The following is a 127,124-nucleotide window of genomic DNA, read 5'->3' as shown; positions in this document are numbered from 1 at the left end:
CACACGAGGACTCACACCCCGTGTGGCCTCTCGCGTCTGGTTCCCTCCCTGAGCGTCGTGTGTTCAGAGTCTGTCCTGCGGCGTACCTGTGTTCAGGGTCCCGTCCACGGGGCGCCGGGTGTGGGCGCCTCCCTCCTGCTCCCGGCCGTGGGATGTGCGCGTACGCGGTGGACACGGTCATGTCCGCTCACCTGTCAAGGGCACCTGGCTGCCGCGTCTCTGGGCGTTGTGCTCTGTGCTGCTGTGCAGCGTGTGTTTGTTTTCAATGTGCATGTTTGGGGACTAGGTTTTTTGAGTGCTGTACTAGTTTTTCAAATGATATAAATCTGTTGCCGCCCATGTTTAAAACTTGGGGAGACGTTACCTAAAAGCTGCCGTCCCAGCCTCTGTATGAACAGTTGGCCACCCTTGGGTCCAGCGGCTGGTGATGGCCACCGACCCCTGTGAGCACACGAGGAGCCCCCTCCCAGCCTACTGCCCTCCTCACCTCAGCCACCTGAGGCCCCGAGGCCCCTCATGCAGGGGTCCCTCAACACCTGTCATCGCCAGTAACAGAAGGGTGAGCCCCTGAGAGTGGTCTGACGTCGCGTGTGAGGTGAAGCGAGGGGCCCCCTCTGCGAGAGCCCGCCTGGTCTCCATCCACGCCCGAGGATGGCCTTGGTCATCCATTCAGCAACTATTCACCGAGGACCTACTATATGCCAGACACAGCGCTAGAAACATCGGTGAACAAGGCAGAGATCCCGACCCTGGTGGGAGTAGTGTTCTCAATGGGGGAGACAGACAATTGGAAATAAGTAAATGATATAGCATGATTTAAGTGCTATGGGGGGGTGCGGGGGGAGTAAAACAGGGTAGGGGACTAAGAGGTGGTCCGTGTAGTCCTCTGAGGACGGTGGGATATGAACAGTTCTAAAGAGGGGGAAGGGTATTCCAGGCAGCAGGCACAGTCTGTGCAAAGGCCCTGGAGGCAGCACCAGGCCTGCGTGTTGGAGGAACCGAGAGGAGGTCCGCGTGGCTGGAGCAGAGTGGGCAAGAGGGAAACACGGGGGGATGGAAGGGATGCAGGGGATGGGGGCAGGTCGCACAGGGCCTTGGGGACTTCCGTGAGGACTTAGGCTTTCACACGGAGGGAGGTGGGAGCCTCCCAGGGCTGTAGGCATTAGGGGGCGGGGCCTGACTCGGGTGCTCACGACCGTCCTCTGGTGGCCGCTGAGGGGAGGGCGGACGGGGGCGGGGCGACGGTGGGACCGCGCGACCCCGGGGACCAGGGTGGGGGAGACTGCCTGAGATGAGGAGACGAGGTGGTGGACTGGGAGGACGCCAGGACCGGGTACAAGTGGGCAGATTTCGGATGTGCTCTGAAAACTCCGGGGAGATTTCCTGATGGAAATGGGTGTGGTAGTCAGACTGAGTCAAGGTCAAGGATTCGGGCCTCTGCACCAGGAAACATGGGGGTACCAGTGCCCGAGGTGGGGATGGGACTGGGCGGCCTGGGGGTGAGAGTTGGCACCTTCAGGGTCTGGAGTTGAGGGTGAGGTCCTGGTGTCGGACCAGGGAGTATCGTCTGCACACAGGGGAGGTGAGCGTACAAGAAGCACAGCCAGAGGGGAACATTAGCCTGGGGTGGGGGGGGGGGCATCGGGGAGGGTCAGGGGTCCCCGAGGCCGCATGACCAGGGAGTGTCGAGAAGGCAGGAGGGGGACATCTTCGAGCTGTTCGGAGCACGTGGGATGGTGTCCGAGAGAGACTGGAGGCAGGGGCTGCGTTCCCCGAATTCCAGGAACTCTGCCCAAAGGGGCAGAAAGGCCAGAAAAGCCGGAGAGGGACAGTGGGACAGGGGTCCAAGGAGCAACGTCGGCGGGCCTGCGGGGCAGAAGCCAGTAGAAAGGGGGACAAAGTGAAGCAGGAGCTAGGGGGATGCAACAGGGAGGCCGACCTCGAGAAAGGGCGAGGGCCCCGCGCCCAGGTTGAGGGCCACCTGCACGGCCGCCAGGGCCGGACCCCGGACCCCGAGGAGGGCGCGGCGGGAGCCGGCGGTGCAATGACAGGGGCGGCCGCCAGAGGGCGCAGCCTCCACCTTCCCCGGGGACGGACTCCGGGGAGGCCCTGGGGAGGGTCTGGCTCCCCGCCCAAGCCACACCCGCCCTCGGGGCTCGGGAGACCGCTGGAATCTGGGTGTCTATCTCCTAGGAAGGGGTCCGAGACCCTCATCGGCTTCTCGGTGCTCCCGGAGACGCCAAGCCCTCACCAAGCCCCCCCCCCCCCCCCACTCCCGGCCGCCTCCAGGCGGGAGCTGGCACAAGGCCGGCGTGCAGAACGTGGGCAGCCCCCTGGGCACAGGGGCCAGGCGAGGCACAGACAGCGGGGGCGGGGGGCCCTCTGGGGAGGAGCCCTGTCACGCCCCCGAGCAGCCCCAGCGGCGCAGGCTCCCCTGCCGCCCGGCTCCCGGTGCCGGAAGGGGGCGGGCGCGGGACGCCCCCGGGCGCCATGTCACCGCGCCTCGGTTGCCGGGTAACCGAGCGGGAAGGAGGGGGTGCAGCTGCGAGAGGCGTGGGTGATACGGGACGGCAGCGCGCTCTGCTTCCAGCAGCCCCCTCCCCAGGCCTTAGGGCTGAGGGGGCGTCATCCCATGCCCCCACCAGGTCCCGAGATTCAGGGCCCCACTGCCTCGCTTTCTGCAGCAGGACGCTGGTGACCTGGGGGCTACCCTGTTGCGTGGGACACAGAGACTCAGAGAGTTCTCCGGTTGAAGGCCAGAGGGGAGAAAGACCACACAGTCACCAGAGTCGGGTTTAAAAAAGGGCTTGTTTAATTAAATACAAGGAAAAGGCCAGGCAGGGCAGGGTAAGGTGGGGGTGGGGGGCGCCACCTGACAGCATGAGTCCCTTGGGGCCCTCCCCTTGAGATGCCACAGCGAAGTGGCTGGAACCAGGTCCCAGTGACCTCCAGCTCCTTGGGGGAGGAGGGGCACAGGTCTGGCCAGACCCCTGGACACTGGAGAGGGGCCAGGGACGAGTCCTCAGCCTCCTGGGCCCTCAGACCCACACTTCACATCCTGTGGACAGGCACCAGCCAGGGATGGGACAATCAGGAGGACGTCCATAAAGACATAAAGGAAAATGGGACCCCAGCCTGCCCCCACAGACTAAGGCATCTCACCAACACTGCTGGCAGGGAGGGTTTAAGGGCACGAATGGGCCAGCCCTGCCAAGATCTGCCCAGAGACTGGGCCAGAAGACCCTTCCCAGCCCAGCTCCAAAGGGCTTCCCTGGCCTCCTCCCCAGGACCCCAGGCACCCACCCCCTGATCCTGCCAAGGCAGGTCCAGTCCACACCGCCATCCAGATCCCCAGCCCCCAGTGGGGAGACAGAAGGGTTCTGGAACACACGTGGGTGCCAAAAACCTCCTGCAGCCAACAGTGGGCGATAGGTCCTTTCAGGATCTTGGGACAGGGACCCTGGGTCTGTCCCATTCTAGGGCACGGCCCTCAGTCCCTACCCAAAATGAAATCCAACCGAAGCCACAGTGGGAAGACACCAGGAGGGGTCATGGCGCTTACCCCTCCCTACCATAAGCAGGGATCATACAGACCTTCCCCCCAACACCCACACCCCCTGAGGACAATGGACCACCCATGGGGCCCAGATCAAGAAAGGGATTGGCGCCTGAAAAAATATTCTATCCGGTCCAAAAAAGCGAGCTATCCCATGGGGTTCAGGGGTCAGCCCTCATGCTTCCTGCCCTTGCAAAGCAGGACCTCAACCTCTGGTCCAGGGGCACCTGCAGGGAAGGGCTGCCCGATGCTCAATGACTGGTCATGGTCCCAAACAGGAGGGATTGATTGTCATGTGATGCTATGGAAGGCCAATGCTGGGGACTCTACCCCGAAGGGAGCAGTCCTCACTCACACACTCACACACCCACCCAGAGGGGGGCCGCTCACTGCCCCCCTCCTTCCTACCAGCAGAAACAGAGGAAAATAAATAAGCAGGCATCTGCCCCAGCCCGTGTTATCCACCTTCCCCAAACGAGAGTCAAAATGCTCTTTGGAAGAACCCCTTTCTCTCCCTCCCTACCCCAGTTTTAGGAGCACAACCTGGACCCTACTGCCTCCCCCCTCCCGGCCTCCCCCCTCCCCACCCTGCCCCCACTGCTGGGGAGCCGGGTGGCAGGGCAGAATCTGTGGACACCTGAGATTGAATACCCGGATGGGGGCGGCTGGAGCCGCACCCCAATTCCCTGAACGTCTCCAATGGCTTTCAGTGGGGTGGGGGGCCCCGGGCGGGGTGGGGGTGGGGCCGCGGGAACCCCCGGTTCATCTATGGCTCTTTGCACACATCATCCCAACCTGGAGAGAAGGGCTGGGGGGCCAAGTCTGAGCACTGGTTACGTGCCCCTTTCCTGGGCCACTCCCCCCAGACCCACCCTCTCCGAAGCAGGGAGGTGGCGATGGGGGGAGGGGAGCGCCGCCGGCTGCCCACCTGGGGTTCCTGTTTAACACATAGGAAGAGAGTTATCCGACATGGCTATTTACACACACGGGGCCCCAGCCGCCCCTCCCAAGGGCCACCCCCCCCAGTGTCGGGGACACCGGCTGTCGGTCCGTGGCCCGCCCCGGGCTGTGGACAGCAGGCGTTTTGCTGGTGCTCCAGGCCCAGGCCCAGCAGGGGTGCGGCAGGGTGGGCTGGACTGGGGCCCTTACAGGCCAGAGGGGGCCGGGCTGGGCGCGGGGCTGGGCGCGGGGCTGCCCGCCAGACTGCAGGGCAGCGAGTCGCTGGGCGAGGTGCTGCGGGCGCCCGGGCGCCGGAGCAGTTCCGGGCGGAAGCCGGGGTGGCGGCGCGCGTGCTTGGTCAGGTGGTCGCTCCGGGTGAAGCGCTTCGAGCAGAGGGGGCAGGGAAAGCGCTTCTCGCCGGTGTGCGTCCGGTGGTGGCGCGCCAGCTCGTCGGAGCGCGCGAACTTCTTGTCGCAGCCAGGCCAGTCACAGGCAAAGGGGCGTTCACCTGGGCAGAGGAGGCAGAGGGCAGACAGCGCGGTCAGTGGGGGGGGGGGGGGGGGGGGGGGGGAGGGGCAACTCGTCCCCCCCCCCGCCCCCCGTTCTAGAGGCTGAACTCCGGGCGTGAATTGAACACGTGGCAATGTGCAGAGGAAAGCCCCACTCACTTCAAGAACCCCTAATTAGTATTCCTGCCCTTTCTTTCCTATGAACTCGTAGTAATTCCACGAGCAGTTTCCGTGCGTTAAAAGAAGACCGTGCGGAGCCCGAGCCCTTCCAGGCCCGCCCCCGCGGCACCACCGCACCGCCTCCGTGACATCCGTGACAGGGTCTCGCGGTGCACGAGCCACACACACGTGCGCGCCTGCTCGGAACGCATGCGGGGTTTTGCAGGGGCTTCTCCCGATGCAAATGGATCCCGCCGTCCCCACCTCCACCTCCGCTCTCCTTTGGAGCTTACCGGAGGCGCTCAGGTGTTCACAACCCGTTGGCCCCCTCCTTTTGAAAATGACCACCCCGGGCGCAAAGTCGGTGTGGGGGTGCCTGCGCGGACTCCCGTGGCCCAACGACCCACTGACCCTTGTGGCCCCTCTATGGATGGAGAACACGTGAAGGGCCTCTAGGGCCACCTGCAGCCCCACACAGGGGCAGAGGGAGGAAAAGGGCACGAGGCCCAGGCACAGACGCCGCCGGGAAGGGGAGGGCCTGGAGGCCACGGCCGCTGGCCTCACCCCGCCCCCGCCCCCGCGGAACAGACCCGTGAGGGGAGGGGCGGGCCGCCACCCTGCAACTTCCTCTGCAGACCCCTCCCACCTCCCCGGCTGGCCTCGCCCATCCTGCCGAGAACCGAGAACCGAACGGCGCTGCCAGCCGCGAGCGCCTGTCCCCACCCACCCCTCGCGTCTGGGGTCTCAGCCCCAGAACGCTTCAGCCCGACCCCCAGCGAGTATTGTCCGCATCTCCCCGGCCGACCCGGGAGCGCCGAGGGCCCCACCTCTACGCAGGGTCCACCAGGGACCCCGCCACGCCCCAGGCCAAGGGGTGGTAAGCATCCTGGAGCTTGCACCCTTGCGCCCCGCGCCCGGCACCTGGAACCCTGGACTCCCCAGGCGTTGCTTTGTCCACGAGTTCTGGAGTGTGTGTGTGGTGGGGGTGTGGACAGAATGTGGACACCGATCCGTGATGCCCGCACCCCTGTGCTATACCCTTTGTGGCACTGGATGGAGCCCCACATAGGAAGGCAGAGCGCTGGAATTGGGGGAGGCCACAGAGCGGTCAGGGTGGTCACATCCTGGGTTACATGCTGGCCCTGCAGTGACCCAGGCTGACCTTGTCTCAGGGAACACACCCAGAAGAAGGTACACGGTCTAGGATCAGAGAAAGGCTCCCCAAACAGGACCGATGGTGGAGGTAACCAGGAGCCAGCAGGAGGGCCCACGGGACAGACCTGTGGCCGTGGGGGGAACAGGGTAGGCCAGGAACATCTCTGCTCTGAAAGCTAAGGGACTGTCCCGGGGACAACCGCTGGGGAGGGGTGGGGGAGGGGAGTAGGGGTCAGAAGAGGCAGAGGGGCTCCTGCCATCTCCCAGGGCCCAGGAAAGAGCGGGACCAAAACCTCCCCTCCCCCACCCCTTCTTCCTGGCTACCACCAGCACCAAAGGAGGAGGTGGAGTCCAGCGGTCCCCCCAAGAAGATTTCTTGTGGGTTGCCTGTGGCTCAGGCTCACGCCTGGGGCAGCGCATGCCCCAGGAGACTGTGAATCCAGGTGACTTGTCACCTACCCCTGGGGGGGAGGGGAGGTTACACAGCTATGCCCAAGACCTCGCAGACCCTAAGTCTCTGGGGCTGCACCCTTCCCTGGAACAATCCAGAAGGCAGGGGGAGGGGTCTCAGCAAGGGCATCGTCTACGGGAACCACGGAGCTCAAAACAGCCCGGAAAGGACCCCTACCCCACCTGGATGGCGGAAGGCTTGGATCTGACAGTTCCCCGGGGCTGCAGTCTGGGGGAGGGGAGTCCGGTTTTGGAGGCGGGGCTGCTGGCTTTAGACCAGACCTGGTGCCAGGGGGAGCGGCGCCCCTTCCGAGGGGCGTGCAGTCCTGTCGCCATCTTGCAGGGCGCAGGCGGGGCGGAGGGGGGGGGGCGGGCATCCCGCTGCTGGCGCGCCCCGCAGTTGGCTCACTTCCCCATTTCGGGCGGCGGGACTAGTACCCGCCTCCCAGCCTCCCCTCCTCCGGCAGTTCTACTTTGCGATGAGCAGGTTGCAAGAGCAGTGCCAGCGCCCACTGGGGCAGGACACATGCAGCCGCCGGGAACACAGCTGCCGCACGTAGCTCGGTGGCGGCGGGGACATCCGCAGCCCAGCCGGCCTCGCTCACGTGGTCCCGCTCCCTCTAGGGCGGGGGGGGGGGGGGGGGGTGTCGGGGTCGACTTGCCGCCGGCTGGACGCCCGCCAGCCCCGCCCCACACCCAGTTGCTGGGGCGCTCACGTGCACACGCGGGTGGCGGAGACCTGGGCGCGGAGGCTTCCCGCCGCCCCCACAACGTCGAGCGAATGCCTGCAAGATACCAGGCCCTGTCACCCTCCCACAGCCCACTAGCCAGGAGGTTGGTGGGGAGCAACCGGGAAGCTCAGAGCCGGAGGGGACCCTAGGTTCGGCCACCGGCTGCCCCAAAGCAGACTGGAACAGGGACTAGAGGAAGATGTGGTGGGCGGGGCCCTGGTGGACATAACCTTTTGACTTGGGCTGGGGTGACCTCGGGACAGTTGGGGCCACCACAGTGCCGTGCAGGCTCAGAAAAACGGAGGCCAAGAGGTCCTGAGACCTGATACAGGACAGAGCAAAGGTGGTCCCTGACCCAGGACGGCTTGGCCTGCGTGGGGTGGGTGCCCCACCTCCCCCCCCTCCCCCCGCAGGGCCAGGGGCCAAGGACCAGGGCTCTGACAACTGACAACTAACCTTCACCGTGACCTCCTGAGGTCATCCCTAGGGGTAGGGAGGGGTGTCTGCCAACTGATCGGAACAAACGCCCACCTACCAGGAAGACTGCATGGGGGAGGACAAGTGAGGGAGCACTCTCGCAGAGCTACAGAAGGTGGGGAGCAGCTGAGACTACCTGAAAACGGCCCCTGAGTAGTCCAGAAAGAGCCCAGAGAGCAGTTCTGGAAATACAGCAGAAACGTGGAAAATAGATGCTGAGGTCTGGAGAGCAGGGCAGGGGGTCCCCTTCAAGTAGCCATTATGGCTTTACAAAGACCGGCCCACGGGAGGCTTGTCTATTCTGCGATTTTATTTCATAGTTTTTAAGTGATCTCTACACCCAATGTGGGGCTCAATCTCACCCCGAGACGAAGAGTTCCATGCTCCACCTGCTGAGCCGGCCAGGTGCCCCGTTCTGGGATTTTATGATTATTATTTCCTTAATTTATTTGAGAAAGGGAGTGTGCAGAAGCGAGGGGGGACAGGGAGGCAGAGGGAAAGCGAGAGAGAATCCCAGGCAGGTTCCGTGCGGTCAGCTCCGGACCTGACACAGGGCTCCATCCCCGGAACTGTGAGACCACAACCTGAGCTGAGATCAAGAGTCAGACACTCAACTGACTGAGCCACCAAAACGCCCCATGTTCTGGGATTTTAACCACCCCCCGGGCCCTGCCCCCGAAAAGCCAAGGCCTCCCACCTACCCCACCCCACATCCCAGCTCCTCCCATAGGGTTCCCCTTTCAAGCACTGTGCTGTTGCCACGAAAACTAAGGCAGGCATCCCCCAGCCATCTCTCTACCCCTCACCTTGGCCTGCGTGGTACCGGGCAGCAAATCCCATCAGTAGCGCCTTCACAGTATCTCCAGACCCCACCCTGGCTCTAGACTCCAGCTCCTGCCTGGACTGGTCCAGTAGCCCATAGGCTTGGGGCTGAGCCGCCCAGTCTGGGCTCTGCCCTCCGAACTCCCAGAGCGACTCCCTGATCCAGGATCAAAGCCGAAAGTGTTTACCTTTTACCCCGCTGGTGCACTTCACAGTCCCCTTTCTTAGCTTCAATAACCTTGTGCTTAGCATCTCCTAGGTGTGATATCTGCCCCCTCACCTGACTGCAAAGCTGAGGGCACAGGCCTGGCATGCCATGGGCACCTAACGCATCTGTGGAGAGAGTCTACGGCTGGGAGAGCTCCCAGCCAAGCTTGGGCTGCTGGCTTAACTGTTGGTTCATCATGCGGCTCACCCCTCCTCCCCGCCCTGCCCCCACCCCCCCAGGTGGGGGCTCCCGCTACCATTTGTTTAAAGGGCCAACCACGTGCAGCCCCTCATCCCCCCTTCCTCCTTGAAGACCCACACTGCCATCACCCGCTTGGCACCCAGACGGGCATCCTTGGCATGGGGGCTCTTGGTGCCTGGGGATGAGAGGGTAACACCGCCCCCAGCCACCCCCCCACCCCCCCCACCCCCAGCATGTGTGATGGGGAGAACAGTGCTGGGCAAGGGTGACAGTGAGGGCCGGCCCTCCAGCCCTCACTCCCCTGGCGGCCAGCTCCTGGGACTGGTATCACTTGCCCGCTCCCAGGCCATCTGGGCCACGTTTATCAGGGAGCCTGGGCGGAGGTGGTTATCGCCCCCCACAATGTTGGGGGCCCTCCCGCACTCCCCAGTTATAGCACAGGCACCTAAAGTCAGTTCCAGCTGCTCTCTGCACCCTGCCTGCTACAGGAGGGAGTTCACAGGCCACCCCCACCCCCTCCGGCCTGGCAGTGTCCTACCCTGCCCCCTATAAGCCACCAGTCTCCTGAACCCCACCTGTCCTTAAAGGAGCTCACAGCTCTGCCAGGGGGAGAGGGTGGGGTCTACGTCGGCTCAGCCCTGGGAGGACGATGCCTGCTTCCCCTCCTGGCCTCAGTTTCCCCATCTGCTTCTCCCCTGGGGGGGGCTCTTCAGCAAAGAATACCACCTCTGCTGCCCTGCCCCCCTTTGGGCTGCTCAGTCAGAAAAACTAGGGTTCACCCTAGCCACCTCCTACTCTCTGGGTCCTGGGGCTTCTTACTTGGCCCCGGTTTGTGGGTTGGCCCACCCCTCTCCCTCCCCTACCACAGTCCTCCTCAACCCCTCTCCCGGGACCCTAATCCCTGCTCCATAAACGGATTTTCCTCTGCAAAGCCGGGCCTGCTTTCCTGCCCACCCTCCACCCTGCCCTTGGGATTAAATGGAACCCTTCACCTGCTCTGACCCTCCCCACCTCACTTCCCCACCTCATCCTCAAAACTCATGCCCCAGGGCCCTTGCCCCCATCCCCTGAGGCCAGGGTGTGGTCCCCTCTCTGGGGACACACCCCTTCCTGCCCCACAGGACCCCATCCTATCAGCTGAGAAGCCTCTTCCTCCATCACTGCCACTGTCACCCCCTCCCAAGGTTCCAGAATATAAGGGCACAGGGACTGGGCTCTTCCCGCAGTACCTTGCACCACACTGGACCCTTACCTGATTTTCCTCAAACTTAAGGAGAGAGGATTTTAGAGTAAAACAGGGGGGGTCTCTCCTGGGGGATGACCTTGCAACTCCCCCAGGGGACATCTGTCATTGGTCGCAACCGGGTACGTTCCTGGGATTCCTGGGATGGAGTGAGCAAGGCCAGGGATGTTGCGGAACTCCCCAAGGTGCCCAGGACGCCCCACAGAGAATGGCATCAGCTGTGCCCCGGGGATCAGACCTTGGCCTAGAAGCTCCACTTCCAGATCTGATTCCCTCTTGTCAGGAAGGAGCCTGAGACCCCAGAAGGCGCAGGGCTCACCGTGTGCTCAGAGCTGGGGGCTCTGGGGCAGGGGAGCAGTCCGGATCTGGAGGTTGGGAGAGCAGGGAGCAGCCAGCCAGCCTCTCCTCCCACCCCCGCCCCATCTCCTCTCATCTCCGTATCCATAGCAACAGCGTCAACTTCTCCTGAAGCTTCCGAAGTGCCTGCCCACCCCACACAGGAGAGCTCTGTGCTGGGGCTGCAGGCCAGGCCCCGGGGGGAGCACAGGACAGCCCTGCCCCTGCAGCTGGGTGGCCCTCTGAAAGACTCCACTGCCCTCCCAGCCTCACCACCCCCAAGCCAAGCGGAGCAGGGACGGTGGGGGTACCACACTTGACCCTGGCCAGGCACCTGATCCCAGTCTGTTCATCTGTAAAATGGAGCTAGGCTGGGATTGGAGTTCATTCCCTTTACTGAGAGGAGGAGTGAACCTCAGGCAGAGCAGGGGGAGACAGGCCTCTGGGGACAATCGGCAGACAGCTGACCTCTAATTATTGTTCCTCGTCACATCTGTCCCCAGGCCAGCCCCTGTGAATGGGCAACACCAAGCTAGCCTTGGGGCACCAGGGACAGGCATGACTTCCCCACCCCCAAGCCAGGTATATCGGCAGCGACTCCCCCCACCCCCAACTAGGTGCCAGAAAAGCTACGCGGGGCTCTGTGGTCCGGGGGGGGGGGGGGGGGGTCACAGATACACTGAACCTACAGTCTTAAGCAGACAAGTGTGTGGAACCCTCGAGAAACAGAACACCAGGGGTGCCTAAGTCCAGGATTTCCAATCTCAGGAATAGCAGAGTTGGCCCAGGAGCTGTGTTCTCTGGGTCCCCACACCCTAATCATGAAAGAGGGCTTTGGGAGAGGATACCCGGAGTTACAGTTCCCATGGCACTAGGGATCCATCCAGGGAGGCCACCCTCCCCTGGGACACTCCCCGGATGAGCCCAATTTTCTCGTTTAAAACACGGATGACAACATTGGCGTCCTGGGCCCAGTAAGGAGTCCCTCCTCTCGCAGGGCTTAGGGAGACGGCCGCCACTGCCTGGGGGCCCATGGAGGCTCTGAAGCACTCCAGGACACCCTAGAGGAGGGTCTCTTGGGAGCTGCTGTAGGAGGTGGCCCGGCCACCCCCTTCAACCGACCCAGAAGGGAAAAGCAAATCAGTGCACCAGAGCCTCGCCAGGCAACAATTACCTAGGACAAGCGGAGGAATACAGCGGGAGAAACAAGGTCCCTCTCTGGCTGGTCTCCCGCTCCAGCACCCCCATTGTTCAGACAGGCAAACTCACCTAGCATGAGCCAGAGCTCTGCTCTGACCCCAGCCCCCCACCCAGAGAGGAATCTGCCCTCAGATCCACATAAAGATGCCTCTCTGTGTTCACGGCCCCCCAGGTGTCCCTCACACACGCCTCGGTGCCTCAAAGTGTAGGTAACACCCAGGGACTGCTCAGAAAAGGACGGAGGATCCTGCAGGAAATACAGACCCTCCCCCCTCAAGTCTGCCCTGGCTGCCCTGTCCTGCCTTATGCCCACTAGCAAGCAGAGCCTGTATGTCCCTGTGGACAGGATGGGGACTGAACAAGACATGAGGCGGAGAGGGGGGTAGAGCAGGGAGGAGGGCGCCTGGCATCCGAGGCCTTGCAAATGGCCTGAGGCTGCCCCGCCATGTCCCCACCACACCACTATGGCCAGCCCTGCTTTCTTGCCCTCTCTCCGGAATGAGAGTGTGTCCACAGAGCCGGTGTTGCGACACGAGAAACAGTGACGTTCAGAAGGCAGACTTTCGTGAGCCCTTTACACAGATGAAAAAACTGAGCTCCGGAATAGGCCTCGTGCTGGAGAGGGGCAGGGCTGGAATCGAAGTACATCCTCACAGCCGGTGGCCAGATGCCCACCGCCAGGGCAGGACCGCCTTCCACACTCAAGCCCAGGCCAGCCACCAAGACCCACCTTCGCCCTGACACCCCAAACTCCCAGCTGGAGAGCATTCTCAGCGTCGAGGGTGGTGGACCCAGAGGGGGACAAGGGAGGGGGTGACAGGGTGATGACGGCGGCCCTGCCTCAGACTCCTCCAGGCGTCCCCTCGCCGCACCCCCCCCCCCCCGCTCGGCTGTGAGAGGTGACAAATGTCGCTGAACCCTCCCCCAAAGCCTGCCTCCAAACGCGATGAGGACCTGACTCCCTCAAGGGTCCCCTTTCAAATCCCTCTCCCCACCCCACCCCGACTCTGGCCCCAACCCTCACTCTCAGCCCCGCCCTCCGCCGTATTAAAACTCATAAGGAAAAAAAAAAAAAAAAAAACGCGCGGGTACCCCCCCCACCCCGGCTCCCGCGCCAGGCGCTCTGCTGCCCTCGGGGGTGAATCCTCGATGCCACCCCGGAGGCGGCGGCGCGGCTCCTCCTCCCTCTCCAGATAGGGAAACTGAGACAGGGAAAGGAAAACACAACCATCTCAGAGCTACGTGCTCCAACCACAATATCCACTCCCCAGACCCAAACGCCACAGGAAATTAAGGAGAAACGGAGCCGAGGGGGGAGGGGACGGTCCGGGAGCCCCGATCCCGCCCACGGACCCCATCGCGCCGCGCGCCCCGAGAGCGCCTGCAGCCACCACCGTCGCGCCCGCCAACCGCGCGCCGCCCGACCGCGTGGCCGCCACGCCCCCTGCGCGCGCCCCACCCACCGAGGCCCCGCCCGCCCGGCCGGCGCGGCGGCGGCCCGGGCGCGCCCCCCTCCCCGCCCCCCACGCGCCACGCAGTTTTGGGGTCCCGGAGGGGGAAGGGGCGCAGGAGACCGCGCGCGCGCGCGGGACAGGGGAGCGGGGCTCACCTGTGTGCGTCCGCAGGTGCGACTTGAGGTGTGAGGACTTGTAGTACGCCTTGGCGCAGCCCGGGAAGGGACAGCGGTGGCTCTTGGCGGCGGCGGGCGCGGCGCCGGGGGCGCGGCCGGAGGACGGGGACGAGGCGGCCGAGGAGGAGGAGGCGGGCGAGGCGCCCCCCGGGGCGGCGCCGGGCCCGCTGCGCAGGTCGGCCAGGATGCTGGCGGCCAGCAGGTGGGGCGCGGCGGCGGCGGCGGCGGCGGTGGCGGCGGGGCCCGGGCCGGAGGCGGCGGGGGGCGGCGGTGGCGGGCCCGGGGGCCCGGGTGGGGCGGCCTCGCGGCGCGGCGCGCGCACCTCCAAGCCGGCGGCGGGGCCCGCGCCCTCGGGGCCCGGTCGCCCGCGGTGCACCACCGCGCCGGAGGAGATGGCCATGAGCACGTCGGCAGCGAAGTAATCCACGCACGCCACGGCCGCCGACATGCCGGGCAAAGGCGCGCGGCGCGGGCCGAGCGGGCTAAAAGGAGGCGGCGGGAGCGGTGCCCGTCCGGCCGGCGGCGGCTGCTCGAGTGCGGGAGGCGGAGGAGGAGGAGGAGGAGGAGGAGGAGGAGGCCGGCGCGCGCCGCCGCCGCCGCCGCCCGCGCTCGGCCCGCCCCGCCCCGCCTGACGCGCCCTGACGCACCGGAGCCCGCGGGGGCGGCCGCGGCCCGCCCCGCCCGGAGGACGCCCCCTCGGGGCGCGCGGCCACGCCCCCCGCCCGGCGCGCCCTCCACCGCCCTGCCAGCGGCGCGCGGCCGCCGGGGGCGGGCTCCGGGCCGAAGGAGCCGCCCCCGGCGCGCCCACTCCGGCCCTGGAGCGCGCCCCCGCCTGCTTCTCCAAGCGCGCCCTCCCCACGCGGGCCCCCAGCCAGAGACCCCGCCTCCGTAACCCGCGGCGCGCGCCCCCGGGCCCTTCTCGGAGTACCCCCTCCCCACGCCGGCAAGCTCCGCCCTCCTCCGGTATGATCCTCCCTCCCGGGAGCGCTCCGCCCCGTCCCGGCACGTCCCTCCTTCCCTCCCCGGACGGCCCCACCCCCTCCCGGCGCAGCCCTCCCTCCCTCCCCGGCGCGCGCCCCGCCCCCTCGCGGGCGCGCCCACCCCACGCCAGGGCGCGCGGCCGGCGGGAGCCCGCCCCTTCCCCGGACGCTTCCACCCCGGCCCCGGGCGCGCCCCCGTTCTCGATGGGGGAGGGCTTCGCTCCCCACGTGGCCGGGTGGGGGTGCGGAAGCGGCCAGCCCCGCCCCCCGGCCACGTGCGCGACCCTTCCCCCCCCCCTTCTCTCCCCCGACCTGGGCCCTGCCGGACCGCGCTCCCCTTCGTTCCTTCGCCCCCTTCTGCGGGAATCCCTCTCGCCTTTCCCGGAGCCCCGCGGCTGGACAAGGGAGGAGTGGGGCGCCCCGCCCAGTGAACCTGCATTCGTCTCTCTTCCTGCGCCCCGCTCACGGGTGGGGAAGGCCGGTGTCCGCTGGAGGAGGAGCGGGGTCGGGGCATCGGGAAGAGGAGACGGGTGGGGTTGCAAAGGGCCGGGCTCGGGACCCCTCGGCGAGGCAGAGCATTCCGGCCCGGCGGTACACAAGGGTTGGGAACATCGTTCCCCGACGCTGGGCAGGGATCCTTGGGACTCGGAGGGGAAAAGTGGGGCCTGTGGAAGCCCTGAGGACGTCCAGGCCAGGGAGTTCGACAGCGGCTAGGACGCAGATGGCCGGGGTCAGCCTAGCCAGCAGTCCGAGGCGGGGGGCGGGGGGGGGGGTCACGCGGAAATGGGACGACAAGGTGGCCCCCTCCCTGGTGACGATAGCACCGCCCCTTCCTAAGCTGGCTGTGAGGGCCTTGCAATGGCCAGGGTGGGCTCCTGGGAACAGAGCTGCTTGCCCGCGTGCGGACAGAGGCTGGAACCCGGGCCCCATCCTCCACTGTCTTCCCTCGGCCCCTCCCTGCGCCCCCCAACCCCACCCCCACGTGGCCGAACTGAGGAGGGCGGGAGAGGGACACACGGCAGACTGAAGGCCGCAGACATGAACAGCCCCTTTGACAGGCCGCGGACCGTCCAGGTGGGCACTGGGAGCCCTCCTTCCTGCCGGCCTGGGGCCCCTGGGCCGCTAAAGGTCTAGGAGGTGAACCACCTGGGCGGGTTCCCCAGTCTCCCACCAACTCAGCAGCCCTCAGGGGCCTTAGACATCCCCTCCACACACACCCCTAGGTGCTGCCCAGTCTTTACAGAAAGGGCCCTCCAAGTTCAGACAAGGCAAGAAGCACCTTGAGGGTCCCCCACCCACAGCTTGCACCGGGCACTTAGGCAACGACCAGGACAAGAAAGAGGCCAGGAATCATTTGTTGCTTCCAGGGATGTTTATTGAGCTCAGAGCCAGTCCCCCCAGCATCTTGCACTCAAGGGGCTCAAGGTCTAGGGCAAGGCAGCTGGGAGTCAGATCAGGGCATAGGTGGTAGGTGGGCACCGACCTACAGAGTGGAGGAAGAGGGGGGTGGTTGGGGAAACGTGGCATCAGCAGCCCCACCTGGGGCCTGGAGCACGCGGTCCCCCCAGCAGGTGTGGGTCGAGGCCACACTCAGGGCAGAGGCAGGCACCTTCTTGCAGAGGATGTGCGAAAAGCGGTCAGGGCTGCGTCCTGGTTGTTCCCCACAGGGTGGCCCCACAAGTCGTTACTCCTGGCAATAATCGGGATCTCAGACCTCATCTGTGGGCTGTGCCGGCCGCTCTGTGGGCAGGAGTCCCTGCGTGGGAGCCCGTGCAGCACCCGCGGGACCTGTGCTCAGTTATCACCCGCACAGCTCGACCATCCCCGCCCCACTCTGACCCCATGCGCACCTCTGCCTCATTTTGTCACTGTTCTCACTACGACCCTACAAGTGGCATCCCCATTTCACAGATGAGGACACCAAGGCTGGGGGAGAACAGCGAAGTGGCCTGCCTGTGGGCAAAGCTGAGGCAGCACAGGGTTTGGGGAAAATACAGGGGCAGCCTGAGTGCACACCTGCTGGGACACCCACAGCAGCCAGTGCATTCTTTCTTCTACCTCAGTTTCCTCACCTGTGACTGGGGGCCGGTCTCTATCCTGCCCTGATGGTTCCCAAGGGGTCAGGAGGGCTCTCACCGGGCTGCAAGACCCAAGCAGGGCAAGGGGCAGTCACTAGCTGTGGAAGGGGGGGACTCCTGGGGGCACAGGTGAGTGGGGAGTTCCAAAAAGTGGGGGCGTCCCTGCTGCGGATGCCCCAGACCGTGTGCCCACGAGGAAGGTGCCCCAGATAGGTCAGGGTCAGAATCAAAGCTCCAGTGTGCGAATGTGTGTATACACGTGCTGGAATGACCTTAGCTTTTTTTTTTTAAGTGAAGACTTTCTTTTTAATAGTTTTGTTTTTGTTTTTTTATGTTTAAATATTTTGAGAGAGGGAGAGGGTGACAATCCCAAGCAGGTTCTGTGCTGTCAGCGCAGAGCCTGACTTGGGGCTCAAACCCACAAACCGTGAGATCATGACCTGAGCCGAAATCAAGAGTCAGGTGCTTGGCTGACTGAGCCACCCAGGCACCCGCTGCAATAGTTTTAATAATACTTTATGCAATTCAACTTTTTTGGGAACCCGTGTGTATGTATTATTTGTTCTCTTTAAATGTCAGCAGGTACCTAAACAGTGCAATTACAGGCCATGTGTCCTTTCTTTTTTATGGTTTTCTATATGAAAATTTCTTTTCTAAACACATCCCTCCCACTGAAGTGTAGGCTGTACTCCGGGACTCGATTCCAGAGAACAGAGCAGGGAAGGGGAGGGCAGTAACCTGACTGTGGGGAGGCCTGGTAGACCCCACCTTAGCCAGGTGGTCAAGATCAAGGTCAAACTCAGGATGATGTCGGGGAGCATCAAGGACTCTTGATGGGAGGTGACAAAAAGGACACCTCGACGCTTCGTTCTTCCCCCACACCCATAACCCTCACGTAGCCTCAGACAGGCCCAGGTCAGGGGACATCTTAGAAAACCCCTGACTAGTCCCCAACACTGTCAAGGTCATGAAACACAAGAAACATGAAGGAGTGTCCTATTTTAAGAGACGAAGGAGACAAGATGGGTAAACAGCATGAGGGATGCTGGAACAGAATAGGACATTAGTGAAACAACTGGAATACAGTTTGGAGTGTGGTTAACGCTAACGCACGTGAACTTCTTGGTTCCGACAAGATGTTAACATGAGGGGCACCAGGTGAGACGTAGATGGGACTCACTGCTGTCTTTTCTGTAGAGCCCAAAGTATTCCGAGATGAAGGGTTTTTAAATGTTTATTTCAGAGAGAGAGAGAGAGCAAGATGGGGAGGGGCAGAGAGAGAAAATGCCAAGAAGGCTCCATGCCGTCAGGGCAGAGCCATACGCGGGGCTCAACCTCGCGTGAGATCCTGACCTGAGCCCAAATCAAGAGTTGAACGCTCAACTGACGGAGCCACCCAGGCACCCCTGAAATTTTTTTTTAAATTTCTTTAACATTTATTCATCTTTGAGAAACAGAGCATGAGCGGGGAAGGGGCAAAGAGAGGGAGACACAGAATCCGAAGCAGGCTCCAGGCTCCGAGCTGTCCGCCCAGAGCCAGACGCGGGGCTTGAACTCACGAACTGCGAGATCATGACCCGAGCCGAAGTCGGACGCTCAACCGACTGAGCCACCCAGGTGCCCCTGAAATTTTTTTTTTAAGTGATGTCTACACCCAACATGGGGCTCGAACTCACAACCCTGAGATCAAGAAGCTGCAGGCTGCACTGGCTGAGTCAGCCAGGTGCCCCCAAGATGAAAATTTTATTTTTAAAAAAATTATTAATTTTTATTTATTTTTAAGAGAGAAACAGAGACAGAGCACAAGCAGGGGAGGGGCAGAGAGAGAGGGAGACACAGAATCCAAAGCAGGCTGCAGGCTCCAAGCTGTCAGCACAGAGCCAGACACAGGGCTTGAACCTACGAACTGTGAGATCACAACCTGAGCGGAAGTCGGACACTCAACCGACTGAGCCCCCCAGGCTGAAAGATGAAAACTTACAAGCGAACACGGTACAGGGTCCTAAGGTATCGGGAGTCTGCCATGGAGGCACCACGGAGTTTTTACACCCCCCCTGCTTCGTCTGGTCAAAACTAAATGTACTTCTTGACCCGCCAGTTCCACTCCTAAAAAGGTACCCCCCAAATACTCACACGGAACCAGGCAGGTCTGCATATTGTTGCATCGTTTGCAATGGGAAAAAAGAAGGCACGAGCCCAAACGTGGGTTCCTAAGTTCTGGAGACCGTGGCTGTGGGAGGACAGGCTGCAGAGCGACAGGACAGCCCTTCCCTAAGGCCCTCTCCTCCTCTAACCCCGGGGCTGGGCGGTGGCCACGGAGGGTACCCCGGCTCAGCATCCCTGAGCGACAGCGGCCAGGCCCCGACCACCCAGGCCCGACGGGCACGCGCTATGGGCACACCCGTGGCTCTGGTGTGTGTTCTGCCCAGTGCCACGCACTGGGGTGTGACAGCACGGAGCCCGCTGTCCGGCAGGGGCACGTGTGTGTCCAGAGACTGAGCACCACGGGAGCCCAGGGCCTAAGCCCAGCTGGGATCCCGGAGACTTCTCCTCCTGGGCCATGTCCCTTGTAAGTGGGGACGGTGGGGACAGCCACCCCGGTGGGCCAGAGTTGGTTTGAGACAGGAGTGCTGAGTGTAAGGGAAGGGGATCCTGACGCTGGGTTGGCACCCCCAGCTCCCAGGTGGGTCCCGCACCCCGACGGGTAACCCGCCCCGCAGGAGCGCCCAGGCCTCGGATCAGGGTGCTCAGTAGGGGCACCACCAGAGGCCCCGTCTCCGGTCCGGGCCCTGCTGGGCAAGTGCTCCTCCAGCAGCCGGCCACTGTCTGGAGGGAACGGGGTGCTCTGCCGGAATCCTGCCCCCCCCCCCCCCCCGCAGTTCACACGGAGATGGGCGGAGACAGAAAGCAGCCAGGGTTCCACCATCTCCCTCGCGATGACGCGGGGAAGCAGGGTCGCCAGGGGCAAGGAGAGGTTGGACGGACCGGCCCTCGGGTGCTGGGGACCCCACACGAAGTCCGGTCTGGGCTCCATGGCCGGGGCGGGCGGCACCCACACTGCCCCAGACCCGCCCCTCGAAAGGGGCCCGCGCCCGGCGAGGCAGCTGTGTCTGTCACCCCCCACGCAGGCTGTGGGCCCCGGGGTCTCCGGGCCCCGGGGCGAGCCCAGGCCATGCGACCCAGGGGCCCGCGTCTGAGGTGTGCCGGGTCAGGCGTCTGGGGGGGGGGGGGGGGGGGGACGACCAAAGGTGCCGGTGAGCCGCGGGGCGCCCTGCCGGGGTGCGCGCTAAGGGACCTGCCGGGCAGCAGGGGAAGGCTGCCGCCGGGTGTGCACACATGTGTTCTGGAAAATCCACAAAATGGAGGACCGAAAGTTGGCCCTTCTCCCAGGCAGCCTGGCCCATGGGCCATACCAAGCAGAAAGGAAGGGGGGGCGCATCCTGGAATGTACCACAGGCTTCCCCCCATCACCGCTCCGGCATGGCCCAACCCCTCCCCAACTCCCCCCCCCCAGTCTAGAGGCTGAGGGTGAGCCTTCCCAGGGCTCCACATGGAAAGAGGAGACAGCGGAGCCCGGGGGCCACAGAGGCCTGCCTTAGTTTATCCCTTCCGAGCAATGGGCAGGACCAGGGGAGAAAAGTAGGGTGAGCACTCCCCAAGGGCCGGTGCTATTCAAGTCAGACTGAGAACAGCCACCTGCCTCAACCCAGGTCACCACTGTGCCCTGTGCATGGCCGGGGGGTGGGGCAAACACTGAAGCTTTCAGAGTCCTTTCTATGAGACTGTCACGTGGAACTAGCATTGCGCGCGATATATCCAAGTCCTCAACTGCGGACTCTTAAGTTGAGAGTCCTCCCTGGACTTGAACGAGGGGAGGCGGGGTCTTGGGACCTCGGTAAAGAAGGCAGTGGAGTTCCAAGAACTGCGACAGTACAGAGTGTGGGGACAGACCACTCACACTCGTACGATAAAGGCAACACTTCCCCCACTCACGCCCTGTCTCTCTCTCTCTGTGTCAAAAATAAATAAACATGAAAAAAAAATTTTTTTTAAAAAGGCAACACTTCAGTAGGGACAGGAGTGGCCTCTGCCAGAAATGGACTTGGGGTGAACGATTTGAGGGGGGGGGGGGAACACGTTGCTGGTTCCCACCGCACTCCTTCCCAGAAGCACTTTCCAAAATTACACCAAAAATTTAAATCTATAGTTAAAAAAGAAACCATTACATTTCGAGAAAAATACATCCAATGTTCATCATCTTGGAGTAGAGAAAATATTTCTGAGCATGACACAAAATGAAGGAGCCATAAATGAAAAAAAACTAGTAATAATGATTTCAAATGCTTGGCCAAATGACTATGAATTTTTTAGAAATCAAAGGAAAAAAAGAAAAGAAATCAAAGGAAAAAACACAGTCCGAGTCAAAAACAAATTACAGATTGAGGGGGAAAAAAAACTTTAAACAGGAAATAGGCTAATTTCCTTCATATGTAAAGTGCTCTTAGAAAACAATAACACCACCGACCCAATGGAAAAATGGTTGAAGAATATAAAATACACATGGCTTGTAAACATATACATGTTGGGACGCCTCGGTGGCTCAGTCGGTTTAAGCATCTGGCTTCGGCTCAGGTCATGATCTCATGGTTTGGGGGTTTGAGCCCCACGTCAGGCTTTGTGCTCACAGCTCAGACCCTGGACCCTGCTTCAGATTCTGTGTCTCCCTCTCTCTCTGCCTCTCCCCTGCTCGTTCTCTCTCTCAAAAATAAACATTAAAAACATTAAAAATAAATAAATATATACATGTTTATATGTACAGACTTTCCAGTTTTGAAATGACTATATTAGAGGTAGAAATACCATAAAAATAAATCTGACAAAACCACTGAGATGTTTGGTTGTACTTCTAGGAAACCCAAACAAAGCTACGATGAAATACTACTTTGGGGCGCCTGGGTGGGTGTCAGTTAAGTGTCCGACTTCAGCTCAGGTCATATCTCACAGTCCGTGGGTTCCAGCCCCAGGTCGGGCTCTGTGCTGACAGCTCAGGGCTGAAACCTGCTTCGGATCCTGTGTCTCCCTCTCTCCTCTGCCCCTCCCCCGCTCACATTCTGTCTTGCTCTATCAAAAAAAAATAAATAAATGTAAAAAAATAAAAATAAAAAAATACTATTTTACGCCTACCAGATCTGCAAAATCAAGCATCAGGTGCAGGACCCTAGGCCCCTCCTTTGGTGGTGGGAGGCAATTTGGTATGACCTGTTGAGAGATCACACAGGCATTTAGAGACCCACGAAAAGCCCTTTGACCTAGCACTCCTGCACTAAAGAATTTAGCCTACAAAAACATTCCTACTTGGGTACAAAGACTTTTGTACAAGGATAATCGGTCTAGCATTGCTTATTACAAAAAGCCTAGAAAGAACCTAAATTTCTACTCAATTATAGGACTAACACAATATGGTGCTTCAATGCAAATAAACGACCTAGATCTCTACGTCAGAACACAAACAATGCTCTCCAAGCTATGCTGAGTAACAGGATCCCATGTACAGTGGGCAGAGTTTTGTATAAATACACTGGATGTACAAACATAGATTTTCTGTGTTAACATATAAGAAACTGCCCCAGGAAAGGGGAGCCAGGTCTTGGAGGTCAGGGGTCGGAAGGATGCCAAGTTTTCACCCAACACCGTTACAAACTCCAAATTTTTTACTCTGTGTATCTGCAAACGTGTTTGTTCCAATTCTAAGCAAATTGCTTTCAACTTGATGCATTTGTGGATCCCGGACTCTCAGGGAGTTTGCATTCTGATGGGATCAAAAGACAACATGCTCTGTGACAAGTGCAGCACCTCGGGGTGGGGGTGGGGGAGCACGAGGGGACGGATGCACTTTGGGGAAGAAATACTGTAGCAAGAAACATTAGCCATGCTGGGGTCATCCGCACGAAGCCGGGACGTAGTGAGGGCATATCAGTCACAAAGACCAACCCGAGCAAAGGCCCTGTGGTGGCAAGGGCGGAGGAGAGCTGGGCCCCTAGACTACTCCAGCGAGTACACATCTCACGTCCAGTTTTGCTTGTAGGCGTCCCTTCTTATCACAAATGACACTAGACTCCCAGCAAGAGGGCCGGGCCTGGGCTCCACCGGCAGGGTGGGCCCCCAGAGTAGCCTGAAGGGGGTGGGGGGGACCCCTCGCGCCATCGGCGGCCGGTCACCCCGCCACGGTGGCAGCAGCCTGCGCGCTCTCAGCACCCCGAGCCCCGAGTCCCACAGGCGCGCGGCCCCGCTCGGCGTCCATTCCGCTGGCCCCGGACACGCCCGCTCCGCGCGTCGGGAAGACGAGGCCCGCAGGAGGACGCGGGAGCCGGGCGGGCTGCCGGGGTCCGAGCCGCCGCCACTTACCACCGACGCCGCCACCTCCTCCGGGATCCGGCCGCCGCCGCCGCCGCCGCCGCCGCCGCCGCAGCCGCCGAGCGCGCGAAAGCCGCCTCTTCCGTTTCCGCCCTGGCCACACCCCTCTCGACCACACATACAGGTCGCCCCGCCCCTGGACCGAAGTACCTCCCCCCCCCCCCCTTAAAGGGGCCGCGAAACCCACGAAGCCCCGGACTAGGGCAATGTGGAAGCAGCTCTGGGTCCTGGCCTCGCCACCGCCTGGTGCCGCAACACACGCTGAGCTGCCAGGAATGACAGGCCGTCCCGCTCTAGGGTGGCGCAGAGGGCACTCCAGGAGCTGGTGGTGAGTGGGCCTCTAGCTGAGGTCCAGGGAGACCCTGGCTCAGCCCTGCATTCAATGACACCCCAGGAGGACATAGCTCGGATGGCCCCAGCCCTAGCCCCGTTTCCTGGAGAGCCCCTACTGGGGCTCTCTGTGGGGGTCCGGGAACGGGGAATGAGGGGGGGGGGGTTATAGGGGACACCTAGGATGGGCGGGACAATTAGGGCAGCCCTGAGGTTGCACTGTATCTCCCAGACCTCAACATCCTCTTCTACTACATGGGAACGGGTGACCTTACCGGGGCCCCAGAACAGGCTGACCTCAGACCCACTGTTGCCACCCCTGGTATGCTGGGAGCCCACCACCCTCCCAGGAGGCGCACCGGAGAAGGCAGGCATGGGTCCCGGGTTCAAATGCTGCCTTACGCCTCCATCACCACCCAAGCAACCAGGAGCCTCAAGGGGTACCTCGGCTGGGCCTCAAAGCCCAACCCCTCTTCCACAGTGGCAGTGGCTTGACCTCTGCATTTGTGCCAAAATGTCCTGGAAGTTTAGGGGCGAAGCCCAGCTCCCTCTTCCAACTCGCTGGGCCCTGGGAGAGCGCGCACGAACCACGAAAGGGAGAGGAATCCTAAAATTTTAAATCTTTAATTTGTGTTCACGTTTTTCCTTCTTTTTGCTTCCAAAAGGAAGGGAGGGCGTAGCTCCGCGCCTGTACATCGTCCACGGCCCCTGGGCTGGGGCAGGTCCCGGCCCCCTAACCCTCCAGCTGCCTCGGAGGACCGGGGTGCCCGAGGGTTCACATGCAGCCCCCGGGCCGGGGCGGGGGCAAGGTCCAGGCGCCGCCTTATTGCTGAAGTCCCGGTGCGGCTCCCGGCTAGGCTAGGCGGCTCCCGGCTAGGCTAGGCGCGCTGGCTGGGCAGCTCCTGGGAGATGAAGCGGCGCAGGCGCTCCAAGTACTGGCTGTAGAGCTCGATGTCGTTGTGCCCGGCGCCCTCCACCCACAGCGGCTCCACGGCCTTGGGGCAGCGCTCATAGAGCGCCAGCCCGTGGGAGAAGTCGATTACTTCGTCCTCCGTGCCGTGGATGATGAGCACCGGTGACGTGATCTTGGACACCTTCTCGATGCTGTAGGGCAGGACGCGTCAAGTCTGGGAGGAGCGCCCGCCCCGCCGAAGCCCCGCCCCCGGCCTCCCGCCCCGCCCCCCCCACCCTCCCCTCTCTCACTTGGGGAACGCATCGAAGCAGTAGGTCTTCTTGGTGTCAGGGAAGGCAACGCGCATGCCTGAGGTGAGCGGCGAGTGCAGCACCACTGCAGCGCACTCGTAGCGAGAGGCCAGGTCCACGGTGGGCACCGTGCCGATGCTCTGCCCATACAGGACGATGCTGTCCGGGCTGATGCCGTACCTGGCAGTGGGGCAGGATCAGCCGCGGCCAGCAGCAGCCTGGGCGAGTGAGCTGCATGTGCGCACGCGCACCCCCCCCTTCCCCCCCCACCGCCTGCCCTCCTGGGGCAGTCCCCCCTCCAACCTTCCTGCACAGCCTCCAAGCAGTAGGGTTGGGCCCAGTGACAAGCCCCCTACCCCCACCCCTGTCCCCATTAATGAACAAGTCTGCTCAGTAGGAAAGTAGGGCCTGGGTAGGTGTGCAGACAGGTGGCCCTAACCCTGCCTCACCAACAGTACCAATTTGGACCACACATGCCGAGTGCCCTTGGTGAGGGCCCCAAGGCCACGCCTGGGCTCCTGGGGGCAGGGCAGGCCCTGAGGCCTCTCCTGCTCTCCACCCCCCAACACCTACCCCCCCACAAACACACTTGCCCAGGGACACACCCAGTTCCCAGTAGCACATAGGGAACAGGTCCCTCCTGGCATTCCTCGCCCATCCCTTAGCCACGGGAAATCATGGCAGTCATGCCCCCTGACTTATCGGCCCGTTTGCAGCCCCTTGGTTGCAGCCCCTTGGTGTCGGCACGTCCACCTTATGACAACACAGGCAGAGCAAGAAGAGTGTCTCCTGCAGGCTGGTGGGCACCACCTCCTTCTCCGGGCACCTTCCCTACAGCGTGGCCAGGTCCCGAGCCTCCTCAGCACCAGCTCCCACGTCCAGGCCCCAGCCTCTTCCCCCACCCTGCCACCACCCCCAAGAGTCTCACCCTCCACCCCCAGCACAGCTGATCCAGCCCCAAGACAACTCCACAGCCTGCAAATGCCCGTTCCCATCTGCCTGGGGACCCACTAGCCACCCTCCCCAGGTACGAGGCCTCCAGAGACCTGGACCCCGACATACCAAGGGAACACCCCTCTGCTGCATCTCACCTGTGCAGCCCACCCAGGCAGCAAGAGTCCACCTCCCTGTCCACCCAGGGGCCATCCACACCTGTCTCTGTCCCGGCGGCCTTCCAGGTTAACAATCGCCTGGCCCTGAGCTTCAGGAATGCCACGTGGCCTTCTGCCTGCCACCCCGCCGCTCCTCCTCAGCCTGCTCCCCGGACACGGAAGCTACCACTGCACTGAGCACCAGCCGGTCCAGCCCTAACACTCGGACACACGAGAGGCAGACGGAGAAGCAAATCTTCCCCAGGCCTCCCCAGCCCCTGGTCACCAGTGGGGCCCAAGCCTCCTGCCCTCCTACTGATTCTCTCTCTGCGGGATCAGGTCTCTGGAGGACAGTGCTGGCCGCAGGACAGATGGGCTGGATGGACAGAGCTCAGATCCCTCACACCACAGTGCAGTGTGGTTCTGCCAGCCACCAGCAGCCAGCAGGAGCAGCACAAGGGACTGAGGACCAACACCGCCAGCAGGAGCAGCACAAGGGACTGAGGACCAACACCGCCAGCAGGAGCAGCACAAGGGACTGAGGACCAGCACCACCGGCAGGATCAGCACAAGGGACTGAGGACCAACACCGCCAGCAGGAGCAGCACAAGGGACTGAGGACCAGCACCAGCAGCAGGAGCAGCACAAGGGACTGAGGACCAGCACCACCGGCAGGACCAGCACAAGGGACTGAGGACCAACACCGCCAGCAGGAGCAGCACAAGGGACTGAGGACCAGCAGCAGGAGCAGCACAAGGGACTGAGGACCAGCACCACCGGCAGGAGCAGCATAAGGGACTGAGGACCAACACCGCCAGCAGGAGCAGCACAAGGGACTGAGGACCAGCACTGCCAGCAGGAGCAGCACAAGGGACTGAGGACCAGCACCACCGGCAGGAGCAGCACAAGGGACTGAGGACCAGCACTGCCAGCAGGAGCAGCACAAGGGACTGAGGACCAGCACCACCGGCAGGACCAGCACAAGGGACTGAGGACCAACACCGCCAGCAGGAGCAGCACAAGGGACTGAGGACCAGCAGCAGGAGCAGCACAAGGGACTGAGGACCAGCACCACCGGCAGGAGCAGCATAAGGGACTGAGGACCAACACCGCCAGCAGGAACAGCACAAGGGACTGAGAACCAGCACCACCAGCAGGAGCAGCACAAGGACTGAGGACCAGCACCGCCAGCAGGAGCAGCACAAGGGACTGAGGAAGCCGAGGACAGCACGTACCTGCACCACGCTGCCCACGCTTGGTCCCCAGTGCCAGGGCTGTGCCAGGGGACCCCACTCCTGGGGCCTGCAGCAGGAACTGCCTGGTGCATCACTTGGGCAACCAGGGTCCCCACCTCCCCAGGCCAAGCTGACTTTGGTCCCTGCAGGAATGGGGGGGGGGGGGCAGTGGCAGGTCGGGCAGGCAGGGCTGAGATGGGGCAGCCCCAAGAAGGCAGTGGACAGGGCCCCGTGTCTGGGAGGGCCAGAGTCAGGGTGGCCTCCTTCCAGAGGAATCTCTGGGCTCAGAGACCAAGCAAATGAACTTCAGTGAGAGAGGAAGGGGGCTGTCTGGGATCTAAATAAACAGGATTGGGGGGGGGTCCGGGGAAGGGGGCTTGGCCGAGGCCCTGGTGGCCCTCAGTCAAGCACAGAGATATGTGCCTCTGCTTGCTAGCCTCCCACCGGCCCCCGGATGCTGTGCTGGACACCAAACTGCCTGACAGAACCTTCTGGAACTCTTCAGAACCCTCTAGGCCCAGAGGAGCCCTGCCCCAAGGAGGAGGCCAAGGTCAGTGGCCATGCATGCCTCATGGGTCAGCCCTGAGAACCATGACAGAGCAGCCCTACTCCTCCCTGCACCCCAAATGCTCCCTGGCCCCAGGACTCTGAGTATTTTCTCAGAGCCCACACAGCCCACCTCCTGGGCCCAGGTCCTCTATCCACCCCGTGCAGGCAGAGCCCCCACTCCCCTAGGTACAGCCCATCTATACCCCTACCGGACAAGGGGTTCCCGGGAGGGGAGGGCAGATCTGAAGACTGCCCGCCCCACCTCCCCGCACACCAGCATGCCTGTCGCCACACCAAGGGGACACACGTCAGACCTCACCCTGCCGCCCAGTGTGGCCGCTGAGGGCCCTCTCCTGAGGACCACCCCCCAGGGCCTCCCCAGGGAGGCCGGCCTGAGGCCCTGGGTTCTCACCCGCTACGCCCAACACACAGCTCACCTGGTGCGCAGCGCCTGCCAGGCGGCGTCGATGTCGGCGTACAGGTTCTTCTCGGAGGGCTTGCCCGAGCTCACGCCGTAGCCAGAGTAGTCGTAGGAAAAGATGTTGCAGTTGATGCGTGAGCCCAGGCCGATGTAGAAGCTGCTCATCTGGCCCAGGTCCACCGCGTTGCCGTGTGAGAAGAGAACCGTGTACCTGGGGGGGCGGGGCGGGGGGGCAGGTCAGAGGGCAAGGGAGGCTCCCGGCCGCCCCGTGGACGAGAGCACTAATGCGGGAGAGAGGCCGCCTCTGCCACAAAGTGGCCTGGCTCCTCTGGCCATGAGGGCTTTCCCTCCGTGAAAGGGGACTGCTGGCCGTGGCCTCAGCACAGGGTGGACCCACAGCTCAGCAAGTCAGTGACCGCCACACCTCTATTGCCTGGGGACAGCAGCTCTCTCCTCTGGAATCACTCCTTTTAGAGGGGCTCTGACAGCCCAAGGATGGCATGCACGTGTGCCCGCTGCTTGGAACCTTCCAGAGAATGAGACAGCTGGCCCCCACCCTTGCCCCCACAAACGAACCAGATCAATCCCTGTTCACACCATCTCTTCCCCTCCTACAGAACATGACCCCAAAACTCATTTCCGCCCTGCAATGCTGCTGGCCATCAGGACCTGCCCCAGGTCACCCCGACAGGCTGGATCCTGGCCAACGCACACCTACAGTCCTCTTGCTCCAGCACCCCTGGGCCCCAGCCTAGCTAAAAGGTAAAAGCTTGCCCTTTGAACTCAGATCTGGACTCAGACCCCGCCCGGTCTAAAGGCAGAGACACCTGAAGGGCCCCACCTCTTTCCCCGCTGTCGTACTCAAGGAAGAGCTGTGCCTCCGGGCTTCAAGGACACTCTAAATGAGGAGGCAGACTTGGCCTGAGCCACCTGCCAGGCCTCAAGTGCCCTGGCCCTGAAGCAGATGCCAAGTCCTCACTGAGCACCAAGCACCCAGGAGCGCTTCCCCGGGCAGGTGAGCACGGAGACCCTGAAGCAGGCGGCTCTTTGTCAGGCAGGTGCGACAAGGCCACCCAGGATCCCCCCCCCCAACCAGCCCCAGGGTACTCCTCCGTGATGGGGCTGTAAGGGCCCAGGCAGTCCCACGTGGCCTGCTCTTGGTGGATCCCATTTGCCACCCCTTTGGCAACAAGAATCCCCAGGGCACCTGCGCCGCCTGACGGGCTTTCGCCCCGGCTCCACCCCAGGGGAACGGCCTCCGGCAGGACACCAGGGGCCCGAGGACGGGACACATTCTGCTTCTGCACCAGGAACCTCTCGGGCCTCCCTCCGGGCACTGTCCGGACCCCGTGCCGTCCTTCCGTGACGCTCACCTGGCGCCGGGCGCGCAGCGCACGTACATGCAGGAGACGCGGTTGCCCCGGCTGCTCTTGGTCAGGAAGACCTCGATGGTGTCCAGCTCGCGCTGGCTGTATTGGAAATCAGCACGCTCCATCAGGTGGAGCTTCCAGCGCCCCGGGCTGCCGGCGGAGGCCCGCAGGGTCCCCGAGGGGGCGGCCCCAGCTCCACCGGGCCCCGCCTCGGGCTCGGGCACCAGCGAGTAGGTAGGCTCCGGCGGCAGGAAGGCGAGCTTGGCAGCAATGCGGCCGGGGCAGGGCGGGCAGCAGAAAAGGCAGCAGAGCTCACTCACTGACAGGCCGTTCATGGCGGGCGCCGGGCCCCAGGGCGGGCCTCGCTTGGCAGGGGAGGGGTGGGGGTGCTCTGAGACGCGGGCAGGGCGGAGGGCAGCCCCCAGCCACTGCCCCAGACGAGAGCCCCCTTAGGAGGCTGCAGCCCAGCCCCATCGTGGTCCAAGCCGAGCCCTCGGGAGCCTCGCAGCCTTGCGTCTCCACGTCCTGCAGAGGGAAACCCTGGGGGGGGGTGAGAAACGGGGTTCCCTCGGGGTTCCGCTGGGACACGGTGACCCGATCTTGTCTGTACCGAGCCTCTCGGCCTTCCCCGCAGCCCAGTCCACCCTCTCCCACTCAAACTGGTCTACTCTCGGCCCCATGGGCCTGGGGGCCCAGCTCGTCATCCACAGGGACCACGTACCCCCCATATGCCCTTTGTGGGACCCAAAGCTAACCGGACCACCACCTGCTGCACCCTTTCTCAGCATGCAGTCACCAACTCTTGCCAGGTAAGCCCCCCCAGTCAGCCCAGCCTCGGCCAGCAGGCTGTACTGGGCAATGAGACCCCTGGCTCAGCCAGCTCTCCCCCATACAGCCCCTGCTCTGGGCGCAGAGAGACCCCGGTGTTCTCCCTATGCCTCTGTTCACACAGCCGGCCCAGACTCCCCCACCCCCCCAGCCCATCTCCAGGCCATCCTTCAAGGATTCATCTGCCACCAACCCCAGGTGACACACCGCAGCCAAGGCAAGGACAGACTGCCAACTGAAGGGACTCGGACCTAAGAGCATGCTCACAGGGGCCGGGCCTCGAGGGGCAGGACTGCCACGTCCAGAGACAGTGGAGCCCAGGCAGAGGAAATACAAGAAACAAAGGCTCTGGTAACAAAAGCAGGATACATCTAGAGGCTGGGAAGGCCTACTGAGCTCAGACAATGGCTGGGCCCTGTGCTGGGGCCAGGCTGCGGGGGAGGGGGGCACTGGAGCCCGAATGGCTTCCTTCTCCAGCTCAACGGAGGGCTCTGTGACCTTGGGCAAGGCTCCTTCCTTCCCTGGGCCTCAGTTTCCTCACCTACTGGGGAAGACAACACTGCCTCCCACGGGGACTTAGCGAGAAGTAGGTGGTGGACGGGGGGGGCGTGGCTCAGAGGAGGCACAGTAAGTCACAGACTACAGCTAAATCACTAACAGTCCCACAGGGAGTTGCCAACAGAGACTGTAAGAAATACAAAGCCTTGAGAAAATAGCCACTTACTAGGCTTTTCCTTACAGACTGGAACGCTCACAACTCACTTTCAGCAGCACAGCACCTTGGCACATGCAGTTTTGGGGCCGTGGCATTTGAAAACCACCGGGCCGGGGACACACAGATTCAGAGCGGACCAGAGCAGGCTGAGGCCCAGAGACACACGTGCTCCCTCTGGGCCTGTGATCTGGTGCCAAGGTCAGGAGAGAGCCACAGCCAAAGCCTGAGTTTGCCCAGAGTCTGGGCACACAGGAGGGAGTGGGAGGGCCCAGGTGGGGACACCAGGAGGGGACACCAGGCAGCTTCCAGGGTCCCTGAACTCGCAGGCGGGACGCACACTTTACGTGCAAGCACCCTTTGGAGGACAGAGTCTATCGTACCTGTTCCCAGGTAAGAGTTTGTCCCCAGGACACCTGCCAACTCCTGGGGACACTTTGGGTTGAGACAAGTGGGGAAGGGTGTTCCCATTCCTGAGTGGGTGGGGGCCAGAGATGCTGATGGACGCTCTCCAGAGCACAGGATGTCCTCCCCCATTACCCCAAGGGAGTTATCCGTCCCCAAGTGTCAACCAGTCAACCAAGCCCAGGGGGCTTCAATGTCTTCTCAGATCCAGGCCCAAACAGCAACACTGCCCTGGTGCTGGGGAAGCTTAGAGGGTCTGGAGTTGGGGCAGCACAGCCAAGACTGCTTTTGAGAGAAGGCCTGGCTGAGAGTCCGTGGGCAGGCAGGAGCCCCCCGCAACCCGGGAAATGAAGGGGCACACCAAGGTGGAGAAGCCCCACTGCCCAAGCCAGAGACACAGCATGGCATCCCTCGCTCCCCCTCTGCCGGGGCCTGATGGGTCTCCATCCAACCAACGCCCGGTCCACGCAGCCACCACCTTGCACCTGGACGGCTGTGCGGTCCTGTTCATTGCCCGCCCGCACTCTCCCCCAGCAGCCACAGAATCCCTCTCGGGGCACAAACCTGAGATAAGAAAGCACACCTTTTCTCTGGACGCCCTCTGGTCTCCTGCCACTTCCAGGTAGAAACCGAAGCCTTGCCACAGCCTGCCAGGGCCCACCTCTGTGGCCTCACTCCCCCTCGATCTCCCCAGACAAGCCAGAGCCCAGGCAGTTGCCCAGCCAGGGACCCCCTCCCCCGATCTCCACTGGCCAGCCCTTGCCCCCTGTCCTGCCCACCCTTCAGATCAATCTTCCAGTGCCCCTGGAGAGGCCTTCCAAACCACGGGGAGATGCCACAAGCTCTCCTGGTTCCAGTCTGTCCCCACAGCACCTGCCACAGCTTGTATTTACCTGTCTGACCACCCCCGACAGCAATCAAAGAGAAACCCCATGAGGGCAGGACAGCTATCTGTTCTTATCCAGTGAACCCTGGCTGAACAAGAGAGCAAGTGACAAGAGGTAAAGAGAAAAGAGGGAAGCTACAGTCTGCCGGCTTTGACAGGGAAGGAGGACAGTCTTTTCTTAGGCCATGAACGCCTGGGGCCTCCCGTGCGACATTTATGAGTGTCCCTAGGCATGCCCTGCGAGCGGGGCAATTCGGTCCACGAGCGCAGACTGGGCACTCTGCCGCCAGGCCCCGTAAGGGCTGCTGGTGTTCTGAGCACCAACGAGGAAACAAACAACCGCGATACTCGAGGATGACCTAAATACGCTCGGCCTGGCGGCACCTCACCCAGCCAGTCAGGGTGGGAAAGCTGCCTGGAGTAAGGTGCAGTCTGAGAGGAGCACAGAAAGTGACCGAGTGGCAAGGAACAGGGCACTGCAAAACCCCAGAAGTGACGGCGAGTTCCAGGAACTGCAGATCTCCCTGTCGAGCGGACGCTGGGAGGAAGAGGTGAGCAGAGGGGTCCCAGAGGGAGCCAGGGCTGGGTCAGGCTGGGTCAGGCCGCGCCCGTGAGCCCTGCTGCAGAGTTTGGACTTCATCCTGGAGGAAACGGGGAGCCCTGGAGTCCTGGGCGGAGCATGGACGGGCACCACGGGTTAGGGGCTGCGGTACGTCCCCTGGCTGCAACCTGGAGATCAAACTGGAGCGAAGACCGGGAAGCCTACCCCGGTGTCCCAGGCGGCCAGAGGACGCCCGCGAAGGGGTACAGGCGTCCGGGAGACGTTTAGGAAGGAGGACTCCGCTAAGGGATGCTGCGGCGGGCCCGGGTGTCGGGCTGGGGCGGGAAAGTAGGTAGAGTCCGCGACTCGGACGGCCCCGGCCCGGAGGCGGGGGCCGCGTCACCAGAGGGGTGGGCGCTCACCCCACATCCGAGACCTCAAAGGACCGGGGGACAGGGCTCTGCCGGGGTCCCCACGTTGGCCCGCGGTCCCGGTCCCCGGTCGGCGGGTCCTACAGCCGGGACCCCGGCCTCCCCAGCAGTGAGGGGTCTCGGGGGCGTCCCACCCGGCTGTCCCGGCCTCGCGGGCAGGCCCAGCTCCCCAAACGGCCGCGGGCGGCACCGAGGTCTCCCCGCGCCGCCGCGCTCGCCCCTGTTCGGCACTCACCGCCGCGGCCCGCGCCCCCCGGCCCCGGGGCCGCGCTCCATGGCTCCCGGCCGCCGCCCGTGCGTCCGTCGGTCCCTCGGCACCCCGGCCCGGCCTCCTGCGCCGCCGCCGCCGCCGCCGCCGCCGCCGCACCCCCACAGGCGGAAATGAGCCTCGATCCCGCCACCGCCCCGGAAGTGACGCAAGGTACGCGCGGGGGCCGAGGGGCTGCGGACAGGCGCTGGCGCTGCAGGCGTCGGGGGACCGGGGGGCGGGCTTGGAGGCGGGGGCGAGCGTGGAGTAGGCGGGACCTAGTTATGGTTGGTGGATGTGGGCTTGGGGGCGGGCCTGGCTCGCTGGTGGGGCGGGGCATGGTGGGGTGGGCGGGTTCGGCTGCCGTGGGTGGGCGTGGCAGGGCGCGCGGGGCGGAGTTAAGGGTTGCAGCCCAGGTTTTCCGCAGAGACACGGCCATTCATTCGTTCTTTCACTCATTCCGGGGCCAGGAGGGGCTAGTGAGGCACTCGCTTCGGAACGAAATTTGCAGAGGCGCCAGAAAAATCTGTAATCAAGATAAAAATAGTAATGGACTATCAAAAAATAAAATTTTACTAGAGCCAGGGCCCTGACAGGGTGAGGACGGCGAGGCAAGGTCATGCTAGTGCAGGGTCTGGTCCTACCTTTTTAAAAATCTTAATATTTTGTCCATCGTGGATTATTTTGCATTCGTTTCAGCTTTTTATTTTTTTATTTTTATACTGTTTTAAGTGTATTTATTTATTTTGAAAGAGAGAGAGAGTGAGCACAAGCAGGGGAGGGACACACAGAGAGAGAGAGAATCCCAAGCAGGCTCTGCACTGTCAGCACGGAGCCCGACTAGGGGCCTGAACCCACGAACCGTGAGATCATGACCTGAGCCCAAGTCGTTCGTTCAACCGACTGAGCCACCCAGGTGCCCCTAGTTTCAGCTTTTAAAATATTGGATTAAAATACTATGTGGGTGGCTCAGTCAGTTAAGCATCTGACTTCAGGTCATGATCTCACGGTTTGTGGGTTCTTCCAGCCCCGCGACAGGCTCAGTGCTGACAGCTCAGAGCCTGGAGCCTGCTTCGGATTCTGTGTCTCCCTCTCTCCCTGCCCTTCCCCCGCTCACACTCTCTCCCTTTCTGTCCAAAAATAAATAAGTGTTTAAAAATTTTTAAAAAATACTATGAACCTTGGGGCGCCTGGCTGCCTCAGTGAGCGGGGCATTTGACTCTCAATCTCAGGGTCTTGAGTTCAAGCCCCACATTGCACATCAAGCCTACTCTAAAGAAAGAAATGCACAAGCTTTGAGTCTTCGTAGCTGAGCTTTTTCTTTGTGTCCCTTAAACTTTGTGCCTTCAGGGAGTGCTTCCTGCCCCGGCCCTAGTCCAGTCTCAGCTCCCGCTGCAGGGAGGGAGCAGAACATTAAACAAGGAAGGAACAGAAGCTGAAATAAGGATGAGAGTTGGGAGCCGAATGGGGAACGTGGCGGAAGTTTACTGATGAGCCTCTGTTGGGAGGGTGATCAGGCCCAGCCTTCAGAAGAGGTGACAGGGACAGAGGCAGAGTCTGCAGAAGCCAACAGAGCCCAGCCTGGAGGCAGGATTGTGAATTAGTTGGACAGCCCTGCCCTTCCAGGCCTCCACTCTGCCCCCTCTGCCTGCACGCAGGGCTTTTCCAGCTCAAAAATGCTCCCACCGCAAGCCCCAGCTCCCTCTTCTCCCCAGGGACTCTAATCTTCAGTTTTGTTTACAGAGATAAGCCTGAAGCTCTGGGCTTCCCAGCCAGCCCTCCCCCAGGGCCCCAGATCTCCGGACAGGGGCCAGAAGAGGACCTGGGCTCGGGGGTCCAGGCTGCCCAGGGTGGCTTCCTGTGATTTCCTCTGGCCACCTTCCCCAGCTGTGTGTCAGGGGGCTGTCCAGAGGGATCCCACAGTGCCCCTGCCCAGCTGCCTCCGTCAAGCTCAAGTTCCTCTGAACTCCAAAGGTCACAACTATGCCAGGTTCCTTGATGTCCTCGTGACTTCTCTGAGCAGGAAGAGGCTTGTCCACAGCCTTCTTCTCCAGCCCCCCTTCCTCTCCTGCCCCTCTCCCTGTGGGCTGCACCAATATGCCTCAAGGGGAATGCTGGCGGTTACCAGTGAAAAGGGGGGAGGGCCCAGGAGGTGGGGATGAGGCTCCATTCCCACCCAGATGAGATCTGCTGAGCTCGGTGAGCTTCCCCCGCTGACCAGAGCAAACTCTGCAAAGACACAAGCACTGCTGTAAACCTCCCAATGTTTCAGGACAGTCACCTCCATTTTCGTCCCTTCCCAAGGGTCCTGGGTGGTCCAGACGCCAGCCCATTTTCTCCTACCCCTTCAGCCCCAGCCATGTTGGCCTTCCCAAGTTTGTTCCTGCCTCAGGGCCTTTGCACCAGCAGTACCTACTGCTTGCGGTGCCCTGTCCCCAGATAGCCCCGCGGCCAACATCTTCTCATTTCAGGCCTCAGGCCTCGCTCACACATCACCTCCTCAGAGAGCCCACCCTGACCACCCCCAGCCAGAGTCCTTACCACATGCACTGCCATCCCGTGGCCTCATTTATTTCCATCATAGGACTTACCATTTGTGATCTTTTATTTACATTTATTTATTTTAAGAGAGAAAGAGAGAGAGTCAGAGAGAGAAAATCCCAAGCAGGCTTTGTACTGTCAGCACAGAGACCAATGTGAGGCTCAATCCCACCAACAGTGCGCTCATGACCTGAGCCGGACCCACAACTGACTGAGCCACCCACGCACCCCGATCTCTGGTCATTCTGGGGGGTTGTTTCCTTGATTATCCCGTCTCCCCACATGCCATGAGCTCCTTAGGGCAGCGACCCAGGCTCTCGTTCCCCATGTCCCCAACTGTCCCCCAGGATGTCTGACAAATGTGTGGATGCATGACACTTGGGATGAGGATAATCCGACGGCTTTTGTGAGCATCTGAGCGGCACCCAGCATAGATCTCAAGCGGTCTTGACGCTGGACTTCTTCTCCTCTACTGACCTGAGACACAGCCTGGGTCACAGGAGTCAATGGTCTTAAAAATGCTCCCACCCTGGAGCCCTGAATTCCAACCATGTGCCATCCAACAAGGAACCCATTAGCCCCATGCGGCTATTTAAATTTAAATGAATTGATTAAAAGTAGGGGCGCCTGGGTGGCTCAGTCCGTTGAGCCTCCGACTTCAGCTCAGGTCATGATCTCACAGTTCGTGAGTTCAAGCCCTGCGTCAGGCTCTGTGCTGACAGCTCGGAGCCTGGAGCCTGCTTCTGATTCTGTGTCTCTCTCTCTCTGCCCCTTCCCCGCTCATGCTCTGTCTCTCTCTGTCTCTCAAAGATGAATAAACATTAAAAAAAACTTGTTTAATGAATTGATTAGAAGTAAATAAAATTTGGGCTGCCTGGGTGGCTCAGTTGGTTAAGCCTCTGACTCTTGATTTTGGCTCAGGTCATGATCTTGTGGTTCCTGGGATCGAGCCCTGCATTGGGCTCTGGCAGTCTGCTTGGGATTCTCTGTCTCCCTCTCTCTCTGCCCTTCCCCTGCTCACGTGCCTGAGTGCACACACTCTCTCTGTCTCTCAAAAATAAAAAATAAACACTAAAAAAGTAAATAAAATTTAAAATTCAGTTCTTCAGTTGCAAGGACCCATTTCAAGTGTTCAAGAGCCACAGGGCAGCTGGTAGCTCCCAGATGATACAGACAGAGAATGTGTCCATCGCCCAGAAAGTTCAAGAAGCATCGACCTAGCCAGTGAGCTCCAAGAGGAAAGGTATCTGTGTCTGTTTTGTTCCTGGTTGTATTTCCAGTGCCTGAGTCAGGTTTTAACATTCAGTAAGTGCTCAATAAATGTTGATGGAAGGAGAGAAGGGAGGGTGGGAGTGGAGAAAAAGAATTCTCCTTCTCAGGATCTAAGCAAATAATACAGAAAGAGGGCGGCTAGTTCTGCCCACAGCTGTCCATCCCTGCATTAGTTACAACGGTGAAGCACATAACAACGTCCTCAAAGTGTAGCAGGCGACAGAATAAAAAAAATCGTGGTCTACTCTTGATTTCAAAATTAAAAAAAAAACAAGCAAAAATGCAGCCCTGTGATATGGAGACCAATACAAGGCCCTTTGGGTTTTGTTTTTTATTTGTTTGCTTGTTTACTTATAAAACATTTTTTAATGTTTATTTATTTTTGAGAGACAGACAGCGCGCAAGCAGGGGAGGGGCAGAGAGAGAGACACACAGAATCCGAAGCAGGCTCCAGGCTCCGAGCCATCGGCACAGAGCCCGACGCGGGGCTCGAACCCACAAACCGCAAGATCCTGACCTGAGCTGAAGTCGGACGCTTAACCGACCGAGCCACCCAGGTGCCCCTGTTTGCTTGTTTTTAATATTTTATGTTTACTTGCATTTATATAGGAAATATACTTGCATGGTTCAAAATAAAGGGTCCGGGAGACAACGCATAAAGTGTCCTGCTTTCGATCCTGTCTCCCAGGACAAGGATGATCCCATCCCAAGGCAGCCAATGTTCAGTTGCTTCTGTTTCTGTGCTGGGAAATCTATGCATCTGTGTGCACCTGGGAGCAGGTGCAAAGAGATCCTCCCTCGTTTTAAAAACTCTTAAACACGCATAGTAGCCTTCAGCCAACACTGCACGGGTGGTCACTTCTGCCTTGGCCCAGCCGCAACCTTCTTGTGCAACCCCCAGGCTGGTCCACCGCTTGGGGACTCCCATCCCCTCCTGATGAACATGCGTGTTGTTTCTGGTGTGGCATTTCACACTCGTGGGCAGGGACCAGCGGGGAAGATCCCTGGAGGCAGAGGATTCCAGGGAGAAGGTCGAAGGTCCAGGAAATGAAGAACCCACAGGTCCCCCTCTGAGAAAAACATGCCACTATGAGAACGGCCAGCAGTGCAGGGAGATGAGATTTCTGGTGGCTGTTTTCTGTTCTTTGCACTTTGGTGTGTCTTTTGAGTTTGTTTGGGTCTTGCTTGGCAGAGGATAGGTTTGACTGTTCTGATCAGGCAGAGGCTGAAATAAAATGAAATGGCTTAAAGAAGACTGGCCGTTAAAAAAATTAATGTTGGGGGGCGCCTGGGTGGCTGAGTCGGTCGAGCACCCGACTGCAGCTCAGGTCATGATCTCACAGCTCGCGAGTTCGAGCCCCGCGTCGGGCTCTGTGCTGACAGCTCGGAGCCTGGGGCCTGCTTCCGATTCTGTGTCTCCCTCTCCCTCTGCCCCTAACCCACTCACATTCTGTCTCTGTCTCTCTCAAAAATAAATAAACATTAAAAAAATTTAAAAAAAATTAATGTTGGGGCCCCCAGGCGGCTCAGTCGGTTAAGCGTCCGACTTCAGCTCAGGTCACAATCTCGGGGTTCGTGAGTTCAAGTCCGGCGTCAGGCTCTGCGCTGACAGCTTGCTCGGGGCCTGGAGGCTGCCCTTGGAGGCTGCTTCTCTCTGCCCCTCCCCCGCTCACACTCTCTCTGTCTCTCTCAAAAATGAATAAACATTAAAAAAAATTTTTTTTTAATTAATGTTTAGACTTCTTAGCATCTGCCCAAGAGTGAGAGCAGGGACTTGAACCGGGGAACACACCTGCCACGAACGTTAGGACGTCCTGTCACCTGCCACCGCGTGGAGGGACCCGGAGGCCACTGTGCGCAGTGAGAGGAGCCAGACAGAGAAGGACACGTCCCGCGTGACCCCACACACAGGGGGTCCCCAGAGGAGTCCCGTCCACAGAGACAGAGAGCGGATGGTGGGAGCCAGGGGTGGGGCAGGAGGCGGGGAGTCCGTGCTTCATGGGGACAGGGTCTCGGTCTGGGGGAGATGGAAAGTTCTGGAGACAGATGGTGGGGGCGGCCTCACCACAGTGTGAGTGCGCCTGATGCCGCTGATCTGTGTGCTTGGAAAGGGTTCAGATGGTGAATTTGATGTTATGTGTATTTAACCACAATAAAGTAGATAAATACAAGTTTATGGAGCCACGAGGTGTGGGGAGAGCCCCAGATGTTCAGGGCGGCACCAGCTTCGGGGGGCTGGGACCTGTGCAGTCGCCCAGAGCCTCAGGCTCCGAAGGGTCCCACTCGTGGTTTATTGCTCTGCGGCTGCTGTCTTGAAATTCCTACTGATTTTTGAACAAAAACATTTCATTTTGAAATTTTCAAAATTTTCATTTTGGACTGCGATCTGCAAATTACGTGGCCCCTCCTGGTTTGTGGAATGGACAGGGAAGCCCAAATTCCAGGTCTGGGGCCCTAGAAACACCCCAACTTGCAAGTCTGTCTTTACCCGACCCTGAGAGGACAGAGCGAGCGAGACCCAGTCAGGAAGTGGGCTCCTGACAGGGGTGAGGAAGGAAGTGGGGGGTGACTTAAAATAGCACCACTCACCCAGCTGCCTAGGGGTGGGGTGGGGAGGGGGGGCTACACAGGAGGCGGCACCGGGAGGCCAGGGACTTCCCAGGAAGCCTCTCCCGGGAATCCAGCCCTCTCCTTCTCCCAAGTTGGCCAGACTCCTCACCCCTGCCCCACCCATGCCTCCTGTCCCTCCTGGGCCTCCTGTCCTCTGTCCCTCCTGTCTGTCCCACTGCAGGAGTAGGGCTTGGAAGCAGAGAAGGAGGTGCTGGGAGGAGCCCCTGGGAGCTTGTATTAGTCGGGGTTCTCCAAAGAAACAGAACCACAGGACATATAAGAATATGAGAATGCAGCGGGGGCCTGGGTGGCTCAGTTGGTTAAACGTCCAACTTCAGCTCAGGTCATGGTCTCATGGCTTGTGGGTTTGAGCCCCGCGTTGGGCTCTGTCCTGACAGCTCAGAGCCTGGAGCCTGTTTCCGATTCTGTGTCTCCCTCTCTCTCTGCCCCTCCCCCACTCATGCTCTGTCTCCTTCTGTCTCTGAAAAATAAATGCCAAAAAGGTTTAAAAAAACAAAAAAGAATATGAGAATGGGATGTCTGGGTGGCTCAGTCAGTTAAGTGTCCAAATCTTTTTTTTTTTTTTGTAAAGTTTATTTATTTATTTTGAGGGAGAGGTGGGGGTGCAGAGAGAGGGAATACAGAATCCCAGGCAGCCTCCGTGCCCAGAGTCCAACGCAGGGCTGGAACTCACAAAGGTGAGATCACGACCTGAGCCGGAATCAAGAGTCTGGCACTTAACCATCTGAGCCACCCAGGCGCCCCTTAAACGTCCAAATCTTGATCTTGGCTCAGGTCACGATCTCACTGTTTGTGAGATCGAGCCCCGAGTCAGGCTCTGTGCTCACAGCTCAGAGCCTGGAGCCTGCTTCGGATTCTGTGTCTCCCTCTCTCTCTGCCCCTCCCCCATTCTTGCTCACATTCTCTCTCTCAAAAAAAAAAAAAAAAAAAAAAAAAGAACATGAGAACGGCTATACGGACAGGGACTTACTATGAGGAATTGGACCGTGCAGTTATGGAGGCTGGAAGTCCCACGATCTGTCATCCGCAGGCTGGGGACCCGGGAGGGGCTGGTGGTGTGGGTCCCAGGCCGGGGCTCAGCCCCAGTGCCCGGGCAGAAGACACAAATTCTCCCTCCCTTTACATTCTTTCGAGTTCAGGTCCATGACCGACTGGAGGATGCCCACTCAGCAGGGGGCGGGCCTCTGCTCTGCTGAGGCCACCAACACGTGTCATAATCTCATCCAGAAACATCCTCGCAGACACACCTGGAAATAACATTTAGACAATGAAGATATGCCTTAGAAAGTAGCGTGCATGTATCTCACCTGCATAGCTTAGTCAAAGTACACAAGCACAGGCCGAGCTAGGCAGGCAGCACGAAGGGGTGGGGTTGCCGGGGCCTGGGGAGGGTGGGCACGGGTGGGGCACAGGGCAATTTTAGGGAGTGAAACAACTCCATGGTGCGGACGTGTCTATAACACGGGTGGGGGAGCTGGTCACACCCCCTGTCTCCTAGAGCTGGGGGGTCTGAGATCAGGGTGTCTGCTGTTTTCTCCTGAGGTCGCTCTCCTCGGTGTATAGATGCTGTCTTCTCCCAGTGTCCCCACAGGGTCGTCCCTCTGGGTGCCTCTGTGTCCCCGTCTCCTCTTGTTACGAGAACACCGGTCACACTGGATCAGGGCCGCCCTTGTGACCTTGTTTTAATGTAATCACCTCTTTAAAGATTCCGTGTTTAAACAGTCACATTCTGAGCTCTTGGCAGGTTCAAGGTATAAATGGGGGGGCGGGGCGCAGTTAGGTCCATAACAGGTGCTTATCTATTCAGGAGTTGATGTGCGTGGTCAGAGAATATGCGTGAATATAGCTTTAATGGAAACTGCCAAAGGGTTTTGCAAAGTGCCGGCACTCTCTGGCTCTCTTGGCTTCTCCTCCGTGAACCTCTGAGTTCACCAAACTCCAACCTGCAGGATCTTGTCCCTGCTTTGACTATGCTGAGCCAGGCTCCGCCTCAGGACCTTTGCACTGGCTGTTCCCCAAGCACGGAATGCTCTCCCACAGAAAACATTGCATTGTTTGGGTCTCTGGGAAAATGTCACCTCCATAGAGATGTCTCCCCTGACCACTTCATGTACCTTAGCCTTTCAGTCCCTGTGAAGGCCACACCTGCCTCCAGCCCTCCGCGGAATACTCACCCCAACGGCATGACCTCTCCCTTCTTTTGTCCTCCTTGACTGTCATCTGTCCCCTTCCATTGCTCAGGAGCTCTGCTGGGCAAGGATCAAGTCTGTTTTCCAGAGCCCTGTGTCTAGAGCCCAGGAAAGGAGCTGGTCCATAGTAGGTGTTCAATAATCATTGTCACCTCCACATCTTGAGTCATCAGGGAAATGCAAACCCAAAGCATAGTGAGATGATTCTTCACACCTGCTAGGACAGCTACCTTCAAAAAGACAGGCCATCGGGGCGCCTGGGTGGCTCAGTCGGTTGGGTGTCCGACTTCGGTTCAGGTCATGATCTCGCAGTTCGTGGGTTCGAGCCCCGTATCGGGATCTGTGCTGATGGCTCAGAGCCTGGAGCCTGCTTGGGATTCTGTGTCTCCCTCCCTCTCTGCCCCGCCCCAGCTCACGCTCTGTCTCAAAAATAAATAAACGTTAAAAAACAAAAAAAAGACAGGCCATAACAAGTGCTGGTGAGGGTACGGACACGTCAGAACCCTCGCACACAGGCAGGTGGAGGCATGAAACGGTGTAGCCGCTGCGGAAAACAGGCCGGCCGCTCCTCCGAGTGTTAAACACGGAGTTGCCATCCGATCCAGCGAATGAAAGCACATGTCCGCACACAAACTTGTGCACACGTGTTCCCAGAAGCACTACTTGCAATGGCCAAGACGTGGACGCAGCCCAAATGTTCACCCTTTGATGAACGGAATGTGGTCCAGCACGCTGGAATAGTATGCAGCTGTAAAAAAGAGCGGCATGCTGGCACACAGAGGGGGGGAGCCCCGAGAACATCGCACTCAGTGAAAGGAGACACAAAGGGACAGATGCTGTGTGTCCCACTCACATGAAATGTCCAGAAGGAGCAAATCCGTAGAGTCAGGGGAATTGGTGGGTGCCAGGGGTCTGGTGTGGAGGGTGACTGCTGATGCAGTCTTTTCAGAGAGATGAAAATGTTCTGAAATACATTATGGTCACAGATGCACAGCTCTGCGAATGTACTAAAAATCACTGAACTGTACACACTTTGAATTTTTTTTAACGTTTATTTATTTTGGAGACAGAGAGACAGAGCATGAACGGGGGAGGGGCAGAGAGAGAGGGAGACACAGAATCGGAAACAGGCTCCAGGCTCTGAGCCATCAGCCCAGAGCCCGACGTGGGGCTCGAACTCACTGACCGCGAGATCGTGACCTGAGCCGAAGTCGGACGCCCAACCGACTGAGCCCCCCAGGCGCCCCTGAACTGTACACTTTAAATGGGTGCATTTTTTGGTAAGTTTTTATTTATTTAAGTAATCTCTACACCCAGCGTGGGGCAGGAGCTCACCACCGAGATCAAGAGCCGCACGCTCCACTGACCGAGAAGCCCGGGGCCCCTAAATGGGTGAATTGTATGGTATGTGAATTCTATCTTTATACAGATGTTGCAGAAATTGATAATTGTGTCTAATTACTTAATTTTTTAAGTTTATTTATACATTCTGGGAGAGAGAGAGAGCGAGCAAGCGAGCAGGGAAGAGGCAGAGAGAGGGCAAGAGAGCGACTCCAAAGCAGGACACAGGGCTCAAGCCCACCAACCGTGAGACCATGACCTGATCCAATATGAAGAGTCACGTGCTTAACCGACTGGGTCACCCAGGTGCCTCTAATTACTCAATTTTTGAATATAAGGCCAAAGGAGCCAGGTCCCCTCCCTCTCCATCCCCTGAAGGTCAGTAATGACTCTGACCCCAGCATCAGAGTTCCCCAAATGTGGATCCACTGAACTCACTTGCCTATGACCCTTTCTGTAGAGCTGGGACCTGGGTCAAGAGAGCAAGAAGCTTAAGTTGGGCCCGAAATTTACAAGACGCAAAAACAAAAACAAAACAGTCATGGAGGTAAATACTATTTTTTTTTTTTTTGAAACAGAGAGAGACAGAGCATGAACGGGGGAGGGGCAGAGAGAGAGGGAGACAGAATCGGAAGCAGGCTCCAGGCTCCGAGCCATCAGCCCAGAGCCTGACGCGGGGCTCGAACTCACGGACCGCGAGATCGTGACCTGAGCTGAAGACGGCCGACTGAGCCACCCAGGCGCCCCTGTAAATACTATTTTATTGGAATATATTTAAAAATCAAAGGTAATGCAAAAACAACAACAACACCCCACAGTGTTGAAGATAACATTAAAAAATATTTTTTACATTTATCATTCATTTTTGAGAGACAGGTTCTGAGCCGTCAGCACAGAGTCCGACGCGGGGCTCGAACCCCAAAAGGACAAGATCACGACCTGAGCGGAAATCGGAGGCAGAGATAACATGTTAAATAAAAGCGGGTTAGCAGGGACCGAGTTGCTTCGTCTGAGAAAGGAAGAGTGGTGGCGGCTGAGGACCTGCAGACTCACCTCCAGGCAGGCCCGTCCGGCGGTGGGCGGGGCGCTCTGCAAGCCCCGCCCCCACCATAGCCGCAGCCCGCCCCTGTCCCCACCCAGCCGGCGCCGAGCCAGGGCTTGCCTGCAGGCGCAGATCCCGAGCAGCGCCCTGGAGGCCCCGCCCCAGCCCGTCCATCACTCGCCGCTACACGCCTCTCGGCCAATAGGACCTGGCTACCGCTGCCTGATGGCCAATAGAAATTGCTCTTCCAGAGCGGGGGCGGGATGTGCGCAAGTCCCTCCCCGTAGTTCCGGGGCCACGCGGGCTCCACTTTGGGACGTAGGGGACCAAGCTGTGGGGGGGGAGTACAGGGGCAAGGGGGTTTTTCCAACCCCTGACGCGGGGCACTGCCTTCTCCTGAGGAAGGGCCCCTATTGCCCCAAGTAGATATCGCCAAGTCGGAGAAGAGCCTCCGTTTTTCCGGGCGGGGTCTGCCGCCGAATAGACCCTCCCGCCCCCCACCCCAGACCCGGGGTTTGGGTCTCTCCTTGGCCTGGCTTGTCCCTGTCTTTGCAACAGCCTAAGGCGAATGGGTGCTGTCATCATTCCAACTTACAGGTGGGGAAACTGAGGCTCGGAGCCCCAGGACCCTAGTCCAGGGTCCCTCACCATGGTTAGTACATCGTGGGCTCTGGGGCAGGATTTCTTAACTTTGGCACTATTGGCACTTGGGGTGGATGATTCTTGCTTATATGGGATTCAGCAGCATCCCTGGCTCCGCTCCCACCCACTCTATGCCAGGAACACCCCTAGTCGTGAGGACCACGGACATCTCCAGACATTGCAAACGTGGGGGAGCAAAGTTACTGATTCTCAGGGCCTGGTTCTCAAAGTCAAGAGCACTGGAACCCCCGGGGGGGGGGGCAACCCAGAATTCTGATTCGGCGGGTCTGGGTCAGGGCCCAAGAGGCTGCATTTCTAAAGGAGTTCAGGTTGTACCTGGTGTCGCTGAGAGGCCCGCTACCAACAAGCCACCCCTGCTTCGCTGAGTGACCTGGAGGAGGCAAGGCCCCTCAGATGGGGGGGGGGGAGGGGTGGGGCGAGGCTGTGGGTGTGGATGCTTTAGGGAGCCCACAAATAACTGCACAGCTTATCAGGACTGAGGCCAGGGATGCAGACATGCTGCCTTTAGTAGGTGAGTGAGACGGTGCCCACGCGATTCTTAGCAGTTGGGGAGGCTACACGGGGCTCTTAAGGGGATGTGTGAGCGATCCCGTCTGTCTTGTTTTGTTTCTTTTCAAAACTATTTATTTATTTTTGGGAGAACACAAGCGGAAGAGGAGCAGAGAGAGGGGGACAGAGGATCTGAAGTGGGCTCTGAGCTGACAGCACGGACCCCCCCAATGTGGGGCTTGAACTCACAAACCGCGAGATCATGATCTGAGCTGAAGTCAGACATTCAACCGACTGAGCCACCCAGGCACCTCTACTTTTTAAATTTTTTTTAAAGATGGATTAATGATTTTGAGGCCTTTTAAAAAAGTTTAGTTATTTATTTTGAGACAGAGAGCGAACAAAAGGGCAGAGAGAGAGAGAGAGAGAGAGAGAGAGAGAGAGAGAGAGGGAGAGAGAGAATCCCAAGCAGGCACCATGCTGTCAGCACAGAGCCCAATGTTGGGCTCATCTCACCAACTGTGAGATCATGACCTGAGCCGAAACCAAGAGTTGGATGCTAACCAACTGAATCACCAGGTGCTTCTGTTTTCTCTTTATTTATTTTTAATATTAAAAAAAATTTATTTTGGGGGTACCTGGGTGGCTCAGTCGGTTAAGTGTCTTGACTTCGGCTCAGGTCATGGTCTTACGGTTCATGAGCTCGAGCCGCGTGTCAGGCCCCAAGCTAACAGTTCACAGCCTGCTTGGGATCCTCTCCCTCTCTCTCTGCCCCTCCTCCAATCATGCTCTCTCTCTCTCTCTCTTTCTCCCTCAAAAATAAACATTAAAAATTTTTCTAAAAATTTAAAATAAAAATTTAAAGTAAAAATGTATTTATTTAAAATAAATAATTTTAGTTGATTCATCTTAAATACATAATTTTAATTAATTAATTTTATTAATTTAATTAATGAATTTATTTTTGAGAGCCCCCCTCTTGGGCTCAGCGATACCCTTAGCATGCAGACTGTGCTGACTTCTGTGAGAAGGATTTGGGCGGGCGGGGAGAGGTCTCCTTTGGTTTTTCCCACTCAGACTGGAGTTTTTTGTGTTGATGCAGGGATGCGTTTTACAGGCCACGTGTCTGCAACAGCCTGACCGCAGTATCCCCTGAGGGAGGGGGCCTCGAACCGCAGACAGGTGGTTTGGGCGAGAGGATTTCAGAGAAGGTGCCCATTCCTGTCCTGGAAGGCGATGGAGGTGGCACGGAGACAGGACGTAGGAAGACAAAGATCACTTCTTTTTACCCTGTATGTCTTTGTTTTTCCTTTGGAGGTGAATTTCACATAAGATAAAGTTAGAGGGTCCCGTTCAGTGGTGCAGAGAGCACATGCACACTGTTGCACGCGCATCAACTCTTATCTTGTCATAGAACATTTTTATCACCCCAGAAGGAAATCCCATACCCCTTTGCAGCCCCTCGCCACTGCCCCTCCCCCAGCCCCTGGCTCCCAGTTTGTACTATGTACATTCTATTTATGTATTTATTTATGTATTTAATGTTTATTGATGGGGGGGTGCAGTGACAGAGGAAGACACAGAATCTGAAGCAGGCTCCAGGCTCTGAGCTGTCAGCACAGAGCCCGACCCGGGGCTGAAACCCACGAACTGTCAGATCATGACCTGCGCTGAAATCAGACACTTCACCAACTGAGCCACCCAGGTGCCCCCCCCTAAATTGTTAAAAAAAATTTTTTTTTAATGTTTTTATTTATTTTTGAGACAGAGAGAGACAGAGCATGAGCAGGAGAGAGAGCGGGAGACACAGAATCCGAAGCAGGCTCCAGGCTCTGAGCTGTCAGCACAGAGCCTGACGCGGGGCTTGAACTCACCGACTGTGAGATCATGACCTGAGCTGAAGTCGGTTGCTTAACCGACTGAGCCACCCAGGCGCCCCATAAATTGTTTTAAATAATAAAAAAAATAGGCAGAAAAATACATTGAGGAGTTTCATTTTTTACATGCAGAAAATCTAGTCTTTGCTTTTAATATGCCTATCAAACAGCATGAAAATTAAAAAAAAAAATCAGCAAAAGGGGCTCTACATTAGTCTGAGGGACACCTCCAGGGGTGGAGAGATCTGTGTGACAAAAAACATGGAGCACCTGCGTGGCTCAGTCAGTTAAGCTTCTGACGTCAACTCAGGCCATGAGCTCACCATTCATAGATTCTAGAGCCCCGTGTCAGGCTCTGTGCCGACAGTCAGCGCCTGGAGCGCGCTTCTGATTCTGTGTCTCATTCTCTCTCTGCTCACACTTGTTTGTCTCTCTCTCCAAAATGAATAAACGTTAAAAAAAAAAAAAAAAAAAAAAGCCCGAACACTAAAGGACATATTAATCTGAGTTTTTATTGGTGAGAGAAAAAGGAAAGTGACCAGCTGTGAGCAGCATTGTTTCCTGGGATGTTGTTTTACCAGGAATAAACGCGGACATCACGATGCTTTGCAAACTAAGAGAAACACCTGCGGATTGATTCTCAGGGCCCCGCAGGGTTGAGGGACATGGTGGCAGCTAGGGTTCTCCCCTGCAGCCACCCACTCCGTGGATAGACATCTGACAGATGGGGGGGGGGGGGGTTCCTTGGTTCTTTCAGGAAGTATCCAGAAAATGGAATTCCAGTACCCCCCTCCCCCTCCCCCGCCCAGGGTGCTTTTAGAGCTGTATTTTTCTCTTTACTCAGCAACGGGGTTAAACCAGGGTCGTCCAACCTCTGCTCTGTGGACATTTGGGGTTGCTTGTGTTGCGGGCGTCCTGTGCACCGCAGGGTGTGGAGGGACATCCCTGGCCTCCCGGTTTTGATGCCATTTGATGGTAAGCGCACCCCCAGTTGTAACAACCACAAATGTCCCCAGACACTGGCCAATGTCGCATTGCCCCTGGTTGAGAACCGCTGGGTTAAATCTGTTTAACTAGAATGAATAACTGGAGTTGCTCGTAAGTTAGGACGTTTTGCCTAAAAGAGTCAAGAGGTCCCCTTCATCTACTGTACAGATGGGAAAACTGAGGCCAAGCATCGCCCAGTCCTAGACCCTTATGGGAACCTGACCCATCCATCTGGGTCTTTGGGGGCAGCCCTTTTAGGAGCCACGTGGCAGCAGCAACCTGGGCTGGGGGAGCGTCACAGCGGGGGTCGTGTGCCCCTCTGCCTCAGTCCCCCTACTCTGACTCCCTAAACGGCAGCCAAGGTTTTCTTTTTCCGGCAGCCCGCAGGAGGTCTTGAGCCTTCAACTCCGCGCTCACCCGCACTCGAGAGAAGGGCGGCGCTCGGCGGCCAGGCGCGCAGCCTTGTGGGGATTGTAGTCCGGACCCCGCCCCAGTCCCGCGCCGACCCCGCCCCTGGAACTACGCTCCCGTCGTGCCGCGCGGCGCAGGCGGAGGCGGGGCAGCGGTCGGTTGCTAAGACTTGTGAGGCGCAGTACTCGCGTGCGGCTCTTCAGGTAAGCGCGCGGACCCGGGGGTTCGGTTCTCGCGGCCCCGGCTCCCACGGGCGGCGAGCCGGGGCAGTCAAGGAGAGCCTCGGCTGGCGTGGGGGCGCCGGCCGCGCGGGGCGGGAGGAGGCAGTCGGGGGCATCCGCTCGTGTGCGCGTGCGCGCGGGGCGCCCGGGCCGCGGGCCGCCGCTCCCCGCGCCCGTCGACCTTTTGCGCGTGCGCGCGCCCCTGCGGCCGGGGGTGGAGGCCCCGTACAGCCAGCTGCCCCTCTCCTCCCATCGCCTTCCCCTTCCCCTTCCCCCCTTCCCCCCTTCCCCCCTTCCCCCCTTCCCCCCTTCCCCCCTTCCCCCCTTCCCCTGTGCGCGTGCTTGGGGTCATCGCGGCCAGCCCTCTGCCTCCGGCCCTCCCTTTCACTAGCTTCCCGCCAGCTGCTGGCGTCTTAAACGTTGGTAAACGTGGCAAACATTAAAACTTTCCTGATACTGAGAGAGTGGGTTTATGCCCAGTGTTTGCGAACTGTCACACACAGAGGGGCCGTTTGTAGGGTGGCCAGGTTGGGTAGGTGAAGCGCAGAACGCGCCGCGAGGTTAGAATTCCGTGTACACGACAAGCGATGTCCATGTTCGCGTCAAGCCCCAGAGCTTGCAAGGGACCCCACCGCGCTCGCAAATTCTGCGCATGTCCAGAATTCGAATTTAGCGGCCCCACTCCAATGGGGAGTTTGTTAGGGATGCAGGTGGCAGCCAAGCCCTGGAAACTGTATTGGAATCCAGCAGCTACCGCCCTGTGGGCGTGTGTGAGGCTCTGGCCGTCTGTTCCTTCTGCTCAGGACTCCCCACCCTGCTTCCCCTGCCTTCCGGGTCCAGCTGGGGTCACCGCCTCCGAGGAGCCCTCCTGGACTGCCCACCACAGGGCACTAGCCCTCGGAGATTCTGCCAGGGACTCCCCACCCTGCCTCACCTGCCTTCTGGGTCCAGCTGGGGTCACCGCCTCCGAGGAGCCTTCCTAGACTGCCCACCACAGGGCACTGCGCCCCCTGGGAGCTGTACCCTGGGACAGCGTGGAGCTCATGTGGCTTTCCTCAGCCTTGGGAGGTGGGGATGGGTTCCCGTTTCTCAGAGGGGGCACTGAGGGTGGGGTCTAGGGCAGGTGCCCAAGGTCTCACAGGCAGGGAACAGCTGGGCTGGGTGTGGACTTCTAGGACAGGGCAGGACACACACCCAAGTCCAGGTTCCGGCCTGCCTTCGTCACCCAGGGACAAGATGAGGCCTCGAGCCTACGCTTTCCTGGGTGTATAAATGCCATTTTCTGTTTCCCTCCCAGAGCCAGCTGCCCTGTATCTTCGGGGGGTCCCGGAGCACCCGTGCTTCCAGTGGGGAGGTGCCTAAGCTGCCAAGGGGGCTTGAGGTTAGGGTCCCGTCTCCCTGGTCCAGCACACCCTCCGGGGGCCGCCGATGCTGTTAGTGCTCCCGGCCCCGGACTTCTGCACCAGAGGCAGAGGTGCTGCAACCAGCAATGAAAACAGGCGGTTCTGAGCCCGCTGCGGCTGTCCTTGGAGATGCCAGGGTGGGGACTGAGCTGGGCGAGACCAGCAGAGTGTGTGGGGCGTAGAGGCAGCCAGGTGCCTGGAGCTGGGGACTCAGCTGGGGCTTTGGGGACAGAGGAGGAGCCCAGGTCCAGCAGCCGACCCCATCCTGCTCCACATCCCTGGGTGTGTTTATACAGAACACACGCGCGTGGACACTGCTTGGAGCCGTGCTGGCACTCCCCCCAGGACGTTGGGGTTGGGGGTTCAGGCGGGTCACTGTTTCCTGAAACCGCTTCTTTCTTTTTCTTTCATTTTTTTTTATTAAAGGTTATTTAGTTTGAGAGAGCAGGATGGGGGCAGAGAGAGAATCCCAAGCAGGCTCCACACTGTCAGTGCAGAGCCCCACATGGGACTCGAACTCACGAACCGTGAGATCTTGACCTGAGCTGAAGTCAACGCTTAACCGTCTGAGCCACCAGGTGCCCTGAAGCTGCTTCCTTCTTATCTGTGGGAGAGGCTCAGGACCTCTGCCCTACACAGGGGCTCCGAAGGCAGAGGCGGTGAGCTGGCCCGCCTGGCCAGAGCCTGGTCAGACCGTGACTCTGCCTGCCTGTGGCCCCAGGCAAGGCCTGGCACCCCACAGAGCCTTGTCTTTGTCCTGTGGAACGGGGACAGTTCCAGGAGCTCCCTCCTGTGTCACTGGGAGGACACGTGGCGGGGACCGCACCAGTGGTTGGGCCTCGCGCAGAGTCTGCTGACCTCGCGCCTGCCCCGTGTCCTTCCCCCTCCCCGCTTTCTCTGGCAGCCTTACCGCTTTGCAGCTCACCTGTTTAAAGCGTCCGGCTCTGGGGTTTTCAGTACCTCCGCAGGGGTGCCAAACTCTCCTCGCTGTCTTCTTACAGAAATCTCCATGCCCCCCACAGACGAAGCCTCGTCCCCATCACCAGTCACTCCTCCATCCCCTCCCTGGCTCCCGCGAGCCCCCTTCCCGTCCGTGGACGAGCCCGTTCCGGACGTTTCACACACGTGGACTCACACCCCGTGGGGCCTCTCGTGTCGGGTTCCCTCCCTGAGCGTCGTGTGTTCCGGGTCCGTCCGCGGGGCGGCGGGGGTGGGAGTCTCACTCCTGCTCGCGGCCGAGGGACGTGAACCTTTCGCGGTGGACGCGTGTATCCGTCCGTTCATCCATTGAAGGGCGCTTGTGCTGTATCCGCCGTCTGGCTGCCGTGAACACACGTGTGCGGGGTTCTTTGTGGACGTGTGTTCTCGGCTCTCGTGGGCACACGCCTGGGCGTGGAGGGGAGCGGTCACTGGCTCACACGGTGACTGTGCTGCGAGCTTTCCCCCTTCTGCCTCAGAGCTGGCGCCCCCGCCGGCGGCGTCCCCCTGACAGCCCCCTGTTGCCTGTGTTACTCAGCGGCTGTGCTCCTGGAGGACAGGTGAGACGGTGTGTTTTGCCGTGGAGACAGTGGGAGCCTCGTGACCGGTGCGGGCCGTGGGGTCCTGAGCGTGGCGTGTGCCGGGAGCAGATTCAGGGTCGGTGCCGCGCAGGCCCTGCCGGGCACAGCACTGGGAGGGCACGCGGGGCCCCTCTCCGCGCTCTGCCTCTCGTGGCTGCCGCGGGCCCCCCCGATTCTGTGCGTTTGTCAAATTTGTATCATGAGCCTAGGACGGACCGCGGTGGGTGAGGGTGCCCTGTGCCCTCCAGCGGGCCCGACTGATGAATAAGTGGGGTTCTGGGCGGCTCAGGCGCATCAGAGAGGGTGGAAGCCCACAGCTGTAAGATGATCCCAGCACTTTCCTGTCCACGGGGAAGGGGCAGGGGGCTGGTCCACCCCAGGACTCCAGAGGACGGTGTGTTCTGGGCACACGGTGGCACCTTTGAATCTCGTCGACGGGACCAGTGGTTTAGCTCCGATATAACCCGAGGCGGTGCTGACCGACGGGGTTATGACGCGGGGTACGCACGAAACGCTAAGCGTTTTAGAAGCTCTGTTTCCAAAAAAATGCGCAAAGAAACAGGTGAAATTCACTGTAAGGATGCGCTCGCTTAACCTGAAACACGGAACGTGAGCACCTGAGCACGTAGTCAGCGTGAAGACGCTTCACGAGACCGCTCACGTTCACCCGTGGCACCTCGCACAGGGAGAAAAGGATGCCAGTGATGGCTTAAGCTCTGCAGACCAAGCGTTAGTAGCATCTGAGGGCGAGCGCGGCCGGCCGGTGGTGCGCGTCGTGTGGGCGGAGCTCCCGGACTTCGGATTCCGCACGCTGGGACCTGGGACGGACTCCTGCGGCTGAGGGATGATGCTCTGCCCCGATCTCTGTCTCCCACAGTCGGAGCCCCGCCCAGGATGGACCCCGCCCCGGGCCTCGCGGAGCAGCGTGGGGACGAGGAGGCCGCGAGCCCCCAGCCAGCGCCTGCGCCGTGGCAAGCCCTCCCGGTCCTGTCCGAGCAGCAGTCCCAGGACGTGGAGCTGGTGCTGGCCTACGCCGCGCCCGTCCTCGACAAGCGTCAGACCTCGCGCCTCCTCAAGGAGGTGTCGGCCGTGCACCCGCTGCCCGCCCAGCCTCACCTCAAGAGGGTGCGGCCCAGCCGCGATGCCAGCCGCCCGCACGCACTGGAGATACTGCTGTGCCTGGCGGGGCCGGCCCCGGGTGCACGATCGCTGGCCGAGCTCCTCCCGCGGCCGGCCGTGGACCCTCGCGGCCTGGGGCAGCCCTTCCTGGTGCCCGTGCCCGCCCGGCCGCCCCTGACCAGAGGCCAGTTCGAGGAGGCGCGCGCCCACTGGCCCACGTCCTTCCACGAGGACAGGCACGTGGCCCGTGCCCTGGCCGGACGGCTCTTCTCGGTGCAGGAGCAGGCGGCGATGCAGGGCCACATGGAGCGGGCCGTGTGGGCGGCGCAGCAGGCGGCCGCCAGGGGCCTGAGGGCCGTGGGGGCGGTGGTGGTGGACCCATCCTCGGGCCGCGTGCTGGCCACGGGCCATGACTGCAGCAGCGTGGCCAGCCCCCTGCTGCATGCCACCATGGTGTGCATCGACCTGGTGGCCCGGGGCCAGGGGCGCGGCGCCTACGACCTCCGCCCCTACCCTGCCTGCTCCTTCGCCCCGGCCGTCGTTGTCCCCCAGGGCGTCCGCGCGGGCTCTGTGCGCAAGCTGGAGGAGGACGGGGACGCGCGCGGGGACAGCCTGCCCTACGTGTGCACCGGCTATGATCTCTACATCACCCGTGAGCCCTGTGCCATGTGCGCCATGGCCCTGGTACACTCCCGCGTGCAGCGCGTCTTCTACGGGGCGCCGTCGCCCGACGGTGCGCTGGGCACCCGCTTCCGCATCCACGCCCGGCCGGACCTCAACCACCGCTTCCAGGTGTTCCGTGGTGTTCTGGAAGCCCAGTGCCGCCGGCTCCACCCCTTCGTGTAGGCGGCCGCGCCCGCAGGACCCCGGGCCCCGGGCCGGGCTCTCCCCTGGCATCTCAGCCTCCCGGCAGACTCCACCAGCGGGCCCCTGCGTCCCTCCTCGTCCCGGCCGTGATCCTGCCGGTCAGTTGTAGGGACGTTCGCGTCCCCCAGCCCGGAGCCAGACCCTGTGCGGTCTCCACCGGTGTGTGGGGACGCATCTGTGCCCAACCGAGCTCTTCCCTGGGCTTGAGCCTAGTAGGGGTCCGGCCCGGGCCGGGGAGCTGGGCACTCGGACTTCCTTCCTCCAGCTGCCCTTTGCCCCCAGCCCGAGGGTCCACTGGGACGGTGTCCCCTGTGTGTCAGGTGTCACTGAGCGGCTCTACATGTGAAAATAAACACCCCAAACCAGGTCGGTGTCTGTTGACAGAGGCATGGGGCCGTGGTGGCCGAGGGTACCTGGGTCGGAGTGACCGCTTCCTCCAGGGTGTGGGGTTTGTACAGGGGAAGGGGAGCTTCTGAGCCAAGTGGGGCAAGAGCGTGGCCCTGGGAGTGGGGCCTCTGCCAGTGTGCTACGTCTGGAAGGGGCGTGGCCGGCCAGTGTGTGTTTACGCTAGGGTGTAGCCTGCCGGCCTGACTCACCCCACCGAAAGGCTCCTTCCCGTCAGCCCGTCTCCTGACCTTCACAGATGGCCAGAGGGGGTGAGCCGGGGGTCTGCCGCAGAGCAGGTAGTGCTAGGAGCGACGTGTGTCCCTTCAGCAGCCGTGCGTGATTGGATCACCGGGCCAGCTTCGTTCTGAGCCCGCCGTGGAGCCCGGGGTATTTGCTCCCAGCCCGTCCTAGCCCCTGGGGCTGGGGCACTGGGTCTGACCTCGAACTGGTGCAGCGGATGGGTGGTGTGGGCGGGAGGGTCTCGGGGGTTGGACCCTGGAAACTCCGCGTCACTGGAACCTTCTCACCTGGGCTGTGCGTGAGAAAGACGTCTGTGGGTTCCCGTCCCCCTGCCCGCCTCCAGGTACGGTTCCCTTGCCCACGCCGGGCTCACCTGTGCCGTGAGGCCCTGGTGGGTGCTGGGCAAGGCCGCGTTGTGGCTCATTTCCTGGAGATGGCGGTGCCCACCCGCAGAGCCCTCGGGGACCGGCGTGTTCTCATCGGGTGTGTGTGTTAGTGGCAGCCTGGTACGTGGGGCCACTGTGTGACGCCAGCTCACGTGGCTGCATGTAGAAGGGCCGCTGGGGTGCCACGTGCTTGGCTCGGGTCGTGACGCGATCCTCAGCTCTGCAAGGCTTGCAGGGGCGACAACTGCAGGCCAGAGAGGTTGTGTGACTGCCTGTCACGTAGCAGTGAGCGTGAACCCAGTTCTCAGTGTCTCACAAGTTGGTCTTTGTGGCCCCGAGGAGGTGCTCAGAGCCAGTCGTGGATAAAGCGAAAGCCTGGGGGGTGGGGAGGGCATGGGGTAGGTTGGGGGGGGGGGTCCCAGGAACATTTTGGCTCTGGCCGGTGTGTGACCTGGCAACAGGCTGACCCCTCTCCTGCCAGCTGCCGACGGGGCTCTGGAGGGAGGTGGTGCAGGGGACTGGCCTCTGGGACCAGACCATCCCTGGGGTGGCCTGGAGGTGAGGACTCCACCCGTGGGTGCTGCTGGGCACACAGCTGGTGTGGGGGTCCCCCAGTGGCCTTGGGGACCCCCTGACTGTGGCTGTCTCCCCTCCAGGTGGCTGTAGGCTTCGGCCCCGCCAGTTGTCACAGCGGAAATGTCTGGTAAGTCTTGCCCGGAGGCCCATCCAGCTTGTCTGTTCCTCTGGGAAGCGTCCCCTGGTGGCTGGACGGACTGTAATGCCCCCCCACCGTGGGGAGGGGCGCACACCTCACTCCCCTCCTCCCACGACGGGTGTCGGGGCTGCCTCCTAGCCTGGAGCCAGATTAGAGGGAGAGGCCGGTCTCCATAGGAGTAGCTGGCCCGGCCAGGCCTTCTGCCTTGGGGCCCGTTTGGCGGTTGACATCAGTGTAGGGGTGAGGTTGGTACATCAGGGTTCATCCCTACGTGCGTAAGATGACACCCTCACTCCCTCGTGGGTTTGCCTGCCCCCCTCCCGCTCAGGAGGAGGGGTGGGGCACGTGAGGTGGGGCCCTGAAGCCACGGCCAGGCGCCACACGGACACGCCTTCCACGCACGGTCACATTGCCCCGGCATCTGCCCCCGCGCTCAGGTGTAGGGCGGCTGGGGCCTTAGGTGCCTGAGGTCAGCTGGTGGTGCCGCTGCTGGGATTGGAACTCAGGCCCCCGAGTCCCAAATCTGCGCACAACGTTCCCCTGGGGCTTTTCATCTGCCAAGAAGACAGGGTTTCAAGGGGCGTGTGATTCGCCTGGTGGTTTTCTGTTTCCCCCCTCGGCACAGGGTGTGCTGGCCGCCTGGCCACTGGAGGCGTCACCCCGTCCTTGCTGTGGGCAGCGGGGGGAGGGGTCACATGTCAGGGGAGGGGAGAGCAGCGGGGCAGGGGCTGGGTGAGGTCCTTGCTGGGGCCTTGGGCAGGAACCGCGAAGGGTTGTGACCTGTGACCGTGGCACGGAGGCTGTGCCGGGGAGGCCCTTCCCCGTGTCTCATCACACAGGCACAGAGCCAGCAAGCTCGGGGTGGGGTCGAACCCCGCCGGGCTCAGGCTCGGCATGCTCCACGGCTTCCTGTGTCCCTTGGTAGATGCCTGGGGCTTCTCTGTGGCCAGTATGGTATGGTCTGCCTCTACCTGTCCTCCCCTCCGGCCCCTGGTCTCCCGCTGCCTCTAGAGCACCTGGCACTCACCCCGGGGCCTTTGCATGGGCCAGGACCACCGGCCTCTCCTCTTCGCTTGCTGGAGTCTTGGTTCCAATGCTGCCTTTTCGAGTGAGGCCTACCCTGATCCCCTTCTTAAATCACAGCTAACCAGCACCCAGCACACATCCCTGGTGGCCTGCACGTGACATCTCCTATATGCCACAGTGTCGTCCATCCATTGCAATTACTGCCGGGCTCCCCCTGGCTAGGAGGGCAGCACCTCGAGGGCAGGGGTCCTCTCTGTTCTGTTCGTGGTCTGGCCCCCCGAGGTAGTTGGGAGTCGTGTCCTGCCACACAGTGGTATGATGTCATTGACACCTTGACCTCAGACTTCTGGGCTCCGGGACTAGAAGAGAGCAAATCCCTATAGCTGACACCTCCCGGTTTGTGGTCACTTCTTAGAGCTTCCCCAGGAAGCTCATACGTTCAGGATGCCAGAACCTTCCTTCGAGGCAGCTGTCACCAGCATTTGTGTTCTGCCACTGAGTCTGCGTGTCTTCTGTGGCTGCTCTGAGGAATCACCACAACGTAGTGATTTAAACCACGATTATGGGCTCTGAAGTCCTAACACCCGGGCGTGGGCAGGGCCGGTTCCCCCGGGGCCCCAGGGAGCCCCGTGTCCCCCTTTTCCGGCTGCCAGAGGCGCCGCATCCTAGGCCTGCGGCCCCTCCTCATCCTCACCGCGAGCAGCACGGGGTCCGCCCGGCTCTCTGCCTCTCTCTTGTGAGGACCTCGTGAGGACGCCGGGCCCCCAGAGCACCCAGGGTCGCCCCCGCCTCAGGGGCCTTGACAAGGTCCCCTCTGCCACGTGAGGTGACCTGTCCATGGGTTCTGAGGACCAGGACAGGGACGTGTGTGGGTCTGTCACTGGGTCCCTTAGCCTGGTTTTGTTTTGCGGTGGTTTCTGTCTCTGCAGAAAAGGAGAATAATTTCCCGCCGCTGCCCAGGTTCATCCCTCTGAAGCCCTGCTTCTACCAGAACTTCTCCGATGAGATACCCATCGAGCACCAGCTCCTGGTGAAGAAGATATACCAGCTGTGGCTGTGTGAGCGGCCGGGGCGGGGCGGGGGCGGGCATGGGGCACCTCCGGGCCACAGTTTGCCCCCTCCCGGGCGGTGAGAGCCTAAGGGTTCTGGGATAAATCCCTTTTTCCCACAAAGTGATGTCCCTTGAGCTGTGCTCTGGCCCCCCTGGTGCCCACGCTGAGCAGAGCCGCAGCCCTGCTCTCCCGGCGGGTGGGAGAGGCCCGGCCCGGAGCCCTCCGCCCAGGCTCACCCTCCTCGCCTCTCCCCCCTGCCCCCGCCCAGTCTACTGTGCCACCTTGGGGGTCAACCTCATCGCCTGCCTGGCCTGGTGGATCGGTGGCGGCTCGGGAGCCAACTTCGGCCTGGCCCTGGTCTGGCTACTGCTCTTCTCCCCCTGCGGCTACGTGTGCTGGTTCCGGCCTGCGTACAAGGCCTTTCGGTGAGTGGGGGTGCGGGGCGGCCTCGGAGCGTCTGCTGCTCGGAGCGGGGCGAGCCAGGACGCCTGACCGCGTGCGCTCAGGTCCGTGCGGCTCCCGCTCTCACTCTCGGGACCTGCACCTGCTCTGTGCCTGGTGCCTGGGTCCCTTCTCCTGTCTGGTTGGGGGGGGGACAGGTTATGTCCACGGTCTGCGGGCTACAGCCAACCACGACCCGTTGTCTTTTAATAACTTCGTCAGGAGACGCTTCGTGTATCAGTGTTTCCGGTATCTTTATGGGGTTGTGGATCCATCACCTCTTTCCAGTTCCAGAACATTCCATCCCTGTTCCACCCCCTCTCCTCCCCCAGCCCCCAGCCCCCACGAGCCCCCTTCCTGTCCGTGGATGAGCCTGTTCTGGACATTTCACACACGTGGACTCACACCCCGTGTGGCCTGTCATGTCTGGGTCCGTCAGCGGGGCAGTGGGCGTGGGCACCTCATTCCTGCTCGCGGCCCGAGGGACGTGCGCGTGCACAGTGGACACGTGTGCCTGTGTCTGGCTGCTCATACATTTGCGAACACTTGGGTCATTGGCACCTCTTGGCTCCTGTGGATGTTCGCCCCCGGTGGGCCCCACGACTCAGGAGCGTGCCGCGTTTGCCCCTAGGTGGTCCCCGAGACCCGGGCTGACCCGGGGAGGAAGCCAGTCCCCTCACTGGCCGTGCACGCGCGCAGTGACGGCCGTCCTCTCCCACCTCTCCCTCCGCAGGGCCGACAGCTCCTTCAACTTCATGGCGTTCTTCTTCATCTTTGGAGCCCAGTTCGTCCTGACCGTTATCCAGGCGATCGGCCTCTCAGGATGGGGCGCGTGGTGAGCCGGGCCCCCAGGCTGTGGCGCAGGGGTGTGACGTGTGTGTGCTCAGCGGTGCCCCGGCCATCGTGAGCACCCGCACGGGGCAGTGGAGGGTGGGGTGGGGCTGGGCATTGTTGCCCTCCGGGTGCTGCCCAGGACGCGCTCGCGGGCCACCGGGGCCACTGGGAAGTGCGGTCAGTGGCCTGTCCTGGGAGGAGCGGCTCGGGGCACAGCCGGAGAGAGGGCCGGCCTTCAGTTTGCCTGGACGGGTTCGTACCTGGTCTCGTGGCTGCCAGAACAAATCATGGCAAACGTGGTGACTCGGAGGGAAGCAGGTTTATCTCACAGCTCTGGGCTCCAGGATCTGACACGGGCCTCACGGCCAGGTGCGGGCAGGGCTGGAATCCCCCCCGCCCGGGGCCCCAGTGAGCCCCGTCTCCTCCCTTTCCCAGCTCCCGGAGGCGCCGCATCCTCAGCCCACGGGCTCTCCTCATCCTCATGGCCAGCACCTCGGGTCGCCTGGCTCTGCCTTGCTCTCGTGGGACCTCGTGAGGATGCTGGGCACCCAGGGCCACCCCCGCCTCGGGGGCCTTGACAAGGTCCCCTCTGCTACATGAGGGGACAAGTCCCAGGATGAGGATGTGGGCACCCCCAGGTCACGTCTGCGGCACTGAGCGTCCTGTGGGCGACAGCCACAGCTGCGTGTGTGTGGCTCTGCTTGGTCAGTGCCGTGACATCACGCGCCTCTGTGCTCATGTGTGTCTTGCTCGGCCTCTCGGTCGAAATCTCGGTATCGGGAGCTCGTCCCCTGAGGGCGGGTGTCACACGCCGTGGCCCTCGCCGTGTCTCCAGCTCTCAGCTGGGGACACCCTGCTGCCATCCTCCTGGCTTTCACTCCTGTCACTCTTTCCTCTGTGCTCTGGAAGAGCCACAAGGCTCTGTCCTGGTCACTGCATGTCGAACGTGTGCTGTCTTGTTGCTCGAGGCCCCGGGTGGGTGCTGGTGGCCTCCTGGACCTGCTCCTCAGCTCCCTCCCGTGTCTTCTGCCCCCTTTATAGAGGCTCGAAGTCCCCTCTCGCCTGGGACTGTTTCCAAGATACACCCTTCCTCTGGGTCTTTGCACCTGTCGGGCAGATGAGCTGTCTCTGATGCCCTCTCAGATGTCGGTCTACGGGGCCAGTGAGGGGCTGGCTTCGGACTCCAGGGGCGGACTGTGCCGGGAGGACACCCAGGGCTCAGCAGCCTGTCGTCCCCAAGGCCACGGTTTATACAGAGAAAGGATGGGAAGTAATTTGAACTCAGGGCAAGGGATGGAGGGCAGGGGCGGGGACACCGGGCCAAGCTTCTAGAATCCTCTCCCAGGGTGTCCCCCAGGAGGCGCTTAATTCCCCCAAAACAACATGTGGCCGTGTGGGAGGTGTGGTCTCCAGGGGGCGTAGAGACCCAGCGCCCAGGTTCTCACCGGGGGTCGGTCAGCAGGCCCGTCTGCCGGGCTCGGGCGGAGACCCCAGACCCCAGGAGGGGAGCAGGTCCTCGGCGCAAACCTCGTGTCTGCACAGACAGCTCCGGGACACGAGCCCCCCGCCGGCGAGGGTGGTGGGAGCCCCGGAGTCCGGGTCCAGATGCTGCCGAGGGCTGGCCTCGCGAGCCGGCCTCGGGGGCGGGAGGTGTCAGGCCCGTGCGGGTTCTTTTCTGCCCGGTGCCACCCCCACGCCATTCTCCACACTGGGCTGGCACGGTGGGCACCTTCCTTGGGGGTGGGCTTGCAGAAAGGGGACTTCAGGAGCGTCCCTGCCCTCTTTGAGTGTAGGCCAAACAGAGCAGGGGACGGTGACCAACCAGCTGGTGAGCCTGGGCAGAGAGCTGCTCTGGAAAATTAGGGGGAGGCGGGGGGAGGGGGACGCTGCAGGCCCATCCGCTCTCCTGAAGCTCGTCACCGCTCCCATTCTGTCGCAAGGCTAGGCCTGAGGCCAGCACAAGCGGGGCAGGGCCTCTGGGCCCTTTCATTTACCCAAGTGTATGGGGCGCCCCGCCCCCCTGCCCTGCTCTGGCTTCTTTGACTGTCACACAGGTGGACTGCCTGGTGCTGGCACACCCCCGGCCCCCCCGCCGGCCCCTTGGCCTCCTCAGGGCCCGGAGCAGGGGGTTGGGACCGAAGGTGCGCTTCACCAAACCACACTCCCCCTGAAAGCCCGGCCAGGGTCTCCCCGTCCTCCTGGTCCCCGGTGGCCGGGTGGACCGCGGCTGTGGCCCCGGGCCAGTCCCTGCTCGTGACCTTCCGCGTGGGACACGGAGCAGCCGCTGGGCGCTTCCCGGAGACGGTCCAGCGCGTCCTCAGAGGGTGCTCTCGGGGTGCCGGCCGCGCTGCGCAGCCAGCTCTGTTTCCTGCGGGTCTGTTGCCCCCCTCACGCTCCACACGTGGGTCATCTCCTCCGCAGACGCTTCCCCGTGAACTCATAAAGGAGAAGAAGTTTCAGGACGTACAAGTATCCTACGCAGTGTCCCTACATACGAGACCGTGATGCTGCCTCACGCCTCACAGACCAACCTAAAGTCCTTCGTGCCGTCCGCTCGCTGAGATCCTGTCTTTTTTAAACAGGCTGGCTCAGTCCGTGGAGCGTGCAATCCTTGATCTCGGGGTTGTGAGTTCAAAACCCACATTGGGTGGGCGCCTGGGTGGCTTGGTTCATGAGTTCAACTTTATTTAGTAATTTTTTTAATTAAAAAAACTTTTCTTAATGTTTATTTTTGAGAGGGAGAGAGCGTGAGCAGGGGAGGGGGAGAGAGAGAGGGAGACACGGAATCCGAAGCAGGCTCCGGGCTCCGAGCTGTCGGCACAGAGCCCGACGCGGGGCTCCAACTCACAAACCACGATGAGATCATGACCTAGGCCGAAGTCGGACGCTTAACTGACTGAGCCACCCAAGTGTCCCAATTTTATTTGTAAAGTAATCTTTATGGCCACCGTGGGTCCTGAACTCACAAACCTGAGATCAAGACTCACCCGCTTCACCGACTGAGCCTCCCAGGCGCCCCTTGAACAGGGCATTTTACGTCCGGCTATTTGGAGGTTTACAGAAAGGCGCAGAGACAGGACAGCGCGTGGCCGTGCGCCAGCAGGGGTGTCTGAAACGCCTTTGGTACGACCCCAGGTGTGCGCGGCTGCAGTGACGGTGCCCGGACGTGGGCCACGTTTGGATTTCCGCCGCGTCCCCACGGCTGCCCCCCTGCTCAGGATTCCACGTGGCATTGAGTTACATTCTGCTTTAGCCGTCCGTCCGGGTCAGACCCAGATGAGGCGCGCACGTTCTCCATGAGTCGTTTTCTGTCTTCGCTCTTCCCAGTCTTTTTCTGATTGATTCATCGAAGAAACAGGCTTGCTTGTCCTGTAGTTTCCCAGAGTTCAGTTTTTAGAATAATGGCTTTGGTGAGGTACGTGTCACAGTTCAGAAATTCACTCTTTTAAGGTGAACAATTCAGTGGTTTACAGTACGTTCACAGGTGGTCCATCACCTCTGTTTAGTGCCAGAATGTTCTATTGCCCCAAAAACAACTCGCCCCCATTGGCCGTCACCCCCACCCGCTCCCCCGGCTCCCACAAGCCCCCTCCGTGTCCCCGGATGAGTCTTTTCTGGACCTTTCACACAAGTGGACTCACACCCTATGTGGTCTCTCATGCCTCGTTCCCTCCCTGAGTGTCGTGTGTTCAGAGTCGGCCCGTGGGGCGGCGGGCGTGGGCGCCTCGCTCCTGCTCGCGGCCGAGGGACGTGCGCATGCGCGGTAGACACGGTCATCTGTGCGCGTGCGCGGTGGACGCTGTAGTTCCGTCCACAGCTCACGGGCTCTGGGTGTCTCTGGGCATCGCCATTAGTAGTGCTGCTGTGCCACAGGTCTCAGTGTCTCGGGTGTGCACCGGGCTGCCAGGTTGCTTGGTGACGCGGCAGCTGAGTTGACCTTCTGGGGAGCTGCCAGACTCCCCAGGTCTTGTGTCCGCACTGTTCTTTTACGTGCATGTTGTCCTCTCCCTGGTTCCAGCCCCGCGATCTCCTGAGACTCTCTGGGGGAGCACCCAGCACCCCCTCATCTCCTCCCTGAGCCCTGCCCTCTCCATCTTCCCTGTTCCCCAGCCCTGATGCCGTGGTGTCTCCCCGACAAGGATGGCATGCGGCAGGTTCCGTCGCTCATCCAGTTGGTCCTGACGGAGGCCAGTTTGTCACCTGCTGTCCTTAGAACCTGAGTGCTGTCATCCTGGGTAATAAAGGAGGTTATTCTCGTTGCTGGGAGGCTGGGGCAGGCTCCCAGTCCTATGTTCAGCCCGTGGGTGCCTTCGCCCTCCCCGGAGACCACGATCCTCAGGCTGGGGCCCCCGCCCACCGGCCCCTCTTTCCAGAGCCCCAGATCTGGTGGAAGGATGTTCGTCCCCAAGGTGACACCCCCAGCAGAGCCAGCGTTTCTCCCCTCCCAGGAGCGCCTGGTGCCCGCCTGGCCCTGCAGCTGCCTAGCTGTGCTCACACCCACTATGGGCTCCCACCTACCTCTCCCTTGGCCTGAACACCCAGCTGAGTCTCCCCTCCCAGTGGCTTTTCTTTTTTTAGTTTTTTTTTAAGTTTTTTATTTCAAAAATTTTTCTAATTTTATTTTGGGGAGGTGCAGAGGGAGAGAGAGGATCTCTAGCAGGTTCCACGCCCCGCCCAGAGCTCCACATGGGGCTTTGATCTCATGACCCTGGGATCACGACCCTAGGAGCCGAGACCAAGAGGCGGACGCTTGGCCGACCGAGCCCTCCGGGCGCCCCCAGTAGTTTTTCCACCTCCCCCAGGCTGAGTGGGAACAGGCAGCAGGCCTGTCCCGACCGCCAGGGTCATTCTCGGCCCCGGCACCCAGCACAGAATGGGCCTGTGGGCCAGGGGTCCTCTGCCCCCACTTCACACACTTGGGTGAGGAAGACACACAGCTTCCCTTTCGGTGGGAGCGTGGCATCGTCCCTAAACATGCTTGCGGGAAAGCCCACGTGCTGCTGAGCGCTGCGGTCCTCGTGCTGTTCTGGAAGGCGCGAGCAAATGCGGGCAGCCCCTGGAGACGTGGGGCTCCACCACGTGCGTGCTGGGCGGCCACCTCTCTGGGTGTGACGCTCCCACAGTGCGGGGGTGGCCACAGGAGCCTGTGCGGGGGGGACCTGGCTGGACTCTCCGTGGATGTGGCCACACGACAGGCTCTGGAACAGGGATGCCAGGGGAACAGTGACGAGACCTGAATAAAGCACATGGTTCCAGTAATAGTAACGAACTGGTGATAATTTCCTAGCCTTTAGGTTCCTTGAACCTTGAACCGTGTGTCTTTATTACCTGTTTAGAAAAATGAAATCTCAAGGGGCACCTGGATGGCTCAGTGGGTTAAGCGTCTGACTCCTGATCTCACCTCAGGTTTTGATCTCAGGGTCGTGAGTTCAGGCCCTGTGTTGGGCGTGGAGCCTACTTTAAAAAAAAATCAGTAAAATGATAAAGTCTCGACACTAGTTATCTTCTGTCTCTCCCCCCAGAGGCGGGCGTGGGTGTTCTTTCCACTTTGCACATGTGCCATGGACAGAACGGGTCTCGTAGAGTCTGGCTGTCCTGACTCATCTTCAACTTTCTTTTCCGCTCTGGTTTTGTTAACGTCTCCTCAGCATTCTGTCGTGTGGCTGTGTTTCCGGCTGGTGAACATTTGGGTTACTCCTGGCTTTCATTGTAAGTCATTGCCATGGCGTGAATTCTCAGAGGAGGAGAGCCGGGGTGCAGGAAACGAGCTCTTGGCTTTTTGTAGGCCATTGCCACTGCTCCCGCAAAGGGACACGTCCCCACCGGTGCAGTGCTCCTCTTGGCCCCTCACACACACCACACGTTCCCGCGTTCTAGCCCGCATTCCCCACTGCTGGGTTTGAGCATCATTTCATGTGTGCATTGGCCCCTGCGAGCCCTTGCACAAATTGCCCATCTCTCTGCCATTCGTTTTTGTTGTTGTTGATTTGTTGGAGCTGTTTACATATGAAGGATGCCGGGCCCTTGTTTGGTGGACGTGCTGGCACCCATGCTGCTCTCTCTTGCCCCTTGCAGTGGTTGGCTGGCGGCAGTTGGGTTCTTCCAGACCAATGTCGGGGCCGCCGTGGTCATGCTGCTTCCAGCCATCATGTTCTCCATGTCAGCTGCCATGATGGCCATCGCGATCATAAAGGTGAGTCCTCTGGGCCCGGGACTTCCAGCGTCTTCCCGTGCATCCGGTCGCCGGATCGCCCGGGCCCTGGGGGCCCGTATCCTCCTCGTTCCAGGACGTGACCTGATGTCCATGACGAGCTGATCTCCGCTAAGGCAGGCTTAGGGAAACCGCAGAGTGTGGGCTGATGATGACCGCGACTGCCTTTGGGGCCCACCCACTAGTGTCCCCGCACTTTTGTGTCCCAGGGTGTACTCCACGCTGCCCGATGTGGCCGCCACCGGACGTTTGTTGCCATTTACGGTTAAAGGCACATGAGGTAAAGTTAAGTAAAGCTAAACACAGAGCGGGGGGATCCGCTGCACCCACCCACCGCATCTCAGATACTTGCCGGCCGTGTGGGGCTGGGGCGCTGTCTCTGTGCCGGAAAGTCCCCGCGGGCGGTGCCGCCCCGGGTGTGCGGAGGCTGCAGCGGGAGCGCGCACCGATCGGTGCTGGGGAAGCCGGCCGCACCTGGCCGGTGGCCTCGAGCCCTCCCGGAGGTGGTGGTCACAGGCCGGGGCGCGGGGACATGCGTGGAGTCCCCGTGGGAAAGAGGAGCGGTGTGGGCTCTAGTGCTGCGCCCCCAGCACGCGTGGGGTGTCGTGAGCGTTTGGCCCCGCGCCTCTAGCTGTCTGAGTGGGGCTCCTGGCCTACGTAGGCTTTCTCCCGGGTGCAGCTGGCTGGGCGGACAGAAGGATCCTGCCACCCCCCCCCCCCCCCACCGTTTGCACCCCAGATGCCTTCAGCCGTGTGGACAGTCTGAGGGCAGGGAGGGGCCGGCAGAAAACATGCGCGAATGAGCCTCCAGGCTGTTCCACCACCACTTCCCAGCAGCAAACCTCACAGAGTAGAAAGCAAATGCAAATTGAAAAGGGCTCTTGGGCCAGAAAGAAAGGCTGCCTGGATGGGAGGAGAGCCTGTGCTTCCAAAACGGAGAGATGCCCCAGGGGCGGGGCATGTCAGTCTCCCCAAGGCCTAGGTTGATACAGAAAAAGGACGAGAAGCAAAATGACGTAAGGGCAGAGGCTTGTGGGGTGGGGGTGGGGGTGGGGACACCAGGCTAAGCTTCCAGAATCCTCTCCCAGGTGTCCCCCCCCCAAAACGGCATGTGACCATGTGTGAGGTGTGGTCTCCAGGGGGTATGGAGGGACCCAGCGCCCAGGTTCTCACCAGGGGTCGGTCAGCAGGCCCCTCTGCCGGGCTCGGGCGGAGACCCCAGACCCCAGGAGGAGAGCAGGTCCTCAGCGCAAACCTTGTGTCTGCGCAGACAGCTCCGGGACACGAGCCCCCTGCCGGCGAGGGTGGCGGGAGCCCCGGAGTCCGGGTCCAGATGCTGCCGAGGGCCGGCCTCGCGAGCCGGCCTCGGGGGCGGGAGGTGTCAGGCCCACGCGGGCTCTGTCTCGCACACCCCCCACTGCCTCCAAGAAAAGAAACATATTTAGTAATAGTTGTGTGGAAGAAAAAAGGCAAATCCCAGTGAGAAACGAGGAAAGTGTTCAGCGTCACTAAGCATCAAGAGCGTGGAGTTAAGATGCCAGTTTTCGCTTACCGACTTTTCCAGGACTTCTAGGGTTTCTCGTACTGCCCCGCATTCCCAGAGGTGCAGTGGAGCTGTCAGCACAGGCCTGCTAGGCTGTGGGGAGTTAGTCCTTTCTGGGGGTCTCTGCCTGGAAGCCACCGGCCACGCCCAGGGATGGCTGTTAGCATCACAAGGGGCCCGAGGGTGGGTGTCCGGGGGGGCGGTCCACAGAGAGAAGCTGGGAGGGACGGCCTCAGCTTCCATGCGTTTCCTGAAGTCTCCACAAGGATCGTTCTGGTATTTTATAGTCCGCTTAGGAAAAGCACAGCCTTAATTAAGCACGAGGTCTCTCATGGTCACGTGCACTTCAGTTTGGCTTCTCTTCTCTGCCCCCCCACCCCCACCTTCTGTCCCTGCAGGTGCACAGGATCTACCGGGGGGCCGGTGGAAGTTTCCAGAAGGCACAGACAGAGTGGAATGCGGGCACCTGGCGGAACCCGCCGTCTCGGGAGGCTCAGTACAACAACTTCTCGGGGAATAGTCTGCCCGAGTACCCCACCGTGCCCAGCTACCCGGCTGCTGGCAGCCAGTGGCCTTAGAGGGGCCGACCAGCCCTGCTGCCCGCCCCCGCCGCCCACCTCCCCCGCCCCCGGCCAGAGCGTGGGGCCCACTCGTGTTCATCTCACCTTCAGGCGTGGAGGTCCAGCCTCTGCTGCCCAGCAGGAGGACGCCTCCCTGGCTGCGAGTCCTGTCTGGTTACCGAAACGCCCACGCCCCCTCCTGTCGAGGTCTCAGAGGGCCGACCACAGGCCTCCCCACGGACAAGGCAGCAGCAGGCCGCCCACCCGCCCTTCCTGCAGAGCTGACGGCCCCGTGTCCGCCCGCTCGCCCTCTGCCTTCTCACCTGGTTCCTGACGGGCTTGGCGTGTGGCCGAGTCACCCATGTCCTCGTCCTTCTAAGTCTCTGTTCACCTGCAGCCAGAGGGCTCTTGTGGACCAGCCTCCGGGGTCGTCCAGGGGCTCGTTAGCTGGGCTTCCCTGTCCGCCTGCCCCGTGCGCTCCGTGCTGGGGCCGTTGGCCAGCCTGGCTCCAGCCTTCCTGCCCGCAGTGGCTCTCCTCCTGGGGACTTGCAGCAGACCTCTGTCGAGATCCGAAACCGGGGGCAGAATCCTTCTGGGGGAGGATGGGGGGCCGTTGGCCTCTCCCCTCCACGTACAAGCCGAGGAAAGCAGCGGCACCCGGCAGAGGGCGGGTGGCCCGCACGCTCACCGCCTGCCCCCCGGCCGCTCGGAGCCTGTGGCCTCACGGCCCTGTGCTCGAGCTGCAGGAAGCGGGGGATGGCGTTTCTCAGGAGAAGGGCTTTTCGGAAGGAAAGAAGACAGGACAAACCTGTGCCTTAGTGAGGAACCGGAACAAGACTCCACTTTTCTCCCCTCCGATTGTTCTAGCTTCTTCTGAGACGGAGCAGCCGAATGTCCCATGGGGATCTCCGCAGCACCCTTGTGAACAGATGGTCCAAAGGAGTAGTGGCCTCTTCGTCCTTGCTGGCCAGGCTTCCCGGGCGCCCCGAGTGCTGCCCCTCTCCTCCCAGCTGGCTGCCTCGGGGTAGGACGGGGACCCTCTCCGTCCCACGCTGCCGCACCGGGTCGCCGGCCTCTCCAGAGGCCCCAGGACGGCCAGCCTTGTTCTCCACACACGCTTGCTTGCTTTGGCTACTCGTGCTGAACACCACGTGGTGTCCAAAGGTGGCCGCGGTCCCTGAGAAAGCGCCCGGGTCTGGGTGCCCGAAGGTCAAGGCCTCCTGCGTGGAAAACCCAAGCCTTGGGTCTCCCGGGGGTCCCTTAACTAAGTCCCCGATTCAGCCTCCGTGAGAGGCACGCATTGCACTAACCGTGGGGCCGAGTCCCTCCCGATGGCCGGCTCGCCAGGCGGTAGCCCGTCCTGGAGGACCGTGCGTGCGCACGTGCGGATGCGCCCCTGCACAGCCCGTGCCCCTGCGGCGCTGGGCACCTTTGTTACGTCGCGGTGGGTTTTGTTACGGGGGAGGATCCTGGAAATAAATACTGTAGTCCTGCCTGCATCGCAGAGCCTCTGCGGGGCCGTTTGTGGCTGGCGCGGCGTTGCCCTACCCGGCGCACGGCCCCGGTGGCCTGTCGTCCCTGCGCCCTGCCCCGCACAGGCACCCCCTCAGCCCTGCCCATCGACCTCCACGGTGTGCTTCCCTCCTGTCCTCCTTTTCAATCAACTTGGTTTTATACGCTTAGCTGTTTTTTTGGTTTTGTTGTTAATTATTACTTTCTAATTTTGAGAGAGAGTGTGGCGGGGGGGGAGGGGGGGGATCCCAAGCAGCCTCCACACTCAGCACCCCGCCCGATTCCATGACCCTGGGATCATGACCTGAGCCGAAATCGCCAAGAGTCAGATACGCGTAACCTACTGAGCCCCCCTGCTGCTCGACTTCTAATCTGAAAAAGGGAGTTTGCCGAAAATGAGAAACCAGCGTCACTTGGCATGAAGGGAAAGTAATGGTGGAAGTGTCCGGAATAAAAACAGGAAGGTCTCACGGAAACCCACCTGGAGGGGCCTCCCCAGGGCTCAGCGTGGCGGCCTGTCGGCAGAGTGGACATCCCGCGTGGACACAGGCGGGAGGGCGGAGTCCTGTTCCGCAGGACGCTTTGCCACCACAGGAAGGAAACGAGACCTGCGGACAGAAACCAGACAAAGCAAAGCCCCAGGCAAGCAGCGTGGGTTGTGTCGTGTCCTCCCCCCAGATCCGTATGTCGAAGTCCTGACCCTCAGACCTCAGAAGGGGACCTTATTTGGGAAGAGGGTTGTTGCAGGTATAGTTAGTTGGGGTGAGGTCACGCTGGAGTAGGGTGGGCCCTAAAGCAATGACTGGCGTCCTTCTAAAAAGGGGACGTTGGGACTCACTAGCAGGGAGAAGCCCCGCGACGATGGGGCCGAGATGGGGTGATGCTTCTACAGGCCAAGGGACGCCAAGATTGCAGTGATCCCCGCAGCCCTGTGATGCTTCCTGGGCTATGTCCTGAGTTGTGAAGATAAATGTTTCGGCTGCAGCAGGAAGGCGCCCCACAGATATTAGGGAAACGAAACCATGAAGAGATGGGGTGCGCTGTGCTGGGGGGACGCGCCTATGGACGTGGGACACGGGTTGCGTGGATGTGCCTTGACTGCAGGTGTCCCTGGGCTGGGTGGGAGATGGTGTTGGTGACAGGAGGAGGAGGAGGGGACGGCCTAGGAGATGGACGCCCAGGCCCGGAGGAAGGAGTGCATGTGTCCTCGGCCCCCAGGTGACCTGTAAGGACAGAGGACGGGGGTGGCGTTGAGAGTGGGACAGTTTGCCTGGGTGGCTGCTCCAGGAGATCATGAACTGGGGGCTTAAGCCACAGGCGTCTATCCTCCCACCTTCTGGAGGGCAGAGCCTGCAATCCAGGCGAGGCAGGCGGAAAGGCCCTGGCGGGGATGATGGGGCAGTGTGGGGGCTCAGCGTTCTCAAATCCTGGGGGCCGGACCATCCCAGATCAAGGTCTCCGTGGGGCTGTGTTCCCTCTGCAAGTTCCAGGGACAGGTCCTTCCTGCCTCTCCCAGTTAAGTACTAGGACTAACCAGAATTTAAGACAAAGTTTAACATTTGTTAATGTTATTTAAAAATATGCTCATTACATTCTAAGATTAAAAAAATAACATTTTTTAGAAAAACGGATGAGTCGTATTCTTTTCATTTTTGCAGAGAGGGCAGCTCTATTCTCCCGTCGCCGCTGCATTCACTGTGTTGTGACCTGTCTGGGCCCAACATAAAGACTGGGGGTGAAAGCTTTATGTGGGAGACAAGAGGGCAGGAGCCAGTAGGGAGGTCAGAGGTACAGGCAGTCGGGGCTCCGTCCCTCTGGGACGCTTTGGAAGGCACTGAGCCTGTCTCAGGTCGTCCGTGTTTTGGGGTTGGAGGGCCTTGACTGTGCCCTCACTCAGGTGGAGCATGGTGGGTGCTGGTCCGTGTGCCCGTGTGCATACCCCACGTGGCGGGTCCGTGCCGTGTGCCTGTGTGCTTGGATCTGTGCTCTGCTACGAGTTCAGTTGAGTACCTCTCCATCTGTATGTTGGAAGTCCTAGCCCCCAGGATCCCAGAAGGTGACCTTCTTTGGAAATAGGGTCATTGAAGGAGTAATTTTTCAAGTTAAGGTGAGGCCACACTGGAGGAGGGTGGCCCTAATCCAATACGACAGGTGTCTCTAACAAGGGGACATTGGGACACACAAGCAGGGAGAAGCCCCATGACGATGGGGCCAATATGGGGTGATGCTTCTACAGGCCAATGAACACCAAGGTTGCAGTGATTCCCAGCGACGCTGCGAGAGCCTGAGGCAGATTCTCCCTCAGCAGGAATAGCCCTGTGACCCCTTGATCTTGGACAGGTATGGGAGTTGGAATTTCAACATACCTTTCTGGGGACCACAACTCAACCCAAAACAGTGGCCAACTCTGGGTCCACCTCTGTGGGAGTTTCCTGAGGCTGCCGTTTCAAAGCACCGCAAACTGGGTGGCTTGAAACAACAATTTATCCTCCTAAATGCTGGAGCCCCGAAGCCTGTGTCAGGGCTGCTGAAATCAAGGTGTTTCAGGGCTGCTCTCCCTCTGGAGGCTGCAGGGGAGGGACCGTCCTGCCTCTCCCAGCTCCGGGGGCTCCAGGCGCGCCTTGGCTTGTGGCTCCATGCCTCGGGTAGCCACTCTGTCCCTGTGTGTCTTCTAAGGACGCCAGCCATTGAGTCATGGCCCACCCTGATCCATCATGGCCTCATCTGAATTTAATTTCCTCTGCAAAGACGAAAGACCGTATTTTCAAATAAGGTCCCATTCTGAGGTTTCAGGTGGACTTGAATTTTGGAGTTGACGCTATTCAGCCCTCTACCTCGCCCAGGCCTTGGCCCCCTGGGAGTGGGGTGGAGGAGCTCCTCATCTGGGATCTGTGGTGACAAATAGCACATGGCGTGTCCCATGCTCGGGTGACGAGGCCATCTTGGTTTGCTGGGACTTTCAGGGGTTTAGCACGAGAAGTTTCAGGTCCCAGGAGGCCGGGGCATTGCATCTCAACACCGCCAGAGCCAGATGCGGGAGAAGCCACACGAGGTCAGAAGACCACTATCCGGGGCACATTTAACATAAGCAGACAGAGATACGTCCCGCCCCGCAATCCCAGAGGAGGAGCTGATTGGCTCGCTCTGGGCCAATCAGAGGTGGCTGGTTGGTCACACGGTACAGCCTTGCTGGGGTCCGTTCTCAGAGGATGAGAGACCTTGGCCGTGGGTGGTTACGCGCAGGAGCTTCTGCACTCTCTCCCAGAAACTCCTGGGTTTCTTCTCATTGGCTACCCCTCACTGGCTGCCTCTCACGTGCCTTCTGGCCTCGGTTTTCCCTCCAGAGCTCACAGGGAGACGGAACTGTGAGCGTGTGGCACCAGGCCTCACCTTGGGTTGAGCGTTCTCTTCCACCACAAACACTCGGACTGGGAGTGGGGGGTGCTGCCTCTCCCCAAGCGGGGGGATGGGGGACTGGAGGGAGAACAGTGGGGGCAGGTGCTACCCACCGGCGGAGGGTACCAGCGTTGCAAGTTTGAAGCCAGGGGACGGCGGGCAAGCCACTTCTCCTTTGTAAACCTGTTTCCACATGTCGAAAACGGGAATGTGCACGTCTGCATCCCTGCCCCACAGGGGTAAAGGCCTGGCTGCAGGGAGCGAAAATCCAATTCAATTTGACAAAAGTGACCCCCCCGGCACCTGCTTGTGCCTGTACGCTGTCACTGGACCCCAGGATGCAGGCCTGTTCCTGTGCTGGGGTCTCTCCAAGGACAGGGAGAGAGATGGGCCTGCCTCTTGTAAGGGTAAAGGAACAGAAGGGGTCGCTTCCTGCCCGTGTCCTCCCTGAAATCCACAGCTGTTTGGGATTTATCGGGAGGCTGGGATTTTGTTTGGCTTTTCCGGATGGGGGGATGGGCAATGGAGAGAGCAGCTCACCCTTTTTACAATGTTCCAATTGTGCTGAGAGCTCCCACGGGGCTGCTTCCCACCCCAGCTTTCCAAATGGTGTCCCCATGATCAAAGCTAAAAGGAGGCAGGAACATGTGGACCACATTTGAAGTGGGTCCAAAATGAGGAAGCACAGAGGCCGTTTGCTTTTTCAGAGACTCTGAGCGATTAGAGAGATGTTCATTTGAGGCAGAGGGTCCTGTGCTGGCAATTCTTTCTCCATGAATTCCCATAATATACCTGAGGAGGCTATGGATAGTCCTAACTTACAGATGAGGATGCGGAGAACCAGAGAGGGTGGGTGATCGGTGCCTTGTCACACAGCCTTTTACTGGCACAACCCCAGACTTGCCCTCACTTTCCGTGATCTTTCAGCTGCATAGCCACGCAGCTTTTTACAGGGGCGAGGCTGGAGCTCAGGGTTAAGGCTAGGCTGAAATTCCTCTGGAGAAGCGGCCACCATGCTTCCTGACCCCCTGGGAACTGAGTGCAGAGAGCAGATTTTCCTAAGGAATGAGAGGAGAGGAGAGATGGGGCCAGGAAGTCCGAGGAGACAAACCCCTGAGTGCTCCAGAATCTGGAAGGACTGTGAACTCTGTTCATTCATTCCGTCATTCCTTTGCCACACGCAGTGATCACACACAGACTGAGTGCCTGCTGCTGGGTGCACAGACATAGTGAGCAGAGCAGATGTGGTCCCTGGCCTGGCTGGTGGACAAGGTAGATTTCTTTCTGCCTTTTTCTCTTTTCTTTCTTTCTTCCTTTCTTTCCTAGTAATCCATTGACCACTGTATTTAGGAGGAGGCTGATTTTAAACAAATCTACTTCTTTATGGAAAAGGGTCAGGATGTGGTGAGAAAGGACAACTCGGGAATGTGGCATGGGCTCCCTGGAGGTGGTGACAGGGCAAGGGGGCTGGAGAAAGGTGTGGCAGGATAAGCCCTAACGTGGCGAGGGTCCAGGGGTGCAAAAGCACCTGGCTCCGGGGATCCCAAACAGGCCAGGTCCAGCCTTTCGCTGCCAACAAAATCCAAAGGCAGAGAACCCGAGTGGTGGTAAAATGAGAAATTTCTTTCAGTGAGGCCAACGCCGGGAAGAAAGCAGACTAGCGTCTCAAGACCCCCTCCCAAACGACGAAAATACTTCCAGGTTTATATAAGGAAACTGTGGGACAAAGTCAGTGGGTATGAGCGTGTGGCCAGTGATGTCGAGCACATGGCTGTCCCGGGGTCCATCACGAGTGGGGTCTTGCTGGCTCAGGGCAGTCCCTCTTGCTTGTTGGGGAAAATTTTGGTTCCCATCAGGGGACGGTTCCCCTGCAGGCTCTTTTGCCTGAGTTAAGAGATAAGCTGGAAAGAAGTTCATCAATTAGAAAGTACCGACTGAGGTGGAACGGAGGTGGCTGAAGTCCTGGGTTACCAACGCCAGCCTCTGCGAGCGCTTGGCTTGCCCCCCACCCCCACCCCACCCCGCCCCGCCCGCTCATGGCACCCGGCCGCTGGCCCTTCCGGCTGGACTCTTCCCAGCCGGTTTCCTCTGCATCCCATCTGGCCGCCACCAGCAGGACGGCACTCTTCCACCTGATCACATCTTTTTTCCAGAGTACTGGGCCCTGCCCCACGCTGCCCACAAGACCTCGTGAAGGGCCCTGCCCATTATTCACTGCCCGGACCCCCCGGGAAAGCCGCGCCCGGGGTCCTGGCCGGCAGCCACCTTGGGAGCCCAGGGCAAGCCCTGCAGGCCGCGCCAGATCAGGTGGACCTGCCCCCGCCCCTCGAGTTTCCGCCGCCGCGGCGCGCGGCCGGCGGCGGCCCGGGAAGCGCTCCCCCGCCCCGCCTTGACCGGCCCTCAGCTGCGCATCGCGGGCGCCGCCCCACCGAGTCCCGGTCACTCCCGGCCCGTCCCCGCGCCGGCCACGCCCCGCGCCACCGCCCGGCCGTGACGTCAGGTGGCGAGACCGTGACGTCACAGAAGCGCGGCGGGGCGGCCGGCCACGCGTCGCCATGGCGACGGCAGGCGGGCCCGGGCGAGCGGCGGGAGCCCCGCCCCCGGGAGGGTGGACGCTGCCCGGCTCCTTCCCCGCGCGCCCGCGCGCTCTCCCCTGCCCCCACCCGAGCCGCGGGGCGCGCGCCTCCGGGAAACCCCCCGCGGGCAGCGGTCTGGCAGCCCCGGAGAGGCCGCAAAGCGCGGCGGCCGTCGTGCGGCGGCGCCCGCGGCCTCGAAGCCCCGCCCCGCGCTGAGCCGTCGCGCGCCCCGGGCCGGACGGCGGCTGCGCAGTCGGTGCGGACCCTCCCCCGACGCCGGGGCGTAAGCGCGGGCCGCGGGCGACGCTGCGAGACCGGGGCGAGCCGGGCGCCCGCGCGGCGGGGACGGCCCGCGCCAACATGCGGAGGCCGGCGGCGGCGGCGGCGGTGGCGGCGGAAGCGGCGGCGGCGCGGGAGCGGGGGCCCGAGCGGGCGCTGGAGCCGGAGCCGCGGCACGAGCGGGGCCCGGAGCGGGGGCCCGCGCCGCGCTGCTGAGGGAGCCCGGGCCGCCTGCTGCCCGGCCGGCCACGGCCACGGCCACGGCGGAGGCCCCGAGGTAAGGACGCGCGCGCCCTCGCCGCTGCCACGGCCACGCGCCCGGGCCGCCGCGCCCCACCGCGCGGACCCCTCACTCCAGACCCTGTTCACCCCCGCCCCCGGGGCCCGTACTCCAACCCCACGTTCCCCGCAGCCCGGGGACTCCCGCGTTCTACCCGCCGCGTCCTCGCTCCAGACCTTGCCCCTTTCCCCGGGCTCAGGCCTTACTCATTCCGGCTGGCGCCTACCTTGCAGATCTCACGGTCCTCCCCGACCCCCTGACTCCAGAGCCCGCTGTCCTCCACGGACCCCTCACTCCAGACTCTGCTGTCCTCCACGGACCCCTCACTCCAGACCCTCCTGCCCACTCCCGGTGTCCCCTGACTCCAGACCCTGCTCTCCTCCACTGTCTCCTGACTCCAGACCCCACTGCCCACTCCCCAGGTCCCCCACCCTCCATCTTTCGCCCTCAGCGCACCCACCCATTCCTGGCTTTGTGGTGTTGAAGGCCCTGAGGGAAGAGCAGGGGCTGGGGGGTGGGGAGCACTGGGGTGGGGAAGGGGCGTGCAGCCCGAGACCCGCAGCAGGAGGGGTCTCGTCCAGGGTGACCTGTTGCAGGGCACTGCTTGTGGGAACTGCTGCCTCGGTGTGGCTGTGCCCTCCCCCTTCCGCCCTTGCCACCGGTTTTGTTTTCCGGAAACACCTCGGATCAGAGAGGGGGTGAGGTGTCTATGCGCCCGGGGCGGTGGCCACGCTGATCTCCCTGCCCCCTTCTGCCCCAACTTTCTGGGGAAGCTTTCATGTTAGGGGCTGTCGTCCTAGGCAGGCTTCGGGGTTCTTCGCCTCTGGATGGCATTGTTTATGGGCAGTGGCCCTGGAGGGCTCCAGCACTTTGTTCCCAGTCTCCCCACAGAGGACCCTGGCCTCCGGGGGTGTCCACACATCATGCATCTGCTGGGGCTCCATCTGCGTGGGTCCTCTGTCCCTACCCTGAAGGACATGGCCAGGCTCAGGCCCCTGTAGCTCGTGGGTGTGAGAGATGAGTGGGAGCACAAAGGCTCCAGTGTAGGGGGGTGATGTCCGCAGGGACCTGATCTGGTCGCCGAAGGAGGTGGTGGTGTCTGTGACGAGAACAGATTGGGAGCCAGACCCGCAGGTTTGAAAGGGGGAAGTTTGCGGTTTCCCTGGTAGTTTGATTTTGTTTTTCGCTCGTGTCTCCAAATTGTGCCCCCGGAAAGGGACCCCCAGGCTCTGCAAGTAGATGGGCAGGGTGATGGCTGGGGACTGACTGCAGCACCTCTGGGAGTGCATAGGGGGTGCACACACCTGAGATGACCTGCCCCCCCCCCCCCCTTCCCAGAGTGGTGTCAGTAGCCCTGATAATTGGAAGGGGCTGGGGGCCCCCGCTGTGTGTGCTGCATTTGGCTGATGGAAGTGTGACCTGCGTGGGGCTGTGGGGAGGGAGGTGTGAGAGGAGCTGGCTGGACACACCCGCCCTGCCCCAGCGGTGGGCAGAACCCCAGGGGCTCCGGGCTCGCAGTAGTCATGGGGCACAGGGCTTGCTTTTTCTGCCTCAGGGTGGCAGTCGGACCTTCTTGGGTAAAGGGGCTTGTGGTCGGATTTTGACTACTTCTCATTTCTCTCGAGCGGATTGGGGATGAGCGTCTCATTGCCTGGTCTTGGGCGTGTCCCTGCTCGGGGAGGACAGAGCCCCTGTGAAGACAGACTTCTTTGAACTCCTGGTTCCGGTTCCAGCTGGCTTTCCTCCTTTTCCTCTTAATTACATAGTAATTATCTGTGGGTCGAGAGAGGAAGTAGGTGAGGTGTGTTTTTTTTTTTAAAGTTGAAAGCCTTCCCATCTACTCATCCCCGCTCTGGGGAAGCCGGCATGCTAGTCAGTGGACATTCCAGACACCTACGGTGTCATCTGTGTCCATGGGGATTTCCTGGTGGGTCTGAGTAAATGCTTGGGACAGGTCTGGGGGCCCCCGCTGACCCGGATCCCTCAGGGCTGTACTTATGGAGGGTGGCGTTTCTCCTGGGATGCCCAGTAACCTCTTGTCCCGTGATTGCCTTTGGTGCCCATCCCCCGGCCCCCATGGAGCTGTCCCAGGCCACCTCACGAGCAGCTGGGGTCCCTTGTCCTGGTTGTGGTGGGTTCTTGGTAGAGTCATTCCAGGTGGGTCCTGAAAACCCAGGCCTGAGCAGCTGGGGCTCCGTCTCCTCCTGTGAGGAGTTAGAAGTCCATCAAGGCCCTGGGTCAGGTGATGGGCAGAGGGCTGGGGAAGGAGCAGGAGAGATGGGGTGCTGGGGGCTGCCAGCCTTCAGGCCTTTGGTGGCATTGGGCAGGCCAGTGTGGGCGTGCTGGTTGGGGTCTGCGTCAGCCTGTCGTACCCGATGGATGCCCTGGGGTCTTGGGCTACGCAGCAGGACATGCCAGGGAGCGCTCTGATGACTGGTCGGCAATGTTGACGTGTGGCACACTCCGTGAACCTTTGGGGAAGGGGACACCCGAACCAAGTCTTGGTTGGCGTGGGAGGACCCCACCTAGGGCAGTTTCGAGTCTGCTCCCTTCCCCTTTGGGGGCTTGGGGAGCCCGTGTCAGGCCGAGCCCTGAGTGACCTTCTGAGTGTGGAAGACAGCGCGCACGCCTGTGCTCCCCGGTGCCCGCGGGACCGGCCCACGAAGGAGTGGGTGTGGCGGGAGCCTGCTTGTAAGCACTCCCCCGCCCTCACTGTCCCCGTGGATGGTGGCCTGCCTTTACATCTCTCTCCTGCCCGGCTTCTGCAGAAGCTTCTGGGGCAGGCCGTGCTCGCGCAGGGCCCTAGTGGCGTGGGGGTCCACACGCAGGGCCGGAGGCGCTGTCACAGGGTGGGGATGACAGCACATCTTTTCCTTGCTCAGAAACCCCGTGTCTTCTTGCTCCCAAGAACAGACCGTGGCTCTGGGCCCGGCTGTCACGCCGCTCCTGTCCAGGCCTTGTCTGGGGTCCCCTCCTCTAGAAGGCCTCGCACGTGCTCTGTTCAACCTCGGGGGCAGCCGGAGGTCCCCTCTGGGAGCCTTCCCCCTTGGGACAGGTCCTTTCCCTTCTGGGAGCTCGACCACAGCCATAGTCGAATGCTGGGTTATTCCTGTGAGTTCCTGGTGGCGCGGAAGGAAGTCAACTAGCAGGCTGGAGCTGGGGTGCAAGGTCGGCTCTCAGGTTACACCTCCCGAGGTTCTGGAGAGCCGCCAGTGACCCGGAGGAGTGAGTCCCTCAGCGGAGAGGGTGGCTGTGGGGACCAGCGTGGACAGAGTGCGTGCAGGGGAGGGTGGGGAAGGGACGCCTCACTACCTTGGGTGGACACCCAGGGGCCATCGCTCCCACCCCCCCCCCCGCCGCCGAGGGGGTGCTTCTCGCACTCGGGCAGCTCCCCCCAGAAGCGCCACTCCAGGAGCGTTCTTGGCGGGTGGGCCAGGTGCCTGCCATTTCCGCGCTGCTCAGAGCCTCCTCCCAGACCCTGAGTGGTTCCTAGGGGGGTCCCGGGGCCGGCAGTTGCTGTCTCAGAGGTGGAAAGGGACGTGACGTGTTGTTACCTGCCTTCCTGTTGGGCTGTGATACCTTGGAGTCCGAAGACAGTCGTGTACCCTCCTGGAGCTGACAGCTCCTCTGGTCTTGGGTCTGGAGAGACCGCGTAACTCTTTCCTCTGCGGACATGGCCTCCACGGGCAGGCGTTCCCAGTGCTGCCCCAGAGGCTGTGCCTGTCATCGGGGGTCTCTGCTTGCTGTGGTCCCAGGACCGGGCTGCTGGGCACTGAGTAGGCGGGGTGGCTGACCCAGCGGGGAGTGGGCCAGTGGAACTTTTCTGCCAGCCTGTGGTCGTAGGGGCTCTAGACAGCACCCCTCGGTCGAGGGACGCCTCTAGCGGCTTCCCAGCAGAGGGACTGAGGACGTTTTAGTCTCTCCAGGTTCACCTGGGTGCCCCAGGGATTAGAAATCCCAGACAGAGATTTCCAGAAAGTCTGGGGGCTGCAGGGGCCGGGGAGACAGTGATGTGGTTTGCCTGGACGCAGGCACCTGGGGGCTCTCTCACTGGTTCTAGAAGTGCTTAGGGGCTGTGCTAGGGGGCAGATGTCTTTACAGTACGTTTACTGTGCCACCTGTGCGTCTGTGCTGGCTCTCAGGACTCACCCCCAGCCGACTCAGGAAGAGCCAACGTACTGGGGGCGGGGGGGCGCAGGGTTGTGCCTCTGCCATTACACCAGCAGGGAGGGTGGTCAGGGGGCTCATGGCTCTGCTCGCTCACGGCCCGCCCTCTTAGTCTGCTGGCCCCCGCTCTGGGCCGCCTTCTCTTTCCTTCAGCTGCACTGATGGGTCTGTTGGAAATTTCTGCTGAGGACACTTTCTGGACTCGGCTCTCTTCCTTTCGGCACTGCTGACATTGGGCTTGGATCGCTCTCTGAGGATGTCCTGGGCGCTGTGGGGGCTGAGCTGCGTCCCGGGCCCCACCCACGCGATGCCAGGAGCCCTCCAGTCGTGACGGCCACAGATGTCCCAGGTGTCGCCCACTGTTCCTGGGGGCAGGATTGTCCCGGGTGAGAGCCCCGCCCTAGAGATTTCCTGCCAACCTGCAGCTGTTGCCGTGAGCTGGAGCCCGTCTCGGGGCCTCGGGGCCTCCCAGGGTCTCTGGGCTTCCCTGGGTCTCGGGGCCTCCCTGGGGGTGTGGCCGGGCCTCCTTGGCTCTCGGTCCCAGTCCCGGACCTATAAAGTACGGCCCTCCCTCGCCCCCCGGAGCAGGAAGGCTCAGGAAGCAGGTGGGGAGAAGGCGATGGGGGCAGGTCATTCCAGCAGCCATTGGGGAGGTGGCCTGTGCTGCCTTGTGACTCCCTGGTGGCCAGGGTCGCCCCACGCCCGCCCCGCAGGGGGCAGCTGTGCCTCCCTGCCACTCTGCTGTGTCCTGCTCCTTCCTGGTTTCCTTGCTGGCCGCCTGGCTGCAGGGGGAGGACTCGTACCTGCTGCCCAGGGAGGGGGGGGGGGTCTGCCTTCTGTTCTGGGTAGAGGGCCCCGCAGCCAGGTGGGCCGGGGAGCTGGTCAGGAGATGTCCTTGGTTGGTGGAGAGCAGAGAGCCACAGCGGATGCTGCACTGTCTCCTTCCAAACCTGAGGGCCCTGCTCGGCTGGTCCCCACCCACCTCATGGCTCTTGCCCTGGCCCCCTGGTCCCCGGTGCCTCTCACCCCTGGGCCTCGGCTTCCCCGGCTGAGGTCGCTGGGTGGTGACCCCGGTGGAGTCCCCCGGTAGGAATGGGACTCTGGCCACACGGCAAGTTGACAGGACACCGGTGGCCTTGGCGAAAACACAGTAGGTGAAACTCACTTTATCTTGTTTTGCTTAACATATTTAGGGTCACGTAAGCGTGTCCTTGCTGTTAGAGGTTGTTGAGACGGTTTGGTGTTTTCTTCCCGTTTGGGTGTGTATTTTATAGTCTCGGTTCGTCAACCCTTGGAAGCTAAATTTTCTTTGGAAATGCTGTATCTTAAGAAGTACACAGGACTGAGTAGAAAGTTAGCGCCCTTGCAAGCAGGAGGCTCTCGGGAGGTCTGTCAGTCGGCCGTGTCTAGGGACCTCGGTTTCAGCCAGCCAAATGTTGCCAGGGATAAGTGTGTCCCCCACACCGTGAGGGGCGTAGCCATACCGAAAGGTATCTGTTGCTCAGCTGGAGTTGGTGTTCACTGCGCGCCTTGCGTTCTTATCCGCTCTACCTGGCTGCTGATGCCAGGGCCGCTTTGGGCTGGGGCGGGTGGCTGACTGGCCTGTGAAATGTGGAGCGGAACCTTCACGGTCTCACGGTGGCCCCCAGGCCACACTCCGGCCACTCTGGCCACCCGCATCAGCATCTCGGATGGAATCCGCGTTTTCAGCAGTCCTGTGAGTGAATTCTGGTGCGGTCTCCTGGGTGTTGGGGACTGTTCGTCTCGGGGCCGATCTAGGGGACTGTGGTTGGGGGCTGCCACACTGGGGCCAGAGGCAAGGGCTGGGCAGCTGTGGGGTTTCTTTGGGTCTTGAACCGGTCCCCACTGCTGCATGGGGGGGGGGGGGCAGCGTCCCGTGTGCCTTAGGTCGGCCAGCTCCTGGTGAGCCCTGCGCAGGTAAGTGCGGGTCCTGCCGTCTCCCTGAGCCCCTCACTGGGCCTGGTGCGCCTTCAGCTGTGCGGAGTGAGCTCTGTGTCCTCCCCGTGGGCTGCGCCTGTGGGGGCAGGGGGCTCGCCCAGGGCCACGGAGAGGGGCTGAGGCTCGCAGCTTGGGGTCGCCGAGCCAGCCCTCCCACCTCTCGTGCGTCATACACTTCCTGTGGCCCCACGGGCCCTGAGCAGGAGGCGTGGCCCCGGCTGTGGGCTTTCTGCACGGATCTCCCCCACTCGCTGTGCCTTTTTCATCAGCTTTATTGACACAACACACTCTCCACTTGGTTTTAGTCGAGACGAATTCACAAAACCGGACAAATTCACTGGAATGTGCACCTTGGTAGGTTTGTTTTTTAAATTTTTTTGTTTTTGAACTTTATTTCAGAGAGACAGCGCTTGTGCGTGCATGGGGGAGGGGCAGAGAGAATCCCAAGCGGGCTCTGCACCGTCAGCATGGAGCCTGACTGGGGGCTTGAACTCAGTGAGCCTGTGAGATTGTGACCTGAGCCGAAATCAGGTCAGAAGCTTAACTGACTGAGCCACCCAGGCCCCACTTTGGTGGTTTTTAATACAGTCACAGGGTTGTGCAACCGTCATCTCTGTTCAAATCCCGAGCATCCCGTTACCCCAAAAGAAGCCCCATCCCCATCAGCCAGCCCCCTGAGCCCCTGGTCCCCACGAGCCCCCTTCCTGTCCGTGGATGAGCCTGTTCCGGACGTTTCACACACGCGGACTCACACGCCGCGTGGCCTCTCGTGGCCGGTTCCCTCCCTGAGCGTCGTGTGTTCGGGTCCGCCCGCGGGGCGGCGGGGGCGGGCGCCTCGCTCCTGCTCGCGGCCGAGGGACGTGCACGTGCGCGGGGGACGCGTGTGTATCCATTCACCCGTCTGTGGACGTGTGGGCTGTGTCCGCCTTTCGGCTGCTGTGGACACGGTTTCGTGTGGACGTGTGTTTTCGGTTCTCTTGGGTGGACACTGAAGAGCAGTGTCGCTGGGTCGCTTGGTGGCTCCGTGTTTAACTTTTTGAGGAACCGGTGGCCGTTTTCCACAGTGGCCACTCGTGTCTCCTTCCTGGGTCAGGGTCCGATCCCTTTCCGGGCACGTCTGCCTCCTCTGGGCACCCTGACCGGTTTTTCTGCAGGCCCGCCTCCCCGCTGCCCGGCACGTTCTAGAAAGCCGGGCTCCCGAGGCCGTGGGCTCCCCTCATCCACCCCCCTCTGAGCAGTGAGTCCGGTGTCTTCGAGGGACACGTGGGTCTTGTGAGGACACAGAGTCAGTGCCCTGGTTTTGGTGGTTTTAAGTGGCGGAAACGCCGTGCGCGCACGTGGGTAAGCACGTGCTGACCCTACAGGGGAACATGAAAGGACGTTGGGAGAAGCCCCTCGGAGCCTGGCAGGTGGGCACCACTGGCACTTCAGCGTGACCCTGTGGGCATCTGAAACACAGGGGCGCGCTCAACCATGGGACCTGCCAGGCGGTGCCCGCCCTGGACGGCTGGTGCAGCTCTGACTGTGGGGAGGACAGAAAGCCCGGGAAGGCCCTGTGGAGGCTCAGGTGTGGGCTGAGTGGGGGACACATGGGGCACGCGCTAGACTCCTTCCGGGGGGGGCTGCTGCCTCCGTGTCGCCTGCGTTGACGAAGCTGTCGGCCCTTCCGGCCCTGGTGAGAGTCACTGGGGTCCCTGGTCCGCTGCCGTGCCTGGTTCTGGGGGACGCGTGTGGGTCGAGGGGTGGTCCTTACCCTGAGGGAGTCCCTCCCTCAGGTAGCCCGGGGCAGTGCCCTCTCTGTGCGTTCTGGGTGGTTTGCAGGGGCCTTGGCCCTCCAGGGCCCACACTGTGGCCTCCGACCTTTGGACGCCCGGAGGCTTCGCCCGTGCTGTGCCCCGAGCTCACCCCTGAGGGTGGCCAGGCCTGGGGCAGAAGGGAAGGGGCTAAGCTCCGCCTGCCTCCCCTTCCTCCCCCCCCTCCTTGCCCCTCCTCCCCGCTCCTCCCCTCCCCCCTCTGCCCTCCTCTTCCCCCTCCTCCCCCCTCCCCCTCCTCTTTCCCACGCCACACCCACTCCCCCCCTCCCCTGCTCCCCCCTCCTCCCCCACTGTTGTGCACTGTTTTCATGGTGGAGTATTCACTCACCTGGAGGGAGAAAGCGGATCCCTGCGAGGGAAAGGCGGACGCGGGAGTCCTGGTGTTTCTCCCCACACCCCAGCTTGTGAGGAGGGGCCCCTGAGCCCGAGAGGCCACCTCTGGGACCTCTGCCCACACACAGGGATATGCTTTATGGGGCTGGCACCATCACTGCTTCCTCTCTGTGCGGAGGCCACTGAACCTGCAGAGTGGTGGGCGGTCCCTTGTCCCCCTGCGGGCCTGTGGCAGTGCAGACGCCTCCTCCACCCCCTTGGAGGATGTCCCCTAGGAAGCACGGTGCTGCTGACGTCACGGTCTTTATTCCCGCGGTCTTGTGGCTCCTGAACGCCACTCCTGTTCTCAGTCTCCGACAGCCGACAGCCTGACCGGCGGCGATGGTCTCCGTCACCGATGAGCCTTGAACAACACGGGCGTTGGGGGCACCGGCCTCTGACGGCCGAAAATCCACGTGGAACGCCTGAGTCCTCCAACGCCCTTGACCGGAAGCCTCGCCCGCGACTAAACCGTCACCGACACGGGTCTTTGTGTGCCTTACCGCAGAGCGAGCTAGAGGGAGTGAGCGCCCCGGGAAGGCGGAGGAGGAGGAAGTGCTGTACGGGGCACACCGATGGAAAAGTCCGGAGTGCGTGGGTGCCAGCCCGCGCTTCCCGAGGCCGGTGCACGTGGCCCGCCGTCGTGGGGCCGTTTGTGTTTCTTCTGGGGCTTTGCCTGTTCTCTCTTTTGCGTCCTGTCGTTTCTGGATGGTGTGCCGTCACCGTGAAGGGAGTGACCGCCCCTCCCTGCATCTGTGTCCTCTCTTCGCGGGGACGCTGGTCTGAGGAGAGGGCCTACCCTGATTTGCAAATAGGGTCACGTTTCTGGGGGTCAGGACGTGACTTCTTGGGGACACAAGCCCGCCCACCCCGAGGACTGCTGTGCTGCTGGCGTCGCGGTCGCAGTCACGCTGGGCCAGTGGGCCTGCCAGGTGAGCGGCGCCCTGGGGACCATCACGTGCGGCGGGACACGCCTGCCCCCTCGACAGGCAGTAGCCCCGTGAAAAGGTGCGGGTGGGGGTTTGTGGGCACAGGTGGGTGCTTGCTGATGATGGCTGGTTCCAGACGTGCGCCCTCCAGGACCGTGTGCGCCAGCCCCGGGCAGCTGCCGAGCCCTGGCACATGTCCGGCACGACCAAATGTGTTTCCGGTGACATGACGGTGACCCCTTGCTGGACGGCTCCGCGTGGACTGTGTGCGGGGCGTTGTGGGGGGGGGGGGTCAGTGCTGCCTGAGCAGCGGGACCCAGCCGGACGCTCGTGCCATTAGTGGCCCAGTGTCTCACGCGAGCCATCCGGTGGAGGGCCTGCGCCCGGACCAGCCACGCGGGCATCCCTGTCATCACCCCGGACCCCTCCCGTTTGCCTTCAGCCCTTCGTTACGGAAATGTTCGGACGCAACTGGGTGCAGAGAGAGGCCCCACGGTCACCAGCCTCCCGGATATCATTTCCTGCCGCTGGAGATAGAGCAGGAGGTGCCGGCAGGTGACCCTGGGCCTCGCCATGGCCCCGCCGTCTGGAGGACGGCTGCTGACAATTCTTTGCTCAGTCCTGGTGGCCACAGTCTAGGCTGTGGGGCTTGTGGTCGGGACCTTGCCTCTCTTTTGTAATCTGATTAATTCTGAGAGAATTCCAGCGTGTCCAGAGGTCACAAGAAAAGTACAACGCTCTGGACGCGCCTACTCTTCACGGCCCAGCGGCCTGTCGTCACCTGTGCCTCTGTCCCTCGCCTGCTGTGATGGGACCAGCCTGTCTCCTGTCCCTGCGTCCTGGGCAGGAACCCTGTGCCCCCTCAGTGCGCCTGCGGGCTTACGCTCACCCTGGACATCGGCCTTTCCCTCCTGGTCACTGAGAAGTGACCTCAGGCCACCTCTTGGCACGCGTAGCCCGTGTCTCTGGTTCCCACGGATGATGGTTCTCCTGCTTTCACCCCGCCGGTTAGCTGGCAGCCCCCGCCGTGGGGGTCGGGGTGGGGTGTGCAGTCTCCTCCCCGGTTTATTTGGGGTTGGGGTCCTTCATGGTAGCTCCACTGTCACGATCCGTTTCTGCTTAAGTTGCGTCGACACGGGCCTCGTCGCGGGGGCCCGGCTGGGCTGGCGCCTGTGCCTGCCATTTTGGGGCCGCTTCCTTCCTCTTTGTCCTAACGTGACCTCGCGGGTGACCTTGGACTTCTCGGCTGCTGCTACAAGGTCGGCCGTGTCTCCGGGGTCCAGGTCGCTCCTGGGGAGTGGCACCCACAAGGGGAACTCGGGGCTCCTGGGGCACCGTGACCCTGAGCCCAGGTGACTCTTGGGGAGGGGGCCTCGCCTACACGTCAGCAAGCTCGGGAGGGATGCGCGTGCCCAGGGATGCCCGGTTGGGTCCCGAGCGAGGCGCGTGCTTCTGAGTCCGCACCCACCACCGGCTCCTACCTGTGTTTAGGCAGGAGGCTGCCTGCGTCTGCACGTGCCCCAGCTCTGGGCCGGGGCTGGTGATGTCAGCCAGGGACTGTGACATCACTGAGTGGGGCCGGTCAGAGAAGGGGGTTTTTGGAGCCTCCACCAGGGGAGCTGGCCCCTGGCCCTGACAAGATGGGGGACGCCCCCAAAACCACAGCAGGTAACTCAGCTGAGGGGGGCGCTCGCAGGACGGCACTGCCCTGGCCCGGAGCAGTCTCTCCAAAACCCGCTCGGTGTGGCCACGGCAGGCCGGCAGCTTCCAGGGGCTCTGCCTGGGCGCTGGGCAGTGGTCCCTGCGGTGGGGGCAGGACACCGTCCTGCGGTGGGGGTCCTACCCCGTGTCAGGAACCGGGGCCCATGTTGGTTGCCTTGGGACGGGGTTTATTTTCCGCCCGAGTGAGGGATGGGAGGCCCTCTCCCCCAGGACAATTATTTTTAGCTCTGGCGCCGGGCCTGGGCCGACAGCAGCCACGTCCGCTCCCCTGAGGTCTCGGGTTACCCTGCCTCCCCCCAGGTATGCCGGGCTGGGCCCCTTGCCCGCTCCTGGGACCTGGAGCAGCATCGTTCTCACTAGGCTCTGGCCCCAGACCTGTTTCAGCGGCGCTGTGTCGTCCCTGTCCCTGCTTCCCACCCGCCAGCACGTGATTCGCTCTTGCCATTCCCCTGCGGGTCCCACCTGGCTTTCAGAGTGTCCCGAGGGGACCCAGAATGCTCCCAGGTGGCCCGTGCTGGGTGGGGTGGCCTGCCAGGGCATGCTGAGTTTGGCCACCGTCCGGAACATTTGCAAGTCTGTGCTGCCTTTGGGGTTGTGGGGTGGTGGCCCTTTCCTCGTGAATAGGGGCCGGTGTCCTCCGGGCTGTCCGTGGAAGGGGTCGCAGTGGAGGGCTGCTCCCCCGCCTCCATGGCGCCTGCCGTCCTCTGCAGGCGGTGACCCACGTGGCGGCCGTACACCCTGTTGTAAGGAGACCTACAGGGGCAGACGTGAACCAACCCTTGGCCAGTACGCGGCTTGGGGAAGCTGCCGTTGGGGGGCGCCGGCGTTGTGTCGAGGGACCTGTGGGCCCCGGGACCGGCGGTGGGGCGGTGCGTGCATGAGCAGGCCTCCAGCGTTGCGCCCGGTCGCCTGGTCTCTGTTGCCCGCTGGGCCGTCAGAGGCCCCCTTGGGACCATGAGGCCACGAGGGGCTGCAGGGAGGTGCACGCAGAGGGAGCCTGTTGTGGAGTGGGGAGGCTGGTGGAGGCTGCTGCCAGACCCTGGACCCCCAGCGTCACAGGGATCTCTCAGAGGGGACCCTAGAAGCCGTCCCACAGGGGCACGCGGGCCTCCCTGGCCCACAGAGGGCGGCTCTGCGCGCCCAGGAAGGGTTTGCACCCCGGATCACGAGGCCGGGCGGAGATGGAGGGCGTGCCTGCTGATCTGGGGTGGGGACCGAGGGCGCCTCCCACCTGGAAGCGCAGGTGGGGGTCACTGCGCAGGGGGTGAGGGGGCTGCTAGGGCCGAGGAGGGGCCTCCCAGGAGGGCTGCGGGCTAAGGTGCAAAAGCTGCAAAAGCGGGAGGCGTCCAGAGGGGCGGCTCCTGTGTGCCTCGGGGCAGAGTGGTACAGGTACTTCCTGCCCCATGAAGCCTGTGTGCAGGGTGGGGGGTGGAGTCCGGAGCTGAGTCTCCCTGCCTGCAGAGGGGGTCGCCGAGCCCTCCCCAGACCCTGTGCTCTGCACCGCAGCCTCCCCAGCTCCGTTCTGGTGCCCTGTCCCGGCATGAGCTCCTGTGTGCCGGGAACGGGTTGCTTCAGAAGGGCAGAGACCCTCCCATCACTCGGGAGGCGCCCAGGGTTTGAGAAGCTGCGTGCCAGGCCCCAGGACAAAGACCGCATCTATCATTATTTGCCCCGAGTGTGTGTCCCCCTGGCTTCATCTGCGTGGAGGCCGTCCCTGGCCGCCTGCTTCTGTGTGGCCCCGAGGAGGTCCCGCTCCTGGCTTCTGCCACGTTTCTTTGACGCTTCCTCTTCGGGGCGCGTCCAGGGCCCTTCAGCCCTGAGTTCTGCCGTCATCAGGACAGTGCAGATCATGAGATGAGGGCGAGTTCTGTCTCCTTGGAGTCTTTTGATTTCCCGCGGATTTTCCATCTGAGTGACTCTGGTGGCCCGTGTGTGTCTGTGTCTGTCTGTCCATGGCGTCTGTGCATGTGTGTGTGTGCACATGCATACGTCCTTAATTACTTTGTGACGGAAGGTGTGTGTCTGGAAGGAAAGCAGGCATTCGGGGGACTGCAGACTAGAAGCTCACCCACCGCAGACCGCGGCACCGGGGCCGGAGGGCACCGTTGTGCGCGGTGTGCGGGCTTCCGGGAAGTCGTGCTGCCAGTTGGAAGTTTCCGTCTGAGCCGGCAGGTGCACTTCCCAGTGTGCACCGGGAGAAACAGAAGCTCGCGTCCACACGGGAACTTGTGCACCAGCGTCCGTCCGCACACACACTTCTCAGCACCCAAAGATGGACACGACCCAGATGTCCGCTGACAGACAAACAGATACACTTGGTCCACTGCGCACGCCCCTCGGCCGCGAGCAGGAGCGAGGCGCCCACACGCGCCGCCCCGTGGACGGACCCTGAACACGTGACGCTCAGGGAGGGAACCAGACACGAGAGGCCACATGGGGTGTGAGCCCGCGTGTGTGAAACGTCCGGAACGGGCTCATCCACGGACACGAAGCGGGGGGCTCGTGGGTACTGGGGGGTGACTGCTTGATGGGGATGGGGTTTTTTTATTTTGGTTGATGGAATGTTCTGGAATTGGATCACGGTGACGGTTACATGACTGAATGTATTGAAGACCTCTGAATCGTACACTTTTGGAGGGCGAGTTGTATGGTATGTGGATCGTATCTCCGTAATGCAAATAACAATAAACTAGGGACTTCGAAGCCAAAGCAGGCAGCCTCCACCCTGCGGAGGAAAGAAGTGCTCTCTGGCTTTTCTCTTCGGATGGACCTGATGCCCCCACCATGCGCGGGGAGCAAGGCTCTGGCATGAGCTCAGGAGGGCGGCTGCAGCCGGTGGAGGACTTTGTTCTAATAGTAAACTTCAGACTAGGGTCCGTCCGTGTAGACTCACCTTCAGGTGGACAGAGGTATTCGCAGGCCTCTGGGCGCTCACGGTGGGCGGGGGACGGGTCCCATCGGCCCCAGACGTACACATTCCTTCCTGGGTGAGCCCAGCCACCGTCCTGAGACCCCATCCCCGCTGCCTATTCTAGGCCATGCCACTGATGGAGCGAGGAAGTTGGGGAATCTGTGCAGACATCCTCCTTTGGGGTTGGGCCCTGTTCCTGACTGGTCCTCCAGGACCCACTGGAGCGATGGCCCAGGGTCCCCAGAGCGCACCAGAGCGATGGCCCCCAAGGCAGGCAGGGCCTGAGGTCTTCGTGGCTCAGGCAGGGGGGTGGGAGGAGCTTTCTAAGCCATGCGGACGCACACGTGTGTGTGTGGGCATGTGTGTGTGCACCACATCCTGGACCCCTTCCGTGGGGGCCTCCCAGTCCTGGGCCTGTCAGCGTCGAGGGAGTACTGGGGTCAGGTGACACGGTCACTGCCTCCCTGGGACGTCCCACAGCAAGGGCGCTTCCACGCCCTGCCCACCCCCCTCACCCAGCCTCAGTGTCGTTCCCTCGAGGTGAAACCGCTGCCTGCCCCTACCCGCACTGAGCCCGGCGGTGCCCACACTGCCCTGTCTTCTGTCGCCTGGGCTCTGGTGGTCGCTCACGGACGGTCAGAGGTGCACGGCCTCTGCAGGATGTGGGAAGGCGTCCGGTGCCTGTGGGGCGGGAACTCGCAAGCTGGGTTGTGGCGCTCTGGGCCTGATGGCGGTGTGGCCCCTGGCGCTGCACTCAGACTCTAAAGGGGGACGCGTTTGGTAGGGGGCGCTTAGAGGAGCTCGTTGGTGGTTTCTTTTTGAGGAGATCCTTCAGCTTTGGCGCGAGCAGCTGGCGGGGGTTGCAGGCGGAGGCGTGGCTGAGAGGCCAGCTTGGTGGCAACCACAGGCTGCAGGGATGGGGGATAGGGGGGGTGGTTGGGGAGGGCTGGGCCTGGGGACACAGACCCGGGTGGTTTCTGTGGGCACCTGTCCCTCACTGCACCCAGCTGGGGTGGCTGCCTGCCTGCCCCCTGCATCCTGGGGGCTGCTCAGTGTCTGCCCTGCCCTCCACAAGGCCAGCTTCGTACCCAAGGGGCCAAGGCCAGTCCCACCCCTGTGGCACGCACGGCCTGTGCCCTGTCAAGCTCGGAGCCCGCCTGACCTCCCTCGGCAGCTGCTGCCCAAGTGAAGCCTTGCCAGGGTCAGGATCCTCCGCAGCCCCACCTGACCGCGGGGTCACAGGCTCCTGGAATTAGGCCCAGGAACATCGTCGGGTGGGGTGCTGTGCGGGGTGCAGTTCAGGGGCCTCTGAGGTCAGTGGTGAGGGCCTGTCTCCCAACCTTGGGCACATTCTGCTCTGTTGTCTGTCTTGTCTCTACCGAGGAGTAGACCCTTGGCTTGGGGAGAGGGCCAGCCCTCTCTGCACCCAGCCTTGGTCCCCACACCTGGCTTTAAGGCTCTGGGGCCCCTGTCACTTGACTGGCCGTCACCTCTGCCAGCACAATTGTGCTTGAGCCGTGGGGTGGGGGTCCCTCGACAGAGCTCCCCCCACACGTGCAATTCACAATGGCCTGAGTCACCGCACTCCTGTGCACCCCAGAAAGTCCCGGTCGCGTCTGTGCCTTGAGAGATTTTTCCAGGATGCCACTATGCTGCACAAGCCTCTGTGGCGTGGTTTTCCGCTGCCACCGCAGTCTTGGGTCTCCCTGCCAGTCTGGGCTCTGGACCCCGGGGCTGCGTCGGGGGCAGGGGGACAGATTCCGGCCTAGACTCTAACCTGTGCCTTCGTTTCTCCGCCAGCTGGGAGCCACGAGATTTGAGGCGGCGGGACCGGTCAACAGAATGCGTCCTCCCTCTGCACGCGACCCCGAGGCCACCGAGATGAGCGCCACGGCCGGGCCCTGGCAAGCGCCCACATCTCACTAGCAGGGAGCCCGCCGGGCCACCATGGTGTACTAGCCCCGAAGAGCCGCCCGCAACCTCAGGTCTGCACAGACCCGGGATTTGCTCGGCAGCAGAGTCACCGTGGAGAGGCCAGGGTACCACAAACTTATGGATTTTGACAAGAAAGGAGGGAAAGGGGAGTCGGAGGAGGGTCGGAGAATGTCCAAGGCCAGCGGCCGGACCAGCCATGGCGTCCGGAGCTCGGGGACCAGCTCGGGGGTCCTGATGGTGGGCCCCAACTTCCGGGTCGGGAAGAAGATAGGCTGTGGCAACTTCGGGGAGCTCCGGCTAGGTGAGCCCACTCGTGTGTGCGTTCTGGGGCTCGGGGGAGGGGAGGTCCTGGCAGGGCCGCGGTCACCGCTCCCAGATGGTTTCCAGATTGTTGGGACTGGGAATTCAGGTACGTGTGAGTTTCTGCCCCCAAAGGAGGAGGCTGTGCTGGAGGGGCGGGTGCCCAGCCTCACCCCTGCGTTGCTGAGGGCCAGTTTTGTGTGTGTGTGTGTGGGGGGGGGTCTGGGCCCCCGTGTGGGTGGACCCACGTGGAAGCCGTTAGCTTCTAGCTGGTGGGTGCGGGTGCATGTGCAAGGTGAAGTGAGAGCTCGGCTCCCTCTCCGCACTTGGCTCAGCAACCGTAAGCGGGGCCGGGGCCGGTGTCACTGGTGGCCCCTCAGGGCTGGGTTGACCTCCCTGTCCTGAGCCAGAGCCGTACCTCAGCCGCTGCAGAGGCTGCCAGGATTGGGCTTGCGGAGTCTCACTGCCTGTCTGTGGCTTCCCCGGCCCCAGGCTCGGGATTTCTGAGCCAGCAACGGGCAAGGGCTGGGCTCCAGTCTCCGCGTGCAGGTTGGTGGGGCGGGCAGGGCGGGTGCTGGGCTCCAACACCAGAGGCGTCTGTCATTCAGCGACTGACACTGCCGGCTTCACGGGAGAGACAGGTGCCTTCCCCAGAGCACGGACCAGGTGTGCCCGGCCTGGCCCGCACAGCAGGGCCCCCGGCAACCTGGTGACCAGTCTGCAGCTCGTGCCAGATGGAGCCGCCTCGACGCACGCCTGCCCCGTTAGGATGCGTGCGTGTGCACACATGGGCTCGCGCACGCAGACGGACACACAGCGGGCCCGGTCCTGACCTGCGGCCTGGTGTCCGGATCACAAGTCTGTACAGCAGGGGTCTTGTGCACCGACAGAAGAGCGCGTGTGCTGGGCCGTGGGCGCAGCGGCTGGTAGCTTAAAGCGTTTTCCGAAACTGAGGTATGTGTTCTTCTCTGCCCGGCTTTTGCTCTGTGAGGTTTTGCGAGTGTTCCTGCGGTTGGGTGTGTAGGTGACCGGTTGCTGTCTGTTACCCTGTCCGTCTGTGTGACTGCACCTCATCGTCCACGTCTGTCGTCCTGCTCAGGGACGCTCAGCTGGGTGTAGATTTCCGCCACCATGAATGAAACTGGCCTGAGCACCCCCCTCCGAGTCCCACGCACGAGTGTTTCTGTTGAAGCCCCAGGTCAGAGGGGAGGCGTGTGTCGATGAGAAAGTGCGGACTGGTCTCCAGAGTGACGGTAGCTTTTCTGAGCTCCCGCGGGCAGCACGTGAAGGTCCGGGGTACCCCAGTCCTCGCCACCATCTCAGCGGCCAGGCTTTTCCACCTTGAACGTGCACGTGGATGTGACGGGGTTTTCGTGTGGCTTCCCTGATGACAGTAAGCTGGACGTTCCGTGTCCGAGAGCTCCTTTTTACCTCTGGCGTCCGATTTCGATCCTGCGCCGTTTAAGGTGGTTTTCTTTGTGACAATCCTGGTTGGGGCTCCTTGGAGCCGCGTAGGTGTGTATGATGCTTCCTCATTAAATTGGAAAAACTTCAGTTATTACCTCTTCGGGTTTCTTTCTGCCTCCGTTTGTGTCTCTGCATCCTCAGACTCCAGCTACACGTACGTGGAGAGGGTTTGATGCTTTCCTGTAGGTCCCTCAGGCTGCTCTTTGGTTTTCTTGTAGTTTTTTTTCCCCCTGCTTCACTCCAGTTGCCTTTTGCTCTCGTGTGAGTTCACCCTTCTTTTTTGCTGCCGCGTCCAGTCTGTTGTTGGAGTCATTCTGGTGACTTCTTGATTTTCTGTGTGGCATTTGTGACTCCGCTCGACCCCTGCTTCTCTCTCTCGGGACCTCCCAGCTGCTTGTTCATTTGCTTTTAAACCTCAAACCTACTTGTAACCGTTTTACAGGCCAGGTCTTTGGTGCCTTTGACTATGTTTTTCCTTGTGATTGTCTGATTTGCCTCCTTTTCTACACATGAGTGGTGTTTCACGTGTTGGAAATTGTGGGTGTCTCATGGTATTGGTCGGGGTTCTGCCTTGTCCTGGAGACCCCTCTCGATAGTGCGAGGGCCGGTTTTTGGCTCCGTTAGGGGAGGCTGAGGGCTGACCTTATTCGAAGCCTGGAGCCACCCGGTCCCGAGGCGAGGGCTTTCTGGGTTCTCGGCCGAATGTCAGGGGAGGTCAGGGCAGCCTCCGCACGCTGGATGGCCACGGTTCCAGCCCTGTGTGGCCCCCGGAACCTTCCTCCTGCTCGCGGCCCCTCGGGAGGTACTTCCCGTCTGGCCTCTGGACTCTTGCCTTCAGCCCGTGCAGGGGGCGAGGCTCCCAGAGTCCCGAGTGCCTGAGCTCCAGCCCCTGCGGCCTGCACGTCCCCAGACCCCAGCCGTGCCGGACACACCCACTCTCGCCTTCACCTCGGGCTGCACTTCAAGGAGACTGGCTCTCCCTGAACTCACGTGTGCAGTCAAAACACGAAGGTTTCTTCAACAGGACACAGCAAAGTTAGCAGTTCCCAGAAAGGCTCAGTAGAACATCTGCTTATGAGAACGCGTGATTAAGAGCGAGGCTGGGCAGGCCGCGGGCAGGGCACCGCTTGCACAGTGTGACGCTCGCACAGGGCACCGTGTGAAGGCGCTGGTTCCTGCGCACAGATGCTGCGATGAAAAACGGGCAAGAGGGGTGCTGGCGGGCTCAGTCGGAGAAGCACATGGCTCTTGATCTCGCGGTCATGAGTTTGAGCCCCAGCGTGGGCTGTAGAGGTTTCCTAAAAAGTTGAAAATGGGCGACAGATGTGAACGGACACTTCGCAAAAGCAGACAGGCCAACAGCCGGGGAGCACGGGAGGCTTCCCGCCACAGGAGCCCGAGCAAGGCAGCCGCGTGCGTTCCTCCCACGGGGGGGGGGGGCCACCCCAGCAAACCTGCCAGACGAGGGAGCCGGCCGGCCCGTCGGAGGTCCCGTGTGGCGCCGCTCACGTCAGCCGTGCTTGTAGAAGGACCCTGGGGACGGGGTGGTCGTCCCCCAGGGTCACGGGTAAGCCAGGCAGTGTCCCCGTGACGGGCGTGCTGCAGCGCGGCGTGCAGGAGGACCCAGGGAGGAGAGAACGTGCCGGATGATTCCGCCTCGGAGGCTCCCTCTCGGGACGTGAAGGTGGAGACTGACCGGGCAGGGGCGTGCGTCGTGGCCATGTTTTCTGTCCCGATACAGGGCTGGCATTGCACAGGGTTCCGCGTTTGCCAAAGCTCCCGGTCCGAGGCACGTAAGGTGTGTGCATTACAGGTAACTGTCTCCCTGGGGAGAACGAGAACTGGGTCCACCCTGAGCTTAATCCGTGGTCTTAATAGGCTGGGATGTTGACGGGACAGGCTGCTGATGTCTGCGACTTTGAGATGTTTTTGGGTTTTTTTTGTTTTTTTTTTTTCAATGAAAAATAAGGGAGATCCAGCGGTGCCTGGGTGGCTCAGTCGGTTGAGGGCCTCACTCTTGATTTTGGCTCAGGCCATGGTCCCAGGCTCTGCGCTGAGCACAGAGCCTGCTGAAGATTCTTCCTCCTCCCTCTGCCCCTTCCCCACTGGCGCTTGCTCTGTCTCGAAAATAAAACAAAAGAGCAGGGGTGACAGGTGCGCAGATACGCAGTGGGACGAAGAGCAGGTTACTGATGTCATCTAGGCGGTAAGGACGTGGGTCTTCCCTGCACCGGTTTTCCATTTTTTTGGTTTGAAACTTTCATAACACAGGAGGCAAAAACCTATTTGTAATCAAAGCCCAGGGAGCAGGGCTTGAGGGGAACTTTCTTTCCCTGCTGAGAGTCCGCAGGAAGCCTCTCAGTTGTCACACCGAGTGAACCGAGGTCTGCGGGAAGATGGGGCCCCTCTGCCCACCCCTTCCAGGCCGTGGCAAGAAATGGGGGAAGCGGAAAAACCGACTGGGGAAGCAGCGAGCTGGGGCTAAGCCCAGAGGCGTGATCACGCGCACGCAACAGCCAGAGCGATCTCTCAAGAAGCAGTTAGAAATGAATTTTTCTGTTTGAGCAACAAAGAATTGGAAAATAAAAATTGAAAAGCAGTACCATTGTAAGTGTGCCCAGACCTGCCCAGTGCCTCCGGAATAAGTTAATAAAGGACGTGCAGGCTCTTCACCAGGAACCGAAAACATCAGCGAGGGAAGTTAATTCCCAGTCGTGGCTGGGGCCGGGATGTCCCTTCCTCAGCCTCTCCTGCAGCCTTCTGGGGACATTGACAGGCCGACTCTGAAACGGCCACTTGGAACAGAGACCCGAGAGTGGCCGACGCAGGGCCAGGCACCCCCCCCCCCCACCCCCCTGCCGGGCGCCGCCGTGGTGCAGACACCTCGGAGCACGATGGGGCGGGGCGGTGACCCATGCGGTGGGCTGACGTGTGTGGGGAGCCCTGGCCGTGTCCTGTGAGGCGGCACTCAGCCATGTCTCTGCCACCACATCGGGGCGGGTGTCGCCCAGACTGTGCACTGGGATGGACAGGAAGCCGAGGCCTTCTCCCACGATGGATCCTACTCAGGACAGCGGGACAGGTGGTGATGGAGCAGGTGTCCCATGTGGGGGCCACATCCGTGGACTTCAGGGCCTGGTGAGGCCAGTCCAAGGGCAGGGACAGGACAGTGCAGGCAGGGGCACAGGCGCGCACAGCGCCGTGCACCGTCATTTCCACAGGGGCTGGGGGCCAGCAGTTAGGCTCAAGGGGTCGGGCGGCCCCTCCGTCACACGGCAGGTGGGGGCCGGGTGTCCGCACACAGGGAGGTGAGACCCTTCACAGAAGCCCCAAGCTGCCGGAAGGCCCGTCTGGGGTACTGCCCGCGCCAGGGGCTCGAGTTTTGACAGCTCTGTGAGTGTGGGCTCCCTAGGGGTCCTGAGGGCTGGTGATGGGCTTGGGAAGGCCGTGTGCCCTGGGCTGTGTGTGTCTCTCACCCACGAGGCACACACTCCCAGCCCTAGGTGTGGTGACTCTGTTGCCCCGAGAAGCCAGCCAGGGACTCTCAGCCTACCAGGTGCTGCCGGGCAGGGTGTCACCGGAGCACAGGTTCCTTCCTGCACGGGCAGGGGCCTGGGGCCAGTCCCTTCTTCTCTGTGCCACGAGGGAGCTCCCCACCCTGAGGGCCGGGAGAAGGGTATGCAGCACCTTGGGTGAGTCCTTTGCAGGACTTGACCAGGACAGGCCTGTCTGTGGGGCTTCTTGTGGGGGTTGGGGGCCTTGCTCCACGGTGAGGGGGAGGCGGGGTCCAGGGAGCTGGGCGGGGCAGGGGCCTGGACGCCTCCTGGTTCTCCGCGGTGGGAGCGGAAGGGGGGCGCCCCGGGATCACCGCGGTCGTCTGTTCTCTTTGTTTTTGTAGATGGGAGAAATTGGAGCGAGCTGGTGTGCTGGAGGGAAGGATCCCGTAGAGAGGAGTTGGGGACCAGCCCCCTTGAGGGGGCGGGGTGGGGCTTGGAGGGGGAGGAGAGGCTGGCTGGCAGGGTGGGCTCTAGGATGAGGGTGTGGGGCACATGAGCGCCGCCCATGGTGGGGGTGGGGGTGGGGCTCGTAGGCGTTCTTGTTACTCCTAGGACATGGTCAAGTTCAAGGGGGGGGGCCTGGCCCCTGGGGGGGGTCTCCTCCCTGCAGTGGGGTGCATACCACGCTGACAAGCCTCTCTTCCACAGGGAAGAATCTCTATACAAATGAATACGTAGCTATTAAACTGGTGAGTCCAGGCCCCCCCTCCCGCCTCCCAGCCCCACATCTGTCCCCGCTGCCCGGTCTCGGGAGGGGGAGGGGCGGTGGGCGCGCACCTTGGGTGACCCGACCACCACGTCTACCTGCCCCTCCCAGGAGCCCATCAAGTCCCGGGCCCCTCAGCTGCACCTGGAGTACCGCTTCTACAAGCAGCTCAGCGCCACAGGTACCCGCGCGCCGGCGCAGTGCGGGGCCGGGGTGGGCGGCGCCTCGCCTCGCAGGCAGGGTCCTCACAGGTCTGTGTGTCGTCCCCTGCAGAGGGCGTCCCTCAGGTCTACTACTTCGGCCCGTGTGGGAAGTACAATGCCATGGTGCTGGAGCTGCTCGGGCCTAGCCTGGAGGACCTGTTTGACCTGTGTGATCGCACGTTCACACTCAAGACGGTGCTCATGATCGCCATCCAGCTGGTGCGGGCTGAGGGCGTGTGGGGGCGGGGGGGGGGGCGGAGACAGGCGGGGCGAGGGGGGGAGGGGCGGAGACGGGCGGGGGCGGGGCGGGGGGCTAGGGGCCGGCCCTGAGGCCCGCCACCGCCCCGCAGATCACGCGCATGGAGTACGTCCACACCAAGAGCCTCATCTACCGCGACGTGAAGCCCGAGAACTTCCTGGTGGGGCGCCCGGGCACCAAGCGGCAGCACGCCATCCACATCATCGACTTCGGCCTGGCCAAGGAGTACATCGACCCCGAGACCAAGAAGCACATCCCGTACCGCGAGCACAAGAGCCTGACGGGCACCGCGCGCTACATGAGCATCAACACGCACCTGGGCAAGGGTGAGCCGCGCGCGGGCCGGGCGGGGGGGCGCGCGGGCCGCGCTGACCTGCTCTCCCCCCGCAGAGCAGAGCCGCCGCGACGACCTGGAGGCGCTGGGCCACATGTTCATGTACTTCCTGCGTGGCAGCCTGCCCTGGCAGGGGCTCAAGGTGGGCGCGGGGCCGGGGGTGCGGGCGCAGGGCGCCGCCGGGTCGGCGTCGGCTGACCGCTGTCCCCGCAGGCCGACACGCTCAAGGAGCGCTACCAGAAGATCGGGGACACCAAGCGGGCCACGCCCATCGAGGTGCTCTGCGAGAGCTTCCCAGGTGAGGGACGCCCGGTCCGCCCCGCCCCGCCCCGGGCCCGCGCTGCCCGCGCGCCCCACTGACCCCTGTGTCCCCGCCGGCTCTCCACAGAGGAGATGGCCACATACCTGCGCTACGTGCGGCGCCTGGACTTCTTCGAGAAGCCTGACTACGACTATCTGCGCAAGCTTTTCACCGATCTCTTCGACCGCAGCGGCTTCGTGTTCGACTACGAGTACGACTGGGCGGGGAAGCCCCTGGTACGTGGCGGTCCGGGTTCCTGAGGTGGGCGGGGCCCCAGGACAGGCGGGCCAGGAGCCTCGGTGCCTGCTGCCAGCGGGACCCCGGCTTTGTGGGGGGTGGGGAGAGGCCGCCCGGCCTCAGCGCTGCGTCCTGCCCCCCTCCTCCCCCCCCTCCCCCCTCTGCAGCCGACCCCCATCGGCACGGTCCACACCGACCTGCCCTCGCAGCCTCAGCCTCGGGACAAAGCCCAGCTGTACAGCAAAAACCAGGTGAGGGGCCGGGGCAAGGGCCCCAGTGATGTGGGGGTGGGGTAGGGCCACCTGGCTCCCCTACTGTACTCCCCCCACCCCACCCCTCCCCAATCCTAGGCGCTGAACTCCACCAACGGGGAGCTGAATACGGACGACCCCACTGCCGGTCACTCCAACGCCCCCATCACGGCGCCCGCAGAGGTGGAGGTGACTGATGACACCAAGTAAGGCCCCTGGGCAGCCGCGGTGGGGGGGGGCGGTGAGGACGCCTGGGGCGGGCTCCACACCCCCTCCCCCTCGCGTATTTCCCCTCCCCCGCACCCACCTCCCCCGAACCTCCTACCCCGTTCAGGTGCTGCTGCTTCTTCAAGAGAAGAAAGAGAAAATCGGCGCAGCGACACAAGTGACCCGGGGCAGTGGTGCCCTGAATCCTCCCACCGCAGCCCCTGGGACCAGCTCGTCCGTGGCTATGTGGCCCACAGCCCAGACGCAGACTGCAGGGCCGGCCGCTGCTGCCCGCCCCCCTCCCCCCCCACGTGGGGTCACCTCCTTCACACGAGACTTTGGCCGAAATTTCTACACCTGTGTCTAGTCCTCCCCTCCGAGAGCATTAACTATTTGAAACAAGGAAACGAAACACAGCGGCCGCCCGCCCTGCGCCCCTCCCGCCGCCGAAGTGAGTAGTCGGCCGCCCTGTTGCTTTCATAAAGTCCAGCTTGTCTCCCTCGATCCAAAGGCCGTTTTCTCGAGGGGGCGCTGTGGGCGACGCTGCCGGGGGCGAACCCGCCCCGGGCCTCCCCGCACCGCAGGGGAAGGTGGGGTGGGGGCGGCCCCCCAACCAAAATGCTGCACCAAAGCCTGGGCCGGCGGGCACAGCCCCGCGGCGGTTCCTGCGGCACCTGCTCGCGGGGCCGCGTCCGGAGCCCGGGGGCGGCCCCCCCGCTTGGCGCCCGGGCCCGGGGGGGGGGGGGGGGGGGGGGTGCGTGGGCGCCTTTGCGTCCGCGCTCCGCGCTGCCGGCCGAGCAGCGGGAGACAAGCGCCTTAAAGCCCCGTCCCAGCCCCGCGGGTGCGTTCGGGGCCGGGCAGCCCCCGTGGCGGTGCGGCTCTCGCGGGTCCCCGCGTGGGTCGCGCGGCGCCGCTGGGGGCCGAGCAGCCGCGGACGGCCCGGCGGTGGTGTGTGTGTCCACGTCTTGCTTTACACGGTGTACAGAAGCGGCACTTCGGTTTCTTCGGCGCTTCCTGGAAGCCATAGGATTTAGGGGCTTTTTTAAAAAAATAAAGGAAAATGAAAGCACTCTCGGGTGTGGTGTCCGGTGTTTCCAGGAGGCCCGGCTGGCGGTATCGCAGCTTCCCTCCCCCGGGGAGGGGACAGGCTAAGAGGCGGTGACCCTCCTGCTGGGGAGAAAGGGGTGGTCGGAAGCAGTACCACTGAGCTCCGATCGGTGTCCGAGTTCGGTGCGCTTCTGCCTGGGGGCTGCGGGCACAGCTCTTCACCAAGATGAGAGTCAAGGACAGGTCACCTTGGGTCTGGCTCCACACAGGTGCATCTGAAACCCTAACGGGATGGCTTGTTTTTGGAGGAGAAACGGAGGTGGGGGGGGGGGGGCAGCTGCATCTGGCTGGGTTTCCAGTGCACCCACCAGACAGGGTGGGACACCCCAGGACAGTCTCACAAGTGACCTTCAATGCGGCATAGAGGGAGAGTGATCTTCTTGGTGGATGCTGTGGACTCAATGTGTCCCCCACGTCCATACGTTGACACCTACTCCCAGTGGGATGGGACAGTGTCAGGGACGGGGCTTTTGCGAGGTGACGAGGGTCAGGTGAGGCCATGAGGGTTTGACACCCCCCCACCCCCACCCCGGTGGGATTAGCGCCCTTGTTCAGGGGTCTAGGAGCCATGTGGCCAGAAGCAAAGGGAGTGAACTCTGAGCAAAGCTAGGACGTGGTCCTCACACTACATGGCGGAGAGTGTGACCAGGGGAAATCCAGCCTCCCCAGGGAGGGAACTGGAAAGCTGAAGAAGTTGGCAAGGCTTGCTCCCAGCGGCATTTGAAGAAATTTGGGGAAATCCTCTTGGACCAGAAATTCAAAACCTGAGGACGGAAGTGGGCAAAGACTGCCAGTGGAAACAGCCTGAATTCGGGAAGGAAAGGACTCCGGAAACGGGGAGTAAGTCGCAGGGTGCCCAGGGCCCCGGAAGATCTGCCGGAGGGCGGGGAGGCAGGAGGATGAGACGAAAGGAGAGGCGGTACGAGAGGCCACGCGTCGGGGGGCAGGCAGAGGTGGGGGAAGCCCGGCCGCGGAGGAACAGCACGCCAGCAGAGCCCTGGGAGAGGCAAAGCGGAGCTCGTGTTTAAACACCGCCGTTGGAGGAAACTTTCCAGACAGAGGAAAAGCCCCGAAACGCCACGCTGAACGGGCCCCTTGGAAGTGCACGGAACGGCCACCTCTGGGGCATCGCCTAGTAAAATGACTCCGTCGTAAAGATGACATGGTCCTCGAGGCCTGCAGGCAAGAAGGCAGAGTGATCCACCGGAGCATGAGGATTCAGCCGTGAGACTTTCCAAACCGGCACATGGTGCGAGGCACGCGGGCAGCAGCCTGTTGTAAAGTGAGTCGGGCGTCCGCGTGCCGCCAGGCTGTCCTTCAAGCGTCAAGGTAGGAGAAAGCCCCAGAAGCTCACGCCCAGAGTCGCAGTCCTGTGCGGGCTGGCCTGGCGGGGGGGGGGGGGGGGGGGGGGGATGCGCTGCGGCCGCAGGCAGACCCGTGCGCATACACATGTCCACCTGAGACGGAGAGGAAGAAGCACAAATAACACAACCGTAGGCTCCAGACTCACAGCGGAGACCGGCACGAGCCCTGTGGTGTCGGGTTCGAGCCAGAGGGCTCAGCTCAGACTGGGCCCCGTAATATGGAAGCAGGGAGATAAACGCAAAAACAGACGTGCGGCTGCGCGCTGACCTGCACACGTATTTCCCGTTTCACTGACCCCACTCTTTGTGCTCTTCTCGCCATTTAGTTTATTTCGGACAAGTGTCACAGCCCACAGTTCCCAGGCGTGGTATTTGTGTTACATGATTATCTGTTGAATACGCTTTCATGTACACATATCCATAGACACGTGTGGTGCACACGCTGACTCCACAGTACTCTTCATCCTTGCCCACTGGAGATGCCATCCGGGGGCCTCTCCTTTCAGCCTGAAGAGTCTTTAATTATTTTTTGTCGTGTGGGTTTTTTGGGCAACGAAGCGTCACAGCTTCTCGTTGCCTGAAAAATAGCTTTATTTTGCCTGCACTAACGGTGGGTGTTTTTTGTTGGAAATGGAATTGTAGGTTGGCAGGTGCATTCATTTTTTTGTGTGCATGTGGGGTTTTTTTTTTTTTTTTGCCTTCCAGCATATTTAAAAAATTTTTTCTAAGTTTATTTTGAGAGAGAGAGAGCAAGTGTGAGCAGGGGAGGGGCAGAGAGAGAGAGAGAGGATCCCAAGCAGACTCCATGCTGCCAGCGCAGAGCCCAACGTGGGGCTCGGACCCACAAAATGCAAGATCGTGACCTGAGCCGAAGTCGAGAGTGGGACGCTGAACTGACTGAAGCTGCCAGGCGCCCCTTGTTGCCTTCCAACATTTTCAAGACCTCGTCCGGTTGTTTCTGACGTAAGGTGAGTTGCCATCGTTGTTCCCTTGAAGGTTGCGTTCCTCTTTGCTTGTAAGACTGCGTGTGTAAGTTACTTGGCTGTGATGTGTGGTTTTCTTCAGATTTATTGTGCAGGGCGTTTGTTGAGCTCCTTAGATCTGTGGGTTGTGTCTTTCGTCAGTTCTGGGAGATTTCCTACTGTTAGCTCATACGTGTGTTTCCACAGCTTCTCTCTCCCCCAGGGCTCTGGTTATCGACATGTAGGACCATCTCATCTGACCCCGAGGGTCTCTGACACTCTGGGGATTTTGTTTGATTTTGTGGTTTTCCTTTTTGTTTATTTTTATTTATTTTTATCTTTATCTTTGAGAGAGAAAGAGTGTGAATGGAGGAGGGGCAGAGAGAGAGGGAGACACAGAATCCGAAGCAGGCTCCAGGCTCCGAGCCGTCAGCCCAGTGCCCGATGCGGGGCTTGAACCCACGGATTATGAGATCACGACCTGAGCCAAAGTCGATGCTCAACCGACTGAGCCCCCAGGTTTCTATTCTTCCCTTGTGCCTCCAGTTCGGCCGGTCCTGATGTGTCTTAGACTTACGGGTCCTTTTCCGTTTTGCTCCGTGTGCTTTCAAGCTCTCCGGTGCAGTCTTCTCCGGTATCTCGTACCTTCTAGAGGCCCCGCTCGTGTCTGAAGGCTGTTTCTCCGCGAATCCTCCCAACTCTTCACCTCGGCCTCGTCGTCTTCTCCGTTCTTTTAACAGGTCCACAGCAGCCACCCGACGAGCCTTGACATCTCACCTCGGCGTCCCGTCCCCCGTAGGTCCGCTTCTCTTAGCGGCTTTTGCTCCTCTTGGCTGCAGGTTACATTTTCCCCCTTCGCACGTCTCAGAATTGCTGTTGCGCTCCAGCATCGTGCGTGACAGAGGAGGACCCCCCCTTCCCGGACCGGCTGGACCAGGGGGTTGGGCCGCTGGTGAGACCGGGTTTCTACCTAGCTTCAGCTCACCTCCAGTTTGCACGTCTTGAACTTGGTTCCTGTCTTGAGCTGCCTTGCTTGGGGGAGGGTTTTTTTTTTAATGTTTTTTTTGAGAGCGCACATGTGAGCTGGGGAGAGGGACAGAGAGAGGGAGAGAGCGAGAACCCCGAGCAGGCTCCGCACTGTCAGCGCAGAGCCTGATGCGTGAGATCGTGACCTGAGCCTCAATCAAGAGTCGGCGCTGAACCGACTGAGGCGCCCAGGCGCCCCTTGAGCTGCCGCGTTTCTGTTGTCAGCCCCGAGTTGTAGCGGGGGCTCTGATTCCAGGCATGGGGAGACCACAGACTTCGCTCTGCCTCTCCACCCGCATCAGCAGCCAAGCGCGAAGCAAAATGCCAAGGGAGGAAGAAAGCCTGCCGTGTTTCGAGCCCCTCCAGGTTCCAGGTCTTTGTGCCGCCCCCACGGGCACCGGCCCCAGCCGGCTTCCCTTTTGTCAGAGAACGCCCTGCCCACGGCACACCCCACTCGGCGAGTGCTTCCGGGGGTGGCCTGCCGGCCCGTTCATCTGGCAGTGGCTTTTCCCCTGAAAACCCAGCTTCTCTCCACGGCCTGGCATCCACGTCCCTTTGATGGGTTTACAATTAAATATTTCTTTTACGTTTTCTTTTAAGTTTAGGGTTTTCATTGTGGTCTGATGCATGCGTACAATATGAAATAATTAGCCCAAGGTTAACTATCGGGGTAACAAACACACCCGCCACCTCAGAGCCGACCACGTGTGCATACGGTGAGAACACCGGGTCCGCTGTTAGTCCTCAGGCATATGGGGTAGCAGTGACCGTGGCCGCCAGGCTGTCCGCTGTAGCCCCAGAACGTGCGCGCCTTGCAACTGAAACCCGTACCCCACGACCGGCACCTGCCCGTCTCCTCCACCCCTGGCCGCCGCTGTGCTCTCCGCCTCCGTGAGTTCTGATGTCCTTTTAGATTCCACGTGTGAGGGGTCATATGGCCCCTGCCTCTGTGTGTGTAGCGCCATGCACGTTGTTGCAAAGGGCGAAGCTTTTCTTTTTATAAAAAGAAGGGCTGAATACTACACATTTTCTTCATCCATCCTTGACACTTGGTTTCCATGTCTGGTCAGCAGGGCTGCACTGAACTTGGGAGTACAGATGTTTGGGACACTGATGTCATTTCCTTTGCATGTATACCCAGAGGTGGAATTGCTGCATGTTATATATATATAAATTTTTTAACTTTTTAAGTTTACTTATTTTGAGAAAGCGTGAGTAGGGGAGGGGCAGAGAGAGGGAGAGAGCGAGAGGATCCCAAGCAGGCTCCAAGCCATCAGCACAGAGCCCGATGAGGGGCCCGAACTCACGAAACCATGAGATCGTGACCTGAGCCAAAACCGAGAGACGCTCAACTGAGCCACCCAGGCACCCCCACATCATGTATTTCTATTTCAAATTCTTGGGGGCGCCTCTAAGACTGTTTTCATTGGCCGCACCTGTGTATGGCTCTGTAGTGCATTTTAAGTTTATTTTGAGAGAGAATGCAGGCAGGGCAGGGGCAGAGAGAGAATCCCAAGCAGGCTCCACACTGTCAGCACAGAGCCCAATGCGGGGTTCAGTCTCACAAACTGTGAGATCATAACCTGAGCTGAAATCAAGTCGGACGCTCAACCAATTGAGCCACCCAGACGCCCCCATCTTGTCTTTAACCAGCTAAAGTTATGGCCTGCTGCAGTGGTCTATGTTCTAACCAGAAGTCACCCCTCTTACTTTGTCCTCAAGGTCTATAGGGTCTGTAGTGCTGTCCCCTTTTCGATCTTGACATCGCTCTTGGGTTTTCACTCTTTAAAATATATTTGTTGTAGTGATTTCATCAAGGAACCGGCTAATGGTTTGTTTTGTATTTCATTTGTCTTCACTTTTGGTCTATTTTATTTCCCATTTTTGGGGTCAGATTTGCTGTTTTCTTGTTTCTTAAAATGAAAGCTTAGACCTTTGGCTTTAAACCTTTCTTCTTTTCTAATGTATATGTAAATTTCCCTAAGTTGGCTTTAGCAGGGTCCTGAAATTTTGGTGTATTATAATCAGAGTATCATTCAGTTCAACATAGTTAATTTACATATGGCTTTTTTACCCCATGTTTGATTCCACTGTCATCAGAGCTGGGTGTAGTGTTCTATAGATATTGATTAGGTAAAGTCTGTTCAACTATTAAAGATCCTTCTTGATTTTTGTTCGTTCTGTCATTTAGAGAGAGATGTGACAGTGTTAATTTCCAACTAGGGTCATAGATTTCTCATTTTTGTTCTGCCGACTCTTAAACCTATCTAATGGTGCTCTGGTGCAGGCTTAGGGCAGTCCTTCTTCCTGTGGGATTGACCTGTTCATCCTCGTGAAACGTCCTTTAACTGTTACGAACGCTCACTGCCTTAAGGTCTGTCTGGTACTGATACAGGTGTGGTCAGTGTTTGCAGGGCGATTTTTCCCACTGTTCAGCCTCAGTTTCTGTTTCTTTGTAAAGTGAGACTCTTGCAATCAGGAAGTTGTCTGGTTTTGGTCTTGCATCCAGTCTGATGGTCCTAACCTTTCAACTGGAGGATTTAGATCTGCATACGTTTAACGTAACTGATGCGGTTGAGTTTCCGTCTGTCTTTACTTACATTTTTGAAGGGCTCAGAATTCAAGTTTGGTAGTTCTTTCTGCTGGCTGTTTGTGACATTTTTTTCCCTTTGGTTTTTAGCAGTTTGTGTATACGTGAATTTTTTTTTAACCTCACTGTGGGTCACTGAGATTTTTCAGTGTGTGAATTGATGTCTTTATTCATTTTGGAAAATTCCTGGCTACCTTGCTGTTCCCTCTCTGCTTTTTCTCAGGAACGCCCTAACACGTGGGGCAGAGCCAGGTGGCGGACCCGGGTCAGGTTACCCACGCTGCACAGGCACAGCCCCGGTCCAGAGGGCAGAGCCAACACGGTGTAGGCACAGCTTGTTGCAGCAGGGTCTGGGGTGGGGGCTTCTGCAGGGACATGATGGGCATCACAGAAGTTTTGTGAGGACAGAGGGCATGGGGAGGATCCCCACCTGGTCTGGACGCCCTAGGGGAGGGACATCTGTGTTAGCAGCGACTCCGGATGCAGGCAGAGTCACAGCCCCCCCCCCCCCCAATCTTACAGGTGGAGGGGGCAGGGAGACCACTGCAGAGAGAAGACCCAGATCTCAAAGCTGCCAGGGTCCCCTCCCGCCACCCCTGACCAGAAGAAGCACGCAGGTCAGGATGGTTTCGTTTCTTTCCTTTATTTAAAAAAATCATTTGGGGGTCTGGTGTGAGGAGGGCACACCTTTCATGGCTTGGGGAGGACAGTTTCCGGAAGGGATCACTGGGGTGAAAACGCGGTGGGGGAAGAACTGGGGACTTAGGGGAGGGGCTCCGCCCTCCAGCACCTCTGGACCTAGAGCTCACTCAGAGGCCGGGTGGGGCGGGGCTTCGGTATGTACAGGGGGCGGGGCCAGCCGGGGTCGCGGCCACCAAGGTAGGCCCCGCACCATTTGCCCCTCTGGGCAGATCAGGTCGGGAGTTCGTGCCCGCAGCTGCAGGGGGCCCTTCTCTGGGCGGGCCAGGGCCTGGCAGAAAGCCAGCCTGTGGGACCTCGAGGGGGGCTGGGCCAGCGTGCTGGGGGCTAGGGTCAGGGCGGCCCAAGCATCCCCAGTGAATAGACCAGGACGCCACACGCTGCCTCCTACCAGAGAAATGGGGACCCAAGATGCATTGCTATGTGCGGTTAGAACAAACATGAGACGGAATCCTATTTGAATCCTGCGGTCAGGCGGTTGGTCGGGTGGCCCTGAGCTGCAGGGACAGCGTGTGGGACCCCCCCACATCCAAGGCCCCGGGGGGACACTTGGCTCAGGGCGGGTCCGGGCCAGCCCTGCCCACCCCCCCACGTCCTGAAGGACTGCATCACAGCCCCTGCCCGGCTCCCCCGAGCAGGGAGTGAAGACCCTCTCCTGACGCCCAGAAACGTGGCAGGGGGCGCGGTATGGGGTGGGGGCGGCCTACTTGCATCAGGTGGCTTCGGGGACCGGGCGGCCTAGGTGTAGAAGATGACCTCGGGGATCTGGCCGTCCTCCACGGACGTGCCGTTGTTGTTCCCCGCCGCATAGCAGAAGGTGAAGCACGTCTTGGCCCCCGTCGTGGGCGACTCGTGGGTCACCTTGCGCAGGCCCTTGGTGCCATAGTGGGAGTCTGGGCCCTGGGTGGGAACAGTCCCTGCGGTCAGGCACCCAGGGCCCCAGGAGGGCGGGGGCTGGGGGGGCCCAGGGTGAGGAGGGGTGGGGGGCGGCAGAGCCCCTCCCCAGAGTGTGCTGTGGGGGGTGTCGGGGGGGGTGGATGGGGGATGGCAGAGACCCTCCCCAAGATGTCTGTGCTGTGAGGGGGGGCCGGGGGCGATGGGGGGGGTGGCAGAGCCCCTCCCCAGGGTGTCTGTGCTGTGGGGGGGGGTCGGGGGGCGGCAGAGCCCCTCCCCAGGGTGTCTGTGCTGTGGTGGGGGGGTCGGCGGGTGGCAGAGCCCCTCCCCAGGGCGTCTGTGCTGTGAGGGGGGGGCGGGGGGGGAATGGGGGATGGCAGAGCCCCTCCCCAGGGTGTCTGTGCTGTGAGGGGGGGATGGGGGCGGCAGAGCCCCTCCCCAGGGTGTCTGTGCTATGGGGGGGATCGGGGGGATGGGGGGCGGCAGAGCCCTCCCCAGGGTGTCTGTGCTGTGAGGGGGGGCCAGGGGGGGTCGGGGGGCGGCAGAGCCCCTCCCCAGGGTGTCTGTGCTGTGAGGGGGGGCCAGGGGGGGTCGGGGGGCGGCAGAGCCCCTCCCCAGGGCGTCTGTGCTGTGAGGGGGGGGGCGGGGGGGGAATGGGGGATGGCAGAGCCCCTCCCCAGGGTGTCTGTGCTGTGAGGGGGGGATGGGGGCGGCAGAGCCCCTCCCCAGGGTGTCTGTGCTATGGGGGGGGATCGGGGGGGATGGGGGGCGGCAGAGCCCCTCCCCAGGGTGTCTGTGCTGTGAGGGGGGGCCAGGGGGGGTCGGGGGGCGGCAGAGCCCCTCCCCAGGGTGTCTGTGCTGTGAGGGGGGGCCAGGGGGGATGGGGACGGCAGAGCCCCTCCCCAGGGTGTCTGTGCTGTGAGGGGGGGCCAGGGGGGATGGGGACGGCAGAGCCCTTCCCCAGGGTGTCTGTGCTGTGGGGGAGGGCCCAGCGTGGCAGACGCCCCCACAGCAACACACCGCATAGGCACCCTATAGCTGTACCCACTAGAGGCGGATCCCGGACAGGCCCAGGGCTCACCTTGAGTGTGGCGCAGGCTGTGTAGTTGACGTTGGGCAGCATTTCCACCGGCTCCTTGAACATGACCCGGAAGGTGCTGGCGGAGCCATCACAGCTGAAACCCGTGTCGTTCTGGCCCAGGACGGTGTTGCTGTCCGTGTGGATGATCTGCGGGGGCGGAGGGGGGGGCAGGAGCGGGCGCTGCTCACCAGGGCCCCCCACCCCCACCCCCGCGGGGCCCCTCAGAGGCCGACGGGGGCCGGGGGGGGCCACGCGAGGAGTCCAGCCTGGGACCCGCGCGGAGGCGACGGGGGCGGGGCGGGCACCTGGATGTTCACTTGGTAATCGGTGGGCCCGTGGATGGAGCCGTACAGCCCGAAGCCAACCACGAAGATGCGCTTGTTGACCGAGAACCTGAGCCGCGGACACAGGGGATGCTGAGCCGCCGGGCCGGTCCCGCGAGAGCGGCCGCAGGGGGCGGCGCCCCACGCGGCGCCGCGGGGACCCCGGCCGCGCCTGGCCCACCTGATGCGGTCGCTCGTGCCGCTGTAGCCCCAGCGGCTCTCCACCTGCTGGAAGCGGTTGATGCTGCACTCCTTCCCGCGGAGGCAGCAGCGAGGCCGGTCGATGAAGTCGACGCGCGGCTTGGGGTTGACGGTGAAGTGCAGGAAGAGGCTGACCGCCTCGCGGTCCACGAGGATGCCCGACTGGGCGGGCCCTGCGGGCACAGGGGGCGGAGGTCGGGCTGCGGCGGGGGCCCGCCCGGCGGCTGGGGAGGGCCGGCAGGGTGGGTGGTGGTGAGCCTCCAAGGGCACCAGAGTGAAGATGCCGGGGGCGGGCAGCCCTGGGGCAGGGTGGCCCCTCCCTGCATGGGGGAGGGGGGCGGGAGTCCGATTCATGGCCTCACTCAGCAACCCCGCCGCCCAGGTTGCCCACCTAGCGCGCGGCCACCCCTGCCCTGCGCACGTGGGGCCGCCCGCTGCCAGGGCGTGACTCCCCGGACAGGCCCCGAGCCGGAGGGGCTCCAGGAGGTGGAAGCAGAGGAGGACAGGCGGCGTGGGGGGACTCCCCTCGACCCCCCCCCCCCCTCCTCGCAGGCTCACGAGAATCCTTCAGCTCTGAGCCGGTTTCTGCAGGCCGCCCCAGTGCTGCTCGGCCCCCCACTCCTGTGCCCTGGCCCCGGGGCCTCTACGTGAGTAAGGAGGATACAACCGGGAGACAGAACGGTAACCAGGGCTTTTTAATCTCTGCACAGAAAACGCAGAAGGAGCTACAGGAGGCCGCGGCTGGGGCACACTTAGCTGGGGGGGGGGGGGGGTCTTCGGAGGGTTTTTTCAGACTTTCTTCTAGGTCTCTTGTATTTAGGGGTACCTGAGAAGCAGGGCACTTCTCTAAAACATGCTGAGTGACAAGGGACACCCATCACGGAGGAACGGAACAGGAAAGCCCGGCTCAATCCAAGAGAACACACACAGTGTTCTTCCCCACGATCTGGGCAGAGCAGGGGCCAGAACTGGGCTACCTCAGCCTGGGGGACCCACACGGTCCGGGGTGGGGGTGGGGTGGACACAGGAGGGGGCCCGCACAGGGGGTGGCGGCAGGAAGCAGCAAACACTCCCCTCCCAGGGTGAGGGGGTGGGCCGGGTCACAGGGGCCTGGGACCCCACTGGGTTTGGCTGCCAGGTGGGCCGGGGGGGGGGGGGGGGGGGGCCTCCAGGAGAGTGCTGGGGGCACCAGTCTGGTGGCGGGGGAGGGGTCTTAGGATGGGACGGTGCAGCCTGGAGCCTGGCCCCCTGAGCCACATCCAGGTAACCTCTGGGACCCTCATGACCGGGGTGCTCCTGGCCCCAGTGACAGCCCCCCATCCATCCTGGAGAACGACCCAGCCCCGGTTGGAAGTGGCCAGGCCACCACAGTCACCACCTACTGTCAGAGCCTGGCACACGGGAGGCACTAAGTGATGAGCAAGCGATCCCGGAACACAGAGCCTCACCCCAGCACTGACAACACTATGGATGAACAGACGTGACGCAGGGGACCCTGTCACGTCCAAATTTCAGATCAAAGAGCGCTAATCTCGGGGGTAAATCTGTCCCAGGGAATACAGACCAGAGACTCATGCTACACGGTCCCAAACAGCCCTAACCGGGGACGGGGGTGCACCAGCCAGGCCACCGGCGGTGACGTGGCCTCACCCAGGACCCTCCAGCCCCGCAGGGGAGGGCTGGCTCTAGGTCAGGCACTGCTGCGGGAGCCACATCCACACGGGACAGGAGGCACGGCCGGCTGCCCCCACGTCCGCCCGGGGCTGAGCCCCCCACCCCACCCCCCACATGCTTGTCAAGGATGCTGATGCCAGAGCCTGGCCCCTGGGACGCCGGCCCCAGCCCCGGGGGGACCAGCGCACAAACGCAGACACGCGACGCAGAAGGAAGGGAACCCAGGCGCCGATCTGGCGGCATCCGCGGGGCCTTCCGTCCTCACACGTGGACCCTCGCCGTCCAGCTCTCGGGGCGGGTCACACCTGGGGTCCCCGGGGGTCAGGCTCCCGCCGAGCGGCCCCCGCCCCCTGACCGTTACCTGCAGCGAACTCCTCGATCGTCATGAGCGGGAAGCGGATGAGCGCGAGCGCCTTGCCCAGCACCTTGCGCTTGTTCTCGGGCGTCACCTGCAGCTGCTGCCGCTGGCACTCCGCCTCGGCCCAGCGCACGACCGCGTTGAACAGGCGCACCTCCCGGATGCCCAGCGTGTCCCGCTCCAGCACGGCCACCAGCGTGTCTGTGGGAGGGGCCGGCTCAGCACGGATGCCCCTCCCCCTCGCGGCTGTGCTCGCCCCCCTGCCCCTCTACCCACGCCGGCGCGCCTCACCCAGGTCGATGTCAGTGAAGCCCTCGGCGGTGATGGCGTCGGCCGTGTTCTTGTCGATGTTCTCCAGGCACAGGCTGGCCAGCTGCGGCTCGTCGAAGAGTCGTGCCTGGAAAGAGGGAGCGCGTCAGCCGCGGTGGGAGGCACGCGCCCCCCCCACACCCCCCCCCCCCCCCCCCGCTGCCGCTCTGACCCTGTCGCAGTCTCCCAGTGTCTCGAGGTGGGTGGACAGAACACGCCCCTGGGGGTCGGCGGGGGGGGGGGGGGTGGCCTGAACGGCCTGCGCACTTCCCAGCACCCGAGACCGCGCCATCGGGAACCTGCCCGAAGGGCGGGGGAACCAGGAGCCCAGAAGATTCCGGCCCCTTCCACCCAGCACGACCCCTACAGCCTGGGGCCGGCGTGGCCGCAGCTCTGAGCCCCGCGGGCCCAGCTCCAGCCTGTCAGGGCAACTCAGTGAGGGGTCCAGACACCCCCCACCCCCCGCCAACCCCTGCGCAGCCGCTCTGGGCCTGACCAGCCCCACCTGGCCACGCCCAGCCCCCTGGACAAGGGAAAACCGCAGGCGGAAAATCTTCAGTCAACAAGCGCCAGGTGCCCGCCCGTGTAGGGCCTGCGAGGGCACCAGGTCAGGATGGGGGGGAGCAAAATTTAAGGGACATCGAAAATTCAGGGATCCATCCCCATCTCAAGTCCTCGTCCTTGCCCCCCCCCCCCCCCCGCAACCTATCCGCACCTGCGTGCTCGCGCCTGGCCCTTCCCCTCCCCCACACCTTCCTCCTCAACCCACGTCCGCGCGCACCTCCTCCCCGCGCCCCCAACCCTGCGCCTTCGCCCAGCCCACCCGCGTTCTCGCCCGCCCCCCGGCGCCCCCCCAAACCCTCGTCTCCGCCGCCTCCCCCACCTCGCGCACCTTAGTCTCCGCCGCGTCCCAGCGTCCTCCCACCCGCGCCCTCACCTGCCCTCCCCGCAGCACACCTGCGCCCTCTGTGGGCGGCGCGGCCGCGCCCGTAGCCTCGCGCGCCCTCGGCCTGGCCCCGCCCCCGCGTCCTCCCCATCTCCCCACCCCTTCATCCTCACCTGGTCCCCCCCCACCCCCCACGCCTTTGCCCGGCCCGGCGCACCCGCACCCTCTCTGGAGCACGAGCACCCCGCCGGGTCGCACTGCCCTCCCCAGTCGCCCCCGGCCCGGCCCCGCCCCCGCGCACCTGCGTCAGCAGCATGAACGCGTTGTCCGCCCGCAGGTTCTTCTTCAGGAACTCCACGCAGTGGGCCTCGAGCGCCGGCACCGCGTACTTCTTGGCGGTGTACAGCGTGGTCATGACTGTCTCGGGCCCGATCTGAACCTCATCCGAGTAGAGAAACCTGCAAGACAGACGGCTCGCTCGCTCAGACCCCGCCCACCAGCCCGGCCCCGAGGAACCTTCCAGAGCCGGTGTCTTTCGCGCTGTAGCCTACCGACGTGACCCGGCAAAGACCATCTGCCTCGAAACCGGCCAGAGGCTAAGCCACCCGCACTCGGACCCCAGAACGCGGGGCCGCGCAGCGACCGGCTTCCTTCCCGGTGACACCCCGATGCGGGGGCACCAGGGCCACCAAGACTCCCCCAGAGGCACCTGCATGGGATCTGCCCTGGGGAGAGCCTGCCACACCTCCGGGCCTGGACAGCAGGCCTGGCTGCAGAGCTCAGCGAGTTCTGGGCGAGCAAAGGACCAGAAACGCAGGCCTGAATCAGACACTCGACATGATGACCGCCCCTCCGGCGATGTGAACTTGGGCTCAATTGAAAAACAACGAGGCAGTGGAGGTACCAGGACTCTCGTGCAGAGCTGGCAGGGGGTTCAGGATGCAGCCACAAGGGCAAACACCTGGAAGGGTGTGCCTGCCCCCCTACCGCCCCCCCCCCCCCCCGCAGAATGTGCCGGAAGCCAAACGCAGCTCCACGTATCAACAGCTACGATCCTGTGGGGTCCGGGAGACCCTGGACCTGAGGAGACCGGGGATGCTGCCGGACCCCCCACAGGACCCGGGACGAACCCGGAAGTCAGCAGTGCAGGGGTGGGGGTGGGGGGGACAGCCAGGATCGGTGCCAGGAGACGGCTGAGCCTTTCACACACCAGTTATGACAGTGTCCACCCTCTTGGGGACAGCCCAGCAAAACTGACTCAAGCCCGGGGGGGGGGACGGCGGGAGAGACAGAGCAGGGAGATTGTAGCCGGAACCCGCATGTCACCAGACTTCAATCTAAACCTGTCCCCTGCTGGTGTGTGTGTGTGTGCGTGCGTGCGTGCGTGTGTTCTCACGGCTATCACTTTTCTTCTATTTGTTACAATAAAATACAACACAGGGGCGCCTGGCTGGCTCAGTCAGAAGAACACGCAAATCTTGACTTTGGGGTCGTGAGTTCGAGCCCCACATGGGGTGTAGAGATTAAATAAACTTAAAAAAATACTTTAAACCATCATAAGCATTTTTACGCATACACTTCAGCAGCATCGGGCGCACTCACACTGTCGTGCGCCCACCCTCCATCCGCCCCCAGAACCTTCCATCTCCCCAGACTGAGACCCTGCCCCCACGAAGCACGGACTCCCCACCCCTGGCTCCCACCGTCCGCTCTCTGTCCCTGTGGACGGGACTCCTCCAGGGACCCCCTGTGAGTGGGGTCGCGCGGGACGCGTCCTTCTGTGTCCGGCTCCGGTCACTGCGCACAGCGACCTCCGGGCCCGTCCACGCGGTGGCAGGCAGCGGGACGTCCTTCCTCCCTGAGGCTGGGTCATCCTCCGGGGGTGAATGGACACCCCGTGTTTGTCTGTCACATGCCAGCAGACAGTGTGTCCACCTTTCACGGACGCTGCCGCTGTGAAACCAGGGGGCAAGCGTCCGTCTGCGCCCCGGCTTCCGGTTACCCGCACAGACATCCGGGAGTGGAACAGCCGGGTCACAGGGTGACTCTAGGTTTACGCCTTTTGAGGGGCCTCCAGACTGTTTCTGCGGAGGCCACGAGGGCCCCCATGTCTTCGCTTCCTAATTGTTGTTACTTTCCTTTGGCTTTTCTGGGTTTTGGTTTTTTTAATAATAGGTGCCCTGGTGGGTACGAAGTGATAGCTTATGGTTTTGTCACCTGTTTTTGTGAATAAAGTTTTATTGGCACACAGCCCCACCCATAGCTTACGAACAGGCCGGGTCTGCTTTTCCGGGAACCGCGGCAGTGTGAGCAGTGGTGACGGAGCCCGTCTGGCCCCAAACGGGCAGTCGGCCGCCCCTGGCCTTAGCGGTCTGAGAAGCTACATAGAGACCCAGCCATGAGATTGTTCCCAAAAGCGCTCCCTGTCACCGGGAAGACGCTGGGGGCAGCGCACAGGACCGACCACGTCAGCGTCAAGGCCTAAGGGGCATCCACAGACAGAACCAACCAGAACAAAATTCTCCCCAGGGGGCAGGGGGGTGCAGGGACACCAGCTGGGGGGCACAGCCAGGAAGCACATGGCCTCGGACACGGCAGATGGGAGGCAGGTCTGTTCTGTCCTTTATGCTCTTCTGGAACCTTCTTTTTGTCCCTTTTCCCTCCCTCCCTCCCTTCCTCTCTCTCTTGTGAACCTGTGCCGTCTTTATCATTATAATAGAGAAAAAATAAACTGCTTTTACAGAGATGTTTTAACTGTTCGGGGTAATCTTTAAAGTTACCCACCGTGATTCACACCCAGCGCTTCTGGAAGCAAGAGAATTGTGCTCGGCTGAGCAAGGAGGACAGTCTGGAAGCTCAGGAGAGCCAGCGGCCAGGCCTCACCTGTGGCCTCTGGCTGCCGGCTGCCTGTGGCCCCCACCCTGGGCATCCACCGCGTTTATTTAAAGTACTTGAGGAGAAATTCTGAGGCTCAAAAAAGGGAAAGCTAGAGGTGGCATTTACAATTCTTGCAATGTCTTACTTCCTCCAAAACTCGTGTCGACTCCAAAGGATGAAAACGGGGACTCACGCGCACGGCAACGTGGCCGGGCCTCAACACGCGACGCTCAGGGAGGGAACCCGAACCGAGAGGCCACGCGGGGTGGGAGTCCGCGTGTGTGAAACGTCCAGAACGGACCCATCCACGGACGGGAAGGGGGCTCGTGGGGGCCGGGGGAGGGGGTGACGGCCGACGGGGACGGGGCTGCTCTTTGGGGCGATGAGAAGGTAGAATGAGGCAGTGGTGAGGGGCACACAACCCCCGCGAATGCCCGCAAAGTGCTCAACAGCACACTGTAAACGGGTGAATCATATGGTGTGCGAATCACATCTCAATGAAAAGTCTGCGAAAGTGAAAATGGGCTGGGGGCCCCCAGAGCCCACCCCTCACTTCAGAGGCAATTCTGGAGATCAGGGGCTCCGGAGGTGCTGTCCCTGGGGGTCTCTGTACCTTCTTCCTGAACTCTGTGTACTTTCTAAGACATCAGGCTGGTCCGTCCCACCCCACAGTGTCAAAGATCTAGGAAGTCTTACTTGAGCAGGGCCAGGAAGGCGGCGGGCTCCACATCGGGCAGCTCGATCTCGGTGGACGTGGTGGCCATCCCCCCGTTGAACATGGCGTCGAAGACAGCACTGCCCACGGCCAGCACGAACCTGGCGTGTCAGAGAAGACCGAGGTTACCCTCCATGTGGCCCTGACTGCTCCTGTCACTGACCCCGGGGGCTGTCGGCGGGGGGGGGGGGGTGGGGTGGGGTGGGCGGTCCCCCTAGGAGATGCTGCGGGAGCGACCCTGGCTAGCACCCCGGCAGACCCCGGCCCAGCAGGTCCTGCTGGCAGATGGCTCTAGAAGGCCGCACTCTGGAGCAAGGCTGCTCAGAAGGTTCAGTGGTAACACTAGGCGGGACGAGTGAGGTCACCGGCCCCACGGCAGGATGGCCTCATGCCCCCGCAGCCCCGTCCGTGCGTCCGTCCACCCCTCCCCCCCCCCCGGCTCTGCACGCACATCCCGCGCTCAGGTCGTGGGCACGAGGGTCCCGGCCATCCTGAAGTGGGGCAGACACAGTAAGTGCAGGGACAGCCTGACTGTGGGGCAGGAAGAACCCAAGGCCGCGACAGGAGCGAGGGTCAGGGAAGGCTTGGCAGGGGCACCTGAGCGGGGCCGAATCCCCGGGGCAGCCTCGGGAGGCAGTGGCCGCGAGGAGGCCTGCGGGCTCTGTCGCGTGCGGTGTGGCCACTCGGGGCCCCCCAAGCCAGCCGGGGACCCTCCAGCTGGACCACGACGTGGGGGAGCCTCCGCGGTGGCCGAGCTCAGGGAGGCGCCGCCCGCCCTGTGCTTTGTGCTGTCCACGCACAGCCTCCGGGGCCCACCCCACGTGGTCCAGGCACCGTCCCCGGGACACCCACCCACTCCCGGGTCCACGTGGGGACAAACACAGGGCTCTGAGCGGCCACCCCGGCTCAGAGCCCTCCGGGTCGGCACGCATCTGCAGGCAGGGCGCGGTCAGCCCCCACGTCCTGCTCCCCGGCCTCTGCCTGCCCCAAGCTGAGCAGCCCCCACCCTTGACGGGCAGAGCACCCCTTCCCCCGGCCCCTCCCTCCCCCTCCCTCGGCGTCTCCGGCCCTTGTTTGGGCCACAGTGCGGCACGGCGGCTGGATCCCATCCAAGGACCGGACCCGAGACGGACGGGAACCCGAGTGCGAACAGCATCCCCCCAAAATCCCGTCCGCCCGGAAAGGCAGAACGGGGACCTCACTTGGGAACAGTCCTTGTAGAATGTGACTGGTTCAGGCGAGGGCATGGAGGGTGGCCCTAATTCCATGCTGGTGTCTCTGCAAGAGGGGAATTTGGACACGGACACGGGGAAAGGACACGTGAGGACAGAGGCAGAGACTGGAGGGGACGCCTGGACCCCAGGAGCTGGAGGAGGCAGGGGGGGCCCTCCAGGGCCTCCGGAGGGACCGCAGCCCTGCTGACACCGTGACCTCGGACGCCTAGCCCCGGAGCTGGGGCAGGAGACCCCGTGTGGCTCTCGCAACCCCCGAGCTGTAGGTTCCGGCCGCACCGGGCTGCTCCTGTCCCTGCCGTGGCCAGCCTCACGTCTTCGGAGGCCCTGGGCTCTCACGCCACCGCAGCAGGTCCCCAGGCCCCACTGTCCTCCCGCACAAGGTCCCTAGATAAGGTGCCTTCCCAGAAGTACCTCAATCTCCTGCTGGAAAACGGATCCAAACACAGAAGAGGCTGCTGACTGTACCCGGCGCGTCAGGGCCCAGCCACCTGACACGGGGTGGACAGGCACGGACCTCACGCACCCCGGGCGTCCCCGCCAGCGGGCACGGAGCCTGAGATGCGGATGTGGGCATCAAGCCACAGAAACAAACACGGGGCTCCGATCGAGGACGGCCCAGCAGCGAGGGGACACCCAGGGCCCGGAGCTTGGTGTCCAAATCCCACACCCACAGAGGGTCCAGGCTCCTTGGAGAAATGGCGGATTCTGGGGCGGGGGGGGGGGGGAACCCGACGGGCTCGGAGTATCTTGTGGGGCCAGAAGGAAAGGGCTGCTCCAAACGTGCTGGGGAAACGCGGACGCGGCGCCCACCTGGCGAGCTCGCGGCCGAGCTGGGGACAGAGCAACGGCCGGGGGTCCGTGGGGACTGAACCGAGTGAGCGGGTGAGGGGCCGTGGGAGGGACAAGGGGCGCCGGCCCCCCCCCACCCCCCATCAGGACTCCAGCCAATGAAGCGCAGAAAACGGCCACAAGGCGGACACGGAGTAGCCACCGTTTCCGGGGCGGATCCTCAGCCCTCCGCCCGGCAGCCAGCGGGCAAAGCGGAGGAGACACAGGGGGTCTGCCCAGCCCCACAGCGTCCCGCGGGGACAGCGCTCACGGCCACCGGGGAGGGCACACATCACTGCTCTATATCCACACACACGCGGCAGGGGCAGGGACGGGAGCCGGAGCGGAGGCCACGGCCGCACACGGAGCCGCATGCACATCGCACCCCACGGCCGTCGAGGAGGCTAGAACGTTGCTAGAACGTGCACCCTGCGGACGTCTGGAGCCCAGTACGCCCGGGATCGGTAACAGTTACAAACACACACACACACGCCCGGCACCAGAGTCCCTAAATACACGACGCAGAAGCTGAGTGGCACCGGGAGAACGAGGCCACTGGACAACCACGCTGGAGCTTCCGGAACGTTCCGGATGCCGGCAGAGTGGCGGGCAGACCAGACGTCCGCACACAGCCCAGGCCCCGGAGCCCGGCCGCCCCCGGCCGCCAGCAGGAACCAACCGACCTTCCAGGGACCCTGCCTGCACACCTGGGATGTCCTTCGGGGCCAACAGGTGCGCCGGGCAGCGCCGGCGTCGGCCAGAGCGTGGTCTCCAAACACAGCCGAGTTCGATTACCAAGCCGCAACCAGAGGAAGTCTGAGAGATCCCTAAATGTTTGCAAATGAACCCACTTGGGAGCAGCCACAGGTCCGAGAAGGAACACGAGGAAGCGAGGAAAGATCTTGGCTGCAAAGGAGACCACAGTGCGACAGGCCGACCTGAGGGTCGCAGCTCGAAGGACACGTCGCACATCTATTAAGGGCCCAGGAATCCGCGAGGCGAGCTTCCGCATCAGGAGTCCAGAAAATGGAGAGTAAACCAAACCCACGGAGAGAAGGGAACAGCCAAGGTGGGAACAGGACCTCGTGAAATCGGGCATGGGGATGACAGGGGGTGCAGAGAAACCACTGGAAACGGGAGGGCCACGAGGTACCGAAATCAGGAGCAAGGGTGGGAACATCGTTCAGGAACGTAAGGAACACGATCTCACCCCACGGCAAAGCCTGTCCCCAGACGGCTTCACGGGGGACCCCTCCCAATCACGCCGGAAGTGACAGCGACCGCAGGCAGACTCTCCCAGAAAACGGAGACGCCCCCAAGCACGGCTGGGCGCAGATGCCGCGGCCGCGTCGGAAAACAGTCCAGCACTCTCTGAAAATGTCACCTGAGTTACCCTAGAATCCCAACAGTCCGCTCCGAGGTGCTGACCCAAGACCACAGGACCAGATTTGCACACCAGCGTTCACACAGCGTGATTCGTAACAGTGAAAAAACCAGACAGAGCCCATACACCCACCGGCTGGCAAAGGGACAGACGGAGGTCCGTTCGTACCACTGAATTCAGCAATCGCGTGAATTACTTGCCAATAAAAAGAAGAGAGCTGTAGTTGACCTTGAACAACACGGGCTCGAGCGTGCAGGGGCCGCTCACACGCAGTAACGAAGGATACTGTAGATGATACAGACAGCGGGCTAAATACGGGGAGGCCTGGCGTTCCGGGTGGGGGCGGGGGGGACCTCGGGGGTGGCGGCCGCCAGGGCACAAGGCTTGCACATCTGCACAGACAGCCGTCGGGTCAAACAGACCAGACTCCAGTAACACCCCGCACCCACACCTCAGGACACCTCTCAGGCAGGGAACAGAGAGGAACTTCAGCGAAGCTGTCCCGCTGAGCGCAAAGGTGGCTTGCTTCCACCCCCATCGGGGGGCGATGCCCCGTGGCCAGAAATGCACTAAGAAAAGCATTAAGCGGCACAAACAGGAGGGACGGAGAGAAATAATCTGCCCACGACATGGTTTTCGAATTTGAAAATTCTAGGACTGCACTGCCCAATGTGGTTGCTCCTGGCCATGCAGGGCTATTTAAATTTTTTTTCTTTTTTACATTTTACTTATTTTTGAAAGAGATGGAGAAAGAGAGAGAGAGCACGCACGGGCACGCACAAGTTGGGGAGGGGCAGAGGGAGAGGGAGACACAGAATCCGAAGCAGGGTCCAGGCTGAGCCGTCAGCACAGAGCCCGATGCGGGGCCTGAACCCACAAACCGGGAGATCATGACCCGAGCCAAAGTGGGACGCTTCACCGATTGAGCCACCCAGGGGCCCCCACACAGGGCTATTTAAATCGAAATTAAAATCAGATTAAAGATTCGGGGCGCCTGGGTGGCTCAGTGGGTTGAGCGCCCAACTCTCAGTTTCACCTCAGGTCATGATCTCACGGTTTGTGAGTTCAGGCCCCGCATCGGGCTCCGTGCTGACGTTGCAGAGCCTGCCTGGGATTTTCTCCCTCTCTCTCGGCCTCCCCGCTGCTCACTGTGTAGGTCTCTCTCTCTCAAAGATAAAAAAACTTAAAAAAATTTGTTTAAAGATTATTCACAACAGAGGAAAAAAGTACAGGAGCAAAAATCAGCAATAAATGTGCAAGAAAACTATATGAAGAAAGCCACAAAGCTATCCTAAGAACACAAATGCCCTAAACAAATCGAGAAAGTCCGTGCCCCCAGATACTCTGTGTGCTAACCTGCCTGTTCTCCCCAGCCTGGTATCGGTGGGGGACCAACCCCCACCGCCCCCCAATAAATCCCTTGAGCACTTACTTGACAAACAGACTCTAAAGGTCATAGGGACCACGGGATGCCTGGGGGCCGGCAAACTGGCCAACCGCGTGCTTTTGCAAATAAAGTTTTATTGGAACGCATCCATGATCATTCATTCACTCGCGTTGTCTACAGCATTTCCGTGCTGCTAAGACAGGATTCAGGAAGTGGGACAGACTGTGCGGCCTGAAGAGATCGTCCGCTGTCTGGCCATTTACCTGTGCTTGCTGACGCTGTGCTAGAGCGGCCGTCCCGCGGGGAAAGGGATGTCCTCTGCCAGCACCACGTTTCAATGACAGTTTGAGGGAAGGGGGAGGGCGAGACGGGAGGGTGATGGGTCCTGGAGGGGTCACTGTGTGAGACCGGCTGAAAAAGTCTCGACAGAGAAGGAAATTGGGAACAAGGGTCCTGGCAGTTCTCAGAACAGAAAGCCACAGTCACCAGAAGCTGTGCTGTCACACGGAGAACACAAACAGATCAATGAAATGAGAAACCCCAGACGGGCTGTTCCACCCGCCAGGCTTCTCCACGGTGCTGCACTTTCCAGGCTGAAGGAATAAAGACATCTGAGGGGCGCGGGGGGGCTCAGTCGGTTGAGCCTCTGACTTGGGCTCAGGTCACCATCTCACGGTTCGTGGGGTCGAGCCCCGCGTCAGGCTCTGCGCTGATGGCTCGGAGCCTGGAACCTGCTTCGGATTCTGTGTGTGTCTCTCTCTCTCTCTTTCTCAAAAATAAATGTTAAGAGAGAGAACACAAACAACCTCTCAGGTGCTGGTTTTGTGGGTCTACCCAACTCCCACAGGAGCTTCCCCACCCCGAAGAGACTCAGTGTTCCCTCGGAGGAGCCCAGCAAGAGAACGCAGACATTTGATTCAGGCCGGCCGGGGTGCCACAGTCACCGAGCACCCGTGTGCCCGGCCTGCTCCCGGGGCTTGGGGTGCAGCAGGGAAGGAGAGAAGCTAACGTCTGCTCACACAAGCCACCAACTGCCGCGATGGAGGCACCGGGCATCAGATTAGAAGGAAAGAGTGACGGAAAAAGCAGTGCAGGCTGAGGGCTGCCCAGAGCCTTGGGACGGGACGAGGGGCCAGGGCCGGTCAGCACTCGTGTCCCCCGCCCCGGGTCTGCCTGCGCCCAGAGCCCACGGCCACTCTGAGCCCTGGCCCGTGCCGCTCCCCGAACCCGGGCCCCGGCGGGGCCACACCGAGGCGCCTTTCTCGAAGTCCGTGAGAGCCCCTCCCCGACGCCACTTTGTGGCCTGAACCCCAGACGTGGCTCCCCTGCCACCACATCCTCTCCCTGCCCCAGCACGCCACCCAGGGCGCCAGGTGGCATTTGGTCACCCCCTTGGGCTCTGCTAGGCTGTGACAGCTTTCACGACCTTGAGAGCCTCCAGGATGAGCCACCAGCTGGCCCGCGGTATGTCCCCGATGTGGGTTTGTGGGATGTTTTCCTGCAGTCAGTCTGGTTTCCCAGGGCTGGGCAAATCTAAACAAGATTTCATCCTCTCCCAGGCCCGGAGGCTCAGAGCCCTCCAGGTCAAGGTGTGACCTCCTCCTCTGGGGGGCTCCAGGGAAGGGTCCTTCCTTCCTCCCCCAGCTCTGGGGGGCTCCAGGCATTCCTTGGCCTCGACCCTCCAGTGCCTGCCCCCCCATGGTCATCACGTGGCTTCTCCTCTGGGTCTCTTATGGAAGACCCTTGTCATTGGGTTTAGAGCCCCCCTCCCCCGAGAATCCAGGATGAGCTCATCCCCAGACCCTTAACTTGATCATACCTACAAAGACTTTTTCCACGTAAGGTCACGCTCATAGGTATCACAGGCTAGGACGGGGACACACCTACACCTGGAGGTGAGAGGCCCTTCTGGTCCCATCCTATCAGGGGTCCCCGCAGCCACTCAGCATCTCTCAGAAGGTGACCTTGACCCCTGGCTAAGGTGGGGGTCTGCCGGGTTTCTCCACGGTCAGGTTACCCTCGTCCGCTTTCCACTCACTTCTTTACAAGCAAGTCCCGAGTGCAGCCCCCAGGAGCGGCGTGGCAAGCGGCCCCCCGCGTCTTTCCAAGCTGCGGATTACGTCCCCGCCTCTACTGAAGCTCGCCCTGGAGCACCGTCATAAGCACTTGCTTGGGTCACTGAGTCGATCCTCCCAGAGGTCCTGGGATGGAGGCATCTGAGCGGTCAATCCCAGTTCACCAGTGGGGAAACTGAGGCACAGGAAGCCCCGGGTCACCCATGGGCAGCACCCACCTGGCCGCTGCAGGGAAAACGTCGCCAACGCGTAGGAAATAACAACCCAAAGGCAGAACCTTCTACGGTGAAGACCAAACCGCAGGGCATTACTGCGAGGACAATGGGGACAAATGCCATCGGCCTGACCCAGACCCCCTCTGGACGTCAAACACACGGCCAGGGAGTCTGCGGGGCCCAGGCGACGACTGACACCTGCAGGGACCAGCAAGGTGAGCCAGGGAGCCAGGCCGCTGGAGGCAGAAGCCACAGGCCCAGTGGGCAGGCGGGCGTGGGGGCAAAGGTCAGCATGTAGGCACGTACCCTCCGTGCCCAGACCCCACTTTCAGGGTGGCTCCCTGCAGCCCTTCCTCAGCACCACCCCTCCATCCCCATCCACACGGCACCCCTAGGCCACCATCGCCCCCCCCCCACCCCCCCGCATCACTCAACCACTGCGAGCCACAGACCCCAGACCCACATGTGGCCTCTGGCCGGCTCTCTGCCAAGTGCATCAGCCCTCCACGTGCATCCCTGCCACACCTGCCCTTCTCTAGGATGCTGGAGCCAGGGTCTGGGGGGCCACAGCCGCGGCCCCCCACCGCACCAGGGAGAGGCACCTCCTCCCAAGGGAAGCCGAACCCTCTGCCTCCCATTTCTACCCTCCCGCCAAGCGCCTGCGGCCTCCACCCCCAGCCGGTCCACCCTTCAAAGCAGATGCGGTCACTCAGGCCCACGGTGCCCCTGCCCCTGCTGTGGCTCCCGAGTGCCCACCTGGACTCCAGACGGCCCCTCCCCTCGCCCTGCTCAGCACAGTGGCTCAGGTACGATTCCTGTCACCACCCCCCAGACCCCGGGTCTCCGATTCCTGTCACCACCCCCCAGACCCCGGGTCTCCGGTCCTCATTAAGTCTCAACTAGAGACCACGCCCGGCTGACCTTACTCTCCGGCCATTTCCTACCACACCCCTCGCTCCAGGCCTGGGCCACTGGCTGCCCTCCCACTTCTCCAGAGCCCCTGCGGGGCCACACCCTTCACGCCTCTGGGGGGCCCCACGCCCACTGCCTCAGCTCAATCGAGGACAGGAGGCCAGGCCGAGGACAGGCGCTAAGGTCACTGGTGCCTGGGGGCCCCTGGCTCCCCCTGAGGTCGCCCCCCCACCTGCCTGTGGGGTTTCCAGCCACATCCACCTGACCTAGTCCCCAAAGGGCTTGGGTCAGGCAGGTGGGAGCTCGTGCGGCCTCGCCTTACTTATTCTGCTCCCCGAAGGTGGTGAAGGAGACCAGGCCTGGCTGACCAGTTATGTAGGAGCAAGACGGGCCTCAGGGACGCCTGGGGGCGGGGGGAGGGGGTGGGGGCTCATGGGCAGCACACAGACCAGGCCCCTACTCCAGCTTGGGTGGGGGTGAGGCCCATGTCGGCGACTCTGGAGAGAGCTGCTCGCACACAGGGGAGGGAGGAGCCACGGGAGGTCCTGGGGACCCAACCACAGGCCTGGAACGTTCTGCAGACAGGAATCTAGATCCAGTTGTACATAAATAACCAGGAAAAAGCCGGAAAGAAAAATCTCGAAGGCACAGGTTAAATAAAGGCCACAGGCCAGAAACACAGGGAGAACCCCTCGCAGCAGGCTGGGAACACTCCAGGCGAGTACAAGAAACGCCCCCGGCCCCCCCTCCTCTGATGTCACACACACCCCCTCCCCCATCAGCGAGCCCCCGTCCCTGGGGAGCAGAGTCAGGGAGCAGAGTCAGGAACACCGGCAGTGGACTGGGAGTCTGACGTCAGCCCCGCCCTGCCCGGGGGTCTGGGGGCTGGGTCCTGGAGACTGGCTAGAAGCACAGGTCAACCATGTCCCCTTTTTCAGAGAGGCCGGGGGACTGGGGTGTCACTGAGGGGCTTATGTGGGTTCAGGAGGCAGGAGTCTGGAAGGGGCCTGGGGGGTCACCACAGGGGAAGCACGGGACATTAGGTGCAGGAGGTCACTGGGGCAGGACGGAGGGGCCTAGAGGTGGCAGGCGCTGGTGGGGGTGGCTGGGTGGCCGTGCCTGGAGATCCTGGCCTGGGTGGCAGGGTCCGGCATCCTAAAGCCAGGAGCCTCTGCTGGGAGTGGAGAGGTGGGGGGGTCCCAGGGCCAGGGTGTAGCTAGCATCAGAGGGCTGAAGGGTAGATGGGGGCCCTGGCAAAGCGGGTCCCAGGGGACCTGGGGGTGGCAGGGCGCAGGAGGGTCCGGAGGACGGTCGGTCCCTGGAGGGGTTGGGTCCTGGGGTGGCGGGGGCCCGGGGCCGGCGGGGCCCGGGGGTGGCGGGGCCCGGGGGACGGCGGGGCCCGGGGCCCGAGGACGGCGGGGCCCACCTGTGCGCGGGGATGCGCTGCGCGCCGAGCCCCTTGCCCACCAGGAAGTGCACGTCGCAGAGCACCTCGTTGTTGAAGAGGAAGGCGAAGCGCTCCTTCAGCGTGGGCTTGGTGGCCTGCCAGTTGTAGACGGGCTCGCGCAGCAGCGCCGCCGCCCCCGGCTCCTCGGCCGCCCGCTCCCCGCCCGCCGCGGCCTGCGCGCCCGGCCCCGACCCGGGTCCCGGTCCCGGTCCCGGAACGGGGGGCGGCCCGGGGGCGGCGGGGGCCGGGGCGGCGGCGGCGGCGGCGGCGGCGGCAGCGGCGGCGGCCGCGTTGCCGGGGGCGGCGGCGGCGTTGGCGCTGGGCCCGGGGCCGCCCCCCGCACCCGGGCCGACCCCCGGCGGGCACGACGCGCGCCCGCCGCTCCCACCCGCCGCCATCTTGTCGGTGCGGCGGCCGCGGGGCGGGGCGGGGCGGGCGGGAGGAGGGCGGGGAGTCCGGAGGGGAGGGGGAGGGGAGGGCGGGGAGCCGGGAGGGGAGGAGACGGGAGGGGAGGGGCGGGGAGCCGGGAGCGGAGGGGAGGGGAGGGGCGGGGAGCCCGGAGGGGAGAGGGAGGAAAGGGGAGGGGTGAGCGGGGAGCTGGGAGGGGAGGGGGAGAGGAAGGCGGGGCGGCTGGAGGAGGCATGGGGGAGGGGAGGGGAGTGGAGGGGGAGGCGAAGGCGGGGCGATGGGAGAGGAGGGGGCGGGCGGGAGGAGGAGGAAGGAGGGAAGGGAGGAGGAGGAGAAGGAGGGAGCTGTGGGCCGAGGGGGAGCGGGGATGGATGGAGGGGGGCGGAAGGGGAGGAAGAAGGAACCCGGGTACCTGATAGGCAGTGCGGACTGGACTGGAACCCCCAAGCTGCTAACCACACCCATAGTGTCAGACTGCCCGAGTGCCCTGAAGAGGGACACCGGGAAGTCCTTGGGCGACCTGGGGCAGGGGTCAAAACCCAGAGCTTCAGCCTGGGGGAGGGGTTCCTAGAGGGAAGGATGCTGACCAGTGACCAGGGGTCAAGATGAAGAAGCCAGGGCGAGCCTCTTCCAGGTCCTGAGCCTGGTCAAGGTGGCCGGAAAGCTGGGTAGAGAGGTCAGGGCCAGCAGCCCCATTGGTGGGCGCGAGGCCCTCTCACCCTCTCACGGCCCCTCATCTGTTCACAGGGCTTCAAGACCCACTTCCATAACATCCGCGACAATTCAGCACCTAATAAGCGACTGGGAGACCCCCACCCCCCACGCCTGGTCTCAGGGCTGGTCATTCCCATGGAGGAGGGATTTTTCTTGGGGGTTCACGGCCGTGACACCTAGGAGAGCTACAGGAAAGGCAGCCCCCCTCAGCGTCCAGGCTCTGCCCCCGAACTCCATGAGCTCTTCACCTCCAAAGCAGAGCAGACCTTGAATGCGCCCTTGTTCCTGGATCCCCACCCGGGTCACTTTCCTGGCCTGCAGCCCAAGGGCTCACCCAGGGCCCCATGCTTGATGTAATACTCTGCTGTCACCATCGTGAGATGTGTGATAATTCTGGAACAAGGGACCCACGTGTTCATTTGCACCGTCCCCTGC

The 127,124-nt window shown here is 61.8% G+C and overlaps 6 protein-coding genes and 1 long non-coding RNA gene across 12 annotated transcripts; 3 read left to right on the top strand and 4 right to left on the bottom strand.

Annotated features, from left to right (window-relative positions):
• Nucleotides 1-2,789: 2,789 nt before the first annotated feature.
• Nucleotides 2,790-14,250, bottom strand: KLF16 (KLF transcription factor 16). Its single transcript, XM_053220191.1, has 2 exons — nucleotides 13,596-14,250; nucleotides 2,790-5,003 (listed from the first exon to the last, which is right to left on the bottom strand). Exons 1-2 carry the CDS (start codon nucleotides 14,062-14,064, stop codon nucleotides 4,702-4,704), a joined length of 771 nt encoding a protein of 256 aa, XP_053076166.1. The 5' UTR covers nucleotides 14,065-14,250; the 3' UTR covers nucleotides 2,790-4,701.
• A 1,696-nt stretch (nucleotides 14,251-15,946) lies between these two features.
• Nucleotides 15,947-23,185, bottom strand: LOC128314977 (uncharacterized). Of its 3 annotated transcripts, none has more exons than XR_008297372.1 (3): nucleotides 23,080-23,185; nucleotides 21,859-21,933; nucleotides 15,947-16,352 (listed from the first exon to the last, which is right to left on the bottom strand). It is a non-coding gene; the product is annotated as an uncharacterized LOC128314977 (long non-coding RNA). The 3 variants fall into 3 exon arrangements; XR_008297373.1 differs by having other exon boundaries at nucleotides 15,947-16,079; nucleotides 16,206-18,080; nucleotides 21,859-23,167; XR_008297371.1 differs by having other exon boundaries at nucleotides 21,859-23,174.
• An 841-nt stretch (nucleotides 23,186-24,026) lies between these two features.
• On the bottom strand, nucleotides 24,027-33,481 carry ABHD17A (abhydrolase domain containing 17A, depalmitoylase). Its single transcript, XM_027049474.2, has 5 exons — nucleotides 33,326-33,481; nucleotides 29,291-29,827; nucleotides 27,934-28,128; nucleotides 24,622-24,801; nucleotides 24,027-24,522 (listed from the first exon to the last, which is right to left on the bottom strand). The coding sequence occupies exons 2-5, from the start codon at nucleotides 29,620-29,622 to the stop codon at nucleotides 24,297-24,299; spliced, it is 933 nt and encodes a 310-aa protein (XP_026905275.1). The 5' UTR covers nucleotides 29,623-29,827; nucleotides 33,326-33,481; the 3' UTR covers nucleotides 24,027-24,296.
• A 15,385-nt stretch (nucleotides 33,482-48,866) lies between these two features.
• Nucleotides 48,867-55,637, top strand: ADAT3 (adenosine deaminase tRNA specific 3). 2 transcript variants are annotated; one of them, XM_027049468.2, is made up of 4 exons: nucleotides 48,907-48,983; nucleotides 51,862-51,942; nucleotides 52,841-54,047; nucleotides 55,619-55,637. In XM_027049468.2, exon 3 carries the CDS (start codon nucleotides 52,858-52,860, stop codon nucleotides 53,926-53,928), a length of 1,071 nt encoding a protein of 356 aa, XP_026905269.1. In that variant the 5' UTR covers nucleotides 48,907-48,983; nucleotides 51,862-51,942; nucleotides 52,841-52,857; the 3' UTR covers nucleotides 53,929-54,047; nucleotides 55,619-55,637. The 2 variants fall into 2 exon arrangements, with proteins under 2 accessions (XP_026905267.1, XP_026905269.1); XM_027049466.2 differs by lacking the exon at nucleotides 51,862-51,942 and having other exon boundaries at nucleotides 48,867-48,983.
• Nucleotides 48,873-69,026, top strand: SCAMP4 (secretory carrier membrane protein 4). Of its 2 annotated transcripts, none has more exons than XM_027049493.2 (7): nucleotides 48,873-48,983; nucleotides 55,619-55,665; nucleotides 57,633-57,761; nucleotides 58,024-58,180; nucleotides 58,930-59,031; nucleotides 65,106-65,223; nucleotides 67,183-69,026. In XM_027049493.2, the coding sequence occupies exons 2-7, from the start codon at nucleotides 55,659-55,661 to the stop codon at nucleotides 67,360-67,362; spliced, it is 693 nt and encodes a 230-aa protein (XP_026905294.1). In that variant the 5' UTR covers nucleotides 48,873-48,983; nucleotides 55,619-55,658; the 3' UTR covers nucleotides 67,363-69,026. The 2 variants fall into 2 exon arrangements, with proteins under 2 accessions (XP_026905294.1, XP_053076165.1); XM_053220190.1 differs by lacking the exon at nucleotides 48,873-48,983 and adding an exon at nucleotides 54,026-54,047.
• A 6,132-nt stretch (nucleotides 69,027-75,158) lies between these two features.
• Nucleotides 75,159-99,522, top strand: CSNK1G2 (casein kinase 1 gamma 2). Its single transcript, XM_027049460.2, has 12 exons — nucleotides 75,159-75,384; nucleotides 91,062-91,497; nucleotides 97,169-97,209; nucleotides 97,338-97,407; nucleotides 97,500-97,648; nucleotides 97,780-98,014; nucleotides 98,079-98,164; nucleotides 98,236-98,320; nucleotides 98,411-98,559; nucleotides 98,728-98,811; nucleotides 98,911-99,017; nucleotides 99,146-99,522. The coding sequence occupies exons 2-12, from the start codon at nucleotides 91,314-91,316 to the stop codon at nucleotides 99,198-99,200; spliced, it is 1,245 nt and encodes a 414-aa protein (XP_026905261.1). The 5' UTR covers nucleotides 75,159-75,384; nucleotides 91,062-91,313; the 3' UTR covers nucleotides 99,201-99,522.
• Nucleotides 99,523-106,691: 7,169 nt separating this feature from the next.
• Nucleotides 106,692-125,980, bottom strand: BTBD2 (BTB domain containing 2). Of its 2 annotated transcripts, XM_053220189.1 has the most exons (10): nucleotides 125,547-125,980; nucleotides 116,066-116,185; nucleotides 112,794-112,950; nucleotides 111,589-111,694; nucleotides 111,301-111,498; nucleotides 109,246-109,438; nucleotides 109,047-109,134; nucleotides 108,742-108,888; nucleotides 107,474-107,666; nucleotides 106,692-107,153 (listed from the first exon to the last, which is right to left on the bottom strand). In XM_053220189.1, exons 1-9 carry the CDS (start codon nucleotides 125,963-125,965, stop codon nucleotides 107,505-107,507), a joined length of 1,590 nt encoding a protein of 529 aa, XP_053076164.1. In that variant the 5' UTR covers nucleotides 125,966-125,980; the 3' UTR covers nucleotides 106,692-107,153; nucleotides 107,474-107,504. The 2 variants fall into 2 exon arrangements, with proteins under 2 accessions (XP_053076164.1, XP_026905047.2); XM_027049246.2 differs by having other exon boundaries at nucleotides 106,692-107,666.
• Between the last annotated feature and the right edge of the window lie 1,144 nt (nucleotides 125,981-127,124).

Source organism: Acinonyx jubatus, chromosome A2 (genome assembly GCF_027475565.1).
Source record: "Acinonyx jubatus isolate Ajub_Pintada_27869175 chromosome A2, VMU_Ajub_asm_v1.0, whole genome shotgun sequence".
Taxonomy (NCBI): Eukaryota; Metazoa; Chordata; class Mammalia; order Carnivora; family Felidae; genus Acinonyx; species Acinonyx jubatus.
Note: the sequence above shows the minus strand (reverse complement) of the source record. Positions and strands in the feature narration are given on the sequence as shown.

Bases quoted from the DNA above. Each gene is read 5' to 3' on its own strand.
- KLF16 (XM_053220191.1), bottom strand. From the start codon at position 14,064: ATGTCGGCGGCCGTGGCGTGCGTGGATTACTTCGCTGCCGACGTGCTC. The intron at 5,004-13,595 runs GTGAGCCCCGCT...TCCTCTGCCCAG, and splicing joins GCACCTGCGGACGCACACAG to GTGAACGCCCCTTTGCCTGT.
- BTBD2 (XM_027049246.2), bottom strand. From the start codon at position 125,965: ATGGCGGCGGGTGGGAGCGGCGGGCGCGCGTCGTGCCCGCCGGGGGTC. The intron at 111,695-112,793 runs GTGCGCGGGGGC...CCCTCTTTCCAG, and splicing joins CGTTCATGCTGCTGACGCAG to GCACGACTCTTCGACGAGCC. The intron at 111,499-111,588 runs GTGAGGCGCGCC...CCCCTCCCACAG, and splicing joins CTTCACTGACATCGACCTGG to ACACGCTGGTGGCCGTGCTG.
- SCAMP4 (XM_027049493.2), top strand. The intron at 57,762-58,023 runs GTGAGCGGCCGG...GCCCCCGCCCAG, and splicing joins GATATACCAGCTGTGGCTGT to TCTACTGTGCCACCTTGGGG. The intron at 58,181-58,929 runs GTGAGTGGGGGT...CTCCCTCCGCAG, and splicing joins CCTGCGTACAAGGCCTTTCG to GGCCGACAGCTCCTTCAACT.
- ABHD17A (XM_027049474.2), bottom strand. From the start codon at position 29,622: ATGAACGGCCTGTCAGTGAGTGAGCTCTGCTGCCTTTTCTGCTGCCCG. The intron at 24,802-27,933 runs GTGAGCTGTGTG...CCCCACTGCCAG, and splicing joins TGGCAGGCGCTGCGCACCAG to GTACGGCATCAGCCCGGACA. The intron at 24,523-24,621 runs GTGAGAGAGGGG...CCTGCCCTACAG, and splicing joins TGCTTCGATGCGTTCCCCAA to CATCGAGAAGGTGTCCAAGA.
- ADAT3 (XM_027049466.2), top strand. From the start codon at position 52,858: ATGGACCCCGCCCCGGGCCTCGCGGAGCAGCGTGGGGACGAGGAGGCC.
- CSNK1G2 (XM_027049460.2), top strand. From the start codon at position 91,314: ATGGATTTTGACAAGAAAGGAGGGAAAGGGGAGTCGGAGGAGGGTCGG. The intron at 98,165-98,235 runs GTGGGCGCGGGG...CTGTCCCCGCAG, and splicing joins TGCCCTGGCAGGGGCTCAAG to GCCGACACGCTCAAGGAGCG. The intron at 99,018-99,145 runs GTAAGGCCCCTG...TACCCCGTTCAG, and splicing joins GAGGTGACTGATGACACCAA to GTGCTGCTGCTTCTTCAAGA.